Source organism: Citrus sinensis, chromosome 3, assembly GCF_022201045.2.
Source record: "Citrus sinensis cultivar Valencia sweet orange chromosome 3, DVS_A1.0, whole genome shotgun sequence".
NCBI lineage: Eukaryota > Viridiplantae > Streptophyta > Magnoliopsida > Sapindales > Rutaceae > Citrus > Citrus sinensis.
In genome coordinates, this window is record NC_068558.1 from 29,310,287 (window position 1) to 29,440,627 (window position 130,341).

The window sequence follows — 130,341 nt, forward strand, 5'->3', positions numbered from 1 at the left end:
AGGAGAAACCCCTAAACCCAAAAGAAGAAGAGTATAAACAATTCTCAACATGGGTATACTCCACTTGTTCCCACAATAATACAATTTTCAAAGCACCGGGGAAAAATATATACCCCAGAATGATTGCTACAAAAAGAGCAGATCCACTCCTTGTTGGCAAAATAGCAAAATACGGGTATTTAGACTTGGTATATCCAGATATAGACCTTCGAGAAATAGCCAGTCTTGACGAACTTTTAATAAAAGAAGTCTCAAGATTTGCCCAAAAAAGACCCATCTATCTAAAGTTCTATACCATAAGTCCAGAATACTACCAAAATGTTGAATACCAAGCCTTTTATATGATTTCTGTGGGACACCTCACAAAGAATTTCAAGATCGAAGTAGGAACATAATATACAAATGTTCCTCACATAAATGAACCTTGGATCAGAACACGAAGAGCTAGAGGAATAAAGGCCATATGGAGCATAGCTAAAGATCTGTATAAAAGGAATTTCAGAACCATTATCAAATTCCAAAATTACATCCTTATAACCTCAGAGGATGGCCATACACCTTCAAATCTATTACTAGACTTCATCAACGAAATAAGCACTATGCGTTTCCCCAGTAGCAGTAAAACCATGGAGCAGGCTTATCAACTCATGGAAGTGGCAGACAGCATAAAGAGGATGCCCGACAAGATAAGGCAGACAGCATAAAGAAGATGCCCGATAAAGATAAAGGAAACAGCATAAAAGAGATGAGTGACAAAATAAGAACTGTACGTGAAATAAAAACGTAAGCAATGATGTAAGCAGCCCAATAATATAAGGGCAATAATGTAATTGTATCATATAAAAGTAAAATAAACCATAAGCAATGATGTAAGCAGCCCAATAATGAAAGGGCAATGATATAATTGTATTAGTTATATTGGAGAAATAAAAGAAGGAAAGAAAGGGAGAGCTTCTCAGAGCCTCTCATTCAGCCAAAAAATTCAAGAGCATTCAGTTCTCTAAAATAAAAAAATAAACTATCTCTAGCTCGAACTCCTAAATAAAATCATCACTGATCAAAAACAAAATAAAACCAGAGAAAGGTAAGAGAAACCTAAACTTATTCAACATTTCCAAGGCTAAGCGATCAAAATCCATACAGTAAGGCCGATCTAGTCCGCTGATCCCGTTGAGGCAAGGAGGCCATTGAGGGAATAAGGACAACTAGGCTGCAGGTCACTGGAGAAGGATCGAGAAGCAAGGAAACAAGAATAAGCTAGGTAATAATTCTCAAACCTTATCTGTTGGTGGAAGTTTGTTGATGATTGATGATGAGGAAATTTATGGAGGAAGAGCTAATCTTAAATTGAGAATGGAGAACAAATTTTTGTTAGGAAGTTCTAAAGAATATATAATAAATCCGACAACTAGAATAACATATAATGATTATATGATGATAATAGATTTTAACTTAGGATCAGTTAAACAAAGTTCATATCTTGTAAGTAAAGAAGAACTTGTTAGAACTGAAGACTTACAAGCAATATATACACTTGACTTACCAAAAGAAATAAAACGAAAAATTATAAATCATGTTGAAATAGACAATTTAAAGCATAACATAATCATGTTAACAGTAGAACAAGGAATTGACATAGCCTTAGCATATATTAAACAAGAAACACGAGAAATTGGTCCATCATACATAAATTATATAGAAAATTCAGACAATGAAGAAATTGAAATATAATTCATGAATGCTTACAGAGAAACTAGACATTACACCAGTATAATAAATAATAATATATATTTTATAAAAGTAGAAATATTCTATTACTCAGAAAGCATAACACATAATCTAGAAGTTTTAGATTTAATTAATAATCCCACTTATATCCTTGAAACTAATAATAATTACTATGAATATTATTCAACCCCTCCTCCAAATTATATACCTAGAGAAATTAATGGAGAAGGTATCATAGCTTTATATTTAAGAAACAACAATGACACATGATATGATAGATATACTTTAATAAATTATTAATTTTACTAAGCTTTATATTTAAGAAACAACAATGACACGGGATATGATAGATATACTTTAATAAATTATTAATTTTACTAATTAAATGTTTCAAGTATTTGTAATAATTTTAGTTTTGTTTTAATTTTTAGGTTTTTCGGAAATTTATTGATTTTTAGGTTTTTCGGATATATAAAAAATTTAGATTTATAAAGCTACGGCAAAAATGGTATCAGAGCCATAGAAAGACATGTTAATAACTAGAAAATGGATCCTATCCAAGCAATAGCTAATAGTTTATATACATTAAAAGTATATAATAAAGAAGAAATAAAGAATTTAATCAGAACAATTAAAAATGAGAAAAACAATATAAGAGACATAGAACTTGAATTAACAGAGGAATTAAGAGAAAGATTTATAGACACAACAGGTGGAGAAATTTTAATAGAAAAGAAAATGAAATTTATAGATCAATTTATAAAATTCTTAGTTTACTGATATAAAACAGAAACATTATGAACCAAGCAGTTAATGTTATACAAGAATTAGCAAGTAACGTAGATCGTATGATTTTAGGCTGGGAAAATATAGTAACTACATACATAAATCTCATAGATCAGAAAATAGATTTGCTTGAACAGGAAAAAATATGATTAATAAATTTAGGACCAGAAATATATTCTGAATTTATTGATTTATATGAATTTGACAACCATCTACTGTTGTTCAAAGAAATAAAGAAGACTTTAGAAAAAATAAAAAATAGATGTAGGAGAGATGGAAGAAGACAAATACTCCCTCAATTATAAAAATTAGAAACAAATAAAGGATTTTGTATGAAATTTGCCAAGGAGAAAAAGACAAAAAATGTAAGATACATTAATTGTAAGATATGCGCTCCTCATAAATTGTTACCAACAACGGGAATGCAGCTTCCAAAATCCAAACCGTCTCATCATCAAGACAATTGGACGAAATCTTCATCACACATGTCTCACTATTATTGGTTACCATTTTGGATTCTTCTCACATGCATCTGACGGTCAAGAAGGCAGCTACTCTACATTGGAGATGCTCCAACCTATCTACTGCCATTAAAAAATTGTTAAGGTTATGAATCTATCCGCAAGGTAACTGTAAATAATTATATAGCTTCATGTCTCAATTTTGGGTAAAGACTTGTTTAATCTATATGTTTTGTTCAAGTATCTGTTTAATCTTCATATTTTAAAAAGTGTCTCAAGAGATATTTGCTGTTAGGTATACTACATTCATGCACTTTGATGGTTGTCGAAGCCAACAAAAATAAATTCCTACTCTAAATAAATTGTGTATAGTGATTGAGCAGGGTCGTGTCCACAGAGATCGGTAATTATTTAAATCCTTTTGAAACGTAAAACGTAAAATAGGGGAATTGTTGACAATAATAAAAATCAAATTGAAATAACAAAAATGCAAATTAAAGTTGTAATTCAAATTGGAGAAAGCTCTGGTTGAAGGAATTAACTCAGCTTGATTTGACTACTGATCATTGATTCAAATATAGATTATTATTACTTATGAATAGACCGGTTATAGCTATTGAGACCCTCTAATAGCCAATCTCTCCTTAACTAGTCGATAACCAAGGTACGACCGTTGGATATTTCCCTAATCAATAGACAACCCTAGATACGATCATAGGATTTAATCAATTGACAGCCTGAAAAACTAGAGAGACCCAAATACTAATCAACACATATGATGATTTATTTAAATTAGATTGTTTATTCTCACAACACAACTCTCTGCTATGTTATTTGTCACAAACATTAAATTCTTCATACGATGAATCCTTTAATTGACAATAGATTAAGTTGATAATTAAATGGTGGCCAATTACCTAATTAACAAACATAATCATAAAACTAATTCAGAGAATAAACAAATACCCAAAAAATAATAAAACAATTAAAGCATAAGAAAGATCTCACAGTAGTGATGAATCAAAACTTCATTATCCTTCAACCAGAAAAATAGGTTTAGTTCTTCATAGAGAGAAGAGAAAAATTAGATCTAGGGTTTCTTTTCTTTTTCTCCAATCCAAAATCCCCCTCTTTCTTTCACAATAGATTCCTCCTTAAATACTCTCTCTCTCTTCTCTTTTAGAGTTCTATTTAAAATAAAATACTAATATCTTAAATATTAAATTCGTAATTACAAAAATAACCAAAAATACAAAACACGTTAAACTAAAAACTGCAGGTCCGCAGTTGACAGCACGCGCCCACGCCTTATCAATAAAGTTCTTCTGCTGCTCATAATTTCTCCAAGAGAACAATCATCCTTAAAAATCATCTTGTAGCTCAATTTTATCACCAATCAATAGAATTGCACCTACAAAAGTAAAACACAAGTAAATCATTATTATTAAGTGCAAAACATTGATATTAAGGGAAGTAAACAATGTAAAACTAGTGCATAAATTGCACTCTAACAAATTCCCCCACACCAAGATGATGCTTGTCCTCAAGCATATAACTCAAGATTAATCTCAAATCTCCACTCAATTCTCATCTCAACTCATCCAAAAAAAATTTAAACAAGCATACCTCAAGAAATTAAGTCGTTCATCATTCGAGAGACAAGGATTTTAAAGTATAGAATTTCATAAGATAGAATAAGAACATTCAACCACCAAGAAGATCCATTCAAAATTCAAGTGCAACAAGATTTAATAGCCCTCTCAATAACTTCATTCCATGCACTCAAAGTGTTTAGGGTGTCATTTATCCACTCAAATCAAATCAAAGAATGCTATTACCATAAGCTTGCTCATATATCACATCTCAATCCACAAAACATGAATAAAATGGAAAAATCTAAGGGTCTTAAAAGGGTTGTAATGGGGTTAAATGGGTTAAATGAAAAAGAAAGGTTTACGAAAGAAAAAGAGATCAAAATGAGAAGAATGAACTCATTGAATGAACTTATGATATCAAAATGCTTATTTCTACTCAAGTCACCAAGAATGTAAACATTTTTTTTTCGATTTTTCTTTTTCTTTTTTTTCTTTTTTTTCTTTTTCATTTTTTTCATTTTTTCTTTTTTTTTCGAATCAAACAAAAGAAACGAACCTTGCACAATTTAATTTAAGCATAATGCTTGTTTCTCTAATTGAAAAACTTCAATACAAGGTAGAAAAAGCAACAAAATATATCCACACAATGAGTCCAAAAATCTCCTTAAATTGAGGCTCAAAAAGAAGAAAAATTGTTAAGTAGACGGAGAGAATTAGATGGGTAATGGTTAAGGCTCAACCAAAGGTAGCAAATAAAGGTCTTCGAGTAGAGAAAAAGGAAAATGCGAGACTAGAAACATGGTAAATGGTTTGCCCTTATCATTTTAATACATAAAATCCCGTAATGCGGCTTCAACATGCACAACAAAGCAAGTTCTAGAATAAACAAACTAAGATTGATATTCACATAACAAAAATATTAGAGCAAAGTGGTTGCTCATAGGCTCAAATCCTCACAAAGTTGGTAAATTTGCCATCAAATCATGTACACTCTTCAAATGAATCAACCATCAATAGTGGTGTAGAATGAGAAGAAGGTATGAGTGATATATAAAAGAAAAGGTAAAAATGATAAGAAGTGAGAAAGATGTATGTAATAATATGAAAAGTGAAAGATAAAATGTGAGTGATGAAAGAGTATGATAGAATAAAAATAGATGTAAATAATTTGAGATGGATGGGAAAAGAGTAGTGAGAAAGAAAAGAAAAGAAAAATAATAATATATGAAGCATACTAATTCCAAAATCATTTAAGTATGAGTAGAGTGAAAATAATACTTTCAGACATCAATAATGCAAAAATCTCTCCCCCACACCAAGAACTTACATTGTCCCCAATGTAAGATAATCAAAGCTCACATAAAAATTAAAACGTAAGGATAAAAGATTAAAGGCAAAAACTTCCCTGAATTGTGAGCTTTGATCCTCATAACGTCTATGGGCTTGGCGGAAATGGTGGGATAAATCCCACACTCTCGAAGTTGATGCTTTCCTCTTCGGCATTGTTACAATAATTTCACTCACGGATTTCGATTCACCCGGCTGGAATACAGGGCGTAGACTGGTTGCGGACGATTGCTGCTCGGTTGGAGCTTGGCGCGATGGTGGATTGCTGGTTGCGTGCGGGATGCTGGGCGCTGGGGCTGATTCTACTGCGCTAGTGGGCTGCTGGATCTGCACGCTGGGGTTGATTGCACGCGAGAGCTGGGCTGACGCTGGTTCTGCGCGCTGCTGGGCAAAGGCTGGATCTGCGCGCGCGTGGGATGGAGCTGGTTGCGCGCACGGTTGCTGCTGCTGCTGCGTGGGCAGGTTCGCGATGGTGGATTGCTGGTGCTGCGTGGCTGCTCGGTGAAGGCTGGAGAAGAAAACCAATTCTGTGAATTAGGGATTTTGTGAACAGTAATTTTTTTTTCGTTTTTTTTTCAAATAAAAAAATATATATATATAAAGGAAAGAAAAGAAAGGAAAAGAAAAAAAAGTTTTTTTTTTCGTTTCTTTTTTATTTTCAAATAAATAAATAAATAATTTTTTTTATGATGAACCACTTTGAGACAAAAAAAAATTTCAGAAGTACTTTTCTAATAAGCACGTGGGCACGCCTTAAAACGATTTTACTTTAAAAATTACAGAAGTACTTTTTAGTTAAGACGTGGGCACGCCTTATCAAAAATTTTCTTTTGGCCAAAATAAGCAAACACATTATTTTAAAAAAAATCTGAATCAAAATTAAAAGAAGATATAACAAAAACCAAAATAAATAAATCATTTGGGTTGCCTCCCAAAAAGCGTCTTTGTTTTATGTCTTTGGCTAGACACATTTATGCATCAATCTCCATAATTGGAACTCTCGAGAGCCACATCCTCCACAATATTCACCGAAAAACCTTCATAAAAAGGTTTTTAAGCGATGACCATTAACTTTAAAAACTTTGTCAGAGGTCGGACTCCGAATCTCAACTGCACCATGAGAAAAAACATTAGTAACAATAAAAGGTCCAACCCAGCAAGAACGTAATTTACCCGGAAAAAGTTTAAGCTTAGAATGAAAAAGAACTTTTTGACCAACAGAGAACTCCTTTATCAAAATCATTCTATCATGAAATGTCTTCGTCTTTTCCTTGTAAAAAATTTCCTGCGCCATAGGGTTAATAACATCCATAGAAAATACCGAATGTTCCTCACTAGGATATTTCATGGTATCATTCATATTGAATTCTATAACCTCTCCATCAAACTCCATAGTGAGATTCCCTTTATGTACATCCATTTTAGTCCTAGCAGTCTTAAGAAAAGGTCTTCCTAGCAAAATTGGGATAGAATTAGAGGAGTTATCATCTTCCATATCAAGTACATAAAAATCAGCAGGAAAAACCAACTCATTAACTTTTACTAAGACATCTTCTAATACCCCATCAGGATATGCATTAGACCTATCAGCTAGTTGAATTATCACGCCAGTTTCTTTTAATGGACCAACATTCAAAGATGAATAAATGGAACGAGGCATGACATTAATAGAAGCTCCTAGATCTAACATAGCCTTTTCAACTCTAACACTACCAATTTTACAAGGGATAGTAAACATACCTATATCCTTGCACTTAGGAGGTAGTTTCTTTTGGAGAACTGCTGAAACATTCTCCCCCATGTGAACTTTTTCATCTCCTCTTAATTTTCTTTTGGAGGTGCACAGTTCCTTAAGGACTTTAGCATATCGAGGTATTTGTTTTATAACATCTAATAAAGGAATATTTACCTCAACCTTGCGAAATGTCTCAAGGATGTCTTTCTCTTGTTCCTCCTTCTTGGATTTTGCAAACCGGCTTGGAAAAGGAGGAGGTATCACAATATGTAGGGGTTTCGCTCCGGTGGGTTGTGCATCTTGAGATTGAGGCATCAATTCATTCTTCTCAAGCTCATCTTCTACATGCTCTGTCACTTTCTTACTAGGCTCTTGCAACTCCTTCCCACTTCTAAGGATGATAGCACTAACGTTTTGCTGTGGATTCACCTCAGATTGTGAAGGCAATCTCCCTAATACTTGAGACTCCAGATGGCTCACTGTAGTCGCCAATTGACTCATTTGGTTCTCCAAGTTCTGAATGCTTGCTGTAGTTGCCTGCTGAAATTGTTGAGTGTTAGTCGCAAGTGATTTAACAATTTCTTCAGGAGATATACCTGACTTGGAGTTTGACTGTGGAGGTGCTGGTTGTCTTGGTGGATACTGTTGTGGGAATCCTGATTGCCTAACTCCATAGCTGAAGTTGGGATGATCCTTCCATCCTGGATTGTATGTTTGTGCATAAGGATCATACCTCCTCTGAGGCATGCCTGGAAATCCTCCAACTGCATTGGCTTGTTCAACGAGTTCTTCTTGAAGTGTAGGACACATATCAGTTGAATGACCCATGTTGTAACAAATGCCACAAGTCTTCACTTGTTGCACATTACCTACAACAAACTTTTCCACAAGAGAAGTAAGTTTATCTAAACGTTGTTCAACAGAAGAAATATTTACCTCATTAACCATTCTTGAAGTGGCATCTTGTCTGCTGCCAAATTGTTGTGCATTGGCAGCCATATTTGAGATCAACTCCCTTGCTTGAGTAGGGGTCTTGTTCACCAACACGCCTCCACTAGCAGCATCTATCATACTCCTATCCATCAATGATAATCCTTCGTAAAAATATTGAATAAGAAGTTGATCAGAAATCTGATGCTGAGGACAGCTGGCACATAATTGTTTGAATCGCTCCACATACTCATACAAAGTCTCCCCAGGAAGTTGTCTAATCCCACAAATGTCTTTTCTGATGTTAGTAGCTCTTGAAGCAGGAAAGTACTTCTCGAGGAACTGCTTCTTCAAACCATTCCACGTTGTAATCGATCCAGGAGGCAAGTAGTATAACCAATCTTTAGCTAGTCCATCTAAAGAGAAAGGAAAAGCACGCAGCTTAATCTGCTCTTCAGTCACGCCTTGTGGTCTCATACTTGAACACACAACATGAAACTCCTTAAGATGTTTATGAGGATCTTCACCTGCAAAACCATGAAACTTGGGTAATAAATGAATAAGACCGGACTTTAATTCAAAATTTACCTCCAAATCTACATATTGAATGCAGAGTGGTTGTTGATTCAAGTTTGGTTCAGCTAACTCTCTAAGAGTTCTTTCTATAGGTGCAGGTCTATCCATCACTTGTTCTTCTGAATCACTAGATGATTCAACTAAATCAGGCACCGTATCTATTTCAGAAAGCAAAGGCGATGAGGATCGTTGCTTAGCTCGCTTCGTCTGCTGTCTCAGCTGGCGAGCTGTCTTCTCAATTTCAGGATCAAACGAAAGTGTACCTGTACGAGAAGAACGAACCATACACAAAGTAAAACGTAAAAAGGATTAAATAAATGACACCAATCCCCGACAACGGCGCCAAAATTTGATGGTTATCGAAGCCAGCAAAAATAAATTCCTACTCTAAATAAATTGTGTATAGTGATTGAGCAGGGTCGTGTCCACAGAGATCAGTAATTATTTAAATCCTTTTGAAACGTAAAACGTAAAATGGGGGAATTGTTGACAATAATAAAAATCAACAAAAATGCAAATTAAAGTTGTAATTCAAATTGGAGAAAGCTCTGGTTGAAGGAATTAACTCAGCTTGATTCGACTACTGATCATTGATTCAAATATAGATTATTATTACTTATGAATAGACCAGTTATAGCTATTGAGACCCTCTAATAGCCAATCTCTCCTTAACTAGTCGATAACCAAGGTACGACCGTTGGATATTTCCCTAATCAATAGACAACCCTAGATACGATCATAGGATTTAATCAATTGACAGCCTGAAAAACTAGAGAGACCCAAATCCTAATCAACACATATGATGATTTATTTAAATTAGATTGTTTATTCTCACAACACAACTCTCTGCTATGTTATTTGTCACAAACATTAAATTCTTCATACGATGAATCCTTTAATTGACAATAGATTAAGTTGATAATTAAATGGTGGCCAATTACCTAAGTAACAAACATAATCATGAAACTAATTCAGAGAATAAACAAATACCCAAAAAGTAATAAAACAATTAAAGCATAAGAAAGATCTCACAGTAGTGATGAATCAAAGCTTCATTATCCTTCAACCAGAAAAATAAGTTTAGTTCTTCATAGAGAGAAGAGAAAAATTAGATCTAGGGTTTCTTTTCTTTTTCTCCAATCCAAAATCCCCCTCTTTCTTTCACAATAGATTCCTCCTTAAATACTCTCTCTCTCTTCTCTTTTAGAGTTCTATTTAAAATAAAATACTAATATCTTAAATATTAAATTCGTAATTACAAAATAGCCAAAAATACAAAACACGTTAAACTAAAAATTGCAGGTCCGCAGTTGACAGCACGCGCCCACGCCTTATCAATAAAGTTCTTCTGCTGCTCATAATTTCTCCAAGAGAATAATCATCCTTAAAAATCATCTTGTAGCTCAATTTTATCACCAATCAATAGAATTGTACCTACAAAAGTAAAACACAAGTAAATCATTATTATTAAGTGCAAAACATCGATATTAAGGGAAGTAAACAATGTAAAACTAGTGCATAAATTGCACTCTAACAAACTTTCTTTTTCTTTTTACTTTTATAGTAATACACAGGCAACGATATTCTTGAGGATGTTAATGAATTTATCTATAAAGAAAGTTAGTTATCGAAATAACCTTAAAGGTAAAATAAAAATAAAAATAAAAATAATTTTTTAATTTTATTTTTGGGATTAATTTGGTAAATTAATTTTTTAAATAATTATTGTAAAGACTATAATTGCAAGGGTATTAAATATTGCTTTAAGTTAGTTAGTATTAATTTGATTTTAAATCATTAGAAGATTGTTTTAAGAGTATGAAAAATACCAGTTCATTCAAACTGATAATTGTTAGTTAATTTGCCAACAAATAATTATGGGTAAATTTGTTTATTAACATTTTTCATAGATTAATGCCTCCAAAATTGTATTAAGGGTATTATTATAAAATATAAGATATTTTGTAAAATATAATAACCAAACAGATATTTAAACTAAAATACAAGGACTACTCAAACATTTACCCTCACAACTTTTGACATGATATAAAAGGATAAGTGCATATTAAAAAAGGAATTTCTACTTCAATTTATAAAGCTTATTAAAAAAAAACAATTTCTACTTAAATTTATAATGGTCATGCAAAATAGAGAATCTTTGTTATAGTGAATGATAAAATAAAGGGAGATTGTTAATTTTCCCCTTCTATAATCAATATACAGCATATATACCATTTATCACTATGTTGTTTTTATAATAGCTAATAATCTCCCGACATAATAAGTTTACAATATTATTCTTATTTTCAACCACTCTTTTATTTATATTTTTTATAAATTAAATAAATCATATGAATATAAAGTAAATAAAAAATTAAGTATTAAAAAAAGAAATATATGCTTTGATCTGAACAAAAAAACTAATAATAAGATTTTTTTCTCATCATTTTATTTTGTGAACATTTTCTTATAATAAATATTTTATAATATTTTAAAATTAAATGTTAACATTGCAAGCAAAATATTTTATTATTTATCTTGTAATAATTTTTTATTTATCATTCAAGTTTTCTTATAATAATGTTTTATCATTTTATAATAATTTTCTTATATATTTATTATAAGAAAATGTTATAGAATAAAAAGTACAAAAAAAATATTTTGTTATTAATTTTTTTGCATCAAAACATATATTTCTTATTTTTAATACTTAATTTTTTATTTTAATTTCTATTAATGTAATTTATTTAATCAATAATAAATATGAATAAAAGTGTACTTGAAAATAAAAATAATATTATAAACTTATGCTATCGGAAGAATTATTGACTATTATAAAAGCAATAGGGAACAAATAGTAAATATTGATTGCGCTATAAGAAAATTGGGAATCTCCCATAAAATAAATATCAAGCTATGTGCATATGAGATTATTATAGAACAAACCTTCTATCAAACCCGAAGCTTGATCCTAAGCTGAGGTATGTTAAAAAATTCAACGTTAAAAAAAAAATAGTTCTCCGAAAGTCGGAAATGCCTTGCAAAAGTTGTTAAAAAAAGTAACCGGACCCCGCTAATGGACTGTTTAAATACACTTATAATCCCTCTTTTTTAATTCGTCCGTGAAAATCACAACAAAAGTATTTTTTATTTATTTATTGTACATTCATTATTCAATCCGCCAATCTTTTTTTTTTTAATCCATCTGTGAAAATCACAACACATGGAAATTTTTTATTGTACATTTATTATTCAATTCCATTTTTCGCCAAAAAAATTTAGTATGCACATTTGTTCAAATTTGATACAAGCAGTGGTCAATAGAGTCAACTTGGATAAAACTTAAATTTCCCGCCCAAACAAAAACTAACAAACATAAAGAATTTGAATCATCCTTCAATAATAACATAAATAGCAACTTCTGAGGCTTGGAATTTGATCATGTCTCTATTTCTCAATGCATTATGGACTCTAAGACCAGGCTCTAAAATCAAGTAAATGCTACAGTTGTATGCAATTGACAAATAAAATATTAAAATAAATATAGTTAACTAAATTAACACATACATGTCATGTAAATTATTTTTAGTATTTTGCTATTATCAATATATCTTGATAGTTTTAACTAATACTTCAATCCATTAATCCAAAAATTAACTTTACATTTATGCTAATATAGACATGATATAAAAAAAGGTAATATAAAAAATTATAAATAGAATATATAACATAGAATTTGTAAGTTATTTTGAATGTTAAATGTATATTGAATTTATATTATTAGTATGCGAAAAACAGAATAATAATATAAAAATAATTTTGCTTAATATTCAAAATAATTTTTAAATTTTATAATAATTTATATATTAGATTATTTTAATATTATATATGTACTTATTACAGAAATTTATTTAAAATAAATTTTTGTGTTGTTATAATTCAAGGGATAATTGTTAAAAAGGGTCTTAATGAATATTTATGAAGCCAAGAGAATTTATGTGACCATTTTAGCAAATTTTGAGAGTGTGGAAATTAATACTGAAAATATTTTAGCCAAGAGAATCTATGTGACCATTTTAGCAAATTTTTTCCTAAAATAATTATACAAAATTTCACATTCTAGCTTGCCTCCACTTTCTTCTTTTCTAACATAGATCCATGATATAGAAATTAATACTGAAAATAAAAGAGAAATGTGTGTATAAGATAGAACTTACAGCGTTGACTGTACTGTAGCAGGCAGCTACTTAATGGAATTCCACTGAAGTACTTGCTTTAGGCAAATAAATTTGTTTCAGGGGAAAGCAGAGGACTTCTATTTGGAGAATTAAAGTTCTGTTTTATTGAGAAAGCATAGTTGTGCGTCACACAAATTCTATCTTCCCGTCTCTGTTGTTGTTTGTTTGTATGACAAAACGAAAAGCAAGTCTTGGTCAAAAAGTGACATTACCGCGAAATTTCCTGGAAGCTTCAATTGTATGAATACACGGGACTAAATCTAAAGACGTCTATTAGAAGTAGATTTCTGAGTCATTTCCATTAAATATAATCGTAACATCTGTAAGATTACGATGATTTCTTTTTGGATACTCATGGTCATGGAGGCTATTATATTTGATCTTAAAAATTTAGTACAAAATAAGTGACAAGATTTCTTCAAAATGATGGGCTTATTGCAAAAGTGAAATGTGAATGTCAAAATTTTATAAACTAACTTGATGAAATGAAAATGCCAACTAAGTCAACCAGTTAATGTTATCAATTAACTTATATGATTACATGTGAATGACCTTATTATTTGAGGGGAATGCATTTATTGTGTATATGTTGAAAATGGTGGCCGACCATATAACTAAACTTGGTAAATTTTGTCAAAGGGACAGCAATTTGCTTGACAATAGCAAATTGTGCACCAATAAAATAATGGACGTTGTTGTGACATGGATCATCATGTTGTGTCTTGATGGAGACTTGAGGTAAACTTGGTAGAGTCTGATGGTGTTGATGCAGGAATCTGATCGATGGAACTGCGACCATGCTATCTGCGCCAACGTTTAAATTTTGTTTGCTAGGGAGCTGATTCAGTGCGACGGCTATCGCACTCGAGTAGATAGCTTCAACCAAAACTCGCTAAGTTGAATCACCTATACTCACAATATCCAATTAGAGGGGCACCAATTTTTTTTTGGCGAAAATCCTCCGACGCTCAAATCAGTAATTGAGTCTCTTTTAGAAAAACTTGTATCACAAACTCATGGCTTAATTATATCAATTGAAAGTTAGAAATCTTAATTCTCAAAACGAAGAAAAATAAATAGAGAGAATTATCGAGAGAGATAAGTCAAAGAGAAAGAAAATATGGAAATAAAAAAAAAATTGTCCAGCCCTTTTTACCTCCATTCTCTCCATTCTCCGTAGCTTTTATACCCAACCTGAACCATCGACTCCATCTTCCCCACGATTACTGTTGGCTTGGAAGTGAAAAGGTGCGTGCTGCGTCTTTGAAATCAGGGGTCAATGGACAATGTAACTGTCGCTGAATGGGCTTTGTGCCCGAGTTTCTTGGAGACAAACTACGTGTTGGCCTTTGATCAAGCCTTCCATCTGACTCGATTTTGGTCTCTCCTCGCATGCCCTCAGGTCTGCTATATAGTACTTGTACGACCAGTATTCAGATTTTTTTGATACAAGCAGTGGTCAATAGAGTCAACTAAGATAAAACTTAAATTTCCCGCCCAAAAAAAAACTAACATACATAAAGAATTTGAATCATCCTTCAATAATAACATAAATAGCAACTACTGAGGCTAGTAATTTGATCATTTCTGTATTTGTCAATGCATTATGGATTCTAAGACCAGGCTCTAAAATCAGCAAATCCAAAAATTGTTGATAATATTACTTAGTAAGGTTACGAATCCATCCGCAAAACAGCTGTAAATAGTCATATACCCTGACGTATGAACTTTTTATATGATTAATAAAGGATAAGAGCTTATTCAAAAATCAATTTCTACTTAAATTTATAGTAGTCATGCAAAATATAGATAGTGAATGTGTATATCACTGTGCAGAAATAAACAAAGTACGCAAGCATGATAAAACAAAGTTCATGATATGTGCCTATGAGATTATTATAGAACGAGATTATTATAGAACGAACCTGCTATAAAAAATGATGCAGTGACTAAGCTGGAAGAAAAGGCCACCTAAGATGTGAATTTGCTGTTGTTTGATTCAACTCTTCGGCATGGCTCTTGAGGTTTGAATCAGCCTATTGCAGGCGAGTGAGCAAGCTGATATTGCTGTTGTAGATAGCTGAATCTTATCAACATTCTTCTTCCATGAATCTGAATCTTGAGTGAGCAAGCCTATGCCCTTATCAACATTCTTCTTCCATGAATCTGAATCTTTCAGTCGAAGATATTGATAGGAATGCACATAGAAGTAATACGGTACTGCATGTTCTAAAGGCAAATATTAATTTTGTAAAGTACCTTAGCGATTCTGCTTTTGCTAACTTTGTTACTGTCTCCACTGCACTCTGTTCCACATAGTCGAAATCATTCTACATTTTGGCCCGATTCTAACAAGACAATCTAACTTCCAAGCTTTCAACTTTTCCCAAGGTCTCTGGCACATTTTTAAGTTTGGGGCAGCCAGAGAGATACAACGTTCTAAGAGATCTCAAACCATTTATGGTACTTGGACGACTCTTGAGATTTTTGCAATCTTTCAAATTCAACAAGACATTGCCAGAAAGAAGTTCAATAGATGCTGGGAATCCTCTTATAGCAGTTCCTTCCAAATGAAGCTCCAAGAGCTGATCCCTGCTTGAAGTTTTCTCTGGGAACTCTCTGAATTTCAAAGGGCTAGAGAGATTCAAAGTTGATAGATATTTTAGAGCAATTATGGTCCTTGGAAGACACTCAAGATTTTTGCAGCCATTCAGAGTCAACTGAGCAAGTCCAAATAGAAGTTCAATTGATAATGGCACTTCTTTAATATCAGTTCCATCCGAAAGAACTTCCCACAATGTCAAGAAATTCCTTCAATTTCCAGCAACCAGAAAGAACATGTGTCTTAAGAGATTTCATAGCGATCTTACCTGGAAGAGTTGAAAGACTTGTACAACCTTTCAAATTCAACAGAATCAGCTTCTTTGAAGCAGAAAAAATGAGTGAATCTCCTGCAACCTTGTAAATCTTTCAGAAATCAGCTCCCCTAAATTTGGTACTCTTGTGAAGTCTGATTGGTCATATTAGAAAAGGCTTTAGCACTGACATGCATCTCTTTGTTGTTAAAGCGATCAAATATGATGCTTCAACTACATCAGTTTCCTAAACATTATAACAAAAAATAAGTGGGAACCAAAAAAAAAAAAATGAAAGAAAGAAAATATTGATAAAACTATGCAAAGGTTTAACTACTTAAATAAGTGATCATGATCCCAAAATTGCAAGTTTTCAACGTTCTAAGAGATCCCAAAATGTTTAAATATCAACTACATGTCAACAATGTGGAATTCCAAGGCATCTTCTATTAAACAAAAACAAATAATAAAAACCAACAGTTGTCAATTCTTATCAACAAAGTCTTCAAATTGACATTGTGGTCTGTTGCTTAACGAAAAAAAGGAAAATCAATAGTTGTCAATTCCTATCAACCAAGTCCTCCGACCAAAAATAAACATGGGGGTGGAGAAAAGAAAAATAAAAATCAAATGTTGAATCCTCTTGATTGTTTCATGGATAAATCTGAGTCCATATTTAACATATTCATCTACCCATTTTCAGACATGCCATGAATTGTAAATTAAGCCAAAGATTCGCAAAAAACAACAAAGAAACAAAAAACAGATTCTGTGTTCAGCCACAAATGGGCTATTTCACAGCCAAGCACAATGGTTATGGAAGATTGCTAGTAAACAAATGAAGAAAATTAATTGCTTTTGCTTGGGAATCTCAGAATCTGCTCACTAGCTATGACTCATGCAGGACAAACCTTCACGAATTGACCTTGTTGATTGATTGCTTTTGCTTGGGAAACCATAGAGTTGATGCAACACATCAGGTGGGATGCACATTCCTTCGTAGGCATATTATCGAACACGTCCTAGGCACGAGAATTATACCATAATTCCTCAGCAACTCCTCTCTTGAACCGGGCCTGCAAATTCCATATAATCATTCCTTTGTCTATTTATCGTTTGTTCTGAGCCCAAATCAAGCTGAGATCGATCATATTCAACACATGTGCACTAAGCGTTGTAGCCTCAATTCTGAGGTTCAAGTATTTAAACCCATAAAAATTCACAGAGGAAATGACAAGGAAGAGCGTGAGCTCAATAAACACTCTCTAACTCTTCGCTCTACCACGGTTAACAAACTTGGACACGTCACTAACCCTTAACTGATTTATAACAGATTTTTGAATAAATAGAATGTAAATGAATTATCATGTGCAAAATAACATTTGAATTTGAGATGCGCGCTCTGTGATAAAGTCAGATAATAGTAAAAATAAAATAGTCAATAATAATAAATTTATATTATTTATATTAGTAATATATTTATATTTATTTTTAAAATATAATATATTTAGTTTATTTATATTAATAATATATTTATTTTTGTTTTTAAAATATAATATCAATTTTCGGCTTACTATAGTAAAAAATATAATAGTAAAAATAAAATAAAAATTATACAAAAAATAAATAAGCATGTCGAAATTGTAAAAAGAAATCAACTATTATGTGATCACTTAAGTTATAGTTATGTATGAATCAAATTTCTACTTTAATTGATTTTACACAATTTTATGTTATCCTTTTTTTAAAGAAAAGAAAATATCATACCACAAATCCCAAAATATATTAGAAAAATTAACTTTTCAGATCTTGACAGGAGAGTGTGCCTGGGCAAATCTTAAATAGAGAGGATTTTTGTAAGTAAATGAATTCCAATGAAGTGCTTTGCTTAAAGAGAACTTAAGCTAATAAGGCAAATATATTTGTTTTGAGGAAAAGCAGAGGGTTTTTATGAGTAAATGCCTCTTAAATTAAAAGAAAATAAAAGGATTCAAGACCCTACCTTTCTTCACGAGTCTTGCAGCTGAATGATCGAATGTTGGATCACATTAATGTCTGAAAGGAAATCACAAGTGGAAAACCTCCTTTTGATCACAATATAAATGCCTTCTTTCTTCAATGGATTGTTCAATGTTCTTTTTCTTTTTTTTCAGCATATGGATAAGAGAAGAAGTTGAAGAAGCAATTGTGTTTTTTTGTGTTGTTGGGGAAAAAAATGTGTACTCCCATTGAGTTCCAACTCAACAAGTACCAAAAAAACTGTACATAAATAATCAAAATCAGCAAAGAAGAGAACATAATCTCCTCTAATATTGACTAATTGAGTGATTAGAAACACTTAATCTATCACATCCAAAAAAAAAAAAAAACACTTGATACATAATAATGTAAGACAAACATGTTGAAAAGTCAAGCATGATTGCATGAGCCAGCTACCATGCAAATTTCAAGCACACCAATGTTGAGCTAGCGTGATCCAATTGCATGTGCTAACATAATCTCTTCTAGGGATGGCAAAATCCAGGTCCAGGTCTGGGTTTTTCCTTCCCAGTTCCGGACCCAGACACTATTTTTTTGTTCCTGGACCCGGATTAAAACTCGGCTTTTTCTCATGTGGGTCCGGGCCGAGTTCCTGGATTCCGAGTTTTGAACCCGGATCAATAACTCAAAACTAACTCCAGAATGTTAACATAAATATGTTAATAATATTGATTTTGATGATAACAAATTTTAAATGTATTTTGACAAAAATATTGGAGCTATTTCTTAATAAACGAAAACCCTTTTAATCATTACCTGATTTCTTCATAAAAGATGGTTTTTCAAATTAGAAAGAGATTCTCTACAAAAACTTGTTTAAAATTGCAATTCTGGTTATAAACGGTGAACCGTTTATTTTAAACGGTTAACCGATTATAGGCAGAGAGTAACACATTTCCTAAACCTCTAACCGTTTGTGAAAAACGGAAAACACATAAGATGGGGAGGTTACTGGAAATTAACGGTAAACCGTTTGCTTTTAAACGGTTAACCGATTAGCACCAGAGAGCACCACATTGCCTAAGCTCTAGCCGTTTATGCTTAACGGAAAACACCCAAGATGGGAAGGCTACTAGAACCTAACGGTGAACCGTTTATTTTAAGCGGTTAACCGATAACGTCCAGAATTGAAGGTTGTCCTCCTCTGGCATTGATTAACGAAAACTGATAAGGCTAAATTGTTGTGCAGGTTACTGGAGCCAAACGGCAAACCGTTTATTTTAAAACGGTCAACCGATAATACCCAGAGAAGCCACTTTATGAAAACCCTTAACCGCTAAATGAAAATGGACTAACTGATGTTCATTTTGCAGGTTACTGGAGACAAACGGCTAACCGTTTATTTCAAACGGTTAACCGATAATATCCAGAAACGTTACTTCATGCAAGGCCTTAACCGTTTAGTGTAAATGGATAACAAATGCTCATCTTGCAGGTCTCTGGAAGTTAACGGCGAAAGGGCAATCTTAAACGGCAAACCGTTTATTTGAAATCTGACCCAACAGTAACTTTGACCAACTGAAACGGTTAACCGTTAATGGTTAACGGCGAACCGTTTTCTGTCCGACAGTTTGTAACGGCTAGACTTTCGGCTCCAAATATAAATAAGCTCATTCAAATTCAAAGAAGGTTGATCAAAACACTATCACTGAGCATATATCCGAGATTACAATCTTCATAGAGCTTGAAACACATTCTCTTTTCATCTATTCACACATTGGGCATTGATTTGTAATCTTAGATATTGTGTGAGAGAAAAACAAACTTGTAATCTTTTACTTTGAGTGATTGTAAGTGTGGGGATACACTTGGGTTAAGAGATTGGGGATAATCTCTTGTTGTAAAGGTCCATTGACACTTTGGAAGTCAAGTGTAAGCATTTGAAGCCTTGGAGGCTTGGACGTAGGCGAGGTTGGCCGAACCACGTAAAAATCTCGGTGTTTGAATCTCTCTTCCCTTATCTTTTTATATTGTGATCATCTTAATTGTTGTTGATTTTGAATTTGATTTATAATTGCATTAAGATTTTCTTTAATATATTGAATAATTTTTAGAATCCCAATTCACCCCCCCTCTTGGGATGCATACTTGTATTTCACAGAAGACTCCAGAAATCAATTCAATTGGTGAATATTATGGCACGGGTTTGGTGCGTTACACATAATCATCCATTTTTGTCTCTTCGGTGGGTTAGCTACTAAGCTTCAAATTTGAGGAAAAAGGAAAAAAAAGTCAGTTAAGTGGTCAATCCACAATCACCATCTCCAATCCCATGGCATTTCTCAAGGCTTTATCAGATCATTTCATTTGACAGCATCATTGAAAAGAAAAAAAAAAACATGATGATATGAGTCTTGAAATTAATTAAGTATTAAATATGCAACTAAAGCGAGATATTATTGAAATAATCAAGTATTATATATGGTAAGTAAAGTGAGCAAAGTATGATGACTGTAAATAATTTAATTATAAAACCGCAAATACGCAAGTGTGTGGTGAATCAAACGAATAGAGGAACTGCTGTGCTGTCAGCCTGTCACGACTCAAAAAAGATTGTTGATGATGATGAATAGAGGAACTGCAGTGCTGCAAGCATGTGACGGTGGTGAACCAAACGAGTTGCGAGTTGCGACGGTGGGGAACCCAAGCTTTTGACAGTGGCGAACGCCGCGTACCTGACCTTGGGAAGACGGCGAACCTGACCTTGCGACGGTGGCGAACCCAGGCGATGGTTGTTTGACTTGCCTGCTGGACAGCGAGAGGCGGCAGCCGTGGCACAGCTAGGGTTTTTCACTTTTTCTTATGTAATCGCGATTTGTGATAGAAACTAGAAAAAATGAAAGATAGAAAAAAATGAATTACGATGTTTTAGGGTTTTTTTATGTTTCTATTTATATTAACTAATAAATATAATATTAAAAAAATGAATCCAGGTCTGGCTTCCGGATTCACGGGTTACCCCAAACTCGGAACCAGATCCGGATTAATCTGGGTTATTAAAAGTCATTCCGAATCTGGATTTTTTTACACTCCGGTACGGGTTAAATGTTGTGCAAATTTTAATGTACTCGCAAGCGCACGAATCTATTGTAGTATAGACTAATGGTGACGATTGTCGATCCCACGAGGAGGTGGATTTTAATTATGTGTATAATTAATTTTGTAAATGAGTGGTTGGATTTATGGTGGAAATGATTTGGAATATGCTAAAACTTAAATTAAAATGGCGAGAATGAATTCTAAAATTGGAATTCCAATGGAGAGAATAAATTAAAGAGAAAATCTATTAAATTGACGTACTTGGATATCTGGATCCGTATCAACATGCATCATGGGCTAAATAATCTGTATTAATGCCAATTAAATCATGAGGGGGGAATCCACACCTCATGAACCACGCTCTAATCAATATGGTACTAAGGACTTATCGTGCCAAATAATAATAACCTTATACTAGAGGGCCGGTGAAACCAAGGCGGTCCTGGACAAGATTAGTATTATTTGTCGACGAGAAGTCAAAACATCCACAAAAACTAGAGGGGAAGAGAAAATAAATTTACCAAATTAAGCCCATGATAAATGTTGAGACTTCACCTTCAACCCAAGCTTGAAAGAAAATTAGCTACTCATAATTGAACTAGGGGCAAACTAGGAATTTATTAAAATACGTAGAAAATACAAGATGAAGAAGGAATTACAAAAAATGGATCCCAAAAATAGATTCAGAGATATCAAATTAAGGGGGAGAGGCCCCCTTTTTATAGATACATGGAGTAAATCATGGCCATTGGATTAAAAACAGTTTGGACGCTTAGGATTGCGCCACATCATCAGTCAACAGTACGCAGTTTGACCACGTGGATGAACAGTAACACAGTTTGACCCGGATGAATAGTAACACAATTTGGTTGAAAATAATCCTGTGTGATGCATGTACCGTACGCGAGATTTGTCGTCCACTGATATGCTGTCACGTCACCATCAACAGTACATAAGAATTTTGGTCCAACAGGATCATGACACCTCATCAGTCAATACCACATCATCGGTCAATGCCACGTCATCGATCCGTCTATGTGAACAGTGCTGTGAACAGTAACGTATATAGTACCATATACATGAATAGTATCGTACATGTGAATAGTGCCATTTTTCCTTTTATGCTTCTCCTAAGGTTTTCGACCGTCCTGAGTTCAAAAGTGATGTCCGTTTTGCCGTCTGATCTCTCCTTTATTGTGAAATGACTATAATGCCCCTAAAATACAAAAATACTTAATTAAAATAAAACACATGTAATTAAATCACAAGAAGGTTAAATACATAAAAGTAAGGGTTGGTAGTAAGACTTGAAATGTAAAATGATGGTTTTCTCCTTTATAAATATGCATTTTCTAACACTCAACACACCCCCCAACTAGCTTATTGCTAGTCTCTAGCAAATAAAGCGAAAACAAAATTCAAATGCAAAATGATTTTTTTTTTTAGAAACACTCGTGTTTATTCAATCAGATTAATGATAACAATCAAATAAAAGTATAAGCATTATCTCCAGTCTAAAGCAACATCACACCCACATCAACCATCCACATGAATTAGCCCAGTAGACTTTGTTATAGCTACTTTCAAGAATGACATGTCAAACCCCAAAATCTCACTGGAAGTAGTGACACTCTCACAAATAAATTAAACCCAATAAAAATAGTCACTCCAATGAATGGTAATTGACAGAGAAAATAATAAAGAAGTGATATCACATGCTCTCACCAAAATGAAATAAATATGCCCTTAGCTTAGAAATAATACGATCTCAAGTCAAACAAAAATGCTAGTCAACCCACTTTATTTATTTATTTAATTATTCTTATTATTATGCATCACTACATCTTTTTAGCCCATATAACTAGCTTCTACTTCAAACTATAGTTCCCTAAAATCAAGAAGGACTTTTATTAGGACGTAACGTAGGCTAGGGACATGGCTAACAAAGAAGGAAAATAAGGAAAACAAAGTGTATGTTTGAGAAAAATGCAGAGAAATTTTTTTTTTTTTGGAAGTTGCAAGGTGGATTTCACCTATTATTGTTATTTTTATTCTTTTGAAACAACAACTTTTTTCTCTCTTTTTTTTTTTGCTTTTATTTGGCATAACTTCTCTGAACAAAATAATTATTTACATTTTTCTCAAACATAAATAGGTGATGGAACTTATGAGACATTAGGTAATACTCCAAATCGGAGTGGGTCAAGATGATAAATTGACAAAGAAAAGGTTTTTTTTTTAAAGGCTTAAAAGGGTTAACTATGGATATTTAATAAAAGGGATGGCTAGAAAGGCTCAAACGGATCAAAGATGGCCTTTCCATCGTCTTTTAGGGCTCTAAATAATCATCCATATCTACTAGTTAGATGGGCCTCCCAATGTAACAACACACTTTTTTTCTTTTTTTTCTCTTTTTTTTTTTTACAATTTTTTTTAAGGGTTAACTCAAAAGCAATTTAGAGATCGTGTGTAAAATAATAAACTGCTAAGCTGTATAAAGAGTGGGCAAAAGGGTTACTCTCCAAGAAAAATAATAGGCTCAAAAACTCACTTGGTACTTATTATGACATATTCATTTCTTCAAGCAACTCATATTTGTCTCCGACATCAACATGTAAAGTAGCAAACATGGCGTAACATTACTTAAGACCAAAGATAATACAAATACTAAAATTTGAAATTCATCATGTCATCCAATGTTAAAACAAATCACACAAATTTTTTTTTTCAAACAATATTCTACCCCCCAACCTATTCTAAACATGAAAGGAAAATATACATGCAGAAATGAGAAAATGATATAGAAAAACTAATTAGAAAAGTTACACTTAAAATGATAGAAAAAGAAAATGATTTTTTTTTTAAAGAAGATGCGTTTCTAGAGGCACTACATTCCATATTCAGCCATCTTCGACTCAAAAGTTGGAAAATGTATATTTATAGAGGAGACAATAAAAAGAAGAAGAAAAATGAACATCAAAACCTAATAAAGAAAAAGAATCTTTTTTTATTTTTTTGGTTTTTTTTTTAACAATGAAGATGCGTTTCTAAAGTAACTACACTCTATATTCAGCCATCTTCAACACAAAAAATTAGCAACAGTTAGTTTCTACAACAAAAAATTAGTAAAAACTTAACCAAGATTCCACATTTTTCGACTATTCCCTCCCCCCAACCAGAACGAAACATTGTCCTCAATGTTTTAAAGGAAAGAAGTAGAGTTTAGAAGACATCACCTGGGTGGTGTAACACAGAAGAAAATATTTACAGGCGGAGAGTTAAATCTAATTTGTACTTCTTACTGCTATTACTGTTACCATCATTATTTGGACGCTCCAACACAAAGGTCCAGGGGTCCGGCTCCAGTTTATAAGCTTGTAACATATCAAATAGCTCATTAGCAGTGTGAGTACAAATAAAAAGTTTTTTTCGCATGGGAAGGAATGAAGTAGTTTTTTATTGCATGGTTAAGAAATGCGATAAAGCCATCATAAAAGTTATTGACATTTAACAAACTGATGGGTTTCTGGTGAATGTGCAGATGGGCCCAAGATGCTAGTGTGATAAGTGCCTCTAGTGTTGCAAGATCTCCTGGAAGAAAAATAAAAGCATCAGCATGATTAAGCATTTCAGTTATTCTTTCTTGTATACCTAAGACAACTAACTCTTCTCCAGTTGATGAGTCAGACGAACTGCCCAATGGTTTTAGAACTCTTGGGATGATGCCTAATACTTGGCTGCCTCTGATAAAAGCTGCTTCTAAGACCATTTTCGATAACCCTCGATTACCTACTCCATACACCAAGTGTAATTTTCTCGCTGCTATGCTTCGTCCAAGATCTATGGCTGCCTCAACGAACTCTTTATGTTTGCCATAGGTAAATCTGGAAAGCACACAAATGTTCTTGAATTGTCTATTGGGAGTAGCTGCCATTGCGATACTTCTAAAAAAAAAAAAATTGTGAGTGCTAAAAAAAAATCACATTTAAGAGTCTTGGTGACAGTGGGTCACAGTTGTGTATGAGGTAACATGTCAGTGTCAAATAAACGCGTAAAGCACATGGCTCGCGAGTCAAAAAGGAAACAGTAAAAAGGAAAAAGCAAACAGTAATAAAATTATTAAAGACAATAATGCACATAATAAAACAATAGTAAAATAAAATAACAGTAAAGTGAAAGGATATTTACAGGTAGTTGTGACTGTGGCTCACATCTTCCTCTGGTTTTACGTCCAAAAACAGCTTGAACGCCCTCTATGGGTCGAGGATAGGCTTCCTATCCAGTTTTCTTATAAACTGGCAAACAGGGTCGTTTATAGTCAGATTCCCGAGACTATATTGTGCATGCTCTTTCTGGAATAATGGTCATAACTGGAGAATCGCTCCTTGCACATATCCACTGGGATGCGTTTCAAGAGACAAAAGGATATCATCCAATGACTCCTTATTCAAGCCATCCCTAATGAATTGAATCTTATCTTCCCTGTTATCAGACACCATTCCTAAAGAACATGGGATTTTATTGCAACTCATTCTGGCACACTTATGACAAGCAACAGAAATTCTTCGAGCTCGTCGTTTCTTGCATAATTTCCTTTACCACAACCAGGCATGTATGTAATAAATTTTGGAGGTAACTCACCTGTCAATCGTACTTTCGCCTCGATTAACCAACGGATGTCAGCAGGTATGTTATTCTTCATGAGCAATCGCATGCGTTCGGACCGAGCTTTATAGATCGTAAGGAGGGCATTCTGAGGAAGTGAAGGGAATCGCTTGTGAAGCTTCGCTAGAGTCTCGCTTCTATCCATACCTTCACCTCAGAATATCAGTTATTATGGGAAACTGAAGTAACCGACTTGATTGTCACGGAGTACCGTTATCCGCCACTTCACCGGGTAACAAACTAAAGCACACAAACAGAAAAACAAATTAAAACAAACAAAGAAAATTAAAATCGTCCTCTTATTGAATTTACCTCAAGCTCCAACTGGATGTCGTAAACACTTCTCTCAATGTCTCTGAGTTGGCCTTCTAAACCCTCAACATAGGCTACTAACTCTGGTGGTTGTAGAGCCCAAATACGATGTATTTTACAAAATTGAATCTGCCTTTTGAGATGAGTTTTGACACGTTGAAGTGGTTTAAGAATGTTCAGGAGGAACGGTCTAAGTATGAGACTCATGATTAACAATGATAAGAGAAAACTTAATAGTTAAACAAACACACTTATGCAAAAATAATTTCAATTAGAAAAAGAATAATATAAAGAAAGAAAAAAAATCAAATCAACGAAAAGAAAAAAAAACCAATTCAAATCTGGTGGGTCACTCAAATTTATTTCGGTGTCTTCTCCATGTGGTTGGTACTTTAGATATGGCTTTAATCTTTGACCATTAACTTTAAACGTGACATCGTTCTTTGGGTCCTTAATTTCAATTGCCCCATGTGGAAAAACAGTATGAACAATAAAGTGACCAGACCAACGAGAGCGTAACTTACCTGGGAATAGGTGCAAGCGAGAATTGAATAAAAGCACTTTCTGACCTGGAGTGAACGATTTTCTCATAATTTGCTTGTCATGAAAGACTTTCATCCGTTGCTTGTAAATCTTGGCATTTTCGTATGCATCATTGCGAATTTCTTCAAGTTCTGCCAGTTGTAATCTTCTTTTTGAGCTGGCTTGCTGCATGTCAAAGTTGAATTTCTTGATAGCCCAATATGCACGATGCTCGAGTTCTACAGGTAGGTGGCAAGCTTTTCCATACACTAGCCTGTAGGGTGACATCCCAATCGGGGTCTTGAAAGCCGTTCTATATGCCCATAATGCATCATCAAGTCTTAATGACCAATCTTTTATGTCCGGCCTCACTGTCTTTTCTAATATGTGCTTTATTTCTCGATTGGAGATCTCAACTTGGCCACTGGTTTGCGGATGATACGGAGTCGCCACTTTGTGTGTGATTGAATACTTTGTCAAAAGAGCTTTGAATGCTTTGTTACAAAAGTGGGCACCACCATCACTGATTATTGCTCGAGGGAATCCAAAGCGCGAAACAATATTGCTTTTCAAAAATCCTATTACCACCTTGTGATCATTGGTTCGACATGCAATTGCTTCTACCTATTTTGATACATAGTCAACAGCAACCAATATGTATTGATGGCCAAAAGAAGAGGGAAATGGTCCCATGAAGTCGATACCCCATACGTCAAAAATCTCAACCACTAAAATTGGATTTAGTGGCATCATGTTCCTTCGTGTAATGCTCCCCATTCGTTGACACTTATCACATGAAGAACAGAAAGTGTAAGCGTCTCGAAATATAGTTGGCCAATAAAAACCACATTGTAAAACTTTAGTTGCTGTTTTCTTAGCACTGAAATGGCCTCCACAAGCTTGTTCATGGCAGAATGAAAGAATATTCTGAATTTCACTTTCTGGGACACATCGTCTAACAATTTGGTCTGCACAATACTTGAACAAATACAGGTCATCCCAAAAGAAATTCTTTATTTCTGCAAAGAATTTGGCCTTGTCTTACTTGGTCCAATGCTCTGGAAGTTTACCTGTAACAAGATAATTAACTATATCAGCATACCAAGGTAATACTTCTACATTCATTAATTGTTCATCTGGAAATGACTCATTCAACGATAATGATTCTGTAATTGTGTCAAAATGAAGATGAGAGAGATGATCCGCCACAACATTCTCTGTGCCTTTCTTATCTTTGAATTCCAAGTCAAATTCCTGCAAAAGTAACACCCAACGAATTAGTCTAGCTTTTGCATCTTTCTTTGTGAGAAGATATTTAAGAGCAGCATGATCTGTGAATATAATTATTTTACAACCAATGAGATAGGATCGAAATTTTTCCAATGCAAACACTACTGCGAGCATTTCTTTTTTAGTAGTTGAATAGTTCAACTGTGCATCATTCAATGTCCTACTAGCATAGTAAATAACATGCGGAATTCGATCAACTCTTTGTCCTAATACTGCTCCTACTGCATAATCAGATACATCACACATGAGCTCAAATGGTAAGCTCCAATTTGGGGGCTGAATGATGGGTGATGATGTCAACAAATGCTTTAATTTTTCAAATGCAACAAGACATGAATCATTAAAGACAAAATGTACATCCTTAGCAAGTAGATTGCATAAGGGTCTAGAAACTTTGCTAAAATCTTTAATGAAACGTCTATAAAAACCAGCATGCCTAAGGAAAGATCTTACTTCTCTGACTGTTTTGGGTGGAGGAAGATTAGAAATGAGATCCACCTTGGCTTTGTCAACCTCAATACCTTTGCTCGAAATGATGTGACCGAGAACAATACCTTGTTTTACCATAAAATGGCACTTCTCCCAATTCAAGACAAAGTTCTTCTCGGTACATCTCTGCAGAACTAGCGTTAGATGATGTAAACATTGATCAAACGAGTCACCAAAGACAGAAAAGTCATCCATAAAGACTTCAAGGAATCGTTCAACCATATCAGAAAAAATGCTCAACATGCATCGTTGAAATGTAGCAGGTGCATTGCATAATCCAAATGGCATTCTCCTATATGCAAATGTGCCAAAAGGGCAAGTGAAAGTAGTTTTTTCTTGATCTTTTGGTGCTATGGGAATCTGATTGTATCCTGAGTAGCCATCTAGAAAGCAATAAAATTTGTGGCCTGCTAATCTATCAAGCATTTGATCAATAAATGGTAAAGGAAAATGGTCTTTACGTATGACAGAATTCAACTTTCTATAATCAATGCATACACGCCATCCTGTAGTTACTCTAGTTGGTATCAATTCATTATCAGCATTGGTAACTACTGTGACTCCTGACTTTTTGGGGACAACTTGCATAGGACTGACCCATGAACTATCAGAAATTGGGTAAATGATACCTGCGTCTAATAGCTTAAGGACTTCAGTTCTAACAACTTCTTTCATATTAGGATTTAACCGACGTTGCATTTCCCTAGTAGATTTAGCATTTTCATCAAGGTGAATGTAATGCATGCAGTCTACTGGATTTATACCTTTTATGTCTGCTATGGTCCATCATAATGCTCCTTTATGCTCTTTTAAAACATCCAACAACTTACCTTTTTGTTCGTCATTGAGGGATGATGAAATGATTACCGGCAAAGTACTTTCTTCCCCCAAAAATGCATATTCCAATGTGTTGGGCAATGGTTTGAGCTCAAGTTTCGGTGGTGATTCTGATGATAGGATGAGTTTTTTCTCTGATGGTACTAGTTGTTCAACTCTTGACTTCCATTTATTAATGTCCATAGATGGTGCTAAGTCAAGTAGGAGGTTGACCTCTTTGACCGATTTGTCAATATCAAAATCAAAACCAAAGTGAGTTAAGCATGTCTGTAAAGGATCATCACTAAGGTTTGAAATAAAAGTGTCATCAACTAATGCTTCTATTAAATCCACATCAACAATTCCATCATCTGCATTGTGAGGTTGTTTGGTAATGTTGAAGATGTTCAGCTCCATAGTCATGTTGCCAAAGGACAACTGCATATTTCCAGTCCTGCATTGAATGTGAGCATTCGCAGTTGCCAAGAAAGGTCGGCCTAAAATAATGGGGATGTGCTTCCTTGAATCCTGTATAGGTTGAGTGTCAATTACAATGAAATCAACAGGAAAATAAAACTTGTCTACCTGGATAAGCACGTCCTCCACAATACCACGAGGTATTTTCGTGGACCGATCTGCAAGTTATAACACCACTGGAGTTGGGTGTAATTCTCTCAGTCCAAGTTTCACGAATACAGAGTAAGGCAACAGATTTACACTAGCTCCTAAATCCAACAAAGCATTCTCAATTGTGTGATTCCCTATGCTACATGAGATAGTGGGGGAGCCTGGGTCTTTACATTTTAAAGGAATTTTATATTGGAGTATAGAGCTAACGTTTTCAGTTAAAAATGCCTTCTTTTGAACATGCATATTTCTCTTTTTAGTACAGAGGTCTTTAAGAAACTTGGCATAAGATGGAACTTGTTTAATAGCATCAAGCAAAGGAATGTTAACACTTACCTATTTGAAGATTTCGAGAATCTCACCTGTGGATTTTCCCTTCTTGCCTTTAGCTAACCTCTGGGGGAATGGAGCTTTGGGAACGTATTCTTGTGGGTTGGTTTCTTCTTTCTCCTCCGGTGATGAGTCCTCAACATTCACAGGTACAATTTGATTTTCTTTTGTCACTGGCATCTCCACTTTGTTATCGACTTTTTTTCCTTTTCGCAAGGTCATGACTGCTTTGACTTCTCCATGCTGCTGTGGTGAACTGGTACTTACTTCATGTACTCCTTTAGGATTAGGCACTGGTTGACTTGGAAACTTGCCTTTCTCAATAGTCATTGCCAAGGTTTGAACTGAAGAAGCAAGTTGTCCCACCGTCTTCTCGAGGCTTGAAACTGATTGAGCTTGTGAGTTGAAGCCCGCTCTCAACTCATTTCATAGTCCATCAATGGTGCGGTTCTGTTGCTCAATCATGGAGTGAGTAACATTCTTGAAATTCTGGAATGCATCCTCCCATGGTCTGGGTTGAGAGTAGTTCTGGTTCTGATTGTATGGTCTAAATGGGGGCTGAGAGGCTTGAGGAACTTGAGGAATTTGTGGAGCTGGAGCTGTTGGTCCATTCTGTTGGAATCCTTGAGACCATGAAAAATTGGGGTGGTCTCTCCATCCAAGGTTATATGTGTTGGAGTATGGGTTGTAATTTGATGGCTTTCTCATTACACCTATGGCATTGGCTTGATCTGAGTATGAGTCATGGTCATGTGGTTCTGTTGATTTAGCAGTCGATAATGATGCTATTTGTCGAGCAAGACCTTCAACCATCTCCTTGACTTCTTTGATTCCCGAAGTTGACTCGCCAATGTGAACCCCATTCACTCCTTTAATCCTTCTAGTATTCCTGAGTGATCGACTCTGTTGTTGGGAATTGTCCGCTTGTCACTGGAAAAACTCCCAAATTTCTGATGCACTTTTTGACATTAGCTCCCCTCCACTTGTTGCCATTAGCCATTCTTGCACATTCGGTAGTAATCCCTCCAAAAAGTATTGGCATTGGTGCCATTTCTCATACCCATGATGTGGACACTTCAAGAGTAGCCCATTGAATCGCTCCCATGTTTTGAAAAATTGCTCGTCCTCTCTCTGGGTAAACTCCGAGATTTCCCTGCGAATAGCATTGATTTTATGCACTGGGAAATATTTATTCAAAAATTTCGTTACCATTTGTTCCCATGATGAAATGCTATTGGCAGGCAATGTATTTAACCATGAACGAGCTCTATCCTTTAAAGAAAATGGGAATAATCTAAGTTTAACATCATCATCTGAAAAATTCTCATATTTAAATGTTTGACAAATGTCATGAAAATCATTCAAATGATTATATGGGTCCTCATTTTCTAGGCCATAAAATGTGGGGAGACAATTTAGCACACTAGGTTTTAGTTCAAAACTCCTAGCAGCTACATTTGGGTATCTTATGCATGATGTGCTCAAATTAGCTAAAGGACTGAAATAATCCTTAAATGACCTCTCTTGTGGTGCTTGTGAATCCATTCCAAATTTATTTTTAATGTGCTTTTGTGTGCGAAGTGTTTTTTCTAATTCAAGGTCTATAGGTTCAAGATTAGGAAATAATGACCTACGACCATGCATGCAAAACAAATAAAATAAAAATAAAGAAGAGAACAAAACAAATAAAAATAAAGAAAAGAGAGAAATTACAATACTAACCTTATTGCGCTGTTACAACCTTTCTATAAAAACACACTAAAACAAATACGTGAAATAAATTAACTAGAAGTAAATTAATAAGAAAAAAAATTACAAAGAAAAAATAAATTACAGAATTTTAAAGAAGAAAAAAAAAATTCTTAACTCAAAATGTAAATTCACTCTTTTTTTTCTTTAATAAAAAAAGTACAAGAAAACAATTTAAAAGAAATTATTCACAAAAATTAATTCTATGAATTAAAATTACTTACCTCCCCGGCAACGGCGCCAAAAACTTGTTGTGCAAATTTTAATGTACTCGCAAGCGCATGAATCTATTGTAGTATAGACTAATGGTGACGAGTGTCGATCCCACAAGGAGGTGGATTTTAATTATGTGTATAATTAATTTTGTAAATGAGTGGTTGGATTTATGGTGGAAATGATTTGGAATATGCTAAAACTTAAATTAAAATGGCGAGAATGAATTCTAAAATTGGAATTACAATGGAGAGAATAAATTAAAGAGAAAATCTATTAAATTGACATACTTAAGTATCTGGATCCGTATCAACATGCATCATGAGCTAAATAATCCGTATTAATGCCAATTAAATCATGAGGGGGGAATCCACACCTCATGAACCACGCTCTAATCAATATGGTGCTATGGACTTATCGTGCCAAATAATAATAACCTTATACTAGAGGGCTGGTGAAACCAAGGCAGTACTAGACAAGATTAGTATTTATTAAAATGGGGCAATATGGGAATTTATTAAAATACATAGAAAATACAAGATGGAGAAGGAATTACAGAAAATGGATCCCAAAAATGGATTCAGAGATATCAAATTAGGGGGGAGAGGCCCCCTTTTTATAGATACATGGAGTAAATCATGGCCATCAGATTAAAAACATTTTGGACGCTCAGGATTGCGCCACATCATCAGTCAACAGTACGTGGTTTGACCACGTGGATGAACAGTAACACGGTTTGACCCGGATGAACAGTAACACGATTTGGTTGAAAATAATCATGTGTGATGCATGTACCGTACGCGAGATTTGTCGTCTACTGATATGCTGCCACGTCACCATCAACAGTACATAAGAATTTTGGTCCAACAGGATCGTGACACCTCATCAGTTAATGCCACATCATCGGTCAATGCCACGTCATCGATCCGTCTATGTAAACAGTGCCGTGAACAGTAACGTATACAGTACCGTATATGTGAATAGTGCCATTTTTCCTTTTATGCTCTTCCTAAGGTTTTCGACCGTCCTGAGTTCAAAAGTGATTTCCGTTTTGCCGCCTGATCTCTCCTTTATTGTGAAATGACTATAATGCCCCTAAAATACAAAAATACTTGATTAAAATAAAACACATGTAATTAAATAACAAGAAGGTTAAATACATAAAAGTAAGGGTTGTTAGTAAGACTTGAAATGTAAAATGATGGTTTTCTCCTTTATAAATATTCATTTTCTAACACTCAACATTAAACCCGGCCCGGATTATTCGGGTTCGTCCGAGTCCGGGTTATTTTGCCATCCCTAATCTCTTCACTAAAAGTCACACCAAAGCCATTAAAATTGAAAATGGCCAAAGTTTTTTTTTTTTTTTCATGCATTCATATTGTAAGCTTTGCCTATAAATAGATGAGTAGAATGCATTTGTAAAGCATCTCAATTTGAGAGAAGTAGAGAGCAATTGCAAGTGAGCTCTTTGAGAGAATTTGAGAGAGTTTTCACTTGAGTGTTCTAGTGAGGATCCATTTGGGTGTATTGGGATTGTGGGTTTTGTGAGTTTTTCCTACTTTTGTAAATTCTCATTATTAGTAAAATTATCTCCCAGTCTTTGCGCATGGACGTAGGCATTGCGCCGAACCACGTGAATTATTGTGTCCTATTTTCTTTGCATTTATTTGTCACATTTATATTTCTCCAAAAGTTACAGTGATCGTAAATATTGGTAATTGCTCGACCTCGCACTTCCGCAACAAAACATTCATGGGAAGCAATGTTGGAATACAAAACTGCGAGAAAACGTAATGCTTTGAGTGTGTTGGACGCACTGAAAGATGATGAAAATTTACTTTGCCAAAGATAATTCCTCTTTATAAAGATAATTTCAATTTTGTTTGTTTCAAAAAAATCAACGAGAGGATTTCATGCTTTCTAATTAATTCCTCCAATAAATGTAATAATATTTACATTGTAAAATAATTTCAATACTTAGAAAATATTTTAATACTTTACAATCTATTAGATATATTTTATTATATAACATTAAATTTATAATAAATAGAATCATAATATTAAAACAAGTGTATTAAAATTTAAATTATTTTGAATATTATGTAAAATAATAATAACATTAGTATGTGAGATTTTTTATTGTAAAATATATTTAAGGCAAATATTTATTTAAAATATCTAAAATAAATAAATATATATTATTAAATAAATATAACAATATACATATTTAAATTTATTAAAATATTAAGTTATTTTAATATTCTTAGTCTATTGCATAGATTACATTATTTATGTAATATTTTTATTTATTAAAAATTTAAAACTTTTTAAAATGGCATAATAGTCAAAAAGGGGTGTTGGTGACTATTTCTTCAAACCTAGGGTTGTACACGTCGTTTTCCCTTAAAAGAAAGAATAATTGAAAAAAACAAGAGTCTTATGAGAATATTAGAGGGGTAACAATAATCCAACTCCGTGAAAAGAATCAACAAGAAAATAATAAAAGACATTTTTAAATTAACTCATGCATCAATTAAAGATCAAGACAAGAACCTAGGTCTTAGAAAAGCTTAGCTGTGAAGCTAGACCTCAATTTCGATAAGAAAATAAGATTAAAAATTAGATGAGTGATTAAAAAGGGATATTTTTGAAATTAAAAATAAGAATAATTGGAAAAAAAATAATAAAAAGGTTTTATGAAAAGATTAGAGGGGTGTCAATAATCCAACATAAAAAGAATCAACACGGTTCAACAAAAGTCAAAAAATCTAAATTAAATAAGCACAATTAAATTCAACGAACCTATGAAGGCCAAAAAAATTCCAACATCAAAATAAAAGAGATAAAAATCACAAATGTTCACACTGAAGACAACCATGAACAATATTTTTTTGCCAAAAATCTTTTTGGCCAAATATGTGATATGATCTTTGTATAAAAAACAAAGGATTAATTTTCCCTCTTTCTTTAATTTTCAACTCATGAGAAATCATAAAATTCAATGCTTCAATTTAACATGAAAATAAATTGCCAAAGTAGATACAATAAATGGACAAATAAAACGTAAATGAAATACCATATGCAAATTTAAAGAACATAAATTGAAATTGGGATGCGTACTTTCACTGTTACACCAGGCTTTACCCTACATTTGAGTTGTTTAAATCTTTTAGGTGGTGGTTCGTCATCATCATCACAGCAACCACTGCCACTGGCTGCCACTGCATTTTCTGCAAGGCTTCGCTTTGATGTTGTGGCTACTTCCATTTTTGATCCAACAAAATTTTGATGGGATTCATTCAGATCATAAGAGGTAAAGTGAGTCCATTGCTTTGTTGTTTGGTCAAACTCCTCGACTTTGTGAACATAAACTGGATGGAAGCCACACCTCTTCACCTTCAATTCAGGAATTGAGGGGGATTTAAACGACAACTCAATATGATTAGATTGAAAACACCAATTAGTATCGTAGCAGCGTTGACGAGACAAAAAGAGTAGCCAAAGATGGTCTGATCCATATAGCAGTGCAATTGATGTGTGGGAAATGAACGCCATAGGGAATGCTTAGGGACATGAAAAACTGAGCAAATAGCATATCCCACAACCTTATTTGTATTATACAAATATGAAGGCCTTGTGATTGTTATTGAAGAACCCTCATTCTGATACATGAACCACTTTGGAATTTCACTTCCTGGAACAACGATGTGCAAACGATGGCTTGGATCTGACATTGCCTGCAACAAATGGGCTATTTCACAGCCAAGCAAGAAAACAAATGAAGAAAATTAATTGCTTTCCACTGGTTTAAGAATTGACACCATTATTGATTGCTACTCTATTAGAAGAAATAATTTTGAATAAAGCACAGCATCATTAAAACAAATGTGTTGATATTTTTTTCAGTCATCAGATGATGATAATTTCTTCGTACATTCATTCTATGGCCTGACTCTGTTTTATGTCTAAAACTCAAGAAATTCTACAATTCCTTTGTTCTACCACATCGTTCATTCAACAATAAATAATCAAATTCTGTCATGTATATTTTTATTTAGAAAATTGCAAAAAAGTTAGTCGTTAGAAAAACTAATTGTAATTGATTGAATAAACACTGGGTTTGCACTGTCTTTGTGGTAAAACTTTGTTAAAGACATGTATAGATGAACTACCAAGCCATGGAAATTATGAAATTAAAACAATATATTGAATCAAAATAATTCAAATTCATAGCGAAGGAATCTAAGAATCGTCTCACTAGCCGCTTGGGAAACCAAATAGTTGATGCAACACATCAGGTGGGATGCACGTTCCTTCGTGGGCATATTATCGAACACGTCCTAGGCACGAGAATTATACTATAATTCCTCAACAAACTCCTCTCTTGAGATTGCCCTGCAAATTCTATATAATCATTCCTTTGTCTATTTTTCGTTTGTTCTGAGCCCAAATCAAGCTGAGATCGATCATATTCATACAGATATTTGTCTTTCTTCCTAAAATTCTCAATACAAGCTTGCCAATTTAGGCACCGTTCAACATTTGTCTACTAACCATTGTAGCCTCAATTCCTAGGTTCAAGTATTTAAACCCATACAAATTGTTCGCTCTACCTGACAAACGGACACATTAAAGATTGCCAATGAATCAGACCCTGTGTTTTTTTTGGTGATTGTACAGTTTAAATGACTATACAGTTTATCAAGAAATTAAAAATCCAAGCTGGAATGCAATTTCAAATAGGTAATAGTGAGACATGAACATAATGGTAACCATGAGTATAAAAAGGCTTTGCTCTTTATTCGATTTCCTAAATTCTTGTAGCTTGAGCTTCTTCATCATCAGTAAGGCTTTGCTCAAAAAGGAAAAAAAAAAAAATCAAAACACAAACACAATACTTATAGAGGTTTAGCTACGAGTGGACTATGCCTTCTTTATTTGTTTTCTCATAACAACTCACAAACTTAGAGAGAAGATTACAAGCTACAGAATGGACCTAACCCCAGCATATGAGATGAGGCTTTATATACAGCCACGATGACATCATACAAGATACCTCTTCGGTCATCGGCTTGTTATGGGTTTGTAATAATTTCCAGCCCATTCTATCCGATTTAGCAGCCATATAATGATACTAATGCTCGTCAAAACGGCAGTCTTTTATGGTCGTTTGATCATTATGTAATATGTATAAGTGTGTGCACGTGACCAACCCGTGCACTCACTTAGTGAGTTTAGACGACCTCAGCCGGACGTCGTACAGAGGTCCTCTAGGGTTAACCGAAAGATCGTATGCAAAAAAACAGCAGTTCATACTATCATTTATTATTCAGCCGACATTGCGTCTGGTCTGGGAACTAGATTCTGGTTCATTCTTGAACAATAGCCATTAGTGGCAACTATCACTTGGGATTTCTCCTCCTTCCACTCGTAGATTACAATCACTGAGATCCCATTTTGTTAAAGAACATAAGCATGATAGAGAAGGTAACATCAAATTAGTCATGGGATCTAAACTCCTTCACATCATATTGGTAGGGAAGCACAAATCCCATGATGTAGATGATAGTGGTCCACTGCTTTAAGATTCTTCAAGAGAAAAATGGAGGTCGGAAGTTGCCTAATTGCTGTTCTACTAATGTCAAGCTCTTCCAAGCTTTCTACTTTACCCAAGTTCTCTGGCACATTTTCAAGTTTGGAGCAGCTAGAGAGATTCAGAATTTTAAAAGACTTCAAACCATTGATGGTACTTGGAAGACTCTCGAGATATTGCCAATCTTTCAAATTCAACAAAAGGCCAGTTAGAAGTTCAACTGACAATGGCAATTCTCGAATAGTAGTTCCATCTAAAATGAGCATAGTCAGAGATTTCATACTTTTCGAAAACTTTTCCAGCTTCAAACAACTAGAGAGCGTTAGAGTTCTTAAACATTTTAATCTACTTATAGTAATTGGAAGACTCAAGAGATATTTGCAACCTTTTAAATTTTGCAAAAAAGGCCAGATAGATATTCAATTGACATTGGCAATCCTCTTATAGCGGTTCCCAACAACCGAAGCACCAACAGATGTTCCATACGTCCCATGATCTCTGGAAACAATCTGAATTTCAAAAGGCCAAAGAGATTCAAAGTGGAAGGAAATTTTAGAGCACTTATGAAATTTGGAAGCACTTATGAAATTTGAATACTTGCTTGCTGATCAAGAAGTAATTGACAAGTAATTGAGTGGGGCCTTAGTAAAGGATGACGAGGAAGCGTTTTTATTGATAAAAAGAGACATCGATTCAGACAACATAGCAATGGAGTAACGTAGGAAGCACATTAGATAAAATAAATTAGAATTTATTAGGAATTATAATATTTGGGTATTTAGTATTTTATTAGAATTTATCTTATTTTTTAAACTTATTCGATCATGTTTGGAATTCTAATCTAATTAGGATTTTAGATTATTTCTCTTATTTAAGAAGGATTAAGATTAAGTTGGCTAGGCTTTTTTACTGATAGTTCATTATAACATACATAAGCTTCTCATCAATAATATATAATATTTCTTAATTGAGATACTTTCTCCTTTGTAAGAGCCTTCTTTCTTAAATTTTCAAGACCGTACATTAGAACAAAATCTAGTATCGCTTCTGCAAGGTGTCAAGTGGTATCAGAGCCTTTCTTTGTACTAGGCAAAGCTTTCCTGACCATCAACCATTCCCCATACACAAATCCTCCCGCCATCATCCATTACTTTCATTAAAAAAAAAAGAAAAAGTCAGAAAAATAGCAAAACCCGAAGCCACCTCACGTCCACCATTTGCAGTTGTTGCCTCTGTAATTCTTCACCTTTTTCATGGTTTAATAAAATTTAACATAATGCTCACTATTTTGTATATTATTAAGGACTATTGTATGATTAATCATGAATTGTATATTATTTTTAACACCAATTTAGCACAACCTATACCATGAAATTACGGATTATGTTACAGTGAATACTTTTATATGGTAGGAATATAAATTTAAGTTTTACAAGCTTATTTTCATTTAATTTTCCAATATCACTTTATTGATTTCATAAAGTTGAAATTAACATAAATTCTTAATTAGCTATAGTTTATGAATCATGAAAGATTGTTTTGTTGATATTCATTGATTGTGGTTACAAAATTTTATGTCACTAAGAGGCTTATTGCTTTTATGATGGTAACTAACATAATAAGTAAATATTACCTCCAATAATATTCATGGAAATGAATGGAAAAAATAAAATCTATTTATTTTATATTCTCGTTATAAAAGTTTGGTTTTGGATATTTTAACTTAAATTTTGACACAAAAAATGAGCTATTAATCTCTCACAATCTAATGGTTGATATTAAAAATCAATGTAAAATTTTATGATGTTAAATCATCCACCATAGTAACTGAATTGCATAAAATCAATAATTTCAATTTTGTATTAAAAATTTAAGATAAAATAACTTAAAAGCAAAATGATACCTAAACTCCCTTTTGGCTATAATACCCTATATAGGTAGTAACTTTAAAAAAACTAACGTTAAAATAATTTTAATAAATACAAATATACTTTAAATAGTTTATTTTGTCTAATAGACTAAAAATAATGGAATATTTGTAATATGTATAAAATAATTTTTAAAATGTAAATTATAATATTATTTTAATAATATCTTTTTATCTATTATATAAATTTTAAATAAATATTTGGGTTAAATAGATTTTACAACTAATAAAAAATATCTCATGTATTGATAATATTAAAATCATTTTATATAAATTTAAAATAATTTGAATCTTTATATATTTATTTTAATATTATGTTAATATCCTTTATAAAATTTAATTTAATATAATATAATACTGTAAAGTGTTAAAATATTTTTTGAAGATTAAAATTATTTTAGTATACATATATTTATTTTATTTTTTCCTTTCGGAAGCGAAAGCAAGTCCATGCCCGTCAACTTGGGAGGAGAGGCTAAAGGCAAACTGGAACATTTTTTTTGATGTAATAATTTCTTCTTTCTATTATATGATTTCTTTTCAAAGAATTTGTTATTTTGTTGCTTGTTTAATGGTAATTCATCAATTTTTTTTCAATCACTCTTAACATTAAATAAATACTTTTAGGTTGAAAAAACAGAGTATCAATGACTCTTTAGGTCTCAAAAGTGATAAGCTATCCGCATATTTTAATATTTAACACACAACATTAAATAATTTGTCATTGTGGTCCCGAGTCCCTTCAAGTATACCAAACAACTCGCGCTCATCGCATCTATGTACGGCATCTTTTCCAGAAAAAACAGAGTAATAAAACAAAGCAGAGTATTTACTTCGGTCCTTTACTTTCCTTAATTCTCACCTCATGAGAAATCAAATCTCAAAATTCAAAGCTTCGATTTGATGGGGCAAGAATGCAATTTTGATTCATGGAAGGCACATTCTGATTCTGTCCAACTTTTTGTCCCAAGCCAAGCATTTTCTGTTAGAACAGATACAAAGAAACAATGAATTTAGTTTAACAGGGAAATAAGTAGCAAGAACAGATACAATAAACAAATACAAAGAAAGTAAATGAAATGCGATCTGCAGAGAAAATAAAATTGAAACTGAGATGCGCACTTACACTGTTAGACGTAGACTCGGAGAAAATAATATTCACTAGGCTGTGCCCTTCATTCGAGTTGTCTAAATCTTTTAGGTTGTGGTTCCTCACCATCATTACAGCAGCCACTTCCACTAGCTTCAGCCGCCCCAACATATCCTTCAAGACTTCGCTTTAGAAAGCTTCGCTCAGATGACGTTGTTGATCCTGCATCATCCCGGCAGCAACTTCCACTGCCTTCTGCCCTGTCTAAGTCATCATTAAGGCTACGCGTAAAGGATGTTGATCCTAAACAATCGTGACCAAATTCGTTCAAATTCCAAACGGGATCAGTTGTTTGGTTAACTTATCCCCTTGATGCACATATATTGGATGGACACCACACCTCTTCAGCACCAATCCTGACGGCGAATCAAATGTCACTTTACTAATACGTTCCCTATTCTGGTAGTATAGGAAAAGATGGTCTGACATAGCCTGACCGAATTGCTTTCTCAAATAAATGCTACACAAACCCGAGGTGGTACCCTTTCTATTTATGGACAGCTCATGTACGGGATATTGAGGCCACAATGGATGATAATAAGGAAGTGAATATTTAGGGACACGAAAAACACAGCACACAACATATCCCACAAGCTTACTATTCTTATACGTCTTTGGAGGCGTGCTTATTGTTATTGAAGAACCCTCATTATTCTGATACTCGAACCACTCTGGGATTTCACTTCCAGGAACAACAATGCTATATTCTCTCTGAGGCGACTGCAACCCCACAAATATATATATATATATTAGAAAGCCATACCAATGCATAATTTTTAGTCATAATTTTAGCAACAGGTGAGAGACAGTGTAAGAAACTGACATGCATGTTACCGTACTTGTCCGACGGTGGCATATTCTGCAACCCCACGGAAAAAAAAAGTAAGTAAACAAACAAAATAAAAGGACATAACATATATTGCATAAGTTTTAGGCATAATGTTAGCAACAGGTGAGAGACAGTGTAAGAAACTGACATTAGTGCGTTTAATGTACTTTTCTGACAGTGACATATTCTGCAACCCCACGGGAAAAAAAAGGTGAGCGAATGAATAAAATAAAAAGACATAACATATATTGCATAAGTTTTAGGCATAATGTTAGCACATGTGAGAGTAAGAGACTGACCTCAGAATTCTTAATGTACTCTTTCAGCAGTGAAAGCGCCAAATCATAGTTGCCAGCCAATTTCAAGCAATCCGCACAACGAAGGTGGAAGTTCGGGAGTTGATGCTCGTTTAAATTTAATACATCTGATAATGTCTCCAACGAAACACAACCGTCTAACGAAATCGAATGTAGACTGGCTGGAAGTCGAGGCAGATTTTGAAGCATTTTGCATTCCTCTAATTCAATCCCCCGAAGATTAGAAAGACGGTAGATGCTTGTCGGTAGCGAAACAAAACTGTTTCTACTCAAACATAACTTTTCTAATGAGCATAAGTCGCCAATACTACTTGGGATTGCTCCTTCCCCTAGATCACAGTCACTGATATCCAATTTCGTTAAACTACACAAACCTGACAGAGAAGACGGCAAACTCAAAGCCACCGGATCTGAACTCCATCGCATCAAATTGATAGGAAAGCGCAGAAACCATGATGCAGATGATGGTGATCCTTTGCACCCACGACAAGATAGTTCTTTAAGATTCTTCATAAGAAAAATCGACGATGGAGGTTGCCTTATAGCTGTACCACTTATATCAAGTTCTTCCAGACTTTCTACTTGCCCAAGCGTCTCAGGCACATTTTCAAGTTTGAAGCAGCCTGAGAGATTCAAAGTTTTGAGGGATTTCAAACCATTTATACTGTTAGGAAGTCTCACGAGACTTCTGCAGTCATTCAAATTTAACAATTCAAGTCTGGTCAAAAGTTCTATTGATGATGGTACTTCTGCAATAGAAGTTCCATCTAAAAAGAGCTCCGTCAAATCTCCCATACTTCTCATTACAATGTCTGGAAATTTCTTTAATTTCGAGCAACCAGATAGAACAAGCGTTTTAAGAGATTCCATAAAAATCTTGCCTGGAAGAGTTGTAAGACTTGTACAGCCTTTCAAATTCAACAAGATCAGCTTATTGTGACGTACCAAAGACGGGTGAATTTCACGTAACCTTGTACATCCTTCAAGATCCAACACCTCCAAATTTGAGACCTCTGTGAAGTCTGGTATCTTAATCAGGTTCTGTGAATGGCTGAGTTTCATGACTTTTAACATGTTTAAAGTCTGTTGAAAACAAAGATATTTCTTAATTCATTTACAGCTACGACGATAAATTTGTTATCAAGAGTTATTCACTGAAAAAACATAGATAAGTGACATAAATATTGATCTTACTTTGATGCCTGTCCATAATTCTTCAATGCAGCTATAACACATATTAAATTCAACAGCTTTGTCCAATTGCAAATTCGATGGCAAAGATTTCAAAGGATATCCACGCCAATCAAGTAACCGCAGCTTGCTTGAAAGGTATTCAAGGCCTTCAGGAAGTTGCACGTTTCTGATTTTAAGCAATCTTAGGTTGGTCATCTGCGAAAATGCTTTAGCACTTGCATTTAAATTCACATTATCTTTGAGAAAGTAATAATGATCAACTATTATTCCCTCAACTACTTCACTTCCCTAAAAATTATAAACAAAGTCGTTCGTTAGAGATTTAACTAGCAAAAAGGAAGTGAGCAGAGCTGGAAAATAAATAATATTTGATCCCCTTTATTACTTACAGTGTTTTGTGACAATACATGGCATATGTCTGCTTCCTCCCACAATCTGCTGCGTTTGCCTGGCTCCTCAGGGGATATTCTCCTAACAATTTGTCGACCCATTTCTTGTAACAAATCATGTGTCCACAGTCTGTTGGCACCATCTACTGTTAATAAAGATTTTTCAATAAGAACAGCAATTCCAATAACTGGGTCAAAATCACAGCTTTTGAGAATTTTCGATACATAATCTCTCTTTTGACCTTTAAAGAAACACACAACATCGAGAAATATTTTCTTCTCTATTTCTTTCAGCCCATCAAAACTTATTTGGAGTATACTTAGAATCTCATATTCAGGATCTTTTTTTATCCTTTCCAGGGCACTTGTCCACTCATGCGCAGGTCTACCAAACAAAAATGAACCCAAAACCTTGAGAGCTAATGGAAGACCACTAGCATACCTTACAACGCTTTTAGCTAGCTCCACGTATTCTTCCAAAGGCTTATGGGTATCAAAGGCTTTCAAACAAAGGAGTCGAAATGCCTCATCATTAGTTAGTGCCTCAAGCTTATAAACTTTCTTGACTCGATGCAACTTTAACAAATGTTCATTCCTCGTTGTTATTATGATCCTGCTACCTGGACCAAACCAATCAGGCTCTCCAACTAATCTTCGTAGGTGATCAGGATGAGTCGCATCATCGATTACGACAAGAACCTTTTTACGTCGCAGCCTAACTCGTAGCATGTTAATACCATCGTAGACATTCCGTACGTTGTTATCTGCAAGCTTCAGTAAATCAGAAAGAAGCTGCTTTTGCAAAGAGATTACGCTCCCTTCTTTATCACATTTTTCTCTAACATCGGCAAGAAAACTACTCCCATCAAACTCGTGAGAGATCAAGTCATAAACAACTCTTGCAAGAGTTGTCTTTCCTAGACCTCCCATACCCCATATCCCAATCATACGAACATCATTAGACCTTGTATCCATATGAACCTTTAATTTCTCCAAGCGTGATTCTATTCCAACTAGCTCCTTAGGAATCTCTAGTTCTGTACGAATTTTGCTTGATATGACATTGACAATTTCCTCAATAAATTCTGACTCGTTGCTGCAGATTGAAAACAAGAAGAAAAGATTGGTGTTGTTGCACTAAAGTTAGAATGAACGTAGTAGCAATTCAATTCCGTATTATGCATAAAATCCAAACTATTCAATATTCATTTCATCAAATTGAAGTCATATAATTAAGTAACTTGTTATAGTTAAGTCAGAAACAGTTGGAATAAGAAAGTTCCAACCCGACCCAATAAAATTGGTCTGGATTGGGTTGCATTGTGGATTGAGGTTCCAAAATTATTTAATTTCTTCTGCTGCTTTTTTTCCCAATATTATTGATATATTATTTCCCTCTATAACAGGGTAATTAGATTGAAAGAGATTTTAGATTAGTTTTTGACAAGATCATTTATTGCACACATGAAATTGATCAGATTACCTAAATGTGTAATGATATTGATATATCATTGGTGTTGCGACTGTTGTCATTGTTATTATTAGTATTTAGCAATCAAAGAATAAAGTTTAATTTTTATTTTTTAAATCTGATTAATAGAGCACAAAGCATCACAACATATTATATAGTCTTCAAAAGTTCAAAATACAGTAATTTAAAGTATCAACGTCCATATCTATTCGTTTGCATATATTAATTCATTAATGATACTACTATTGTAATTGAAAGCAATGTTGAATAATGAATACTAAAATATGTTTCGTGGTTATAATCATGCAAAACCAAAAAAAAAAAAAGAATTGAGAATAAGAATGATTACCTGTCCTTCAATTCCCAGCCAGATTTATTGGCCACAACTTTTAAAGCATCCCTCCACTTTTGCACCTTTTCTACATTATTCTTAAAAACTTCTTCGTGTTTAGCAAAAGCTTCTCCAAAACTTGCTGTCTGTTTCCTTACCAGAGTTGGTTCCACATCATAGAAAATTGGAAGAATTTGATCTTCATTGTTTTTGCATTCAACAATCTTAGCAAGTTCATCCAAGCACCAAGTGGAAGAAGCATAGTTTTTGGAGAGAACAATAACTGAAATTCTTGATTCTTCAATTGCTTTAAGGAGTCCAGGTGAAATGGATCCTCCTTTCTCAAGTTCTTTGTCATCCCTGAATACAAAAATGCCTTTATTTTTTAAAGCAGCATAGAGATGATCCGTGAAACTTTTACGAGTGTCTTCTCCTCTAAAGCTTAAGAAGACATCATATTTCCCATGAGAGACATTTTGGATGCTCGTAGAAGCCATTGCCTATTAATTTGTTCCTGAAAATTTAGAATAAATGAAGTGAATAACAAACTGATGCTGTGTTTAGTGCATCACATTATATTGCTCAAGCTATATTGAATGGCATTACATTAAGTTATGACACAGTACTCTGTTTAGTGTATTAAGCAAAGGTATTGTTTATTTAAATTCTTTATACTATTATTGATATTAAATTTATTATTTCACATTATTAATAAAAATTAGAAGTTTATTAATAAGGTAGTACTTTTTATTTAAGTAAATAATAAGCTTACTTTAAAAAATATAATTTAATTGATTATAATTCTTTTACATAATAAAAATAACATAATATTATAATACTTATTAATATTTTATTTAAATATGTAATTTAAATTTATGACAACAATTATAATATATTATTTTAATAGAAAATGAAAAATAAATATTGAAATATTTTTTATATAATAGAAGTAAACATTTTATTACAAGATATTACTTAATCTCTGCCCAAGGAATTTCAACTTTCATGATGTCCTTTCACCTAGGTCTTGTGTTTTGATTTATAACAGACTAATTTACAATAACTTCATGTTAAAAGGAATTATTAGAGTTAAATAAATATCACTAGAAAGGATTAAAAAGTTTAAGGTTATAACTAAATAAATATCACTAGAAAGAATTAAAAGTTTTAAGGGTATAACTAATCATCGAGATTATATATATGCGAAGAAAGTTTGATAGAAAAGCTTATAAATCGCACTTTTTTTTTTCCTTATAGCCTTGATGCTGTGAGCGAATTTGATTAAATATAATTGACAATAAATTGTGCCTAAAGGTATATATATATTAAAGGTAGAGTTTACTAACGTAAAAAGTTATTGAACTTAAGAATGTTCTGATTTCAAAACTAATGATCTTATTCTATTAAACAATCTAAACAGATAATCCATCAGCCTCTCATTTACTCTCATCTAAACATGATAAATTTCAAATTGCAATAATAGAAATTTTTTAGCACATGCTGATTGGAGAGTATGCACGCCAATTTCTACTTAAGCAAATCTCGATTAGGGCATCTAACTAAGAAAAGGCAAAGAGTTTGTACAAAATTAACATTCAAAGATTTCTTTCAATTTAATTTTTTTTTTCTCATAAACATCAAGATATACAAATTAATTCTGAAAATAAAAGAGAGAGATGTATAAGATCGAACTTACGGCTTTTGAGTGTATTGTAGGACGCCAGTTAAATGAACTCCGATGCAGTATTTGATTCAAAGAATTTAATCATGCAAATATATTCTTTTGGCAAAAAATTAAGCAATCAGCAAATATGTATGTATTTCCAAAAGCAAGTCTTCGTCAAATATATGTATTTCCAAAAGCAAGTCTTGGTCAAAGATTGACTTTCTTAATAATTAATAAATATTGTCACTGTCTACTCTCATGATGAAGTTACCATCAAACTTCCTGGAAGCTTCAAGGAATCTAAACGGAAATTATCTGGCTTTTCAATTGATTACGCGTCTTCACCACTCTACCCATTAGCCACGTTGGATTTCATTAAAATGGAATGGAATCCAACGGTTGATATCAATAATTGATAAAAATAGTTAAATTGTCGTCAATCTATAAGATCAAACTTACGGCTTTTGCTTACGGCTTTTGAGTGTATTGTAGGAAGCCAGTTAAATGAACTCCAATGCAGTATTTGATTCAAAGAATTTAATCATGCAAATATATTCTTTTGGCAAAAAATAAAGCAATCAGCAAATATGTATGTATTTCCAAAAGCAAGTCTTGGTCAAAAAGTGACTTTCTTAATAATTAATAGACATTTGTCACTGTTTACTCACATGATGGAGTTACCATCAAACTTGCTGGAAGCTTCAAGGAATCTAAGCGAAGATTATCTGGCTTTTCAATTGATGACGCGTCCAAGCCACTCTGCCCATTAGCCACGTTGGATTTCATTAAAATGGAATGGAATCCAACGGTTGACATCAATAATTGATAAAAATAGTTAAATTGCCGCAATCTATAGGAATGGTAATCTTTTATTAGAAACCTTTTATTAGTAAAATTTCATCTGAGTCTTTAGGAGATGTTGGATCAATTTAATAATGTTGTAGTTTTACGATAATTGTCATAAATTGTGTTGTATAAATAATTATTTGTAAAGGTAATTAATTAAACGTTTGATAAATTTACTTTTAAAAGTTCTATAAATTTTAAAAATAATCGTATGTGTTTGGTAAATTTTATTTTTAAACTGTTGTAAAACTATAAATGATTGATTAAGCGGCTTCGCCACTCTACCCGTTACCCATGTTGAAATCATTGCACTGCATTAAATGGAATGGAATCCAACAATTGATATTAACAATTAATTAAACATCAAGATATACGGATTAGTTCTGAAAATAAAAGAGAAATATGTATAAGAAAAAAACTTACAGCTTTTGAGTGTATTGCAGGAAGCCACTTAATTGAACTTATAGGAAGCACTGAAAGATGATAAATTTTTACCTAATTTCCAATTAAGTTTGTCTAAGAGAAATCAATGAGAAGATTTTCATGTGTTCTAATTAATTTCTCAAACAAGAAGTTTAGTCTAAAGTGTGTGCCAAAAGTAATTAGTTTCTCAATTCGATGTTGATACTATTTGATGTTGACAAAAGCTGACTTCAATAATCTACGCACCGAAAGAAAGGATTTCTTTATGTATTTTATTAAGGGCATCTTCTATGTAATTGCAGTTTTTTTTTGGGGGAAAAAAATAAAATATTGTTTTGGAATAATTCCACTACAATCTTTTTTTTTTTACTTGTAGAATTTCTCATTAAAATAAGCAAAGATTGGAAACTAAAGGTTAAAGGCTTCACATTTTATTTGAAGGTGCTTAAAGCTTGGTAAGAAAGGTGTATGGCTGTCCATTTCTCTTAGAAATACGGATATACCAAGTCAAAAGTAAACTAATATAAGAATTATTGAAAAAAAACTATAAATATAAATTAAAAACTCATTATAATAGTGACTACCTTATATATTTACTGATTTTGTTTCTAAACTGAATAACGATAATTTTGGATTTATGTAATACATGTGATGATATGTGTGAAATTTTATTAAGAATAAAAATCTTTTTTCATGTTTTTCAAGGTTGTTTGTAAGATACAATGATTTTACATCTTTCTAAACCTCTTCGGTAATAATCCCCAGTGATCTTTAAGTACAAGAAATAAAGCTTGAAAATGTATAAAAATGGAAATTAGATCCAATTTTATTGATATATCATATATTCCTAAAAATATAAAAATATCTTTTTGTTTTCTTTTTGGCTTGACCCACATCAAGAAAAATAATTTTGCTTAATTAATATATATAGTACTATGATAGAAAATGAAAAAGAAAAAGTTATGGATTTCCTATGATGAATATAGAATTTATGGTTAAACCAATTCAATAAAACTTATTCTTATTATTTTCAATACAATTTTTTTTTTGTTTTCAATTAATGAGTTATTTTTTCTTTGCTTAATTAGTGATGTTTTTGCTTAATTAAATTAAAGTTTAATGTTGATGTGTAAGTTTTAGGCTACTTTACAAGTATTTGTTTTATTTTCTATTTTAAAACACTAATTTACGTCTTGTCCTCTTGACAAGTTAGGTATTGTCTTGTCCTCTTGACAAGTTATGCTTTGTTGACTGGCAGGTTTCTGCTTTTGGTTTTCGTTGGTCTTTCTCTATCTGGTATTACTCTGTTTTATCACCATGGCTGGTACTACTGCTGCTGCGGAGGCTGAAGTGAGGGAGGCATATTCTCAGTTATCGATTGATGAGGAAGAGGAAGTTGGTCTGGTCTTTAAAGAGGATGAGATCCAGGCTGAGAAAGGGGAAAATCTCAATCTTCAATTCTGCCTAGTGGGGCGTTTTCTTACTGATAAAGCAATCAATTTTCCAGCCATGAAGAATACAATGGCAGCTTTATGGAGGCCTGGAAAAGGAATCTGCATCAAAGACTTATCACCTATCTTGTTCCTATTCCAATTTTTTCATGAGGTGGATATTCAAAGAGTTTTGGATTCTGGCCCTTGGACGTTTGATCAACACTTGCTGATTATGAAAAGGTTAGGCACGGATGCACAACCACAAAGTGTGCCTCTATTTCACATTTCCTTTTGGATTCAAGTGTATAACCTTCCCATTGGTTTCCTCACAGCCAAAGTCCTGCAAAATATCGGTAATTTTATTGGAGAGTTTCAATCTTCCGATGCTAACAATTTCATGGGAGTGTGGAGGAATTATATGCGTATACGAGTTTTGCTTGACGTCCGAAAACCGTTGAAGAGAAGAATGCGCCTTAAAAAAGAAGGAGGGGAGTGGATGTGGATTGAATTCAAATATGAAAGATTGAATACTTTCTGTTTTATTTGTGGCCTATTAGGTCATACAGAAAAATTGTGTCCGAAGCTATATGATTGTGACCTTGCCGCCATTCCGAAACCGTTTGGGCCAGGGATGAAGGCACCCAATCGACGGAATGTCATGGCTTCCGGGGAGAGATGGTTGCGTCCAGGGCCGTTGGAAGGGGGTGAACCCCTAATTGGCAGATGCGTGACATCTGGAGGATCAAGGGTAATTAGTGAAACGAATCCCACAATACCGGACATTTCCATTTATAATGACAGTGCTGGAATGGAAGTCAATGGAAATAAAGAACTTCACATGGCTGTAGTGGTTGGCAAGCCAACTCATAGTCAACAGATTGCAAAAGGAAAGGCCGTGGCACATGCATGCAATGAGGATGATTTGCTTAAGGAAGGTATTTTTGAATTTGGGCAAGAAATGATTGTTAAGGAAACTAAAAGAAGGCGGGCTCAACTTGGACTGGAATTCACAGGAGGGACAGAAGTGGATGGGCCTTCGCATTTGATGAATATAGATGTGGATCCAAAAAACGGGCTAACGGTGGGACCTGTCTTTCAAGCCCACCGACAACAATGAGTACCCTAAGTTGGAACTGTCGTGGGCTGGGCCTCCCACGAACAGTTCAGGTGCTGACCGAGTTGGTTAAGCATAAAAAGCCCTCTTTTCTTTTTCTTATGGAAACTTTAAGCTGTAGAGCTCCCTTAGAAAATTTAAAAAATAAATTGGGTTATGGCGGGTTGTTTGTAGTAGATCGTGTGGGCCGGAGTGGTGGGCTTGCTTTGTTTTGGCAATCTCACTTTAAGGTGAAGCTTTTGAAATATGGGCGTACGTTTATTGATGTTGAGGTTTCAAATTCGGAAATGGGGGTTTGGCGGGTCACGGGTTTTTATGGATACCCAGAATCCAGTCGTCGGCGGGAATCATGGCATCTTCTACGACGGCTTGCCTCTCTCTCTACTCTTCCATGGGTTTGTATTGGAGATTTTAACGACTTGCTTGATTCTAGTGAAAAGAATGGCTCTCGGCCTCATGCTGCCTGGAAAATCCAAGGTTTTCGAAGTGCCATTTCTGCTGCTGGGCTTTCGGATTTGGGTATGTATGGGTATCAGTTTACTTGGGAAAGGGGCAGAGGCACTGTCAACTGGGTTGAAGAGCGCCTGGATCGAGCTTTTGCATCCTCCTCTTGGCGTGACAAATTTCCCAATGCTCAAGTTCAGAGTATAGAGGCTGATAGCTCAGATCACTTACCCATTTTTTTGGATCCAATTCATAACTTTCACTCAGCCTCTCGGGTCAGCCGTTTTCGTTTTGAGAACCTTTGGCTTCGCGAAGCTGATTGTGAGCAGATAGTTAGAGGCAGCTGGGATGATACAACCGACCTTTTAATTCAACAAAAACTCTCGGTTTGTGGGTCAAAGTTGATGAATTGGGGAGGGCATATGGTCCGTGATTTCTGTAGTCGTCTAAAGGAATACAAGACCCGTATGCGAACCTTGCGAGGTCGTCGCGATACGGAAGGCCTTATGGAGTTCACTGAAGTTCGCAAACGATACAATGAACTCCTACACAGTCACGAAATTTTTTGGAAGCAGCGAGCTAAGGCTCTTTGGCTGAAAGAAGGGGATCTGAATTCTCGCTATTTTCATTCAATGGCATCTACGAGGAAGAAGAAAAATTCCATTGTCAAATTACGGAATGCTCAAGGGGTATGGTGTGCTGACTCAGGTGAAATTGATACACTCATTGGAACTTATTTTACAGAGCTTTTTTCTTCAAATGGTAGCAATAATGAGGCTGTAGTTTCCTCTGTAATGACCTCTATTACGGCTGAGCAAAACCAGATTCTGTTGGCTCCATTCACTGATGCTGATGTCAAAGAAGCTCTGTTCAGTATGCACCCTGACAAATCGCCAGGACCTGATGGTATGAACCCTGCTTTCTATCAAAAATTTTGGCATATTGTGGGGGGAGATGTTTCAGCTGCTTGCCTTTATTTTATAGCTAATAAACAATTCCCTTTGGATTTAAATAAAACACTCATTGTTTTGATTCCTAAAAAAGCACAGCCTGAGGTTTTAGCAGATATGCGGCCAATCGCTTTGTGTAATGTGCTCTATAAAATTATTGCCAAAATGCTTGCTAACCGTTTGAAGCTTGTCCTTGATTCTGTTATTTCTGACTCTCAAAGCGCTTTTGTTCCCGGACGAGCCATAACGGACAACATTTTAATCTCAGCCGAAATAATGCATTTTTTGAAGAGGAAACGACAGGGAAAGAAGGGGGTTGCAGCACTGAAAATTGATATGGCTAAGGCCTACGACCGTGTTGAATGGGACTTTCTTAAAGCAATGATGTCGAAGATGGGTTTTGCTGATGAATGGGTTCAGTTGGTCATGCTTTGTGTTACGACAGTAAGCTATAGTGTGCTCAGGGATGGTAATGAAGTAGGCCCTATTATTCCGAAAAGGGGACTTCGTCAAGGAGACCCGTTATCACCCTACCTTTTCTTACTGTGTGCTGAGGGGTTTAGCTCTTTAATTGCCAAATATGAGAAAGCGGGGTTGATTCATGGAGTTCAAGTTGCTAGGAAGGCTCCAGCAATATCTCACCTCCTTTTTGCAGACGACTGTTTCTTATTTTTTCGTGCAAACCAAGTGGAAGCTAACTTAGTCAAGCAGGTGTTGTGTGCATATGGCAATGCTTCTGGGCAGTGTGTTAACTATGCCAAATCTTCTATCTCATTTAGTAGGAATGTGAACGAAGATACTGCACAGCAGATTTGTACTACTCTTGGGGTTATGGCAACAGAAAACCATGGACCATATTTGGGGCTGCCCTCAAAAGTTGGTAGGAAACGCAGCGATGTCTTTCGGTTTGTGAAGGAGAAGGTCTGGAAGAAGCTTCAAGGGTGGAATAAGCAGTTTTTATCTAGAGCGGGGAAAGAAATACTTTTAAAAACAGTTGCTCAAGCTGTGCCAAATTTTGTGATGAATATATACCTACTTCCGCTAGAGTTGTGTAAGGAGCTTGAGATTATGATGAACTCCTTTTGGTGGGGTAATAGCCGTAATCAAGGGAGAGGCATTAATTGGATGCGCTGGGATGCTTTGTGTAAACCCAAGTCAGCTGGGGGAATTGGGTTCAAAAAGCTTCATGCTTTTAATCTTGCTATGTTAGGAAAGCAAGGCTGGAAATTGATGACAAAGCCGAACTCTTTAGTTGCACAAATATTCAAAGCAAGGTATTATTCCCGAACTTCGTTTGCTGGAGCTACTTTGGGGCATAATCCTAGCTACGCATGGCGGTCCATTATGGCAGCCAAGCAGGTTGTTATTGAAGGGAGCCGAATTCGAATTGGGGATGGTGAGCAAACATTTATTGGTAAGGATCCATGGCTTCCTGACAGTGAGTGTGGATTTATCAACACTTTGTTGAGTGAGCAGGTTAAGGCAGCTCCAGTTAGCTCGTTAATGGTTCCTAGCACTAGAGCTTGGGATTATGATATTCTTAATGATATTTTTAATGAGAGGGATAAGAATCTAATATGGCAGATCCCTCTGAGCAGTAGAAGCAATGCGGATTCATGGTATTGGATGCATGAGGCCAAAGGGGTTTATATGGTCCACAGCAGCTACAAGATGTTGGCTCCATGTTTGGATATCCATTCTAGTAGTATTTGGAATCGGTTATGGAGTTTAGAGGTCCCAAGTAAAGTGAAGCACTTCATGTGGCGAGCATTGACAGATGTCCTGCCTACAACTGAGAATCTCCTCAAAAAATATGTCGAGGTACCCCCTGCTTGCCCTCTTTGCCATGCTAGTTCTGAAAGTATTTGCCATCTATTGCTTCAATGCCCCTTTGCGCGAACTTGCTGGATGACCTCTTCTATTGGATTCTTTGGGGATGGGTCAAATCTTTTGCTCTGGTTGGAAGCTTTGTTTAACAGGCATAGCCTTGAGCAAACTCAACTTGCTGTTATGATCTGTTGGAGTCTTTGGCAGAATCGAAATGCTATGGTTTGGCGTGGGAAGACCTCTGGTGTGCAGCAACTCCTCAATTCAGCTGGCCATTTTCTGTTTCAATGGCAGCTTGTCAGGAAGCAGCAGTTTCTGTTTTCTCAGCCTTCTCCTATAGGTCACGGTGCAATTTGTTGGGAACCTCCAGTGGCTGGTAGATTAAAGTGTAATGTGGATGCAGCCCTGTTTGCTTCCAGGGGTTATATTGGCTTTGGCAATGTTATAAGAGACTCAAATGGTGCATTTGTGGCAGCTAGGTGTTGTAGCATTCCTGGAAGATTTAGTGCCCGTGATGCTGAAGCCCTTGGTGTTCGCGAGGCCCTTAGTTGGATTAAGCAACTACAACTGTCTAATGTAACTATTGAGATGGATTGCTTAAATGTGTACAATGCTCTAGTTAATAATCTTTCGGGTCCTAGTAGCTTTAGTCTTATTATTGAAGATTGTCGTGCTTTGTCTAATTCAATACGAGATGTATCTTTCTCTTTCGTTAGACGGTCTGCGAATTCCATTGCCCACTCTGTAGCTCAGGCAGGGAATTCTTTGTCAGGTCACGGCGAGTGGAGGGTTGTTCCACCTCCGTTCTTAAGTACTGATTTATTTGGTTCTTCTTCTTAATGAATATCCAGTTTCATCAAAAAAAAAAAAAACACTAATTTACTGCTTTTACATTAATTTACTTATTTTATTTTTTATTTATTAATCTTATATATAATTTATAAGATTTATGTTTATTATATTTTAATACCGTAATTAATTACGGTATCATAAAATTTTCTTTGTGGATCTATCTTTCAAGGGAAAGCAGAAGCGTGTACACAGTTTCCAGCTCCTCAGTTGTGTTGTACATTCCGAAAGTAAGTCTTGGTCAAAAGTGTCACCGTTTAGTCTTTACCCCACATAACTCATTGACTTCCTCTTAATGATAACTCTCTTTAATTGTATTACACGTCTTCGCCACTCGGCCTTGTTCGAGTGTAATCATGTCTTCATCCGCTAATGTTCTAATAATTTGTAATCATTAACTCATTGACTATGAAGATGCAACCCTGAGGAATTCAGTCGCAATCACTTGCGTCGGATTGTGTAGATTTATCTTTAATATTAGTATTAAGTCTTTGCCTATCAGCTTAAGCTTTCTGATTGATACAAAATTAATATTTTGTATCAATTTTTGTTAAATAATTAAAAAATAATATTTTGTAATAATTAAAAAACCATCAATGCCTATATAATATCACTTCATGATAGCGTGAACAAATAAATTACAAGCGGACAAAATTAAACAAATCTAACATAATTTCAAAAATTAAAAATTCAATTTAACATAAAACATTATTCCATCACTACAATTTCAAAGATTTAAAGTCAAATCTAACATAATTTTAAAAATTTAAAGTTCATAAAACACATTCAGAAATTATTATAATCTATTCCATTATTTAACAACCATTTAAATTAAAAAAATCATAACAATTCATAACAATTTAAATATATAAAAAATAAAAATCTACGAATTTTTACAATTTAAATTAAATATTCTAATCATTTAAATATATAAAACACAATAAAAATTTTATTTGAATATAGTGAGAGTCACTAACTTACTAATTAATCAGTACTAATTTTATCAAAATCTCTATTTGTAGATCTAGATCTAACTTCTTCCTTATGTTAACTGAGATGCGGAACTGGTGAGATGCAGAGAGACGAAAATAGTGAGATGCAGAGTTTTTTCTTTGTGCGTGAACGCAGATAGCAGAGATGAGAGATGGAGAAAGATTAACTCAAAAAGTAATCTTTTTTTTTTCTTTACTTTTTTTTTGATTATTTTATTTCTTTTTTTTCGTTACTTTTCATTTTCCTTTTTCTTTTGATTATTTTATTTTTTAAATTCAAAAAATAATAAACAGCCGTTGAAGTAACAGTGTCAATTTTTCTGTCTTTGTTTTGTCTTCGCGTAGTTCAAATAGCAGAACTCTATGTATTAAGTCTTTGCCTATCAGCTTAAGCTTTCCGATTGCATATTATTGGCAAATGGGAGCTTGTTGTGAGCTGATAATAGTTAAAGGAAGTTAAACCTTTGAGCCTCTGTACGTCGGCTTCCACTTACTGCTAGTAATCCTTGCCCTGTGCTGCTAGTGTTATGTTGACTCCATCGCTGCTGTTGGCAGTAACTAGCTAGGAATTCCACAAGCAAATTTCACAGAAAGGGTTTGAAGAAAATAATGGCAGGCATGTGAGGTCAAAGTTTCCTGCGATGCAGTTCCCAAAACATAACTGCAGTTTGTTTATGTTGGATGCAAGGGACGCTGACCTAGTGAATTGATTTTTCTTTGAAGTTGCTTAAAGCTTGGGAAGAAGGCCGTCCATTTCCCTTAGAAATAATTGGTTTTAGGCATCTTTTGGTTACAAGCCTCACAAGTTGTAAGTTATTTTTCAGATTTTTTATACAAAGAATTGGTCAAGGAGAGTCAAACTCAGATAAAACTTGTTAATGTAGTCCACGTCAGCCGCTTGAGCATCTGAATTTCCCGCCCAAACAAAAACTAATAAACATAACGAATTTGAATCATCATTCAACAATGACATATCAACTTGTGAGGCTTGTATTTTGATCATTTCTTTATTTGTCAATGCATTATTCATCTACGACCAGGCTCTAAAATCAAGTAAATGCTACATTTGTATGCAATTGATGAATATAGATCAGCAAATCTAAATTTTTTTGATAATATTACTTATTAAGATTACGAATCCATCCGCAAGGCAGCTGTAAATAATCATATAGCCTGACATCTGAACTTTTTACATGATTAATAAAGGATAAGAGCATATTCAGAAATTAATTTCTACTTAAATGTATTGTAGTCATGCAAAATAGAGAAACCTTGTTATACTGAATCTGTGAGTGTGTATGGCACTGTGGCAGAAGTAAACAAATCATAAAAGCATGATAGAATAAAGAATTAAAGATCATGATATGTGCATATTAGATTATTATAGAACGAACCTGCTCTCAAAACTGATGAGTGACAGAGCAGGAAGAAAAGGCCACCTAGGATGTGAATTTGCTGTTATTTGATTTGACTTTTCGGCATGGCTTTTGCCGTTTGAATCAGCCTATGGCGGCCAAGTGAGCAAGCTGATGCTGCTGTCGTAGATAGCTTGCTGCCCTTATTTACATTCATCTTCCATATTACAGTAGAACAACATTGAAAGGAATGCACATAGAAGTAATACGGTATTTCTTGTTATAAAGGAAATTATGAATTTTGTAAAGTACCTTAGCAAATTTTGCTTTTGCTGACTTTGTTACTGTTTTAACTGCATTCTGTTCCCCAGTCGAAATCTTTCTGCTTTTTGGCCCAACTCTAACAAGACAACCTAACTTCCAAGCTTTCAACTTTCCCCAAGCTCTCTGGCACATTTTCAAGTGTGGAGCAGTCAAAAAGATGCAACGTTCTAAGAGATCTCAAACCATTTATGGTACTTGGAAGACTCTCTAGATTTTTCCAATCTTTCAAATTCAACAAGACAAGGCCAGAAAGACGTTCAATAGATGCTGGCAACTTACAGTTCCTTCCAAATGAAGCTTCAACAGCTGCTCCCTGCTTGAAGTTATCTCTCTCTGAATTTCCAAAGGCCAGAAGATTATAGATGCTTTAGAGCACTTATGGTACTTGGAAGTTTTGCAGCCATTCAAAGTCAATGAACAAGTCCAAATAGAAGTTCAATTGATAATGGCAGTTCTTTAATACCAGTTCCATCCAAAAGAACTTCCCACAATGTCTGGAAATTTCTTCAATTTCAAGCAACCAGGAAGAACAAGTGTCTTAAGAGATTTCATAAAAATCTTGCCTAGAAGAGTTGTAAGATTTGCACAACCTTTCAAATTTAATAAAATCAGCTTCTTTGAAGCAGCAAAGATGAGTGTATCTCACGCAAACTTGTACATTCTTCGAGAATCAGATCCTCCAAATTTGGTACCCTTGTGAAGTCTGGTGTCCTTATGAGGTTCTCAGAATGCTTGAGACTCATGATTTTCAACTTGCTCAAAGGCTATAAGAAACAAAATGGCACAGCAAATACGTGCTTTTCTCAATTTGTCACATTACTTAAAATTATCAATAAGCATTTACTGAAAACTATATCGCAAAAAAGCTGATTTTATTGAGGAAATCAATAAAGTTAGTTGTTGGAATAACTAATTGATTAAATAAACACTGGGTTTGCACTGTGTTTGCGTAAAATTCTGTTAAAGACATGTATACATAAATTACTGAGTCGCTGAAAATATGAAATTAACTGCCTCAGTGACTCTTTTAGATATATTGGATCAAAACAATACAAATTGATAGTGAAGGAATCTTAAAATACCTGCTCACTGTTCACTAGGTGAGTAACCTTAGTGTTAGAAAATCAATTTTTGAGGATAAGAATGGTTACCTGTCCTTCAACTCCCAGCCAGAGATATTAGCCACCTCTTGAAAGCGTCTCTCCACTCTTGAAAGCTTCTTCATTTTTAGAAAAAGCTTCTTGAAAACTTCCTGTTTGTTTCCTTATCACAGTACTTGGTAGAAAATTTGAAACATCATTTGTTGATGATCACTTGTGTTCTTCCATTCAACAATCTTAACAAGTTCATCCAAGCTCCAAGTCAAAAAAGCATAGTTTCTTGAGAAAATATAACTGAAATTCTTGATTTTGTCAATTGCTTCAAATAGTTCTGGTGAAATGGATTTTCCTCTGTCACATTCTGTCATTGCTGAATACAATGATTCCTTTTTTATCCAAAAGCAGCATATAAATGGTCTGTGAAATTTTTGCAGGTGTCCTTGCCTCTGAAGCTCAAGAACACATTGTATTTCCAATTACAGAGAGGAGATGGAACATAAGAAGAAACTCCCTGGATGCTCATGATTCAAGCAATTGATTCCACAACAAAGTTGCAACAAGTACCAGAAAATTGATTTTGCAATAGATAATTGTCGCTTATATAATGGTAATCACCAAAAAAAAAAAAAAAAACAGTTATGAAAGCAAACAAAATTCGATGTGGAGCCGAAAATGGAAAACCCACACTACCAGAAAATTTGCAACAAGTTCGAGCCTTGGCAACAAGAGATTAAAATTTCCTCGTAAATCGAATTATGTGAAACACTTAGTACATAAAATATGAAAAGTCAAACATCACTGAAATACAAGAGTAAGTAAACACTAAAATGTAAGAAAATAACTTACAGCTTTGAGTTCATTGTTCCACTGCAAGATGAAGTTTTACTTGAATTCAATTAAGTTTGTTTCAAATAAATCGATAAGAGGATTTTATGCGTTCTAGTTATTAATTTCTCCTCTTTTGGTAGCTACAGCAAGTCTAGCAAAAGTGTTCACAAAAGATAATACTAAAGGATCTGTGGTCTACAGTGGTGTTTCCAATGATCATATTTTTCTACAAAAAAAAAGGTAAAATAAATTAATTCAAAACGAACCTGAAGGTGACACAGACCAATTTGCCATTTGCTATCTTTGAGCTCCCAAACTCCAAGCATTGGTTTGTTTTGGCCTGTATAAGCCATGGTTGCCTGTTCCTCCTTGACAGACGCAAGCTGATGTTGCTGTTGAAGATAGCTGCTGCTCTTTCTCAGTCTCTTCCATTGTTGTAGTACTGGTGAAGAAGGGGTAGAAAATCTGAGTCTGAGTTTCATAGCTAGATCAGTTCTGCTATTCATTGCTAGCCGCCCTCATCCACATTCTTGATGCATGAATCTGAATCATTCTCTCGAACAACACTGAAAGGAATGCACATATAAGTAAAACAGTATTGCATGTTATAAAGGATATTATGAAGTTTGTAAACCACATGAGCAAGGGAGTATATCAATATCATAGTTTCGCAATTGTCCGGCATCCATCGCTGCAATTTTTGCTGCTGCTAACCTTGTTACTGTCTCAACTGCACTCTTTTCCACAGAGTTGAAATCATTCTGCTTTTTGGCCTTCGTTGTCTGCACCCAGACCTTCACAAATTGACCATATTGATTGATTGCTTTTGCTTGGGAAATCATAGAGTTGATGCAACACACCAGGTGGGATGCACTTTCCTTCTTGGGCATATTATCGAACATGTCCTAGGCATGAGAATGGCCTGCAAATTCCATATAATCATTCCTTTTTCTATTTTTGTTTGTTCTGAAGCTAAATCAAGCTGAGATCGATCATATTCATATTTTTTATTCTTCTTAAAATCCTCAACATTTGCCCTTATAGCCTCAATCCCTAGTTTCAACTATTTAAACCCGTAAAAATTCTCTGAAAATCATAGAAGTACATTTAATTATAGGTATATTATTCAAATCCTACACCTACATCCATGGCCAATAATGGCTTGAAGAGATATTATTAATGGAGGATTTTATGTTAAAATCACAGAGGAAATGACAAGGAAGAGAGTAACACTTTTTAACTCTTCAAACGGACACATTAAAGACTGCCAATAAATCAGCCCGCGTTTATATATAGATGCTGCTAACCACGGTGAACAAACTTGGACACCCATCTAGACAGAATGCCACGTCACTACCCCATTATTTGAGATGCCTGCTTACTGATAAATTCAGAGAATAATAAATTGCCTTTCCCCATTATTTGAGTTCGTCTTTGAGGTTGTGGTTCCTCATCATCACAGCAGCCATTCCACTGGCTTCTATTCCAAAACCATATTTAGTTTATTTATATTAATACTATATTTATATTTTATTTTTAAAATATAATATCAAATTTGGGTTACCGTAGTCAAGAGCATAATAATAATAAAATTTTTTTACCGTTCTAATGGAGGCATATTAAATTTGGACTCTTTGAGGTTGTGCGTTTTATTTTTAAAATATATTAATACTATTCCAAAACCACTGGCCTTTTTTTACCGTTCTAATGGAGAATAATAATATATTAAATAAAATATATTTTATTTAGTGAATTTTAAAATAAAAACTATCCAGATGCGAGTTCTGGATTTCCGGGTTCAGGTAAATGTGAAACCGGAATCAGATATGCACGGGTTCAAAATACATCTTTCGGATCTGCATTATTTTAGCATTGAACCCAGTCCGGATCATCCGGGTTTATCCGGGTTTTGGTTAAGTTGCCATCCCTAAACCCAATGATGAAGCTTTGGATATCTTCTTCATCATTAAGGCTGAAGCTAATTATTTGACTGACTTTTTCATCATCCCGGCTGCCGCTTTCACTGGTCTCTGCCCTGTCATATTCATCAATGAGGCTTCTCTCAAACAGCGTTTTTGATCCTGAAGAATCGTGATTGAAGTCGTTCAAATTCCAAACAGGAGTTGTTTTGTTGAACTTCTCCACTTGAATCTCATATCCTGGATGGAAACCACACCTCTTCACCTCCAATCCCGACGAAGATTCAAATGACAACACCCCATTATTCATTCCAAACAAATGTACATTGGGCTCATAGTGTAGCCAAAAATGTTCTGACACAGCCTGACCGAATTGCTTTCTGAACATAGGAGTAGAAATCCAAGTATCACCGCCATCACATTTGATTTTGCAGTCCAGCTTATGAAGATGACTAAACCACTCTAGATAAGGAGGTGAATGCTTATGGACTTGAAAAACACAGCACATAGCATATCCCACAAGCTTACTGTTCTTATACGTCTTTGAAGACCAGCTTATTCTTAGTGAAGAACCCTCATCATTACGATGCTCGAACCACTCTGGGATTTTACTTCCAGGAACAACAATGCTACAATATTTGTGATAATCTGACATATCCTGCAACCCCGAAAAAATAAATAAATAATATAAAAGCCATACCATTGCATAATTTTTAATTTAGGCATAATATTAGCACTGGTGAGAGATAGTGAGAGACTGACTTCATACTGTTCCATGTGCTCTTTCAGCAGTGAAAGCGCCAAATCATTGTTGCCAAGCAGTTTCACGCAGTCCATACATTGAATTTCAAAGTCCTTTAGCTTGTTTAATTCTAATGGATCTGATACTGTCTCCAATGAAGCACAACTATTTACACCAGCGATTCTCATTCTGGCTGGAAGTGGAGGCAGAGATTGAAGCTTCTTGCAACCATTCAAATCTAGGCTTTCAAGCTCAGAAAGATGGCTAATGCTTGCTGGCAGAGAAACAAAACTGTTGTTACTCAAACATAGAACTTTCAACGAGCGTAAGTTTCCAATATCATTTGGGATTGATCCTTCCCCTAGATTACAGTCACTGATATCCAATTTTGTTAAAGAACACAAACTGGACAGAGAAGGCGGCAAACTCAAAGCCACCGGATCTGAACTCCTTCGCATCAAATTGATCAGGAAGCGCAGAAACCATGACTTAGATGATGGTGATCCTTTGCACCCTCCACAAGATAGTTCTTTGAGATTCTTCATAAAAAAAATCAACGATCGAGGTTGCCTTATAGCTATTTTGGATGCTCGTAGAAGCCATTGTCTATTAATTTGTTCCAGAAAATTTAAAATAACTCACGTGAAATCCTGGGATCAATATGATGGGATTCGGTTGAATTTTTTGTATACGGTTTGCTATAACTTTTGAAAGGAGCATGCGTCGCGTCTTACGTCATTCATTGTTGTGTTGGTTACCTTATACCACAAGTAATTTCCGAGAAATTTCTTGCTTTGGACAAAAATAAATAATTCAAAAATAATAATAATAATCACGATGACTTTTTAATTTGACAAATATTACCTGTCAACAGCTTTTCCTTCATCTTCTTCGTATGCCCTGAAAGATTTTACCAAACACACCATATGGCTCTTTCCGATCAATTGGCAAACGCGCCTGAAGATATCTCGACAGAGAGATTACGATCTTGGCTTTATCGTTCTTTTTGGCTGGAGATGACAAGAATAATCGGAGGGACAACCGGTTATGCTGAAGATGATGAAAATCCCAATTGTACTGAAAAAGATGAAATCAGAAAGGCATCTATTTCCGACCTCCAACCCAAAACTGTTCGTATAGGGTTTCCGTCACGGTGGCGGGAGAAGTTGATTGATCGTCCAACTAGGGCAGAGAATTTGGCGTAAGTATCTCGTCAATTTGAAGAATTCAAGAAACGGGTCTTCACACGCAGCTAATTTTAAGGAATCTTCATATCAAAATTTCCCTGCGCTGTCGAGGATGGACAGGGAGACGGTCTCTGATTCCTGTCATGCTCAAGATGAAAAAATCAGAACGGCACCTATTAATCCCATCTCCGACTTCCAGGACCCAGCTGGTCGAGCTAGCATAGAGCAAGTGGTAATACTTTCTTTGTCATTAAGATCAGCCCATGTTTCGCGAATTTGGTATGATTGGGAGAGTCCGTCTTTATGTGGAATTAACCTTCCAACTGAACCTCGGGCAGATGTCCGTACTGAACGTCTTGAGTTAGCGTTGGATAAACCGCTGGCCGTCAAATGGAAGAATTCAAGAAAGTGGCCTGATACGCTGCCTCAAGTGGAAAAACTTTTGGCACAGATTAATGGTTGGCCTGATCTGAAGCCATATAACATGTTTGGAACAACTGCTTTTAGAAGTCAGCCGCATTGGGGAGACAATGGTGGTGAGAAAGAACATTGAAACGGATGCATATGGAAGTAATACAGTTTGCATGTTAAAAAGGAAATTATGAATTTTGTAAAGTACTTGAGCAAATGGCATATGATGCATATAACAAAGTCGTCTTTGTTCTCCCAACAAATGCGACTTCCTTGCGACTCGAACTGGGGAGCAAACCCAGTCAAGCCACTTAAGGAGACTCCATTGCCAGTAGAGCCAACACTTTATTGGTTCGAGCGGGGACTTCTAGTCTGGGTTGTGGTACAGGCTTAAAGGTGCCTCTCACAGTTGGGGCCCTCCTCAGGATACCTCGTGGTAAAAAACTAAAAAAAAAAAAAAAAAAAAAGTACTTGAGCCAATGGCATCCCTGAAGCAATTTTTGCATTTTCTAGCTTTGTCACTGTCTTAAATGCATTCTGCTCCATAGAGTACGCCTCTGTTCTGTGCACATAAATCTTCTCTTCAAGCAAAACTGCCGTAATATCAGATTCTATAGCACCGCACGATGATTGGTTAGTGACCAATCAATACCCTTGATCTTGAACAAGCGCAAATATTTCAGGTCGAAGAAAAGAAGTAAGATTAATCAGAGCAATCAATCAAGAACAGAGCACAAACTAGAAAAATTGAAGAACAAGAAGAGATTTTCATGCTCTTTCTTTCCTAAAGAAATCAACCGACAATCTTTAAAACCATACCTCATTTGCTTCCTAAATCACAGTACTTACAGAGTCATCAAGCCTAGAAAGATTGCCTAACGCTCAGCTAACAAACCCAGAAAAGTCAACCAACACTTTTTCTAACCAATTCTTTTGACCAAGACAGCAACGCCAATAACAGCTTTTCCCGCTAAATACAGATGTCTCAGTTTAAGCAAATGCACGCCTGACAACTTTCGAGTTATTACGAGCTAACCTCAGCGAGTTTACAAATCTTATAAACACACCCCTCAATTTATATTATTGAATCAGACTCCATTCGCCAGTTGCTCTCTTGAGCTTGGCCTGCAATTCCATGTAATATATAACTCGAGATCGATAATCTACATATTTGTCTTTCATCCTTCCAATGCGTGGCTTTATGAGAAGATTACGGGGGTGCCAGGGCTCAACGAAAGTCGAAAAGCCCAAATTAAATAAGCACAGTAAAATTCAACAAAATTCCAATATCATCAGATGGGAATGGGCCTTGGGGATGCTAAGATGTTGTGACACTACCTGTCAGCGGCTATGAACAATAATTTTTTGCCGAAAATATTTTTGGTCAAATATGTGATACGATCCTTATGAACAATAATTTTTTGCCGAATACATTTATTTGATAGATCCTTACATAAAATATAAGTAGTATTGATAATTTCACTTCATCCATCTCTGAAACTAACAAGAGTAAATTTAACCTAAACACTGGTCATTCAATCTCATTTTCCTCTATAAAGCAATTTAATTTATACAGTTTGTTTAACAATTTAATTTGTACAGTTTATTTAATTTGCAGCATTTTGTCAGACTTGGTATTGATTTAATTTATAATGTTGATAACTAAAACTCAGAAGGCGCTGGAGCTATTCAAGTAAAATCTAAAAAAATTAAGTAAGAATCCCAACAAAGGAAAATCCATATCAGCTTCAAGTGCTATATAATTTAGAATAAGCTTAGCTGAGCTACTCAAATAGAAAGAACAGCAGAAGCTGCACGCCGACAATAAAAATAATAATAATCAGATTGCAATGACCTAATTATTAGTTTATTGTTCACTCGTAGCAATGCAATTGATGTAGGATAGTTGTGTAGGATAAATAGAGTATCTTTCCGAAGACATAAGTTCTAAGTGTCCGTTTGAGACATATAATACTATTTCAAAGCTTACAATGAGACGAATCTAAACTAATATGACTGTACCAAAGAAAAAAAAAGAAAAAAATCGATCAGATTGAGATGGCCTAATTAGTGTACTGTTTACTCGTATCGATGCTACAATTCGTCAATTATGTATTCAAAAAATGAGAGAGCTTCAAGAAGAGACAATGCTGCAATGAAACAGGCATAATAAGGATATAAAAGCAGAGGTTTACTTCAGTCCTTTATTTTTTTTCCTTTCTTTAATTTTCAGCTCATGAGAAATCACAAAATTCAAAGCTTCAATTTGATCGTGCACGAATGCAATTTTGATTCTTGCAAGACATATTTTGATTCTGACCAACTATTTCACCCTAGCCGAGCATTTTCTTGTGATTTAACCCAAAAAAAAAAAAACTGCAAGAGAAGATATAGTAAATAAATAAAAAGAAAGCAAATGAAATACCATATGAAAAGAAAATAAATTATTGAAATCGAGATGCATACTTTCACATAAATGCAGAGAATAAGTAACAAGTAGGCTTTGCCCTTCATTCGAGTTGTCTAAATCTTTTAAGAAGTGGCTCTTCAACATCATCACAGCAGCCGCTGCCACTGGCTTCAGTTGCCCCAATATTTTCTGCACGGCTTCGCTTTGATGCTGTGGCTACTTCCGAATTTGATCCAACAAAATTGTGATGGAATTCGTTCAGATTATAAGAAGTAAAGCGAGTCCATTTCTTTGTTGTTTGGTCAAACTCCTCGACTTCGTGCATATAAACTGGATGGAAACCGCACCTTTTCACCTTCAATCCAGGACCTGACTGAGGTTTAAATGACAACTCAATATGATCAGATTCAAAATGCCAATTAGTATCATAGCAGCGTTGACGAGACAAATAGAGTAGCCAAAGATGGTCTGACCCACAACGACCAAATTTCTCTCTAAAATCTACAAAGTAAAAGGTATTAGAACCGACCATTTCGCAGTGCAATTGATGTGTGGGATATGAATGCCATAATTTGATACCGGTTGAATGTTTAGGGACATGAAAAACAGAGCAAATAGCATATCCCACAACCCTATTCTTATTATACAAATATGAAGGCCTTCTGACAGTAATTGATGAACCCTCATTCTGATACATGAACCACTTGGGAATTTCGCTTCCTGGAACAACAATGAAGAAAAAATTTCTTTGATCTGACACTTCCTGCAACCAAAAAATAAAAAATTAAGGAGTCCATATCATTACTCAATTTTCGGGCATAATTACAGCATAGCTGGAAGACACGGAGTGAGAGACTGACCTTAAGGTACTCTCGTAGCATTGAAAATTCCAGACCGTTGTTTCCGAGCAATTTCAAGCTGCCTATACAATTAATTAATGTACAATAGGACTTGCGCAGTTTTAATGCACCTAACAATGTCACCAACGAAGCACAACCATTCACTTTAACTTTCTTTACGTTGGGTGGAAGTTGTGGCAGAGATTGAAGCCTTTTGCAATCTTCCAATACCAATATTTCAAGCTTAAAAAGACAATTAATGCTTGCCGGTAGCGAAACAAAATTGTTTCCGCTCATATACAATTTTTTTAATGAGTATAAGCTGCCAATACCACTCGGGATTGTTCCTTCCCTAGATCACAGTAACTGAGATCCAATTTGCTTAAAGAGCGCAAACCTGACAGAGAAATCAACCTCAAAGCCCCTAGGTCTGAACTCCTTCGCTTCCAATTGAAGAGAAATTGCAAATGCCATGATGTAGACGACGGTTGTCCACAGCACCCAGAAAAAGATAGTGTTTTAATATTCTTCATAAGAAAAATGGAGGATGCAGGTCGTCTTATAGCTGTTCCGCTTATATCAAGTTCTTCCAGACTTTCTATTTGCCCAAGCGTCTCTGGCATATTTTCAAGTTTGGAGCATCCTGAGAGATTTAGAGTTTGAAGAGATTTCAAACCATTTATACCGCTGGGAAGTCTCACTAGATCGTTGCAGTTATTCAAATTTAACAATTGAAGTCCGGTCAAAAGTTCTATAGAAGATGGCACTTCTGAAATGGAAGTTCCATCTAAGAAGAGCTCCGTCAGATCTTTCATACTTCCCCAAATCTCTGGAAACTTCCTAAACTTCGAGCAACCAGAGAGCTTAAGAGTTCTTAGGCATTTTTATCTTGTTAAAGAAATTGGAAGACTCTTGATATTTTTGCAATCTTTCAAATTCAACAAAGTAAGTCCAGTTAGATGTTGAATTGATAATGGCAACTCTTCAATAGTTGTTCTGTCTAAACAGAGTTCTGACAGATCATTCATATTTCCATCAAACTCTAGAAACTTCTTTATCAGTTTCGAGCAACCAGAAAGAATGAGTGTTTTAAGCGATTTCATAGAAATCTTGCCTGGAAGAGTTGTAAGACTTGTACAATCTTTCAGGTTCAATATGATAAGCTTACTGTGAAGCAGTAAAGATGGGTGAATTCCACGCAGACTGGTACATCCTTCAAGATCCAGCTCCTCTAAATTTGAGACCTCTGTGAAGTTTGGTGTTTTAATCAAGTCCTGTGAATGGCTGAGTTTCATGACTTTCAACATGTTTAAAGGCTGTTGAAAACAAAAGCAGGAAAAAATGATACTTCTTAATTTATATACAACTGTAATACTATCAACAATTATTCACAGAAAAAATTCAAATTATTGACAAAATTATTGATCTTACTTTGATTCCCTTCCATAATTCTTCAATGCGGCTGTAGCACATTTTAAATTCAATAGTTTTATCCAATTGCAGATTTGATGGCAAAGATTTCAAAGGATACCGATGCCAATCAAGTAATCGCAACCTGTTAGAGAGGTATTCTAGGCCACCAGGAAGTTGCACATTACTAATTTTGAGCAGTCTTAGGTTGGTCATCTGCGAAAATGCTTTAGCACTTGCACTTAAGTAAACCTCATTTTCAGGAAAGTAGGCATTAACTATTATTCCTTCCATTACTTCACCTCCCTGAAAATTATAAGCAAACAATAAGCAAAATAATAATAATAATAATAATAATAATAATAATAATAATAATAATAATAATAATAATAATAATAATGTAAAGATGTTGAAAATTCGTCAGAGATGTAATTGGGAAAAATAAAGTAGCAAGCATCAACAAGTTTTTCATTTAATAATTCACTTACTGTGTTTTCTATCAACACTTGGCGTACTTCTTTTTCCTTCCATAATCTGCTGCGTTTCCCAGGTTCTTCGGGGGACTGTCTCGTGACAATCAGTTGTCCCAATTCTTGTAACAAATCATGCATCCCCAGTGTGTTGTCGTCATCAACTATTAAAAGAGATCTTTCAATAAGAACTTCTATTCCAATGACAGGGAAAAAACCACATCCCTCTAGAATTTTTGTTACATAATCTCTATTCTTCCCTTTAAAGAAACATGCAATATCAAGAAATATTTTCTTCTCAGAATCTTGTAGTCGGTCAAAACTTATTTGAAGTATACTCATAATCTTCTTTGGAGGATCTATTTGAAGTCTTTCCAGGGTACTTCTCCATTGCTCCACATATCTAACATTCAAAAAGGAACCTAAAACTTCGATAGCTAATGGAATACCACCAGCATAATTTACAAAACGTTCAGATAGCTGCACATGTTCTTCCAAAGGCTGATTGTTTTTAAAAGCTTTCATGTTGAAGAGTTGAAGAGCTTCATTGTAGTTTAGTCCATTAGGCTTATACACTTCATCCACTCCATTTGTCTTTAACAAACCTTCATCTCTTGATGTTATGATGATCCTACTGCCTGAACCATACCACCCATGCTTTCCAGCTAAATATTCTAATTGCTTTGAATCAACCACATCATCAATAACAAGAAGAACATTCTTGTGTTGCAGCCTACTCCCTAAAATGTTAATGCCATCATCCTCATTCCATATCCTATTATCTGTAAGCTTTAGTAATTGGGAAACGAGTTGCCTTTGAAAAGAGATTACACCACCTTCCCTTTCAGATTTTTCTCTAACATTAGCAAGAAAACTGCTTCCTTCAAATTCATGAGAGATCAAGTCATAAATAACTCTTGCAATAGTCGTCACCTAAACCTCCCACACCGCATATCCCTATCATACGAACATCAGCACTAGGACCTTTATCCATAAGAAACCTCAGTTCCTCCAAGCGTGAGTCTATTCCTACTAGCTTCTTAAGAATCTTTGATTTTACACGAATTTGACTTGATATTGGATTGACAATATCGGAAATAAATTTTGACTCGTTCCTGTAGTTTAAAAAGACCAAAGAAAGATTGGTGTTGTTAAATTAAAGTTATTATGAACGTGGTAACAAATCAATTCCATATTATGAATAAAATCCAAACCATGCAATATTCATTAGATCAAATTGAAGTAATGCATGTAACATGTTGTTACATATGGCTAAGTAACACTTTATTATATATGGCTAATCTTTAGGTATGTTCTAGCGAAATATCTACATTCATCTGTACCTATTCATTTGCAAATAAACATATATGGAGCTATTATTTTATTTACTGCGCATCATAAGGTAGACATAATAATCAGAAGAATTTTAGCTGAAAATAGTATATTAGATGTTGTTTGATTAAACTAATAAACATATTAATCAGAAGAGCTACCTGTACTCCTTTAGTTCCCAGCCTGAGATATTAGCCACCTCTTTCAAAGCTTCTCTCCACTTCTGTACCTTTTCTATACTCTTCTTAAAAACTTCTACATGTTTAGCAAATGCTTCTTGAAAATTTCCGGTCTGATTCCTTACAACTGTTGGTTCCACATCATAGAAAATTGGGTAAACTATTCGTTGAGCATTTTTGTTTTTGCAATCAAGAATATGAACAAGTTCATCTAAGCACCAAGTGGAAGAAGCATAATTTTTTGAGAAAACAATAATTGCAATTCTTGATGCTTCAATTGCTTTAAGGAGACGAGGAGAAATGGACTCTCCTTTCTCAAGTTCTTTGTCATCCTTGAATACATAAATTCCTTTCCCATTCAAAGCAGCATATAGATGACTTATGAAACTTTTATGGGTGTCTGCTCCTCTAAAGCTTAGGAAGACATCATATGTCCAGTGACAGACATTTTGGTTGCTTACTGAAGTCATTTTATTTGTTCCTGCAAATTTAGAATAAAGTAAGTCTTACTAGGAACAACTGATACTTTTTAGAATTATAGAGAAAATTCATTCTTATTAATTTCAAATGGCTCTCAAGCCTAATTTAGATAAAATATTCAATAACATAAAAGTAATCAATCATCATAAATCAAGGATCCATATTAAAAAAAAATAATAGTTGTAATACTTTTCATATGTGTATGACTATAATGGCCTTGATTATTGCCATATGTGAATGCCACAATGGTCTTGATTCTTGTCATCCAATTATCACATAATGGGTTTGATTCTTGCCACCTGTGCATGTTGTGATGGTCTTGATCTTTGTCATGTATGCATCACATTACGGATTTCATCCTTGCCATATACGCATTACATCCATGTAATTCTTATCACAATTGTAATCCAAATTACAGATTTTCTTGCTGAAAGATGTGATGAAATCTTGTAGCCTTTTTTTTTTTAAATGGGCTTAAACGTAACCTAAAGACCCTCTAAAACTCAACACCAGGAAAGAGTGTGAGAAAACCTGCTTTTGACATTTTTGGAAAGCGATCATCGACATGCTAACCAAACACCCACAGATTTGAAGACTCTCAAACCCGTTCTGAAATCATAATAACTTTTCTTTTCTTTTCTTTTCTTTTTATTTTGTGCAATGGTGCGAGGGAATTTTATTAATTAAAATTAGTTGACAATAAATTGTACCAAAATATTGTTTAAAGACAACAAATCACTGATATAAAAACTTAATAAGAGAATGCTTCTCATTTGGAAATTAATGATCTTCTTCTTAAACAAAATAAACAGATGCACAGCTTCTTATTTGCTTTCTTTACTCCAAAAAAAAAATTATGCTTTCTTTACTCTAAAAAAAAAAATTATACTTAATAAATCCCAAAATGTAAGTAGAATTTTTTTTTCAGATGCTGATTGTAGAGTTCGTATGCCGGCCTTTAAGTTCATATAAAATTAACATTCAAGCTTTCTTCCAATATTTAAACATACCGGATATGCAAATTAATTCTGAAAATAAAAGATAAATATACAAGATAAAACTTACAGCTTATTTGAACTCCACTGAAGTATTTTCCCAAAGGAAAGAAGTTAATAAAATGGCGCAACTTCTAGCTAGTTTCTCATCCTCAGATCTGTAGTATGTTTGTATTCCAAAAGCAAGACTTAGTAAAAATTGACTTGCATAATTAAATTACTCGTCATAGACTTCTACTCGTATAACTAATTATTCATTATAAATTTCCACTTGTTACAATTAATTATTCAAAGCACTGTTAAGCAAAAGGATACTAAGTGTCATGGACTGTCCAAAATTTCCAGCCTTTTAACTTGACAAGTTCAAGATGTCCTAGCTTGGCTTGTCTCTAGAATGCTCCATCTCTATCGCATTGCACACTTGTACCTGGTTAGGATGTCTTCAGAATTTGCTAGAGTGTTTTAGCATGCAGCTTGTACATAGAATTCTCTAGGATACTGTAGGCATTGTTAGACATAAGAGCTCTCTACGAGCCATGAGAACTTTCGATACATAGAATACTCTAGAATTCTATTTATAAGGCAAACCTCCTTATAAATAGGGCATGACACTAAGCATTTGCAACAAGTAAGAGCAATAAGCGACTCAGCGCTTGTAGACAAGCTATCAAAGCTCTCTTGTACATATACTCTTGTGAATAATACACGTTCTCTTTGTCTCAATTGATCACTTCCTCTTTAGCTCTTCCAAAAGCATCTTAGCTTAACTAGTTATGAAGATCAAAGCTTACTTAACAAGTTTCGAAAAAAAATTGTATAAGTATCACACAAGTTTGCTGTGCAAAATACTCACCCTGTGATACCAAGGTTTCCTTTTCACCATAATACCCATTGGCTTTATAAACTAAAAGAACTATCTCCAATATTTTATAATAAATAGAAATACAATATTAAAATAAATGTGATAATATATTTTCTAAAATAATTTCAATATTTAAAAATATTTTAATATTTTACAAATATATTTTATTGAATTAAAGTCAATTTTATAATAAAAAGAAACATAATATTTAAAAACACATTAAATTTTAAATTATTTTCAATAATATGTAAAATAATAGTTTTAATATAATTAATACATGAGATATTGTACCAAGTGTAATTTCTATTTAACGCTAAGATTTATTTAAAATCTTTATAATAAATAAAAATATATTCTAAAATAAATATAATAATTAAAATTTTTAACATTATTTTAAATATAAAGAAATATTTTAACACTATTAGTCTATAAGACAAATTATATTACTCATATTTATTTGTATTTATTAAAAAATTTAAAGTCAATTTTCTAATTGCTATATTTAAAGAATTTTATTATTAAAAATGAATCTTGTTATTCCATTTTGAAAATTGGGGACATCAATAACCATTTCCACAAATCTTGATGGTTTAGCTATCTTTTTCCCTATTAAATATCATAAAATTCTTCAAATAGCATTCACTATCATTGAAAATAATGTGCTTCTTTAGTTTGTTAAATAGTCAACAGAACTGTTGTTCGAGCATCTTCCAAGAAATTGTTTATGAAATGGAAATATAAATATAGTAATAAACATGGTGGTGTTGTTTCAAGTTAAATTTTTTACTTAAAAATTTGATAGATTATTACTTTCAAGCAATCTAATTATAGGTATTGAAAGTTAAAGTAGTATTTAATATTGATTCTTCATCGACTATTAGATTTCTTAGAACCAATCTCTCAACATTTATGTCAAGATTTTAAGTAAAAGTTTTAATTTAAAATATCATAGTCCTGCAAATATATATATATATATAACCACGACTACGTTGCATTAGGGGTAAACAAAACCCATTGTTTGTCCTTTACCTAAATGACCGTTGAATAATATCCAACAATTGGAACCGGAGTACTTAGTAATAAGACAGTAAAGGAACTGTTAGGAAATTAATTGCAGCAAACTGGTGGACAGTTAGTAATAACTAATTATACAATATATGCAACAAAGGGCCATGCAAGTGGGGTTTGGAATCAGATTTATCTAAGAATAAGAAATATTATAAGGGAAAAGGACATTTACACTTCAAAATTTGAGAAAATGGTCGCCAACATTTTCAAGCTTTTGAAAAGAGATACTAAGACTCAATTTTAATCATAATGCCCTTTGTGTCTATTATTCCAAAAAAAATTTGTACTAAATAGAAATATAATATTAAAATAAATAGAATAATATATAAATTTTAAAATAATTTCAATGTATTTACAAATATTTTAATAGTTTACAACCTATTAGATATATTTTATTATGTTAAAGTAAATTTTATAATAAAGAGAAACATAACATTAAAATAAATGTGTTAAATTTAAATTATTTTGAATATTAATGTAAAATAATAATTTCAACATTATTAGTATATGAGATTCTTTTTAATTGTTAAATGTATTTAGCGCAAATATTTATTAAAAATCTCTACAATAAAGACAAATATATTATTAAAATAAATATAATAATATAGATATTTAAATTTATTTAAATATTAAAATATTTTAATATTATTAGTCTAGTAAAGAGATTACATTATTTATATAATATTTTTATTTATTAAAAATTTTAAAGTTAATTTCAGTAAATATTTCAAAGCATATTACAGTCAAAATGGAGTCTTAGAGTCCATTTTTTTAACTTAAGGGTCTGCATGACCGTTTCCCCAAACCTTGAGGTATAAATATCATTTTCCCAAATAATTAGTTAAATATTCTTACAAGATTTATTACTCTTCTAAAATAGATTATGGTTAACACCTTGTCTTTGGTCTTAATTTAATTCGAAAAATCTAAAGACTTTTGAAAGTAAAAATTAATTTGATTAAAGGAAACACAGTTTACAATTCGTAATAGCGTAAACAAATATCAAATTCGGGGCATCCATCTTTGTTATCCACAACTTTAAAGTTTCCATTATTCAGATTTTTTCGGCCTTCCTATGTGAAAGACAATGAAGCAATTAACCACTTAGATATCATATCATAGACCTGCGGATTCGCATCGAGCACTCGTCTCCATTCTTTTTTACATTTTTCCAAATTCAGAGAGACATAAATCTTCTGAACAAATTGCTAATAATTTAGATTACATAATGCTCTGTTTTGCTTACACAAGCTCTACTAAACAGAGCAGCATTATTAATAGGGTTTGAAAATGAACAAGAATCTGTAATCCAGATGAGATGGCAATGTCGGTTACAAGAAATTGTTGTACAGTGCCTATCATCCACTTATATACTACATGTCGGTTATTTTTTAGAGGAAGCTCGTATGATGAACAGTTAATGTCGTCTACAAGAATAAGTAACGTACGTGTTTGATCACTTATAATAGACAAAAGTAGTGCTCACTTATAATAAACAAAACTAGTGCTCTGTTCTTCAAGAGGACACAGGGTAGAACTAGTTGAATCTTTATAATCAGAGTGTTAAGTGAGGTCCTGGGGGGTCGACAGTGATCGTCAACTGATCTTGATCCGCGATGTTTCCTACTATTGTAAACGACGGCATCAAGGAGACAACAAGAGAGAGAGCTCTTGTAACGGGCCTAAGCTTCTCGAAGCTGCATTCAAGCAAGTCTCAGGATTGCAGCTCTTTGGATTGAGTCCATCTTGCTCCTCAAGAAGCAACTGTCACATTTCAGGTAACCGCAGGAATGTTAATAACAAGTTCTTTTAATGAGCATAAGTTGCCAATATCAATTGGGATTGCCCGCCCCTTCCCCTGGACTACAGTTACAGAGATCCAATTTTGTTCAAGTGTTGGGAAAGCCGGAAAGTTGATGAAATTTTTCTTGAATTCCGATTAAGTTTGTTCCAAAGAAATTAATGAGAGAATTTTATGTTTTCTAATTAATTTGACCTTTTCTGCTTGCCAACAGCGGATAATTATAAAGAAAGACTACGGTCTATGGTGGTTTATGGAATCAAAGACATTGTCAATGATAACAAAAATTTGATTAATCTAAGCACTAACAGCAAGGAACTTCATTAAGGGTGTCTTCAACGTAAGTACTTAAATAATAATTTAGAGTATTTAAGGAAACAAAATAATTTTAAAATGATAGAGAACATGAATCATTTTCTTTCTCTCCTTTCTTATTCTTTAGCAGGTGACACAACATTTCATTTTGTCTCACATACAAGCACAAAATTTTCAACTATAATTTTAAACCAATGGGCTTCACATCTTTGTCCTAATCGAAAGCTCCAATTAGAAAGCTCCTTGGATGAAACATATGTAAACTTCCATTGAAGAGGCAGAAGTGACAAATTTCAAAGGATTTATTGAAAATCATGAAATTCCTCCCTCAGGAAATCGTATATGAAATTAAACAAAAATGTAAATACAGTCATATTATATTTATAAATTATGTATGCAAATACTAAGTTATTTTAATAAGACTAATGAAGTGATCAAAAAATATAAATATAACTGGTATAAGGTTAAATACATGATATGATTCTAATTTGATAAATCAATAATGCCCGAAGAACTCAATCAAAGCCCAAGGAAAAAACACATTATTTGAAGCCCAAGCTCAATATGGAAAATCCTCTAAACATTGACGTTAAGATTTTTAAAATTGAGATCAGTAAGTACCACATAAATCCTTTAGGTTGTGGCTCCTCGTCATCACAGCATCCACTCCCACGCGCAAGTGCAATAATAGATATGAAATGAAATAACACTGCAATGAAACAGAGATATTAAGAATACGAAACAGAGGATTTAAAGCTTCAATCTGATCGAGAACGAATGCAATTTTCATTCACGAACGGCACATTCTGATTCCGACCAACTCTTTGATCAAGCAGAGCATTTTCTAGTAATTAAACACGAAAATAAATGCCAATAAAGAAAGTAAATGAAATACAATATGCGTACTTACACATAAATTCAGAGAAAATAATATTCACCAGGCTTTGCCCTTTCATTTGAGTTGTGTAAATCTGTTAGGTTATAATAATAGTGCATGCTTGACATTGAGGAAAGCCTGATCATTTCTCTTTAATTTGTGCTGATAATTAAGATAAAAAATATTAATGCATGTATGTATGATCAGTACCTTTATTGTGTGTGTGTAATAATAATAGTAATAATAATAATATCCTCAACAGAGGAAGAGACATGATCACACACTCGCTGGCCATTTTTCCAGCGTGCCGTACCTTCTTGGATGACAAATCTTTTAAAACTGATTTTGGTCTTTACATCATCTAGTATTTATCAAGCTCCCTTGATTGGAAATATTAAAAATGTTGTGCTGAATCAGAAAGTTGATCCTGTTGTTTACCAGGACCCTTACCTTCGAATGAGACTTTCATTTTCTTCAAAGCAGGTACTATCTGCATTCTTTTACTCCTGAATTTAACATCTAATATCTTGTATTAGATCAGTACTATCCGAGTGTATCTGACTGCTTAGGGTATGACTTTGGATACTTAAGAGATACCAAAAAAAAAAAAATTATCCATGTAGGAAATTGATAGTAATGAAGCACAAATTGACTTATGGGTCCTGAGGATGCATATCCTGTTTGATACTGCATGCTTTTTCTTGATTGGAAGTAATGAATTTGGACTAGTATCTCTTTGTGAGACTTACTTAACCCACATATGTGAGATAGTTACAAGCTGTAGTTGAAAATAAAGCTGTAAAATAGATTTTCTTATTACCAGTCGATTCAAATGGTAAGACATAAAGGGGCTGTGCAAGAGATTGTGGTTCTAATCCCACCTTTTTTAAGTAGCACTAATGTATTGGTTTAAAGAAACTTTTTATGGGTGCTTTTAGTTAATAACTAACTAGTAAGGTTCAAAGAAAAGAAAAAAAGATGTTTATATACATGATATATGTATGTTTCAATATTTTATTTTATCTCACTCTGTTTTAGGAGCACTTAAAATGAACTATCAGACAGTAACTTTTGATGATCCTGAGGGTCTAACCATTTTTCTTACTGAACTATTAACTTGATCAAATAAATCCAACTAGGAATACAGCTATTCTTACTTGAATGTGATATATGTAAGAGGAAGGCCATACCAATTTGGACATATACAAATGGTGCCGAGGCAACAGTAAATGACTTGAGTTTGTCTCTACCTGCTCCAAGTGTGGAAACAATCATAATTTCTTTAATTTTTTTTAAAGCCTTACTTCAGAGAAGGGAGAAAAGGGATCTTGTCTTATTTTTCACAAAATATTTTCATATTTTATTATTTACTTGTATCTTTTTCTTTTTTGAAGACATTGTTCTTATTATTTCCATGTGTAAATGCTTATTTTTCACTTAATATTTTCAATTGATGGAATGGGATACGTTTTACTTGGCTTTGCTGCTACTGGAAAAGGACTACATTTTTGCATGGCTTTGGTGCTGGATATTGCTGAACGCTGAGTACATTACTTTGGTTTTGGATTGGCCTTTGTTGGCCATTGGCTTGACTTTGAAATATTGATTTAACTAATGTATTGTAAAATTTGAATTGTATGTTTTCGAAATTTAGTAGTACTGGATGTTTTTATGGATAATAAAGGTCAATAATTTAGTTCATTGGTTTTGGATTGGATTGCATTTATTAGTTTTTTCTTTCATAAACTAATGTATTGAAGAAACAATTTGAAGACCATTAAATCTGAGGACATGTTTTTTTGGCTCAGTTGCTTACCGTGTTTTTTGTCAACACATGATGTACATCTTCTTCTTTCCACAATCTGCTACGTTTCCCAGGCTCTTTAGGGGACTGTCTTTTAACAATTTGTTGACCCATTTCTTGCAACAAATTGTGCATCCGTAATCTATTGCCATTAGAAATTTCTATGAGAGATTTATCAATAAGAACCCTTATTCCAATAACTGGATCAAAATCACAGTAATCAATAATTTTTGTTACATAATCTCTATCCTCTCCTCGATAAAAACATGCTATGTCGAGGAATATTTTCTTCTCTGTTTCTCTAAGCCCATCAAAACTTATTTTAAGTATATCCAAAATTTCATTTTCTGATTCTCTTTCAAGTCTCTTTGGTGCACTTTCCCATTCTTTTGTTGTTTTACCATACAAAAAGGATCCCAAAACTTTGAGAGCCAATGGAAGACCACCAGTGTATTTTACAACATATTTTGACAGCTGTTCATATTCTTTCCAAGGCTGATTGGTTTTAAAGGCTTGTTTATAAAAGAGTTGAAGAGCTTCATCATCTTGTAGTGCCTTGAGCTTATGTACTTCATCTACTCCATGTGTCATCAACAAATGCTCATCTCTTGATGTTATTATGATCCTGCTGCCTGGACCAAACCATTCTTGCTTTCCAGCTAAACTTTCCAATCGCTTTAAATCAAATGCATCATCGATAATCAGAAGAACCTTTCTGTACCGCAGCCTACTTCCTATCATCTTGAGACCATCATAAACATTCCGTGTGCTACTATCTGGAAGCTTTAGTAATTCGGAAAGGAGTTGCTTTTGTAAACAGATCAGACCGCCTTTTTCTGAAATTCCTCTAACATTGGCAAGAAAACTACTTGCTTCAAATTCATGAGAGCTCAAATCATAAACAACTCTTGCAAGAGTTGTCTTACCTATACCTCCCATACCACAGATCCCAATCATACGAACACCATAAGGCTCTTTATCCATAAGAAACCTCAGTGTATTCCAGCATGAATCCATTCCTACTAGATCCTTAAAAATCTCAGATTTTGCAGGAATTTTACTTGGCATCTCCAGGATATCCTTGACAATATCTACAATAAATTCTGATTCACTCCTGCAGATTGGAAGAACAAGAAAAGATTGGTGTTGTTGAATTAAAATTAGTGCGAACATGGTATCAAATCAATCCCGTAATATGTAGTATCCATACAGTGCTATATTCATTCATTCAAATTGAAGTCATTAAATGTGTTGATTAATCTATCTGTTCTCTTGTGCTTCTTCAGTCGCAGATATTCATTTTCAAAGCTATTATTTCAATTACATCATATGTATTAATAATTTCTCCTTACATTCATTCTATGGCCTGCCTCTGTTTTTAATGTCTAAAAGCTCAAGAAATTCTACAATTCATTTGTTCCTCCGGGTAATTTTTAAAAACCTCCCCTGTGGTTTGGGCTTGTTGCAAGTAGACGGCGAGAATTTGTTTATTTGTAAAAAACCCCCTACCGTCAGTTAACTTTAACATTGACCGTTAGTTGACTGTGCAAAGACAATATTACCCTTAACAACAGTTTGTAGACGGAAATAACTAAAAAAAAATTAAAATTGTTGGCGCGAAAAGCACAAACCCTATTTTTTGATAATTTTATCCTTGTTAATTCCACAGATTTACAATATCATAGGTAAAGATTATAACTATTTCATTTTCAAGTTTTTAATTTGATCTTTTTTATAGGAACTTTAAGAAAATATTAATAATTTAAAGATAATTTTTTAATTTTTTAATTTTTTAATTTTATCTTTCTTGTAGGAACTTTAAGAAAATATCAATAATTTAAAGAGGGTAAAATAACCAACAATTTTAATTTTTTTTTAGTTATTTCCGTCTACAAATCGTTATTAAGGGTAATATTGTCTTTGCATAGTCAACTAACGGTCAATATTAAAGTTAACTGACGGTATGGGGTTTTTTACAAATAAACAAATTCTCGCCATCTACTTGCAACAAGCCCAAACCTCAGGGGGAGGTTTTTAAAAATTACCCTTGTTCCTCCGCATCATTCATGCAACAATAAATAATCAAATCTTGTCATGTATATTTTTATTTGAAAAATCACAATCATGTTATTTGTCAGAACAACTAATTGAATACATAAACACTATGTTTCTGGTATAAACTTTTGTTAAAGACATGTATACATATACAAACACTATCAAGGCATTTTAAAACATGAAATTAATTGCCTCAGTGACTCTTTAAAACAATACATATTAGTGAAGGGATCTTTCGATCTGCTCATTAGCTATGACTCATGCAGAACAAACAAACATAAGAAACCTTGGTCTTAGAAAATTAATGTTTGAGAATAAGAACAATTACCTGTCCTTCAATTCCCAGCCAGAGACATTAGCCACCTTTTTCAAAGCATCTCTCCACTTTTGCACCTTTTCTATATTCATCCTGAAAGTTTCTTCATGTTTAGAGAAAGCTTCTCCAAAACTTGCTGTCTGTTTCCTTACCACAGTCGGTTCGACATCATAGAAAATTGGAAAGATCAATTGTTGATGACCATTTGTGCTCTTCAGTTCAACAATCTCAACGAGTTCATCCAAGCACCAAGTCGAGTAAGCATAATTTCTTGAGAAAACAATAATTGATATTCTGGATTCTTGAATTGCTTTCAACAGTCCGGTTGAAATGGATTTTCCTCTATCAAGTCCTTTATCATCTCTGAATACAATGATTCCTCTTTGATCCAAAGCAGCATACAAATGATCTGTGAAATTTTTGCGGGTGTCTTCACCTCTGAAGCTCAAGAAGACATCATATTTCCAATGGGAGCCTTTTTTGATGTTCATGGAAGCCATTATATTTGTTCTTGAATATTTACATTGGAATAGTTTATCACTTCCTGCTAAAGATGTGGAACATTATGCCAACCAATTATATGTAAAAAAATTAAAAAATTAGAAAAAAGGATTGGATAGAAAATCATGGGCTTGACAAAAATGAATTGTGAATGTCAAAGCTGAAAATAGAAGTCAATTAGTTAATGCGATCACTTAATTTACAATTACATATGAGCTAAATTGCTACTTTTAGGTCGCTTAATCCAAGAGGTATTTCATGTTATACTTTCTTTACTAGAAAGAAAAATTCATAGTAAAGAAATTCCTAGATGTAGTGAAAAATTAATTTTTCAGACGCTGACTGGAGAATGAATATGCCGACCTCTATTTAAGCAAGACTTTGATTAGAGCCTCTAAGAGAATGCACAGAGTATCTTGAGCAAGCATCTAAAACAAAATTTAACAGTCAAGCTTTCTTTCATCCTGGATATGCTAATTAATTCTGAAAATAAAATAGGAATTTGTATAAAAGATAAAACGTACAGCTTTGAGTGTTTTGAAGGCAGCTACTAATGATTGAATTCCTGTGAAGTAATTGATTTAAAGAAGTTGATCAGGCGAATATATCTTTCAAAGAAAAGCAGAGGATTTTTAGTTTGGAAAATAAGGAATCACAGAACTAGAAAAGCAAGTCTTGGTCAAAATAAATAATAATAATAATAATAACAAAAACAACAACAATCAGCAAGGAGATGGGTTAGGGACATGACAGAACCAACGTGACAGACCCGACGAATCCGACCAGCGACGAGTGACAGAGATGGGCTGCAATCGGCGAGGAATCCAACCGGTGACGAGCTGCTGAACCGACGTGATAGAACCGACGAATCCGACTGGTGATGAGCGATGGAGATGGGCTGAAATTGGCGTCGAATCCTTTTGGTGATGTGCTGCTCAACCAGAGAAGGTGCTGCAGACGATCGTTTCTTTGGCTCTAGGTGGTAGAGACGTGATGGGTTAGTGATTTCATGGGTTCTTTTTTAATTTTTTCTCAATTTATATTTTTTAATTGCCAAGAGGGTATTTTGGAAAAATTAAAAATATAATAGAAGGATCCCCTATCTTACAACTAATGTTAGATACACCCCTCACATGAACAGTGAATAAATCCCACACATACTATTTATGTGAGGGGATGTACTTTACATTAGTTGTAAGATAGTGTTTGTCATAATAGAAATAGTTTTGTCGTTTGGGGAATAGGGTTTTTATGCCCAACCCCAATCAAAATCTCAGTAATCAAACTTTATTTTGCGTGGGTCTCACGCACCTTATTCCCATTTCCACCTTCAGTTAAACAAATAAATAACTTATTCATTCCCTTGATCCGCATTTTACTCTCCAATTGATGATTTTATCTTTAGTTATGGATTATTATATTTGTTTAATGAATTTAGTAATTTGTTGAGAATGATGAAGTTTAATGATTTAGTGAGTAGTGAGGTTTAATTATTTTGTAACAGTGGTATTGGTTTGATAATTTGTTTAAAGTGATGAGGGCTGTTTGTCTAAAAAACTTATATTTGATTATTATAATAGAAAAATTTTAGAGGAATCAATTTTAAAGAACTCAAAAGTTTTGAAGCTAATTGTATAAATTTCTCCAACTTTAAGGGGCTGCCTGGTTGCATTACTATCTTAATTATTAATTGTTAAGTACATATATGAAATATTCATTATTAATTTTTATTATTGTTACTAAATTAAAATTTAAAACCTAGCCAAACTTATGTTAAAAAAAAAAACACATTACTAAATATAATCATGCTAATCCATTTTAATCCAATCTAATATGCATTCCCCAGTCCGTTTCCTCAGCACTCCCCATAGTTGGTTCGAGGGGCTGAGCTACGCATGACAGCTAGGGCTAGCCATGAAAAATTTTGCTTATTCCCCTTAAGATTTTATAATTTTTCGTAACATAAAGAATTTTTATTTTATTTTCAAGTATGTCTCTTGTTCATCTTTTTATTGGAGTTAGACTTATTTATAAAATGATTTAATTATTATTTATTAAGGAATTGAAATTATTAGGAGGTTAAAATGTTAGTATAGTTTTAACTTATTATAAAAAAAATTATAATTTGGTCTAATTGAAAAGAAGTATGTTAATATATTATAACATTGTTACTAGAAATAAGTTTATAATAAGTGAATCTCTTACTTTAATTAATTTATAATGCTAAAGATCTCCCCATTTGAGTCTCAACTTAAATCTCAATAGTATGTGTTACTAATCTATTAGATGATAAATGTAAAATTACTTTTTACTCTATTCTACCATCCAATTGATGAATGTCTCACCAGTTGAAACTCAAAATCAAATGTTAGTATTTGTGACATTACTCAATGATATAGTAACAATTAATGATATTTTCATAATTTCATAGTTTGTTTCTTTCACAGTCATATTTGTTCTTTTTTCTTTTAATTAAACCAAATTGTTCAAATATGTCATATTCTTCTATTACTGAAAAAAAAGAATTTTTGAAAGAATTTTTTTAATGTAGATTTTTTTTTTGATCAATAATGGGCTCTATATGAACCTTATTTGTTGCATTGTCATTTTTTATTAAATAAATGTATTTTACAAAGAGTTCGCTCTGGTGTTACTTGAGATTTTTTTTTATTTCTTTTATATGAACTGGTATTCACACAAATATTTTACCATAAATTTATAAATTAGCTGGGGCTAATAAAAATCTTGGGTCCGCCCAAATTGGTTCATCATCATAGAAAATCGGAATTTGTTGATGATGATGATCACTTACGTTCATGCACTTAACAATCTTAGCAAGTTCATCTGAGCACCAAGTTAATTAAGCATAGTTTCTCCGGAAGACAAAAATTGAAATTTTTGATTCCTCAATTGCTTAAAATAGTCATGGGGAAATTGACTTTCTTCTCTAAATACAGCAATTCCCTTTTGATCCAAAGAAACATGCAAATGGTCAGTGAAATTTTTGCGGCAGTACTCTTTGCCTCTAAAGCTAGAATTGCATCCGCCAGGAAGAATTGAAGTAGAACAGCAGCACCAGCTTGGAGAAAGAGCCAGTCACTTGGATTTATTTCCCATGACTGGTTTTATCTACTCTTTCATTCCCAATTCAATTATGTGTAACTAAATCTTCTATACTAGGACTAAGGATAAAACCCTATTCAATGAAATAAATTACTTTTTTTTATTCAATTAATTTCTTATGTGACCACTTCAATGTTTCTAACTCTTGTTTCACATGTTTGGTTGAGTAAAATTAAATCGTTTCATCAATTATGTCGTGTATTATTGATTGTTAGGACTAATATTTGACTAAATTTATGCTTGGATCCATAGAACTTATATGTGATTATCTTTGATTTTGTGTCTTTCATTAAATTATTTGCATAAAGTGCTTAGATAAACTTTAACTATTTGTTATTCAATATGATTTCATGGATGCTTAGATATCATACTATTAAATAGAAAAAGAACTTACATAAGATTAATTTTAATTGGGCTTAATTATTAGATTTATCAGTAGACATAGATTGACTTCGAGTAGTTATACTAAAATTGAGAATTGATTAGTAATTAGATAATTGTTAATTGAATTGGGTAGATTTTGAAATCCTGGTACCCTCAATCTCTTGAATTGTTGTGTTAATTTACTCATTTTATTTTTAATTGCATCCTTAGCTTTAATTTCTCAAACAAAATATTTTTTATTCAACTAGGGTAGAGTTATAATGGACTTAGATTAAATTTTACTTTCCTAAAAATTGACATTCCCTATGGATTCGATCTAAATTATTTTTAGTCTATACTTTAATAGACTCATGTGCTTGCGAATATATTAAAATTTGCACAACACATTCAGCCTAAAATAAAATATAAATTATGTAAATGAAACATAAAATTTATAAAAGGAAGGTTAAATAAGTAAATTAATATAAGAGTTATTAAAAAAATAAAAACTTACAAATGTAAATTAAAAGCTTATTATAATAATGCCTATCTTATATATTTATTGATTTTGTTTCTAAATGAAATAACTATAGTTTTGGGTTTATATAATACAAGTGATAATATATGTGAAATTTTATTAAGAATAAAATTCATTTCATGTTTTTTAAACCTATTTATAAGATAATGTGATTCTGCATTCTTCTAAATCTTCTCAACAATAAGCCCAAATGATTTTTAAGTAAAAGAAGTAAAGTTTGAAACTATATATAGTATGTATAAAACTGAAAATTAGATCCAATTTTGTTGATATTTCATATATATTTAGTAATATAAAAATATCTTTCTATTTTGTTTTGGTTTGATCCACAATAAGAAAAATAATTTTGCTTGATTAACATATGTAGGAAACAAATACTATAATAGAAAATGGAAAAAAAAGTTATAAATGTCCTAGGATGAATATAGTATTTATGGTTAAACCAATTAAATAAAACTTATTCTAATTATTTTCAATACAATTTTTTTTTTGTTTTCAATTAATAAGTGGTGTTTTTCCTTTGCTTAATTAGTGCTTTTTTGTTTAATTAAATTCAATGAATAAACTTCTTTTTGGTTGAGTTAAAGTTTAATGTAGATTTATAAGTTTTATCTTAATTTTACAAGTGTCATTTTTATTTTCAATTTTAAAACATTAATTTACCACTCTTCTAATAATTTACTTGTTTTGCTTTTTATTTATTGGTCTTATATATAATTTATAAAATTTGTGTTTATTCCATGCTAATCCCGTAGTTAAATATGACATCATAAAATTTTCCTTGTGCATCTATCTTTTGAGGGAAATCTGAGGATTTTGACTAGATTTGGAAAATTAAAGCGATTACACAGTTTCCAGCTCCTCAGTTGCATGCGTTGTTGCATTGTATATTCCAAAAGCAAGTCTTGGTAAAAAACGGTCGCTCTCCAGTCTTTACCTCGCGCGATGAAATTACCATTCAATGAAACTTCCTCTTAATGATAACTCTCTTTAATAATTGAATTTACACGACTTCGCCACAGCTTCTTATTTACTTTATTACCAAAAAGAAAAAATTATCTTTAATAAATCCCAAAATGTAATTGTAAAATTTCTTCGGATCCTGATTGGAGGGTGTGTGCCGACCTCTACTTAAGTAAATCTTTTCTAAGAGCCTATAGGGAAGGGCAAAGATCTGTGTGTTTGTATTCCAAAAGCAAGTCTTGGTGAAAATTGACTTGCATAATCGGTTATTCGTTATAATCCACTAGCATAATTAATTATTCCTCATAAACTTCCACTTTGTCATAATTAATTTGTCAAAGAACTATAGAGGGAAAATGATATCTACACCCCAATGCTTAGAAAATGATCCCAACAATCTTTAAATTTTTAATAAAGAACACCAAAACTCCTTTTTAATCATGATATCCTTTAACTCTATAAATCCAACAAATTATCATTAATGTTTTATAATAAATAAAAATATAATATTAAATTAAGTATAATAACATATATTTTTAAAATAATTTCAATATTTAAAAAATATTTTACAAAATGTTAGACATAATAAATTATACTATAGTAATTTTTAAAATGAGTAGACATACTCTATTAAAACATATTATAGTCAAAAATAGTTCTTGGTATCACCTTAACAACCTCCAAAATAAATTCAGATTCATTCCTGCAGATTGAAAAAGATCAAGAAAAGATTGGTGTCGTTGAATTGAAGTGCGTGCGGACATAGTTTCAAATCGAATCATTGAATAGGAAATTATAAATCTTTGACAATAAGAAAGATCACGTCCTTCAATTCCCAGCCCAATAAATTAGCCTAGCCACTTCTCTCAAAGCGTCTCTCCGCTTTTGTACCTTTTCTATATTCTCACTAAAAACTTCTTCATATTGAGCAAATGCTTCTTGAAAAGTTTCTGTCTGTTTCCTTATAACAGCCGGTTTCACGTCATAGAAAATTGGATAAACCATTTTGTTGGTTATTTGTGTTTTTGCACTCAAGAATATGAACAAGTTCATCCAAGCACCAAGTCAAAAAAGCATAGCTTCTGGAGAAAACAACAATTGAAATTTTGGATTCTTCAATTGCTTTAAAGAGTCCGGGTGAAATGGATTCTCCTCTCTCAAGTTCTTTGTCAACCCTGAATACAATGATTCCCTTTTCATCCAAGGCAGAATACAAATGGTCTGTAAAATTTTTGCGGGTGTCTTCTCCTCTGAAGCTTAAGAAGACATCATATTTCCAATGAGGGAGAGGATAAGGGACATAAGAAGAAACTCCCTGGATGCTCATGATGCAAGAAATTAATGCCACAGCAGCCTCACTCTGAGTTCCTAAAAGTTTAATTTAGAATTAGATGCTATATCAATGCTGTGAGAAATCGGCAAACCCAAAAAGTCATATAAACATAACATTAAACTGCCGAAGTAGTCCAAAACCTGCACCGCCAACCTTTGTATCGATGAAACACAAACTACCAGCAGAGTTGCAACCAGGTTCTATGCCTTGGCAACAAGAGAACCAAATTTCCTTTAGAATTGATTTTTGAAATTATATGAAAAATTTATTACAAAAATATGTCAGTCAAAAAAATCTATTACATATTTATGTCAGACAAGACATACATGTAAAAGTTCAAAGAATAAGCTGAAATACAAGAAATTTGCAAGTATTTAACCACTGATAGATGAATTTGTACATTGTTTGAATGAAATCAATTAGAAGATTTTATATGTTCTAACTGATTTTTGCTCTTTTAGTCCTTCTGTTTGCCAACAAAAGCTTTATTTAAGTACATGAGAATTAATTAGTAATAAAATGTTATACCTATGCCAAAAATAAAAACCTCTTTAAAAATAATTCTAAAAACAATGCATTAAACACAAAATTCGATATGGAACTGGAACCAAAGAAAGCTAAACTAAGAAGCGGAAACCCACACTAGCTACCAGCAAGCTGCAACAAGTTTGAGCCTTGGAAACAAGAGATCAAAATTTCCTCTCAAATTGAATTATGTGAAACATTAATTACACAAATACAAGAGACATGTAAATATAAAACTGTTAGAAAACTTACCGCTTAGAGCTTGTTGGAACCACTACTGAAAGATGATGAATTTTAACTGGAATTACAAATTAAGTATGTTTTAATGAAATCAATGAGAGGAACTTTCATGTGTTCTAATTAATGATTTCATCTTCTCTTTTGCTTGCCAACTCCAAGTCTAGTCAAGCATGCCTTTAATAATAATAATAATAATTAGCACTTTATTTAATGTGTTTTAAATATGGTTGCTTTTTACGAAGAAGATGAAGAAAATTTGTTTGAGAACTTCAACCAAAACTATTTTAAGACTTTGTTATCGATAAATTAATTAAATGTTAAAGTATAGGCTTAAGAGTCATTTTTAATTTAATTTAAAGTATAGGCTTAAGAGATGCGCAATAAATGTTAAAGTATAGGCTTTAGAAGTTAGCCTAAATTAATTAAAGGCTCTAGAAGTCAACATTTCCCTTTAACGTGAAATAAGAAGGAAATTTCCATTTCTCTATTAAAATATGGGTAATTTATCATCAGCCCCCAATTATTTCGACATTTAGCACCGGGCACCCACATCTTTCGACCATGTGCACTGCGCCCCCATTTTCATCAAAAAATCAGTTAATTCTAATGGTTTAGGCTGCTATTAACCTAAAAGACCATACTACCCCTCTTTTGAATTGAATTGATATATAAGTACTAAAATACCCCCTACAACTTAAAAATTAACATCAAGAAATAAAGATTTATTATAACAATATTTATTTTTATAATAAATAAATAAATATTGTTGATTTGCCTCCTGCAGAAAAGGGGGTTCCTACCCTTGCTGGAAAATCAAAAAGTGAGTCCAAAGACAAGGCGAGGAAGCATAAAAATGCACAAATACAAAGATAAGGAGAAGGATAGAGAGCATAAGAAGCACAAGCACCGTCATAAGGATCGAAGTAAGGATAAAGACAAAGACAAGGATAAAAGCGGGCATCATGATTCAAGTGCTGATCCGTCAAAGAAACACCACGAAAAGGTTGGGAAACTACTTGGATTCAGATCTTACTAATTACAATATTAAACAAAGGGGAAATACAGAAAAAGTTGGGGCTTTCAATTAGCCTTGTTACGGTACCATTTCCATCAGAGACATGGATGAGCAGATTGTCAACAAGTCAATTTCAAAACAATATTTATTTTTATATTTTTTTACAATTAAATTGAAATGATTTTTTAAAATTTCATTATCATAACAAAATTGTAAAACCGGGAAACTTCCAAATGAGAAACAGAGCATGATTCCAAAAGGAAAGAAGAAAATCAAACACACAATCATCATCAGATTACATAAAAATTCCAATAATAAAGAAAACTAATCTAATTATACAAAACACTTGCTGTAAATTTCATTGTAAAAGTCTATTACAAAAACGAATCCAAGAATCAAAAATCCTAAATCTAAAGATTTCAAACCCTAAATTAAATTATAGAGGCGGCGGAGACGACGACGGCTTCAAATGGTGGCGTCGGCGGTTTCATGCAGCAGTGGAGGCGATGGTTTCGAGCGGTGACAGATCATGCAGCGCGCCATTTTGTTGTTATCGATTCAAGTCGGTGGCTGATCACTCTAACAGGCGACAATAGTAAAAGATTAGAAGAAGAAAAAGGAGAAGGAGAAGAAAAAAGAAGAAGAGGAAGGGAAGAAAAAAAGAAAAGAAAAACAAAACATAGAAAATAAAAAGCAACGAAGGATAAAAGAGTTGTTCTTACAAAATTATCATTTTACCTTTTTTTCTATTAAGTTAACGGTAGATAGACGGAAATGGGGGCGTGTTGCACATGGTTGAAAGATGTGAGTGTGCGGTGCTAAATGTCGAAAAAATTGGGAGTTGACGATAAATTACTCTTAAAATATTAAGGGAAACAGTCATCCACACCCCAAAGGATGTTTAAAAAACGTCACCCACAGCCCCAAAGGATGTTTAAATGATCACATAAATTTCCTTAGGCCACGTTTGGTTTGAAGAAAAGAGAGGAGAGGAAAAGAGTGGAATGGAGAGTAAGAGAGAAGAGTAGTGAAATTAGATTTTTTTTGTTTGGTTTGATATAAATTTTGATAAGGAAATGAATTATAATTTTTTTCTTTAGACAAATTTATCATTTACCTTAAATATTAAAAAATTTATACTAGTAATAATATATATATAATAATAATAAAATGACAGTCCGGTGGCCGCCGGCGGAGGTCCATTTATAATATTAAATCAATAAAATAAAATTATAAATAATAATTATTAATGGCATTAAACAAGTTAAAAAGTTGAAGGGTAATTTTGAAAACTTTAATTTCTAACATAAGAGGAATTTAAATTCTACACTACTTGGTGTGGAATTCAAATTCTACATTATGATAGATATTAAATTCTAATGGAAATTAAATTCTTATATATTTTGTCACACCAAACAATGGAAATAAAAAGAGAATTTAAATTACTTTCCTCTCCTCCATTCTCTCCTCCCAACCAAACATCACCTTAATTTTAGAAATGGATATACAAATCCTCTTTTTATTATTATACCTTTGAACGTAGTCAAAAATTTTACAATAAATTTGAATACAATACTTAGACAAGAATAATAAATAAAATAGCACCTCAGTACAAATAAAATATTGAAATAAATATAATTAATAAAATAACATATATATGTCATGCAAATTATTTTTAATATTAAGTTATTATCAACATATCACGACAGATTTTATTAATACTTAATCCATTAATCCAAAACTTAATTTTAAAAATTATGCTAATATCGACATTACATAAAAAGTAATAAAAATAATCTAAATAAATATATGATACAGATTTTATAAATTTTTTAATGTTAATACAATTATTTTAATATAAGTATTTTGTGAAATAAATTTTATTAGCATTAAGACATCTATGACATATTAATAATATTAAATTAATTATTTTATTCAATATAAATTATAATATTTTATACGTTAGATTATTTTAATAATATATTTTGGGTTGTTATAATCAAAGAGTATAATCGTAAAAAAACAAAAGGGCCTTTGTGACCATTTCTCAAACTAAATAGATCTCTATAGCCATTTAAGTAAAATCTGAGGGTGTAGATGACTTTTTTTCTAGAAAACAATAAAAGAAAATAAAATAGCACGAAAGTAAACTCTCATTTCTTAATAGCAAAAAACTTAAAAGTCTCCGTGAAGTTATCAAAATGGCTACGCGTGTGTATAAGAAATAAAATAGACTCCAAAACAAACAAAAGTAATCATTAACAATGTAAATATCCATTCTGATTATAATATTTGTTCACTTTTTGTATAAGTCACTTTTTTTTTCTCCCTCCGTTAGGAAGTGAACTTTTGTTGGGCTTTAACGGGGTTCCTATGTTTTGAGCACATAAGCAGTAAAAAGTATATTTGTTATGAGGGACCAAAGCCCTATTTAATATTGTGATGGGCAGTTGTTGTTCAAAACTATAGTATTTAAGTATTTAATAAAATATATTATTGTGATTTAAAAGTTAAGTTGAATTTGTCCTGCTTATACGATGAAAAACTTATAATATTTGTTTAGGGAATGAAATAGGGTGACCAAGATAAAGGTGTTTGCTCATACATTATCGTGCTCTCCTCCAGAGTAAAAGCGAGCAAATGGTTGAGCAGATCACCTCGACTAGGATGTTGTTGGTCACCTCGACCAGATTACCTCGACCAAGATGTTATTGGTCACCTCGACCAGATTACCTCGACCAAGATGTTATTGGTCACCACGACCAGAATAATATGTGGTCACCTCGAGTACATCACCTCGACCAGGATGTTATTGGTCACCTCGACCAGAATAATATGTGGTGACCTCGAGCACATCACCTCGACCAGGATGTTGGTGGTCACCTCGACCAGGAAGTTACCAGAAAGTACGATTCAGTCAAAACATTTTCTCCGAAATATTAGGGACCATATTCTTAGTGGATGAAAACCGCTATAGTTTTCTATAAAAACCCTAGAAAAGGAAAGGAAAAGGGGCTGGGAGCTCTCTCTCTCTCTCTCTAAGCAACTGAACCCATTGGACATTTTTCTCTCTCTACCACTGAGAAATTTCTCTCTCGCCTGTGATTTCTTTAAGATTGATTATTTCAAATTCTTTTCCTTTAAATTTACTTAAAAGCTTTTTGTTTCAAGCAATCATAATTAAGCCACATGAATTGTGGTATGGGTTTTTCCAAGTAAGACCCGAATCGCTGACTTGAGCGTCGGAGGGTTCTCGCCGGAAAAACTTCCGGCACCTCCTGACCGTTGGTTGTGTTCACAGGCTCACATGTTATCTGCTCATGGATTGTCTGCTCATGGGTTATCTGCTCACGGATCGTCTGCTCATGGGTTATCTGCTCATGGATTGCCTGCTCATGAGTTCTCAGCTTATGGATCGTCTGCTCATGGATTGCCTGCTAATGAGTTCTCTGCTCATGGATCGTCTGCTCATGGGTTCTCTGCTCATGGATTATCTACTCATGGGTTTTCTGCTCACAGAACGTCTGCTCATAGAAAATCTGCTCATGGTGCTAACTAATCATCAGCTTCCCACCAAACAAATTTAATGATGATGCAGGGATCTGAGATTTGACAAACTCATCCGGATTTCGGCATCAACAATATTTTTATTATTTTTGTCAAAATTTTATTTCAAAATCAAATTTACCAGACATTGTCATTTATTCATGTGCTCCTCCATTCTGAAAATTGTTGACTAGTTGTTGGTTGCAATAAACAATTGACAATAAAATAGCAGGAGTTGGGTTTGGATAAAAGATTTATATATTTAACACTATTCATATATAAATAAATGCAAACTTAAGAGAAGGGGCTAAAATCTGCTTTCTAGCTATGAATAATGAAAAATAAAAATAAAGAATTGTTACCTGTCCTTCAGTTCCCAACCAGAAATTGGCCACCTCTTTCAAAGCATCTATCCAATTTTGCACTTTTTCTATATTCTCTCTAAATGCTTCATCATGCTCATGATGCAAGTAATTGATTCTGCAGCCTTATATTTAGTTCCTGAAAATTAATTTGGAATTAAATGTTATAATTAAATGGTTCTTAAATAATCATAATCAGCAAAGTTGCAATTACAAGAGAACAAAATCTCCTCTTAAACTGATTAACTGAATTATGAGAAACGTCACACTTATTACATAAGCAAACGCTTAAATACAGGAGACAAGTTAATATAAAATGTAAGAAATTAACTTACAGAAGATTAGATGTTGCTAAGCAAGAAGAAGCGGCCACCTAAGATGTGATTAGCTGTTATTCAACCTAACTTTTACATTTGTTGAAGTACTGGTGAAACAAGGGATAGAAAATCAGAGCCTGAGTTTACTTACATAGATCAGTTCTGATAATCATCGTTGCTGCCCTTATCAACATTCTTGCTCCATGAGTCTGAACCATTATGTTGATCAATACTGATAGGAATGCACATTGATGAACTGACACAGTTTGCATGTTACAAAGGAAATTAGGAATTTATATTTATATTTTCCTCCATTTTATGTACACGAGGTCTCTGGATGCGTTAATCTCATATTTTTTATACAAGTGGAAAAATAGAAAATGGAAGAAGGCCACTTGTTGGCTGAACCATTAAAAGTTCAAAATCTGTGTACGTTCATCTTCTTATCTTGATCTGTTTTCTTAATTCTTGGTTTGCAATTAGGGTTTCTGTGTCTTTTTCAGTTCTTATGAGTCCCATTTTTTTCTGCTGATATCCTTTTTTCACGATTCTATTCTTTCCATTTGCATTTTCTCTGTTGCATTTTCATGCATGTACTAAAAAAAGCAGAAAGTCAAACTGATGGAATGCTGCGAAAGATACAGCCAGCGTCCAAGTTCAAATTGAGTTTAGAGTTTAGAGTCAGAAGCAACTGAACTTCAATAATGAAGAACCAATAAAATAAACAATTAATTGTGTTTAACTTGGTTTATGTGGCACTGAGTTGTAGGGAAGCATTGAAGTTGATTATTATACAGACAGCTATCTTGGTGCTTATGGCCAACACTTGTGAACTGATTCCTGTTTCTGAATCGATCCTTTAAAAATTTGTTACACGGTAGAGCAAAGGCAAAGAAGAATGACCAAATAGAGCTTGTCTGAGGATCATTTGAATGTTCAAAATTAACTTTGTAAGTTGTAACATAGACTTTGGCAAAGAGCATAAACAAATTCAGCAACATAACTGTTACATACGGCAATTGGCCATTAATAAAATTATGTATACTCTAAAGGGAAATCCCAAGCTGGCACACACACCAATTCAAAGGAAATATAAATCGATTAAGGTAGTTTATCCACAAAAATGACAAATGGCGGAGCAATTGTCTGACAGTACATACTGAAGCAAGCACGTCAGCTTCATGAAATAGCCCTCTTTGGTTTTGTACTCAAATACTTGGACAATAATAGACCAGAGGCAAACACAATAGGCCAAAAAGATACTTTAATAGGAGAATCAGCATTTTTGCGGGCAAAACCATAAGTAACTGCAGCAAAAATGCACTGACAGAGACACATACCATACCAACAGTATCCTTGAAGTTACCAAAAGGCCTGTTACGCGGATAATAAAACCAAGGTAATGCATTTATCCATCTCCACACAACTTTTTTTTTTTCTGACAAGTGTAAACGAGTTCTATTATGCATATAAGAAGAACTGCAAACGACATTAACATACTCAAAAGCGCATATTGAGGTTTCCGTCCAGAAGAAATTTGGTCAAAAACAGCTGACGGAAGCTCCATGACAAAGTTGATGATTACGAAGATACACTTTGAATCAACCTACATAGCAAGGCCATATAAACTGATAATTAGGTAAGCAACTTGTATGGGGGAAAATTTGGGGCATTGATTTTCACCAATAGACAAGTGACACGTGGTAGTAAAGTTAATATTGTTAAGTGAATGGAGTATAGCTCAAGACAAGCTAAGGGTACTCTATGAGAGAAAGGACAACTCCAGTAAATTTGTCCAATGCAAGGGGTAAAAGTGAAGTTAAAAATAGTATGTTGGGCCCTCACATGTAGGGGTGGGCAAAATCGGGTTCGGGTTAACCCGATTGGGTTTCGGGTTGTTCGAGTTGGGCAAATATTAATTCGAATACAATCCTAACTTACAACCCAACCCGACCCGACCCGACCCGATCCGATATATGTTCGGATCGGGTCAAAAAATCGGGTTGAGTTCGGGTCTTGGAACAGTAGAATGTAGTTCGGGTCGAATCTTGGAGCAGCAAAATGTAGATCGGGTCTTGGAGCAACAGCAAAATGCAGATCGGATTCAGGTCTTGGAGCAACAAAATTCAGATTGGGGCGGTGGCACATGGCACTTGGATGCAAATCAGTGGCCACGAACATGCAGCAGCAGACGGGATGACGCACACTCGTGTAGCAGCAGATCGGGAATCGATCGGGTGCGCAGCAGGCAGCAGCAATCGTGGACCACCGAACTCGCAGCAACACCGAGCAGCAGTGAGCACACAGGCGGACGCTTCTTGAGGTGTGGACTTCGTTGGCGACTTGTTGTTGGCCATTGGGTGCGGTCCGTGGATGTGTTTTGTGCGCAACAGTAGCCTTGTGTTTGTGTGTTTGTGCTGTGAATGAATATGTGATTTGTGTTGTGTTTGTATGACTGTGTGTGCAGCAGCGTATGTGTGTGTGGTTGTGTGCTATGTGCAGTGTTAGCATATGTTTTTTTTTTTTTTGGGAACCCGATTGGGTATTCGGATCGGGTCGGGTTTGACCCGAACCGATCACAACCCGATCAAGTTTGTAAATTTCAATCCGATTGGGTTTCAATCCTGACCCGATCCGACCCGAACCCGAAATTTATTGGGTCGAGTCGGATCGGGTAAAATGCCCATCCCTACTCACATGTGTGGGCTGCATGTCGTCAGAAAAAAAAAATCAATATCTTTGTCTTTTAGGCTAAAAACAAGTGACCAATAGAAGTATAGATAAGTTAAGTATAGCAATGAAAAGAGGAAACTTAAGCTAGCACCCCTCAACTATCCCCTCAAAAGTAATAGGACCACTAACATCTACCATGTGGCAAAGAGCAAAGACCACATGAGGGCTAGAGGCAATTACTTGCACCAAGCTTATTTAAGCCACCATCAGTTGAACATAAGAAAATGCCGAAAATAGCCCCACCTGTGGAGGGCAAACCAATGACTCAATGAGAATTTATCAACTTTTCAGAATTACCAAGATGCCTTCAGGCACATTTCTATATAAACTTGACATGTTTTAATGTGAAGAGAGAGATATCTCTCCTGTTGCTCTCTCTAGCTCTTTAGAGACTTTTGGGATTGCTTTAGCTTTTTTACCCAGTATTTTTAGGGGTTTCTTCTATTTTCAAAGAACTCCATAGAATATCTTGAATCTTGACCACCTCACCTCTCAGAAGGACTTTTCCCTCGTTCTTCTCTTAGTGATTTTTCTATTCTCCACAAAACTAATATTTTATGTTATCATTCACTATAAACAATCATTAACAAGGTTTTGTTCATATTATAAAAATAATATGCAATACTTTATTTATATAGCGAAATAGAGATGAGATACTCTTGTAGATATAGACCGAAGGATTGAACCATGTAAATTTTTATTTTTTTTTCTTTATGTTTGTACTTATCTCCAGCAACAACATTGCTGGAATTTCAGGCGACAGGCGCTCGTCGCCCAGATGATAGGCGCCTGTCACCCGAAACTCCAGAAGCAACGTTGCTGGAGTTTCGTACGACGGGCGTCTGTCGCCCAAAATTCCAGCAACCTATCTATCATCTACTATTTGTTTTCCTTGTGACTACCAAATGTTATAACAAATAAAATTAGAATTTTTGTGCAGATAAAATGGCCAAGAAGTCGCAGGCAAAGCATAATCCGCCCGATCCAAAGAGGGAACCAGTTACAATGAAAATTTCTGCATCCGAGCATTTCCCTGGCCGTATTACGAATCTTTTCAAAGTTTGGAAATGTAATGGAAGCGATCAAAACGAAGTTAACAAAGCAACAATTAAAATTATTCAAGGAAGATGTATTTGGACATTTTGTAAAGATGGATACGTATGTGTTTAGTGGCGTGATCATGATAACGCGCTGCTGAGGCAAGTAGCGCATGATGGAACTGATGATAATCAGTTGTGGTTTGAATTTGGTGGTCAATTGGCGTGATTATCGATCAGTGAGTGGTGCTTAGTTATAGGACTTTGCTATGAGACGTACGATATACACAGAAAAGAAAAGCTTAAGACACACCACCGGTTGCGTAATTTGTACTTCGATGGTGATATAGGGGCAAATCTTAAAGAATTAGATGCAAACTTTGAGGATTTGAACTTTAATGATATGGATGACACTAATGTGCTAAAGATTGTGTTATATTACTTTGCGGATAGAGTTCTCAATAGAAGAAAAGATTAACGCAGACCGAATCCTTAATTGCTAAACAATGTTGATGATCTTCAGTACTTTAGAAGTCTTCCATGGGGTCGTGAATCCTGGAACATCGTATATGATAGCTTGGACACTGCATTAAACCAAAAATTAGAATAATTAAAAAAATATATATATATGTCATGTAAATTATTTTAATATAAAAGCCATTATCAACATGTCTCAATAGATTTTATTAAAATTTAAATTTGTTAATCCAAAAATTAATTTAAATTTATTCTATTATAGACATAACTCAAAAAAAGTAATATATATACATACATACATACATATATGTATGTATGTATGTATGTATGTATGTATGTATGTATGTATGTATAATATAAATATTGATTTTATAAATTATTTTGAACATTAAATACATTTATTTTATATTATTAATCTATGAAACCAATTTTATTAATATTAAACAAATCTAACAAATTAGTAATATAAAAAACAATATTGTTTAATATTAAAATAATTTATATAATTTCTAATATTTTATTTATTGAATTATTTAATATTATATTTGCATGTGTTATAAAAAATTATTTAAAGTCAATTTTATTTGCATGTGTTATAAAAAATTATTTAAAGTCAATTTCTATGTTGTTGTAATCTAAGAATATAATCTTTAGAAAGAGTCTTTGTGACCATCTATGAAATCAAGACGACCTATGTCATATTTTAAACAAATCTTGGAGGCATGGGTGGCTTTTCCCCTAAAGAAAATAAAGACTTTAAAAAAACTTAATTTGATTAAAGGAACTAGGGTTTTGAATTCGTAATAGCATAAACAAATATCGTATTCGGGGCATCAATCTTTGTTATCCACAACTTGTTATTATTATTATTATTATTATTATCACCATCATCATCATTATTATTAATAATTACACAAAAAAGAATAATAACAATAACAATAATATAATAATATTTTAATTAAAGACAAAAATAAAATTATGAAGTTTAAGTGGGGTAAAATCTGGAGCTCATAGGAATAAAAACTTGACTCCCAAGTTTCATAAGAATCAATTCTCATTCATTAATCCCATAAACGTATCGGCCCCACATATTTCATTCTCGTTCACTCTTCTATTTTTTAAAATAAACACTATCGATCATTCTCGTTTCAAATCTTAATTTCAGAATCCAGCTAGTAAGCACACCATTAATGTATCACATGAGAGTAATAAGAATAATAATAGGCCGACGAAGACAACAGTTAGGAAAATAACTACAGCAAAGCGGTGGAAACAAAGTGGTCCATGCAATTATGGGTTTGGAATTAGATGTGTCTAGGAGTGTAAAAGAATAATTAAATTGAATAACTGAGCTACGTAAGACAAACATTCATGTAAAGCAAATGCTGGAATACAAAACAGCGAGGAAACTTACCCCTCTGAGCGCGTGGGAGGCACTGAAAGATGATGAAATTTTACTTGGATTACAATTAGGTTTCTTTCAAAGAAATCAGTTAAGAGGATTTCATGTTTTCTAATTAATTCCCCCTCTTTTGTTGGCCGATAGCAAGTCTTGTCAACGATATTTTGCAAGAGATAATTATAAAGGACGGCGAATGGAATAAAAGACATGTTCAACTGTAACAAATGCTTCAATAACGTAGAGTCATAGACACCTAAAGCAAGGGTGCTGCTATGTTACAGATTCTGTAACTTACAGCTCACCCAAAACAAATTTTCTACCACCCCTGAATTGTTTGAATAGCAACACTTGAGGTGTAAAGAAACTAGTTTTTGGGTGGTTGTATGTTACAAATTCTGTAACATAGAAAGGTCCCTAAAGCAATTGCCTTATCTCTAATTATTTAAATAATAATAATTTAGACTACTTAATGAAACAAGACAAAGAAGATACATGAAATGAACCAACCTCTCCACTGATCATCTACTGTATTTTCTTTTTCTCTTCCTCACGTTTTTTTAGTACGTGACGCGGCATTTCATTTTGTTTATTCAGTAACGATAAAACTGCTGTCGGAGCATCTTCCAAGAAATTATTTATGAAACAGATAAATAAGTACAGTAATATTATATTCATAAATTATGTCTACAAATAGAAAGTAAATTAACATAAGATCAATGAAATAATAAATATAAAAATATCAATGATAGATTAAAAACAAAAACATGTGATATGAACCTAATTAGATAAATCAGTAATGCCTTGGTAAACAATAGTATAATTTATGGTAAGGCTAGCTATTTGAAGAGATGAAAATCCGGCAAACATCGTTTCCTCAATAAATAGGAACTTTTAAAACCAAATGCATCTCAAAATTTACCAAAAATAAACTTTATTATACACTAATTATTTTGTGCCATTTTCCCGAGTACTTTTTGTATATTGTAGAAGCACATACTTAAAAAATCTGATCAAGCATGAAATCATTTTCGATTCATAGAAGACAACAAATTTGGGGATGATATTTTGCCCTTGTGGTAATTGAACTTATATAAAACAAAAATGGACAACTGAAATTGAAGATGCACACTTACTGAAATATTCAGAGAATACTAAGTAGGCTTTGAGGTTGTGGTTCCTCATCACCTCAACATATGCAGTAAGGCTTCGCCTCGACGTTGTTGCTACAACCATCTTTGATGCAACAAAATTTTGAGGGGGTTCATTCAGATTATAAGTGGGTAAAGCGACTCCATATAAACTGGAGGGATATCATACCTCTCACCTCCGATCCTGGCCAAAATACACCCCTGAGAAGGTACAAATTTTATGAAGACACGCAACCCTAAATTTATATTATTGAATCACACTCAACAGCTTAGGAAATTGACCTTGTTGATTGATTGCTTTTGGTTTGGAAATCGTAGTGGTGGCGCAACGGATATCATCTTCTCTTTGTTCAACACTTCAGTTGGGAATTGGGATGGCATGGTTCCTACTTGGGCATTTTATCAAACATGTTCTGGGCATGGGTATCATACAATTACTCCTCAAACACATTTTATCAAATCTGAATAATTTAATTCAAATTATATTTAAAAATGTGTCATGTAATTTAAGTGAATGACTGAAATTTAAAAATTTATCATTTATCAAAAAATTTTCAATTTACGTGTAGGGAAAAAAAGGGAATATTATTTTGAATTTTTAAAATAACAAAACAATATAATTTTATTTTTTTATTAACGCATATTTATTGAAATTCAAATTTAAAACCTGTCTTTAAAAATATAAAAAAGAAAAAAGAAAAAAGGAAAAAAAGGAGGTTATAAGATTGGGGTGGGGCGGGCAAATAGTCCAACTCCGTAAAAAATATAAACAAATAGTTCAACAAAATTCAGAAAGTATAAATTAAATAAGGTTAAATTCAACAAGCCCATAAAGGCCTACAAAATTCCAGCATCAAAATGGATGCGAAGGACACTTTTTTTTTTTTTTTAATTTAAAACCATCAGGATAGTTGGGGGTTTAGGTAAGACCCCTGCCCATAATATAAATCCGAAAATGTTACAAGTACAAAGGAGGAGGACAAATACCAAAACCTCTTAAGAGAAATTGAAAAACAAGTATAACATAGCTGAAAAGGAATAAAAGAAAATTCAAGCTAGCGCCTGATGTGTAGAACTGCATGTGCATCTAGATGGAGAATGCTATGTAAACTAGTAGGAATGTCCTTAGGGCTCATAAACCGACGATGCACCTTATGAATACAAACCCAATTGGCTAGAAAATCAGCAGCAGAAGTAGCCCCCAAAATACATGACGGACCAAGATATTAGTTGAAGAAGCCATACTACGGACACGTCGCAAAAGGTATGTGTAATCCCACGACACCTAGCAATCGGACCGAATCCATGCGACCATAGTAGCAGAGTCCGATTCTACCTCCAATGTAGAATGGGCGAGGTGAGCTGCAAGCTCTAAGCCCTCATGAATAGCCATAAGCTCTGCGTAAAGGATTAGACGATAACCTAGGAAAGATCCAAAAGTGCCTAAGAGCTCTCCTCGAGAGTCATGCAAAATAGAGATAGTGAATGTGCATATCACTGTGCAGAAGTAAACAAAGTATGCAAGCATGATAAAAACAAAGTTCATGATATGTGCCTACGCGATTATTATAGAACGAACCTGCTATAAAAAATGATGCAGTGACTAAGCTGGAAGAAATGGCCACCTAAGATGTGAATTTGCTGTTATTTGATTCAACTCTTCGGCATGGCTCCTGAGGTTTGAATCAGCCTATGGCAGGCAAGTGAACAAGCTGATGTGGCTGTTGTAGATAGCTTGATGCCCTTATCAACATCCTTCTTCCATGAATCTGAATCTATCTGTCCAACAACATTGATAGGAATGCACATAGAAGTGATACAGTATATCTTGTTATAAAGGAACTTATTAATATTGTAAAGTACCCCCTCAGTTATTCTGCTTTTGCTAACTTTGTCAGTGTCTCCACTGCATTCTGTTCCACACAGTCAAAACATTTTGCATTTTGGCCCGTTTCTAACAAGACAATCTAACTTCCAAGCTTTCAACTTTCCCCAAGGTCTCTGGCACATTTTTAAGTTTGGAGCAGCCAGAGAAAGACAGCGTTCTAAGAGATCTCAAACCTTTTATGGTACTTGGAAGACTCTTGAGATTTTTGCAATCTTTCAAATTCAACAAGACATTGCCAGAAAGAAGTTCAATAGATGCTGGCAATCCTCTTATAGCAGTTCCTTCCAAATGAAGCTCCAAGAGCTGATCCCGGCTAGAAATTTTCTATGGGAACTCTCTGAATTTCAAAGGGCCGGAGAGATTCAAAGTTAATAGATATTTTAGAGCACTTATGGTCCTTGGAAGACACTCAAGATTTTTGCAGCCATTCAGAGTCAACTGAGCAAGTCCAAATAGAAGTTCAATTGATAATGGCAGTTCTTTAATATCAGTTCCATCCGAAAGAACTTCCCACAATGTCTAGAAATTCCTTCAATTTCCAGCAACCAGAAAGAACAAGTGTCTTAAGAGATTTCATAAAGATCTTGCCTGGAAGAGTTGAAAGACTTGTACAACCTTTCAAATTCAACAAAATCAGCTTCTTTGGAATAGAAAAAATGAGTGAATCTCCTGCAACCTTGTAAATCTTTCAGAAATCAGCTCCCCTAAATTTGGCACTCTTGTGAAGTCTGATTGGTCATATTAGAAAAGACTTTAGCACTGACATGCATCTCTTTGTTGTTAAAGCGATCAAATATGATGCTTCAACTACATCAGTTACCTAAACATTATAACAAAAAATAATTGGGAACCAAAAAAAAAAAATGAAAGAAAGAAAATATTAATAAATCTATGCAAAGGTTTAACTAGTTAAATAAGTGATCATGATCCCAAAATTGCAAGTTTTCAACCTAACTGAACATTTACTTGTGCTTTGTGATAATACATGGCATATATCTGCTTCCTCCCACAACCTATTGCAGTTTCCAGGCTCCTAAGGGGATTGCCTCCTAACAATTTGTCTACCCCATTTCTTGTAACTACTCATGCATCCACAGTCCGCTGAAATCAACTACAGTTAATAGAGATTTTTCAGTAGGACCAACAATTTTCATAATTGGGTCAAAATCACAATATTTGAGAATTTTTTTCACATAATCTCTATACTTCCCTTCATATAAACATGCAATATCGAGAAATATTTTCTTCTCCGTTTCTTTTGACCCATCAAAACTTATTTGAAGTACATCAAGAATCTCATTTTCAGGATCTCCCTATAGTCATTGTAGTATAATTCTGAAAATATTTTCTTCTCTGCTTTGGAAATTAATGATCTTCTTCTTCATATTTATTCTGAAAATTCAAAAGCATAAATGAAAATAAAGAGAACTGCATGGCATAAAACTTACAACTTTGATTATGTTGCAAGCAGCATAGTAATTTTCTTAATAAGAATTCCGACAGCAAACATTCTAAGCTCTAACATCAAAATATTTTAAATTTCAACTACATGTCAACGATGTGGAATTCCAAGGCATCTTCTATTGAACAAAAACAAATAATAATAACCAACAGTTGTCAATTCTTATCAAAGTCTTCAAATTGACATTGTGGTCTGTTGTTTAACGAAAAAAAGGAAAATCAATAGTTGTCAATTCCTATCAACCAAGTCCTCCGACCAAAATTAAACATGGGGGTGGAGAAAAGAAAAATAAAAATCAAATGTTGAATCCTCTTGATTGTTTCATGGGTAAATCTGACCTAGATCTGAGTCCATATTTAACATATTCATCGACCCATTTACAGACATGCCATGAATTGTAAATTAAGCCAAAGATTCGCAAAAAACAACAAAGAAACAAAAAACAGACTCTGTGTTCAGCCACAAATGGGCTATTTCACAGCCAAGCACAATGGTTATGGAAGATTGCTAGTAAACAAATGAAGAAAATTAATTGCTTTTCACAGGTTCAAGAATTAACACTATTATTGATTGATTCTCTAGTAGAAGAAATAATTTTGAATAAAGCACAGCATCATTCCAACAAATGTGATGATATTTTTTTCATTCATTCCATGGCCTGACTCTGTTTTATGTCTAAAACTCAAGAAATTCTTCAATTCCCTCATTCTACCACATCATTCACGAAACAACAAATAATCAAATTCTGTCATGTATATTTCTATTTAGAAATTTGCAAAAAGGTTAGCCGCTAGAAAAAGAAAATAATTGATTAGATAAACACTGGGTTTGCACTGTGTTTGTGGTAAAATTCTGTTAAAGACTAAAGACTCTCAGAATCTGCTCACTAGCTATGACTCACGCATGACAAACCTTCACGAATTGACCTTGTTGATTGATTGCTTTTGCTTGGGAAACCATAGAGTTGATGCAACACATCAGGTGGGATGCACATTCCTTCGTAGGCATATTATCGAACACGTCCTAGGCACGAGAATTATACCATTATTCCTCAACAACTCCTCTCTTGAACCTGGCCTGCGAATTCCATATAATCATTCCTTTGTCTATTCATATTCAAGCTGAGATCGATCATATTCACAGAGGAAATGACAAGGAAGAGCGTGAGCTCAATAAACACTCTCTAACTCTTCGCTCTATATTTGTTTTGAGAACTTAAGCTAATCAGGCAAATATATTTGTTTTGACGAAAAGCAGAGGATTTTCGTTAATTGAAAGAAAATAAAAGGATTCATGAGCCTACCTTTCTTCACGAGTCCTGCAGCGGAATGATTGAATGTTGGATCACGTTAATGGCCGGAAGGAAATCACAAATGGAAAACCTCCTTTTGATCACAATATAAATGCCTTCTTTCTTCAATGGATTGTTCAATGTTCTCTTTTTTTCAGCATATGGATAAGAGAAGAAGTTGAAGAAGCAATTGTTTTTTTGTGTTGTTGGGGGAAAAAATGTGTACTCACATTGAGTTCCAACTCAACAAGTACCGAAAAAACTGTACATAAATAATCAAAATTAGCAAAGAAGAGAACATAATCTCCTCTAATATTGACTGATTGGGTGATTAGGAACACTTAATCTATCACATCCAAAAAAAAAAAAAGAAAAAGAAAAAAGAAACACTTAATACATAATAATGTAAGACAAACATTCATGGGAAACAATGTTGGAATACAAAACTGCGAGAAAACTTAATGCTTTGAGCGTGTTGGACGCACTGAAAGATGATGAAAATTTACCTTGTTAAAGATAATTCATCTTTATAAAGATAATTTTAATTTTGTTTGTTTCAAAGAAATCAATGAGAGGATTTCATGCTTTCTAATTAATTCCTCCAATAAATTTAATAATATATACATTGTAAAATAATTTCAATACTGTAAAAATATTTTAATATTTTGTAATCTATTAGATATATTTTAGTATATAAAATTAAATTTTATAATAAATAGAATCATAATGTTAAAACAAGTGTATTAAAATTTAGATTATTTTGAGGGGTGTAGATGTCGTTTTTCCTATTATAATTGCTATATTAGAATGAGAGAAATAAAAAACCAACAAGCACAGACTAATGATACGAAAGTTTTCAAATTACATAATTCAAATGAATATATAATTTATCTAAGAAATCAAAAATCCAAGTTGGACTGCAATTTCAATTAGGTAATAGCGAAACATGAACATAATACTAAGCATGAGTATAAAAAGGCTTTGCTCTTTATTAGATTTCTTAAATTCTTGTAGCTTGAGGTTCTTCATCATCAGTAAGGCTTCGCTCAAAAAGAAAAAAAGAAAAAATCAAAACACAAACACAATATCTAGAGATGTTTAGCTACAGTGGCCTATGCCTTCTTTGGCAAGCTTAATTTGTTTTCTCAGAACAACTTGCAAACTTAGAGAGAAAATTTACCTCATCGATCATCAGCTTGTTATGGGTTTGTAATAATTTCCCGCCCTTTCTAACCGATTTAACAGCTACATACTGACACTAATGCTCTTCAAAACGACAGTATTTTCGGGTCGTTTGATCATTATGTATAATTGAGTGCACGTGACCAACGCGTGCACTCACTTACTAAGTTTAGACAACTTGAGCCGGACGTCGTACACAAGTTCTCTAGGAGTAACCGAGAGATCGTATGCAAAGAAACAACATTTCATACTATCATTTATTATTCAGCCGACATTGCATCTGGTCTAGGAATTAGATTTTGGTTCATTTTGAACAATAGGCATATGTGGCAAATATCACTTGGGATTTCTCCTCCTTCCACTGGTAGATTACAGTCGCTGAGATCCCATTTTGTTAAAGAACATAAGCCTGATAGAGAAGGTAACATCAAATTAGTCATAGGATCTGATCTCATTCACATCATATTGGTAGGGAAGCACAAATCCCATGATGTAGATGATAGTGGTCCACTGCTTTAAGATTCTTCAAGATAGAAACAGACGTTGGAAGTTGCCTAATTGCTGTTCCACTATTATCAAGCTCTTCTAAGTGTTAGACCCATGAAAACTTATGTTAGGCGCAAATATAAAGGGGCAGGGGTTGTTTAGTAATTTTAGGGGCAGGGGCAATTTAGTAACTTTATTATTAATTAGGGTTTAGCTATAAATAAGAGATTATGGAGTCATTTAGGGTTTATGTTGAGTTTTGTCTGGTATTAGGAACCATTAGGAGTTTAGGGAGAGATTGACCTACCTCTCGAATTGTAGGTCAGGATTGATTGTTTGTTTTCTTTTGATTTAATCAATAAATGTCAGCCCTAATTTAGCCCTAAGTTCTATCAAAGTGGTATCAGAGCAAGAATCCTGAGACAATGGCAGCGAAGAAAGTGGACGAGCTTGAAGAAAAATTGGAAGCAGAGGTCAGATCACTCAAGGCTACGATTGATGAGCGATTCAACACCGTTCAACAACAATTTTCATCTCTTGAAGCCATGTTGTTGAAATTGACGGAACTCCACCTCAACCCTCCTCCGGCAGCATCGAGGGGCCATGGTGGTGCGGCAGGAGAAGGATCTAGGGTTACGGAACCCGTGGTAGGCGACGACGCAGAAATCAGAGTGATCGGGCTAGGTGACTCAGGGGCGTTCGGGGGTAAGGCACAACTTGGACAGGTTGAATTTGGGCCCGAGCAAGGAGGATTTGGGTCTGAACATGTTGGATTTGGGGGCGGTAGGCCAAGAGGAGGGATTTCTGGTGAGAAAAGGAGCGGTTATGGCCGAAATACGGCTGGGCAAGGGAATCCAGCCCACTATGGTGCTGGGCAAGGAGAATTTTGGGCTAGATCTTCAGGATTTGCAGACACTGGAGTAGATTGGGAAGGTTGGAGACCTTCCATGGCACGAAATTGGGCGGGTCAAACTCAATTTGGAGTAGATTCTAGGGTAAGGAAACTGAAAATGCCTATTTTTGAAGGCGAGGATGCCTATGGATGGGTGTATAGGGCAGAGCGCTATTTTGCCGTTAATGGACTATTAGAAAGGGAAAAATTGATGGCGGCGATGTTATGCTTGGAGGGAAAGGCCCTTGCGTGGTTTCAATGGCGAGAACAACGACAACCAATGAGGTTGTGGGGTGAATTTAAGGATCGGCTGTTGGAGAGGTTTCAGGCCACTCAAGAGGGAGATTTGTATGAACGGTTTTTTACTCTGACCTGTGAGAGAACGGTTATGGAGTATAGGGAGAAGTTTGAGTTGCTATCAGGGCGTCTAGGGGGGCTTCCAGAGGCGGTGTTGGAAGGATATTTTATGAAGGGACTGAAGCTAGAAATCCGAGCCTCACTACACTTGCTAAGGCCGAGAGGGTTAGGGGAGTCAATGGAGTTGGCACAGATGATTGAGGATAAGAACACAATAGAACGGATTAATAGGAGCAGTTCAGTCGATTTTTCATATCGAAAGAGCACACCATTGGTAGGACAGAAAACTCAGACTTTGGGGTTTCAGCAAGAGTTCCAAAATACACCATTGGGAGGCTAGAAAATGCAAATGATGGGTTTACAAAGAGATTCCCAAAGGGATCGGTTTAGTGGGGCATGACTAGAGGTGACTTTCAAACGCCTCACAGAGATAGAGATTCAGGATAAGAGGGCGAATGGGGTGTGTTTTTTATGCGATGAGAAATTTTCACCAAGGGCATTGATTTAAGGATAAAACACTACAAGTCCTGACTATGTGTGACGAGGAAGAAGGCGAGGAAGAAGAGGCAGTAGTTTCATAGATTTCACCTTGAGGACAAGGTGTCTTTTTGGGAGGGGAGTAATGTTAGACCCATGAAAACTTATGTTAGGCGCAAATATAAAGGGGCAGGGGCTGTTTAGTAATTTTAGGGGCAGGGGCAATTTAGTAACTTTATTATTAATTAGGGTTTAGTTATAAATAAGAGATTATGGAGTCATTTATGGTTTATATTGAGTTTTGTGTATTAGGAACCATTAGGAGTTTAGGGAGAGATTGACCTACCTCTCGAATTGTAGGTCGTGATTGATTGTTTGTTTTCTTTTGATTTAATCAATAAAAGTCAGCCCTAATTTAGTCTTAAGTCCTATCACCAAGCTATCTACTTTCCCCAAGTTCTCTGGCACATTTTCAAGTTTGAAGCAGCCAGAGAGATTCAGAATTTTGAGAGATTCATAATTTTAAGAGATTTCAAACCACTGATGGGACTTGGAAGACACTCGAGATTTTGCCAATCTTGAAAATTCAACAAAACAAGGCCAGTTAGATATTTCAACTGACAATGACAATTCTCGAATAGCAGTTCCATCTAAAATGAGCATAGTTAGAGATTTCATACTTCCCCAAAACTTTTTTAGCTTCAAGCAACCAGAGAGCGTTAGAGTTCTTAAACATTTTAATCTACTTATAGTAATTGGAAGACTCAAGAGATATTTACAACCTTTTAAATTTTGCAAAAAATGCTAGAGAGATATTCAATTGACATTGACAACCCTCTTATAGCAGTTCCCAATAATCAAAGCGCCAATATATGTTCCATACGTCCCATGATCTCTGGAAACAATCTGAATTTCAAAAGGTCAGAGAAATTCAAAGTGGAAGGAAATTTTAGAGCACTTATGGAATTTGGAGGACACTCAATATTTTTACAACCTTTCAAATTCAACTGAACAATTCCAGATAAAAGTACAATTGATAATAGTAGTACCTTAATATCAGTTCCATCCAAAAGAAGCTGCCGTAAAAACTTCATATTTCCCACAATCTCTGGAAATTTCTTCAACTTTGAGCAACTAGAAAGTACCAATGTTTTTGGAGATTTCATAAAAATTGACCTTAAGTTCTGAAAAGGATGTGAAGATGTCCATAGAATGAACCTTAAGTTCTGAAAAGTCATATACCATGCATTCAACTACTTCAGTTCCTTAAAAATCATAAAAGCAGATGATAAGTGCAGACTAGGATGTGAAGATGTCCATAAAATTATTTATCTATAGATTTAAAGCATAGAATGTTGAGCAAAACAAATGTTTGATAGAATGAGTAATATGCTCAATGAAATGCCTTTATGAGTCAAGCATGTCAGATGACTCATAACAGTGATTCAGCAAGAGATGAGAATAATCTGGAATAGTCATGAAGATAAGATCAAAGATTGAATTAAGCAAATGTGGGCAGACCTTTCTCAGGGCACAAAGTCGTTTCCTTCGGATCAATGTAACGATGACCAAAGGATCTCTTTAAAAGCCTACATTGTGCAATTGATAGCTTGGGCAAAGGAAAACATTTTGTACGTGCATCATAAAAAAATTGGTTTTGAAGGCTTTCGTACAAAGAAGTCCAAGAGCTTCATCATAGTATAGTTGCTTAAGGACCAACAATTCGTCCACTGTATGTGTTGTCAACGATGCTTATCTCTGGATGTTATGATGATCCTGCTACCTGAACTTTCTAGCTAACCTTTTTGTGTCGCAGGCCACTTCCAATTATGTTGATAACATTATATACATTCCATTTTGTTAGGAAATCTGACCTCCTTTTTCTGAGGTTTATCTAACGTTGGCAAGAAAACTACTTACTTCAAATTCATGATAGATCAAGTTATAAACAACCTTTGTAAGAGCTGCCTTACCTATACCTCCCATATCACATATCCCTATCATACGAACATCATTAGGCCCTTTATCCATTAGAATTGTTAGCTTCTCGAAGTGTGAATCCATTCCTACCAGCTCCTTAAGAGTCTATGATTTTAAAGGAATTTTGCTTGATATCTCATTGACACTCTCCATAATAAAGTCCGATTCATTCCTGCAGGTTGAATAGAACAAGAAAAGATTTGTGTTGGTGAGCTAAAACTAGTGTGAGCGTAACGTAGTGTCAAAAAATTACATAATATATATCTACAAAACGGAAGTGATAAAGTCATAACTTGTGTTTGATTAATATCTAAGTTATTCTTCATGTAACTCTTCTCTAATTTCGTCTATAACTCTTCGTATGTAGATATTCATTGATCAAGTTATTATTTCAATTAAATCCTATGATTTTAACAAATTCTTATACATTTATTCTACTGTCTCTCCATGTTCTTATGCCTAAACACTTGATAAGTTCTAGAATCCCTCTGCTCTACCACATCATTCACCCAACAACATAGTATAAAATCTTGTCATGTAAAGTTTTTTGGAAAATTGTAGGCAAGTTGGTTGTTGCAATAACGAGATGAATATGAACGCTATTTTGGTAAAATCTTATTGTTGATACAAATATACACATGCACATGCACACACTGAACATGAAACTAGTAAATAAATATACTGAATAAATATTGGCAGTTTTTTAATAGTGGAGAAATCCAGACACCTTCTTACTTATTATGATTCATGCAGAACAAACAAAAATTAGTTGATCTACATCTTAGAAAATTAATCATTAAGAATAAGAATGATTACCTATCTTTCAATTCCTAGCCAAAGATATTAGCCACCTCTTGCAGAGCGCCTCTCCATTTTTGCACCTTCTCTATATTCTCCTTTAAGAACTTCTTCATGATTAGCAATCGCTTCTTGAAAACTTCCTATATGTTTCCTTACCACTGTTGGTTCAACATCATAGAAAATTAGAAAAACCAATTGTTGGCGAACATGACATGTTCTTCCATTCAACAATCTTAACAAGTTCATCCAAGCACCAAGTTGAAGAAGCACAGTTTCTTGAGAAGACAATAACTGAAATTCTTGATTCTTCAATTACTTTAGACGGTGCTGGTGAAATGGATATTCCTCTTTCACGTTCTTTTTCATCACTGAATACATTAATTCCAGTTTTATTCAAAGTGGACTAGAGGTGATCTGAAAAGTTCTTGCAGTGCGGGTGTCTTGTCTTCACCTCTAAAGCTCAAGCAGACATCGTTGTTCCCGGGATGCTCATGATACAAGCAATTGACTCCACAGCCTCTTATTGCAATAAGTAACTGGCTGTTAAATAATCGTACTTCAGCAAACGAAAATAAAATGCCAGCAAGTAAATTGAAACAGCGGAAAACACCCGGAGTATACCAGTAAAGTGGCAACAGTTTTGGTTCCTGGCAACAAGAGAAAAAAAAAATTTCCCATTCAACTGCTTTAATTGAATTTCTTATGTGAATAAATTGTAGCAACAGATGTATCGTCTCATTGTTCAACACATCACGTGGGATGCATTCCTTCTTGGGCATTTTATCGAACATAATTTCTCAAACATTCCTTCCTTGAACTTGGCCTGCAATTCTATATAAGGTGAGATCGATCATCTACATATTTGTTTTTCTTCCTTCCAATGCTTGAATTTCTTCGAAAATCCCTGCGATATAATTTACTTGATCTAGGTTGTTCTAACTTTGTTTCCTTTTTTTTTATGAATCCTCACCAAAGTGAGGAGGTTTTATTAAAATAAAATAAAAATATAGCAAGAAAACCAGCCAAACTAAAATTACTAAAGCTAGCTGAACAGATAGCTAGGCAGCCTAAAAACATCCTCATGCAAAAGAGAAGCAACATGAGGGGTGCAGAGTCCCACCAAGTAAAGGAATCCACCATGGCACCTAAATTGCTCAAACAATCAGCTTCTCCATCAGCCTCCCTGAAGACACGAGAAAAGCGCAACGTCATGGAATCTATGAGAGCAATACAATTATTCCATCGATGAATAAGAAACCATGGGCGGAAGCCGCTTTTTACGAAGATGAAGCACAGTTAAAGTAGATTCACATTTGATCCACAGCATAGTCCAACATCCAAAAGAAGCATGCTCAATCGCCAAGATAACAGCCAACAGTTCAGCAACCAAAGCCGTTTCAACATGTAATGGACAAGAGAAATCCCCCAGAAATTCTCCCTCACAATTTCTGAACACAGCCCCACAAGCGAAAACATGCAAAGAACCTTCAGCGATTTTTTACTATAAACGTAAGCAAATTTTTAATTTTAATACACGCATTAATGATTTAACTAATTTTATGTATGTATTTATATTTTTAATTTTTTCTCATTCCTTTTTATGTAAGCGTGAGTTGAGGCTCGACCCCGATCCAGCCTTTAAATTAAAACCTTGTTCCTTATACATGGGCCCAAATGAGCTTGGGTCATTTATTTCAAGAGTAGCCCTTTGACATCCCTTAAAATTTCTTATAAAACTCATTTTCTATTAAAACTACTTGAATAACTATAAATAAAATTTTTTTTAATTTTAAATGGGATTTCAATTAAACACTTAAATAAATTAAGGTTTTAATAAATAATTTAGACCCACATCATTTCATAATTTATATCTATATTTATGAGAAGATATTTAATTTTAATAAATGAGTTTATATTTTATAAATTAAATAAGAAGTATTTTAGGAAATAAAATTCAATAAGTGGTGTTGTCTTTTACGTTTCAGACAGATCACCAAAACTATTGGTGTGTTAAAACTTCACTTACTTTCAAATCTTATTGAAGACAATATGAATTTGATCCAACTTAATGCTAGTTTATATGATGTTGGTTTAATGCCTATGTTGGGGGTGTCAATGCCTTTGCTTTCAACCATTTCAACTATAGACAACAGATCTCTGATGTATTTTCTTTGTGATAAATATACACAATGTGCGTCTTGCAACACTTTAATTCCAAGGAAATAAGATATATATTCCTAGGTCTTTTAAGGCAAATGCTTTCCTAAACTGAGTTATAAAACTTTTTAACTTTATAGTACTTGGACTTGTAATGAGTGTTTCTTCTTATGAAAAGAGAGTTATCCAAATTAGTATTAATAAAACCCCAATGCAATAAACAACTTTTTAGCTTATCAAACTAAGCTCTAGGAACTTGTTTGAGTCTATATAGACATTTGTACAATTTGCACACAAATTCAGGTTTCTCAGCATTAATAAAGCCTTTCGGCTGACACATGAATACTTCCCCAATTAACATATATAAAATAAAAATTGCCAACTGAAATTGAAGATGCATGCTTACTGAAATATTCAGAGAATACTAAGCAGGCTTCTCCCTTTATTTGAGTTCACTAAATGGATTCTTGAGGTTGTGGTTCCTCATCCCCTCAACATATGTAGTAAGGCTTCGCCTTGACATTGTTGCTACAACCATCTTTGATGCAAAAAAAATTTGAGGGGATCCATTCAGATTATAAGTGGTAAAGCGATTCCATTGGATTGTAGTTTTGTCAAACTCCTCCATATGAACTGGGTGAATATCACACCTCTCACCTCCGATCCTGGCTAGAACACACCCCTGAGAAGTTACAGAATTTATGATTACAGTCCACAAAGCATTTGTACTTTTCATGGGAATGAATGGAAAAAATATTATCTATTTATTACAGTCCACCGCATGGTTTTAAAGTTTTTCCGGACTTTCCCGCACTTTAAAATTCTAGACCAGAAAACTACTCTATTTGGCAATGACACAGTCCACAAAGCATTTGTACTTTTCTTTGGCTACTAATGCATGATAGATTGAAAACGAAAATGAAGCTAATGAGGAGGCATATTCCAATAGGCATTATATATGATCATTATGTTTTTTCGGTGAAGGATATGTTGCATGTTCTTAGGGATTGGATCGTGGAAAAAAGACTTTGGAACCGATTCCTCCCTATGGCACAATGCCATTAAATCTTTTCTCTTAATCTAAATTAAGGAATGGACTTGTCAAAATCTATTGAGTAAAAGGCTGTTGGGTTCAAATTTGAAGTAGAGTACTTTATTTAGAGTACTTTGTTTGGAACTTTGCAAGTTCGTTAGTGAACATCAAGCTTGCTTGGCATTGTTAAAGTCTTGGAAATATGATGGATGACCTTCAAGTAGTGGGAAGAGTTAAAAAGCTTGACAAGGAAAATTACAATACGTGGGCAACATTGATGGAGTCTTGCTTACAAGGTCAAGATCTCAGGGAGATTGTTTGTGGTAACAATATGAGACCACCAACTGAGGATGCCGCTTTAAAGAAGTGAAGCATTATAGCTGGAAGGCCATGTTTGCCATCAAGACTACAATTGAAGAAGAAATGCTGCAACACATAAAAAAAGTTAAAATACCTAAGAAAACTTGGGATACTTCTACAGTGAGTTTTTCAAAGAAGAATAACATATGGCTACAACTTTTGAAAAATGAGCTACTATCAATTTTATAATGAAACATGACAATTGACGAGTACTTAAACAAGTTAAAATCCTTATGCCATGAAATTTCTAGGTTAGATTCTACTGCTGCAATTTTTAAATCTAGAATAAAGAGAATTATTGTCAATGGTTTGAGGCTTGAGCTTAAGAGCTTTGTTACAGCTATCTAAGGTTGTCCAACTCAACCAATTTGAAAACTTACTTGCTGATCAAGAAGCAATTGACAAGAAATTGAATGGAGCCTTAGTAATGGATGATGAGGAAGCGTTTTTTATTGATAACACTATTAGAAAAATAATTTTTACTGATATTAAGTTGCTGATACTAAATAAAAAATATCAATATTTGATGACTTAAGTAACTTTTAGTGTGTTTTACATATTAGTGCCGGTGGTTATTAATAATATAGTATCATAAACTCTTACTGATACTAAGATATATATTTTTAATTTTTCTTATTTCAAACGACGTAGTTTTACTTTTAAAATTAGGGCATCTTAAATTCAACACTTGTGAAATTTTTTGGCCTTAACGAAAGTACTATTCCCTCTTCATCTTGCCTCTCTCCCAAATCCTTCCCACTCATTTCAAGAAACCCTAAATTGAAACAAAACAAATCACCCAACCTTTTCAGTCTTAACAAAACAATTACTCTCAGTCTCCCAACAAAATAAAATCATCCTGGTTTTACTTTAGGAAGCGTATGGGTCTTGATTCTTCGGTCACCACCAAAGACAACCAAAGGATAAAAAAAGTCAAACAAGATGAGGAGGAATAAGAAAGAGGAAGAGCAAGTCAAAGAAACTAGCTTCACAAATCTATATGAGAACTCCTTGTTCGAGGTGTTGAAACACGCGGACACCAGAGAAACAAATGTTAGTGTTTGCTCTATTTCTTTCATCGATTTTCTTTCTCTTTTTGAGATTTTTCTAATTTTCTCTTAATTTCGACTGTGATTTTATTGTTTCTATAGCTGTAGTTTGATTAATTTTGATAAATTTTGCTTGATTTGATGGAAAGCATGATTTATTACATGTCTGCTTGAGATAAGCCGGTTAGTAATTTTTTTTAAAAAAAATAATTATATGTAATATTTGTTTTGATTCGCATATCATAAACATGATGTTATTGTCTACTAACTAATTATAGACTTCGATTTACATTCACTTAAATAGGATATGATTATGTATCCTTTTTTTTTTTTTTTGGCTGTTTGCTGATTGTGTTATTTATAGTGTTGTTATTGGCGGTTTATATGCTGAGTAGGGCAGTATTTTAATTGAAACAATTAAAGATATGGGGAATTATTAGGTAGAAAGTGGCTGCAGGAGGAGGTTCTTCTATTTCAGTATGCCTAAATAGTATTCATTTTGCCCCTTTTTTTTTTTACTGCTGACTATTGTTCCTTGTGAATGTGTTTCTAATCCAGAGACTTTGCCCTGTGGTATCCACTTTGAGAAAGTACTCATCTGCAACTAAACAGGTAATTGTGCCTTTTATAACTTATTACTTGTAATGCACTGATTTTGGCTGTATGACGATTGTATTCTTCTATATGTATAGGCTTTTATTATTATTATTAGTGAATCAGCTGATATTATTATTATTAGTGAATTTGGCTGTATGACGATTGTATTCTTCTATATGTATAGGCTTTTATTATTATTATTAGTGAATCAGCTGAATGCTTAAGAAATTCTAATACTAATAGTTATGTTCTTCATTATACTTACAATGTATGGATTTTGATGCATTTTAAGAAGAATATGAAATTAAATATTTGACTGTAGGGACAACAAATATGTTCGAGCTTTTATTAGTATAATAGTATGTGAATTAAAAATATTATAATTTGAATAAACTCCGAAGCTTTGAAACTATGCACTTTCATGTTGCTATTTGTGACAGTGGATTTTGATTGCTCTTTGTTAGCGACTCGCTTTTGCTTGTTTGATAATGTTTATAATTCGTCCATCTCATTATACTTGAAAGTTGGTGATTCTATGTAATTTATAAATCCAACCGGTATCTTTTTATTTAAATCAGTAGGCCAGAAGCAAAGCAATCTTTTTATGCATTGGCTGTATTAGTAAATCACAGGGTTTATATTGTTACTTATTTCTTTTCTGTTTGCAGGAAAATTCCAAGGGATTTGACAGAGGCATCACTATCTGGTGCAGGATTATCCATAATAGCAGCCCTTTTTATGTTGTTTTTATTTGGAATGGTAGGTTGCCGCTTGCATAGTTGTGCCTCTTTTGTCGGATATCATGGGTGCATTTTGCATATTCAGTGTATATTATCGTCCACCTGGATTGTTTGTGTATCATGATGCTTTCATGGAGTTCTATTTGGCTTTTCATTGTTTCTAGAACAGATTAAATTTAACAAAAACTATTCGCAATTTTTCTATAGGACCTGATTTAAGACCCACTGGTTCTGAATTCCACTCAATGCTTGTTATACATTCGCTTAAGCATGGAGAGGAAGCTGATGATGATTCTGTTGAAGGTTCTCATACTCTAACTGCCAATAATTTTGATAGTTATTCACATGAGTAAGTGAGCCTTCTCTGAACCACAACTTATAATTTTTATTTTCAATTCTGTGATCACAATATTTCTCTGCTATGTGCCAATTGCAATGATGCCTTCTTTGATTTGTATTATATTTCCTTTCCAGGTATCCTATTTTAGCTGTCAATTTTTATGATCCATGGTGCTACTGGAGTAAATGCCTGGTATTTTTATTTTCACCTTTTGTTTCTCAAATTTTGTCTTGTTGCTTTTTGATCATTGTTGTCTAGATTTACCTTACTGGATCTATTCTTTCTCATGTTTTTGTTGATTTAATTGCCAGATATAATATTTTAAATTTATTCACTTGGATGTCATGTTTGTGCCTGCTCATATGCACACATTGCTCTGTGTGTCCACTGACAGTCGCACAGAAATTCCTTCATTACTTTGGTTAACTCCATTGCTCTGTGTGTCCACTGACAGTTGCACAGAAATTCCTTCATTACTTTGGTTAACTCCATTGGTCTCTGTGTTTGTGTTTGTGTTGAACTTTCCATGCTTGTTATACAACCAAGCATGGGTTTTCTTTTGTTTGTTTGACTGTATTGTTAGACTTCCTCTCATGATGTTGTTAATAATTTCTCCTCTTTTTCTTGGACAACGGTTAAAATAATTTTATTGTTAATATAATATGCTTGTCTTGCATGCATTTATATGCCATTGGGAAACTATGTAGATTGCAGCATGTAAATTTTATCAGTTTTTTTATTGTGCATGTCTTGAATGGTGCAGGATGACTTACAATAAACCAAAGCATGTATGTGGGTCAAAACTAAATAATCAGAGCAAATGTCAAATTGGAACATGGAAACAATAATAGAAGACTTCATTTCGATTACCGAAAGAAAGAATCCGCGAAGCAATAAACATGTGTTGGAAGATTGTGCTGTTACTATATATCAGATTATAAATTATTTGTAGTTGGTAAACAAGGTAATAAGTTTCAAACAATGTAATAATTTTTAAATTGTTCATTGCAATGTAATAGTTTTCATATTGATGAATGTAAATTTCAATTCAAATGCCAATTGCAAATGTTCAATTTCTATTATATGGATTTCTAATTTTTTTTAAATTTTTCGCAAATAAACATTGATACCAAAGTATCGTTATATTTATTATGCTTTTGTATCATTATTTGTTTGATAACATAGTCTCGTTATATATGTGATGTTCAAGCATCAATATTTTTTTGATACTACGGCGACATAGATTCGTTGATACAAAAAACTCGTGTCAGTAAGTTTCTTGCACCGTATTCAGTGACACTAAATTCGGTATCAGTAAAACAAGTTCTTGATATTAAAATAGTATCAAAGAAGGCCATTTTTTTACTAGTGTAAAAAGAGACATCGATTCAGACAATATAGCTGTAAAGTAATGTAGGAAGCATATTAGATAAAATAAATTAGAATTTATTAGGAATTATAATATTTGGGTATTTAGTATTTTATTAGAATTTATTTTATTTTTTAAACTTATTCGATCATGTTTGGAATTCTAATCTAATTAGCATTTTAAATTATTTATTTTATTTAAGAAGGATTAAGATTAAGTTGGCTACTTAGTATATATAGGCTTCTTACTAATAGTTCTTTATAACATACATAAACTTATCATCAATAATATTTAATATTTCTTAATTGAGATACTTTCTTCTTCGTAAGAGCCTTTTTTTCTTGAATTTTAAAAAACGTATGTTATAATGAAATTTAGTATCGCTTCTGCGATGCGTCAAGTGGTATCAGAGTCTTTCTTTGTATTAGGCAGAGCTTTCTTGACCATCAACCATTCCCCATACACAAATCCTCCCTCCATCATCCATTGTTTTCATTAAAAAAAAAAAAGAAGAAGAAGAAGAAAAAGTTAGAAAAATAGCAAAACCCGAAGCCACCTCACGTCCATCGTCTGCAGCTGCTACCTCTGTCATTCTTCACCTTTTTCATGCTTTAATAAAATTTAACATAATGCTCACTATTTTGTATATTATTAAGGACCATTGAATGATTAATCATGAAGTGTATATTATTTTTCACATCAATTTAGCACAACCTATACCATGAAATTATGGATTATGTTACAGTGAATACTTTTATATGGTAGGAATATAAGTTTAAGTTTTACAAGCCTATTTTCATTTAATTTTCCAATATCACTTTGTTGATTTCGTAAAGTTGAAATTAACATAAATTCTGAATTAGCTATATAGTTTATGAATCATGAAAGATTGTTTTGTTGATATTCATTGATTGTGGTTACAAAATTTTATGTCACTAAGAGGCTGATTGCATTTATGATGGTAATTAATATAATAAGTAAATATTAACTCCAATAATATTCATGAAATATTATCTATTTATTTTATATTCTCGTTATAAAAGCATGGTTTTGGATATTTTAACTTAAATTTTGACACAAAAAATGAGCCATTAATCTCTCACAATCTAATGGCAAAAACTGGAACATTTTTTTTATGTGATAATTTCTTCTTTCTATTATATAATTTCTTTTCAAAGAATTTGTTATTTTGTTGCTTGTTTAATGGTAATTCGTCAATTTTTTTTCAATCACCCTAAGATTAAATAAATACTTTTAGGTTGATCGAGTTCTTAACCGGCCATATGTTACTTTGACATGGTCAAAAATTTTTCTTGGTGTTTGTATTTGCCAAGATTACATAATACCTTTTCTTCTTGGAACAAGAAATTTAAGCATATTTATCTAGGCAGAATCCAGAAGAAATATACTTATATTGATTCTATCGGTGACTCTCACGTATTCAAATATGTAAAAAGAAAAGTAGTTATAGCAAGAGATTTTATTTTAACTGTTAATCCTGACGTGATAATCAAATCCAACACCAAATACTTTCATTAATTTTCTCTCTCTCTTAAAATATTTGAGTCCAAAAATCCACAAAATGTTGAATGTTATTTACAAGTCTTAACAGAATGTTTTTGATCTGGCTAATTAATTAAGACTTAAGTGGTGGAGCATTCATTATAATTGATCCATGTTCTTCAACCGCATCCACGTTAAATTCAAATAATTTTTTTTAAAGATCTAGGGAGTTTTGTTTTGTTAACTTTGAAAATAGTTAAATATTCAATCTTAAGATTTATTTTTAATACTAATGTTAGACACTTACCTAGTATCTTGAGTTTTTGAATTAAATGATTTACTAATTGACGATATTAGTGCTAAAGTTTCGTATTTGAACTCTCCACAACAAGTTCATTTGTATCGATTAAATTATGTTTCAATTATTTCTCATTGGCATGCATCGAACTCTCTCATGCTTGCTTTGTGTTAATTTACGTTTTTTTTTTCTTCTAATTCTGAATCATTTTTCAAGTCCAGTCCTTTTATATATATTTTCAAAATTTTGTCCGATCGCTCACCGCATCTATGTACGGCATCTTTTGCAGGAAAAACAGAGTAATAAAACAAAGCAGAAAAAACAGAGTAATAAAACATCTGTCCAACTGTTTGACCCAAGCCAGGCATTTTCTGGTAATTTAACAGGGAAATAAGTAACAAGAACAGATACAATAAATAAATACAAAGAAAGTAAATGAAATGCGATCTGCAGAGAAAAATAAAATTTGTGCCCTTCATTCGAGTTGTCTAAATCTTTTAGGTCGTGGTTCCTCCTCATCATTACAGCAGCCACTTCCACTAGCTTCAGCCGCCCCAACATATCCTTCAAGACTTCGCTTTAGAAAGCTTCGCTCAGACGACGTCGTTGATCCTGCATCATCCCCGCAGCAACTTCCACTGGCTTCTGCCCTGTCTAAGTCATCATTAAGGCTACGCATAAAGGATGTTGAACCTAAACAATCGTGATCGAATTCGTTCAAATTCCAAACCGGATCACTTGTTTGGTTGAACTTATCCCCTTCATGCACATAGATTGGATGCAAACCACACCTCTTCAACTCCAATCCCGACGGCGAATCAAATTTCACTTTATAAATATTATGGTAGTATCGCCACACCTCTTCCCTATTCAGGTAGTATAGCCAAAGATGGTCTGACACAGCCTGACCGAATTGCTTTCCAAACCAAATTCCATAACCATACCGGTCGGTAGGCCAGCCACCCAGATCATGTACGGGATATGGAAGCGGTCGTATATAATAAGGAAGTGAATATTTAGGGACATGAAAAACACAGCACATAGCATATCCCACAAGCTTACGATTCTTATACGTCTTTGGAGGCGTGCTTATTGTTATTGAAGAACCCTCATTATTCTGATACTCGAACCACTCTGGGATTTCACTTCCAGGAACAATTATGTCAAAACGTCTCCCATGGTCCTGAAACCCACCAAATATATATATATATATATATATAAATATACATTAGAAAGCCATACCAATGCATAATATTTAGGCATGATTTTAGCAACAGGTGAGAGACAGTGTAAAAAACTGACATTACATGTTTAATGTACTTGTCTGACAGTGACATATTCTGCAACCCCACGGAAAAAAAAAAGTGAGTAAATAAATAAAATAAAAAGACATAACATGTATTGCATCAGTTTTAGGCATAGTGTTAGCACAGGTGAGAGTGAGAGACTGACCTCAGAATTTTTAATGTACTCTTTCAGCAGTGAAAGCGCCAAATCATAGTTGCCAGCCAATTTCAAGCAATCCGCACAACGAAGGTGGAAGTTCGGGAGTTGATGCTCGTTTAAATTTAATACATCTGATATTGTTTCCAACGAAACACAACCGTCTAACGAAATCGACTGTAGACTGGCTGGAAGTCGAGGCAGATTTTGAAGCATTTTGCATTCCTCTAATTCAATCCGCCGAAGATTAGAAAGACGGTAGATGCTTGCCGGTAGCGAAACAAAACTGTTTCCACTCAGCAACAACCATTCTAATGAGCATAAGTCGCCAATACTACTTGGGATTGCTCCTTCCCCTAGATCACAGTCACTGATATCCAATTTCGTTAAACTACACAAACCTGACAGAGAAGACGGCAAACTCAAAGCCACCGGATCTGAACTCCATCGCATCAAATTGATAGGAAAGCGCAGAAATCGTGATGCAGATGATGGTGATCCTTTGCACCCACGACAAGATAGTTCTTTAAGATTCTTCATAAGAAAAATCGACGATGGAGGTTGCCTTCTAGCTGTAACACTTATATCAAGTTTTTCCAAACTTTCTACTTGCCCAAGCGTCTCAGGCACATTTTCAAGTTTGAAGCAGCCTGAGAGATTCAAAGTTTTGAGGGATTTCAAACCATTTATACTGCTAGGAAGTCTCACGAGACTTCTGCAGTCATTCAAATTTAACAATTCAAGTCTGGTCAAAAGTTCTATTGATGATGGTACTTCTGCAATAGAAGTTCCATCTAAAAAGAGCTCCGTCAAATCTCCCATACTTCTCATTACAATGTCTGGAAATTTCTTCAATTTTGAGCAACCAGATAGAACAAGTGTTTTAAGAGATTCCATAAAAATCTCACCCGGAAGAGTTGTAAGACTTGTACAACCTTTCAAATTCAACAAGATCAGCTTATTGTGACGTAGCAAAGACTGGTGAATTTCACGCAACCCTGTACATCCTTCAAGATCCAACACCTCTAAGTTTGGGACCTTTGTGAAGTCTGGTGTCTTAATCAGATTCTCCGAATGGCTGAGTTTCAAGACTCTCAACATGTTTAAAGGCTGTTGAAAACAAAAAAAGGAGCTAAAATGATATTTCTTAATTCATATACTACTATAATAATAAATTGTTATCAACAATTATTCACTGAAAAATATAAATTAGTGACCAAAAAAAAAATTGATCTTACTTTGATTCCCTTCCATAATTCTTCAATGCGGCTGTAGCACATTTTAAATTCAACAATTTTATCCAATTGCAGATTTGATGGCAAAGATTTCAAAGGATACCGATGCCAATCAAGTAATCGCAACCTGTTCGAGAGGTATTCTAGGCCTTCAGGAAGTTGCACATTATTGATTTTGAGCAGTCTTAGGTTGGTCATCTGCGAAAATGCTTTAGCACTTAAATGCACATCATTTCCACGAAAGAAATAATCATCAACCATTATTCCTTCAACTACTTCACTTCCCTGAAAATTATAAACAAAGTCGTTCGTTAGAGAGTAAAGTAGCTAAAAGAAGTGAGCTGAGCTGGAAAATAAATACTTTTAGATCCCCTTTATTATTCACTTACTGTATTTTGTGACAATACATGGTGTACATCTGCTTCCTTCCACAATCTACTACGTTTTCCAGGCTCGTCGGGGGATTGTCTCCTAACAATTTGGCGACCCATTTCTTGTATCAAATCATGCATCCACAGTCTGTTATTCTCACGTACTGTTAATAAAGATTTTTCTATAAGGACACTAATTCCGATATCAAAACCACAGCTGTCGAGAATTTTCGATACATAATCTTTAGTCTTCCGTTTAAAGAAACATGCAATATCGAGAAATATTTTCTTCTCTAATTCTTGTAGTCCGTCAAAACTTATTTGAAGTATACTCATAATCTTATTGGGAGGCTCTATTTGTAGCCTTTCCAAGGTGCTTCTCCATTGATCCACGGATCTACCATTCAAAAAGGAACCCAAAACTTCGAGAGCTAATGGAAGACCACCGACATACCGTAGAACACCTTCTGACAGCTGCACACATTCTTCAAGAGGCTTTTGGATTTTAAAAGCTTTCATGTTGAAAAGTTGAAGAGCATCATGGTAATTTAGTTCATTAGGCTTATATATTTCATCCATTCCATGTGTCTTTAATAGATGTTCATCTCGCGATGTTACAATGATCCTACTGCCTGAACCAAACCACTCACGCTTTCCAGCTAAATACTCTAATTGCTTTATGTCAACCACATCATCAATAACAAGAAGAACCTTTTTGTGTTGCAGCCTGCTTCCTAAAATGTTGATGCCATCACCGACATTCCATATGCTATCTTTTTCGAGCTTCAATATTTCGAAAAGGAGTTGCCTTTGAAAAGAGATTACACTGCCTTTGTTTTCAAATTTTTCTCTAACATCGGCAAGAAAACTACTCCCTTCAAATTCATGAGAGATCAAGTCATAAACAACTCTTGCAAGAGTCGTCTTACCTAAACCTCCCATACCACAAATCCCTATCATACGAACATCATCATTAGGCCCTTTGTTCATAAGAGACCTCAGTTCTTCCAAGCGTGAATCTATTCCCACTAGATTCTTAAGAGTCTCTGATTTTACAGGAATTTTACTTGATATCGCCTTGACAATATCCCAAATAAATTCCAACTCACTCCTGCAGTTAAAGAACAAACAAAGATCAGTATGATTAAATTACAGTTAGCCTGAATGCGGTATTTAATAAATTTAGTAATAGAAAAAACCCAAAATATGCAATATTCGTTGGAAAAAATTGAAGTAATGTAAGATGTTGTTACATATGGCTAATCTTTAGGTGCGTTCATGTAAATATCTGCATCCATTTGTACCACTTTTGTTTGCAACTATTCGTATGTGGAGATATTGTTTCAATTAGTGCACATCATATCATACACATAATGCATGAAAGTTGTTTAACTCACAACAGGATGCTGATTAAAGCTATTTAAAATTATATATAATAATAAGAATGGGTACCTGTACTCGTTCAATTCCCAGCCAGAAATATTAGCCACCTCTTTCAAACCGTCTCTCCAATTTTTCACTTTTTCTAGATTCTCCCTAAAAGCTTCTTCATGTTTAGAAAAAGCTTCTCGAAAACTTCCCGTTTGTTTCCTTACCACAGTGGGTTCAACATCATAGAAAATTGGAAAAACCATTTGTTGATGATCGTTTTTGTTCTTGCATTGAACAATCTTAACAAGTTCATCCAAGCACCAAGTGGAGGAAGCATAGTTTTGAGAGAAAACAATAATTGAAATTCTAGAATCTTCAATTGCCTTAAGAAGTCCAGGTGAAATGGATGCTCCTCTCTCAAGTTCTTTGTCATCCTTGAATACATAAATTCCTTTTCCATTCAAAGCAGCATAGAGATGACTTATGAAGCTTTTACGGGTGTCTGCTCCTCTAAAGCTTAAGAAGGCATCATATGGCCAATGAGACACATTTTGTATGCTCGATGAAGCCATCACAATATTAATTTGTTCTGAAAATTTTGAAAAAAAAGCAAGAAATGATTGCCTAGGAACAATACTATGTAAACAACAAAATTCATCTAGAGTTATGGATTATCTCAAAGTGTCAAAGTCGTATACACTAGCGTAGGGAGTGTTTGGTGCACTACATTATATCGCAGTACTATGTTTTAGTGTAGTATGTACAATAGTGTTTATTGAAATATTTTATACTCATATTATTATCAAAATTTATTATTTGACAAATAAAATTTAAAAATTTATTAATAAATAATACTTAATTATATTGCTTGAGCTTTATTGCGTAGCAATATTACATTAACCTTTAAAACAGTGCCATATTTAGTGCGGTATATGCATGATCTTGTTTATCTACATTTTTTTTATAATATCATTTTATTAAATTTATTGGTTAAATTCATTATTAAAATAAAAAATTCATTAATGAAGTAGTACTATTTCTATTTAAGTAAATTATAAATCTCTCTAAAAAAAAGTAAATTATAAATGTGTTAGGTAATAAAATAATTGATTAAAATTATTTTTACATAATAAAAGTAAAATAATAAAAATGATTTTATATCATAAAAGTAAAAAAGTAAGCAATTATTTATATTAAATTCATATTATATGGATTTGTTTATATTTAATTTTATTATTTGATTTAAATATCTTATTTAAATTTAGGTAAAATGACACTTAGATGGCATATTTTCAATAAGAAACACTAAAATACTCTTTTGACTATGATACCATTTAGCTCTAATAACTCAAAAAAATTAATTTCAATGTTTTATAATTAATATAAATATGATATTAAATAAATGTAACAATATCTATTAGAAACATTTGTAATAAATAGAATTATAATATTAAATCCCAAAATTTTTTCAAGTGCCGATTGGAGAGTGCGTACACCGATCTCTACTTGAGAAAATCTTGATTAAAGCCTCTTAGAGAAGGCAAAGAGTTTGTGCCAAATTAACATTAAAAGATTTCTTTCAATTTACAGCTTGTACAAAATTAACATTAAAAAAATTCTTTCAATTTTATCATTATTGATTTGTTTTTAAACATCAAGATATGCAAATTAATTATGAAAGTAAAAGAGAGAGATGTATGAGATAGAACTTACAGCTTTTGGGTGTATTGCAGGAAGCCACTTAAATGAACTCCAATGCAGTATTTGATTCAAAGAATTTAATCATGCAAATATATTCTTTTGGAAAAAAAATAAAGCAATCAGCAAATATGTATGTATTTCCAAAAGCAAGTCTTGGTCAAAAAGTGACTTTCTTAATAATTAATAGACATTGTCACTGTTTACTCACATGATGGAGTTACCATCAAACTTCCTGGAAGATTCAAGGAAACTGAGCGAGAAATTAATAATTAATTAAAATTAGTTAAAACTACTGGCAACCTATAGGAATGGTAAACCTTTATTAGTTAAATTTCAGATGAATCCCTAAAAGATGTTCGATTCTTTTGGTAACATTGTAGTTTTTAAAATAATTATTGTTTTTGGATTATTTTGGTAATATTGTAGTTTTTTAAACTAATTATTATTAACTGAATTATAGAAATAATTAACTATAAAGATAATCAATCAAACATTCGATACAAATTTCAAAAATTTTGTGAGTTTTAAAAACAGTCGTATGCACTTGATAAATCTTATTATTAAACTATCATAAGATTGTAAATGACAAGAATGTAAATGATTAAGCTAGACATAATTTTGAATAAAATTTATTTACATATTTATAAATATGTATATAAAATATTTTTTAGTGTGTATATATAATATTTGATAACTAAAGTAAATATTTTATATTATCAATTTTATTTTTTATTTTGTTATCTCAATATAATTGATGATAATAATAGTAATCTCTTTAAAATTAATGATTTTATTTCCTAGTTAATAAAGATAATTCAATATAAACACTATCAATAAATTTAAAAAATAAGCTTATTATGTAAGTAATAAGTAAATAATAAGCTTACTTAAAAAATTTAATTTAATGGATTATAATTCTTTTACATAATAAAAATAACATAATATTATAATAAAAAATGAAAAATAAAATAAATAGTTTTTATATAGTAAAAGTAAACATTTAATTACAAGGCGTTACTTAATCCGTACCCAAGGAATTTCCAATTTCATGATGTCCTTTCACCCAGGTCTTGTGTTTTGTTTTATAACAGGCTAATTTACAATAACTTCATGTTAAAAGAAATTATTAGAGTTAAATAAATATCACTAGAAAGAATTAAAAATTTTGATAGAAAAGCTCACAAAAACTAGGAACTTTCCATTTTCTTTTTCAACCACCTAAAAGAGGACGTACATCTATAAATCGCACTTTTTTTTTTCCTTATAACCTTGATGCTGTGAGCGAATTTGATTAAATATAATTGACAATAAATTTTGCCTAAATGTATATATATATTAAAGGCAGAGTTTACTAACGTAAAAAGTTATTGAACTTGAATGGTTCTGATTTCAAAACTAATGATCTTATTCTATTAAACAATCTAAACAGATAATCCATCAGCCTCTCATTTACTCTCATCTAAACATGATAAATTTCAAATTGCAATAATAGAAATTTTTTAGCACATGCTGATTGGAGAGTATGCACGCCAATTTCTACTTAAGCAAATCTCGATTAGGGCATCTAACTAAGAAAAGGCAAAGAGTTTGTACAAAATTAACATTCAAAGATTTCTTTCAATTTAATTTTTTTTTTCTCATAAACATCAAGATATACAAATTAATTCTGAAAATAAAAGAGAGAGATGTATAAGATCGAACTTACGGCTTTTGAGTGTATTGTAGGACGCCAGTTAAATGAACTCCGATGCAGTATTTGATTCAAAGAATTTAATCATGCAAATATATTCTTTTGGCAAAAAATTAAGCAATCAGCAAATATGTATGTATTTCCAAAAGCAAGTCTTCGTCAAATATATGTATTTCCAAAAGCAAGTCTTGGTCAAAGATTGACTTTCTTAATAATTAATAAATATTGTCACTGTCTACTCTCATGATGAAGTTACCATCAAACTTCCTGGAAGCTTCAAGGAATCTAAACGGAAATTATCTGGCTTTTCAATTGATTACGCGTCTTCACCACTCTACCCATTAGCCACGTTGGATTTCATTAAAATGGAATGGAATCCAACGGTTGATATCAATAATTGATAAAAATAGTTAAATTGTCGTCAATCTATAGGAATGGTAAACCTTTTAATAGAAACCTTTTATTAATAAAATTTCAACTGAGTCCTTAGGAGACATTGGATCAATTTAATAATGTCGTAGTTTTAAGATAATTGTCATGAACTGTGTTGTATAAATAATTATTTATAAAGATAATTCATTAAACGTTTGATAAATTTATTTTTAAAAATTCTATGAATATTAAAAACAGTCGTATGTGTTTAGTAAATTTTATTGTTAAACTATTGTAACGGTTGATATTAACAATTAATTAAACATCAAGATATGCAAATTAGTTCTGAAAATAAAAGAGAATTATGTATAAGAAAAAAACTTACAGCTTTTGAGTTTATTGCTGGAAGCCACTTAATTGAACTTATAGGAAGCACTGAAAGATGATAAATTTTTACCAGAATTTCCAATTAAGTTTGTTTCAGAGAAATCAATGAGAAGATATTCATGTGTTCTAATTAATTTGTCAAACAAGAAGTTTGGTCTAAAGTGTGTGCCGAAAGTAATAATGAAGAATGATTTTAGTTTTTAGTGGGGAAAAGACATGGTCTATTTGATGTTGACAAAAGCTGGCTTCAATAATCTACACGCCAAAAGAATAGATGTTTTTATGTATTTTATTAAGGGCATCTTCTCTGTAATTGCATTTTTTTTTGGGGAAAAAGAACAAAATATTCTTTTGAAATAATTCCACTACAATCTTTCAATTTTTTTTTTTAAATTGTAGAATTTCTCATTAAAATAAGTAAACATTGGAAACTAAGGGTTAAAGGCTTGACATTTTATTTGAAGGTGCTTAAAGCTTGGGAAGAAAGATTTATGGCTGTCCATTTCTCTTAGAAATAATTGGTTTTAGGCATCTTTTGGTTACAGGCATCACAAGTTGTAAGTTATTTATTATTCAGATTTTTTATACAAGCAATAGTCAAGGACAGTCAACTCAGATAAAACTTGTTAGTGGAGTCCACGTCAGCCGCTTGAGCATCTGAATTTCGCGCCCAAACAAAAACTAACGAACATAACGAATTTGAATCATCCTTCAAC

General features: G+C 33.6%; 6 protein-coding genes and 3 long non-coding RNA genes across 26 annotated transcripts; 1 reads left to right on the top strand and 8 right to left on the bottom strand.

Annotated features, from left to right (window-relative positions):
- Positions 1–10,192: 10,192 nt before the first annotated feature.
- LOC102618134 (uncharacterized) lies at positions 10,193–18,492 on the bottom strand. Of its 3 annotated transcripts, XR_008053739.1 has the most exons (5): positions 18,254–18,492; positions 17,163–17,327; positions 15,322–16,498; positions 13,376–14,803; positions 10,193–10,592 (listed from the first exon to the last, which is right to left on the bottom strand). It is a non-coding gene; the product is annotated as an uncharacterized LOC102618134 (long non-coding RNA). The 3 variants fall into 3 exon arrangements; XR_008053738.1 differs by lacking the exon at positions 18,254–18,492 and having other exon boundaries at positions 13,376–14,800; positions 17,163–17,602; XR_008053737.1 differs by lacking the exon at positions 18,254–18,492 and having other exon boundaries at positions 17,163–17,601.
- A 22,002-nt stretch (positions 18,493–40,494) lies between these two features.
- LOC127901521 (TMV resistance protein N-like) lies at positions 40,495–47,731 on the bottom strand. 3 transcript variants are annotated; one of them, XM_052439037.1, is made up of 9 exons: positions 47,686–47,731; positions 45,566–46,061; positions 43,746–44,841; positions 43,357–43,644; positions 42,145–43,245; positions 41,994–42,032; positions 41,840–41,875; positions 40,993–41,736; positions 40,495–40,848 (listed from the first exon to the last, which is right to left on the bottom strand). In XM_052439037.1, exons 2-8 carry the CDS (start codon positions 46,042–46,044, stop codon positions 41,284–41,286), a joined length of 3,492 nt encoding a protein of 1,163 aa, XP_052294997.1. In that variant the 5' UTR covers positions 46,045–46,061; positions 47,686–47,731; the 3' UTR covers positions 40,495–40,848; positions 40,993–41,283. The 3 variants fall into 3 exon arrangements, with proteins under 3 accessions (XP_052294997.1, XP_052294998.1, XP_052294996.1); XM_052439038.1 differs by lacking the exon at positions 47,686–47,731 and adding an exon at positions 47,244–47,405 and having other exon boundaries at positions 43,357–43,551; XM_052439036.1 differs by lacking the exon at positions 47,686–47,731 and adding an exon at positions 47,244–47,405.
- An 8,338-nt stretch (positions 47,732–56,069) lies between these two features.
- LOC127901523 (uncharacterized) lies at positions 56,070–61,190 on the bottom strand. Of its 3 annotated transcripts, none has more exons than XR_008053748.1 (3): positions 60,413–61,190; positions 57,486–60,264; positions 56,070–56,997 (listed from the first exon to the last, which is right to left on the bottom strand). It is a non-coding gene; the product is annotated as an uncharacterized LOC127901523 (long non-coding RNA). The 3 variants fall into 3 exon arrangements; XR_008053749.1 differs by lacking the exon at positions 56,070–56,997 and having other exon boundaries at positions 57,027–57,893; positions 58,050–60,264; XR_008053747.1 differs by lacking the exon at positions 56,070–56,997 and having other exon boundaries at positions 57,033–58,534; positions 58,922–60,264.
- A 269-nt stretch (positions 61,191–61,459) lies between these two features.
- Positions 61,460–63,103, bottom strand: LOC127901522 (TMV resistance protein N-like). The gene is made up of 2 exons (XM_052439039.1): positions 62,380–63,103; positions 61,460–62,275 (listed from the first exon to the last, which is right to left on the bottom strand). The coding sequence occupies exons 1-2, from the start codon at positions 62,902–62,904 to the stop codon at positions 61,565–61,567; spliced, it is 1,236 nt and encodes a 411-aa protein (XP_052294999.1). The 5' UTR covers positions 62,905–63,103; the 3' UTR covers positions 61,460–61,564.
- A 3,364-nt stretch (positions 63,104–66,467) lies between these two features.
- Positions 66,468–71,067, bottom strand: LOC112498202 (TMV resistance protein N-like). Its single transcript, XM_052435902.1, has 8 exons — positions 70,580–71,067; positions 70,057–70,201; positions 69,105–70,019; positions 68,638–68,922; positions 68,224–68,522; positions 67,539–68,046; positions 67,228–67,449; positions 66,468–67,130 (listed from the first exon to the last, which is right to left on the bottom strand). Exons 1-8 carry the CDS (start codon positions 71,065–71,067, stop codon positions 66,468–66,470), a joined length of 3,525 nt encoding a protein of 1,174 aa, XP_052291862.1.
- A 4,579-nt stretch (positions 71,068–75,646) lies between these two features.
- Positions 75,647–82,662, bottom strand: LOC127900703 (disease resistance protein RUN1-like). The gene is made up of 4 exons (XM_052435904.1): positions 82,196–82,662; positions 81,183–81,714; positions 78,812–79,913; positions 75,647–75,766 (listed from the first exon to the last, which is right to left on the bottom strand). The coding sequence occupies exons 2-4, from the start codon at positions 81,668–81,670 to the stop codon at positions 75,647–75,649; spliced, it is 1,710 nt and encodes a 569-aa protein (XP_052291864.1). The 5' UTR covers positions 81,671–81,714; positions 82,196–82,662.
- A 15,536-nt stretch (positions 82,663–98,198) lies between these two features.
- LOC102616486 (uncharacterized) lies at positions 98,199–105,885 on the bottom strand. 7 transcript variants are annotated; one of them, XR_008053744.1, is made up of 8 exons: positions 105,447–105,884; positions 105,056–105,220; positions 102,373–103,501; positions 101,076–102,215; positions 100,963–100,994; positions 100,779–100,878; positions 100,153–100,265; positions 98,199–98,350 (listed from the first exon to the last, which is right to left on the bottom strand). It is a non-coding gene; the product is annotated as an uncharacterized LOC102616486 (long non-coding RNA). The 7 variants fall into 7 exon arrangements; XR_008053741.1 differs by having other exon boundaries at positions 100,779–100,994; positions 105,447–105,885; XR_008053745.1 differs by lacking the exon at positions 100,153–100,265 and having other exon boundaries at positions 98,203–98,350; positions 105,447–105,883.
- Positions 105,886–115,840: 9,955 nt separating this feature from the next.
- LOC102619299 (uncharacterized) lies at positions 115,841–118,967 on the top strand. Of its 3 annotated transcripts, none has more exons than XM_052439040.1 (6): positions 115,841–116,212; positions 116,767–116,820; positions 117,474–117,564; positions 117,753–117,894; positions 118,020–118,077; positions 118,617–118,967. In XM_052439040.1, the coding sequence occupies exons 1-6, from the start codon at positions 116,102–116,104 to the stop codon at positions 118,731–118,733; spliced, it is 573 nt and encodes a 190-aa protein (XP_052295000.1). In that variant the 5' UTR covers positions 115,841–116,101; the 3' UTR covers positions 118,734–118,967. The 3 variants fall into 3 exon arrangements, with proteins under 3 accessions (XP_052295000.1, XP_052295001.1, XP_052295002.1); XM_052439041.1 differs by having other exon boundaries at positions 115,842–116,212; positions 118,671–118,967; XM_052439042.1 differs by having other exon boundaries at positions 115,846–116,212; positions 118,649–118,967.
- A 2,391-nt stretch (positions 118,968–121,358) lies between these two features.
- LOC102623611 (TMV resistance protein N-like) lies at positions 121,359–129,010 on the bottom strand. 4 transcript variants are annotated; one of them, XM_052439032.1, is made up of 8 exons: positions 128,882–129,009; positions 127,189–127,272; positions 125,557–126,064; positions 124,123–125,215; positions 123,737–124,018; positions 122,508–123,608; positions 122,363–122,395; positions 121,359–122,238 (listed from the first exon to the last, which is right to left on the bottom strand). In XM_052439032.1, the coding sequence occupies exons 3-8, from the start codon at positions 126,045–126,047 to the stop codon at positions 121,531–121,533; spliced, it is 3,708 nt and encodes a 1,235-aa protein (XP_052294992.1). In that variant the 5' UTR covers positions 126,048–126,064; positions 127,189–127,272; positions 128,882–129,009; the 3' UTR covers positions 121,359–121,530. The 4 variants fall into 4 exon arrangements, with proteins under 4 accessions (XP_052294992.1, XP_052294993.1, XP_052294994.1 ...); XM_052439033.1 differs by lacking the exon at positions 127,189–127,272 and having other exon boundaries at positions 128,882–129,010; XM_052439035.1 differs by lacking the exon at positions 128,882–129,009 and having other exon boundaries at positions 122,062–122,238; positions 122,358–122,395; positions 127,189–127,731.
- Positions 129,011–130,341: the final 1,331 nt, after the last annotated feature.

Bases quoted from the DNA above. Each gene is read 5' to 3' on its own strand.
- LOC112498202 (XM_052435902.1), bottom strand. From the start codon at position 71,067: ATGACTTCAGTAAGCAACCAAAATGTCTGTCACTGGACATATGATGTC. The intron at 68,923-69,104 runs GTAAGTGAATTA...TATAATTTTCAG, and splicing joins AAGTGTTGATAGAAAACACA to GGAGGTGAAGTAATGGAAGG. The intron at 68,523-68,637 runs GTAAGATCAATA...TGTTTTCAACAG, and splicing joins AATTATGGAAGGGAATCAAA to CCTTTAAACATGTTGAAAGT.
- LOC102619299 (XM_052439040.1), top strand. From the start codon at position 116,102: ATGAGGAGGAATAAGAAAGAGGAAGAGCAAGTCAAAGAAACTAGCTTC. The intron at 117,895-118,019 runs GTAAGTGAGCCT...TTTCCTTTCCAG, and splicing joins TTTGATAGTTATTCACATGA to GTATCCTATTTTAGCTGTCA. The intron at 118,078-118,616 runs GTATTTTTATTT...AAATTTTATCAG, and splicing joins GCTACTGGAGTAAATGCCTG to TTTTTTTATTGTGCATGTCT.
- LOC102623611 (XM_052439033.1), bottom strand. From the start codon at position 126,047: ATGGCTTCATCGAGCATACAAAATGTGTCTCATTGGCCATATGATGCC. The intron at 125,216-125,556 runs GTACCCATTCTT...CTTTAACTGCAG, and splicing joins TGGGAATTGAACGAGTACAG to GAGTGAGTTGGAATTTATTT. The intron at 124,019-124,122 runs GTAAGTGAATAA...TATAATTTTCAG, and splicing joins ATGTATTGTCACAAAATACA to GGAAGTGAAGTAGTTGAAGG.
- LOC127901522 (XM_052439039.1), bottom strand. From the start codon at position 62,904: ATGAAGAATCTCAAAGAACTATCTTGTGGAGGGTGCAAAGGATCACCA. The intron at 62,276-62,379 runs GTCAGTCTCTCA...TCGGGGTTGCAG, and splicing joins AGCACATGGAACAGTATGAA to GATATGTCAGATTATCACAA.
- LOC127900703 (XM_052435904.1), bottom strand. From the start codon at position 81,670: ATGGCTTCCATGAACATCAAAAAAGGCTCCCATTGGAAATATGATGTC. The intron at 79,914-81,182 runs GTAATTGTTCTT...TCCAATCTGCAG, and splicing joins GGCTGGGAATTGAAGGACAG to GAGTGAATCAGAATTTATTG. The intron at 75,767-78,811 runs GTAAGCAACTGA...GAAATGTGACAG, and splicing joins ATGTGTTGACAAAAAACACG to TTGCTTCTTGAGGAGCAAGA.
- LOC127901521 (XM_052439037.1), bottom strand. From the start codon at position 46,044: ATGGCTTCTACGAGCATCCAAAATGTCTCTCATGGGAAATATGATGTC. The intron at 44,842-45,565 runs GTAATCATTCTT...TTCAATCTGCAG, and splicing joins GGCTGGGAATTGAAGGACAG to CAACGAGTCAGAATTTATTG. The intron at 42,033-42,144 runs GTCAGTCTCTTA...GTGGGGTTGCAG, and splicing joins AGTACATTAAGAATTCTGAG to AATATGTCACTGTCAGAAAA.